Genomic DNA, 136,598 nt, shown 5'->3' with positions numbered 1-136,598 from the left:
GGGTGGCCGGCGGCGGAGGCTCCCCACCCGGGATGGAGGAAGGCGGGCCAGCTTCTCCTCTCCCGTGCATCTCCCTGCAGGTCTCAGCCTGGGGTTTCCCTCGGTTGAGACAGGGGCTCCTGGTTCCTTTTCTTTTGAGGGTGACCGGGGTTCCTGGAATGGGATGGTTTCTAGAGTAGAACCCTGGACCAAGGCCAGCAGGAAGACTGTCCGCATCCCTGCTGCTGCTTCCCCGGATGTCCCTTGCCGGGAGGGGGAGAGACCTCGGAGCAGCAGCGGTGACCCCGACGCCCTTTCAGCGCAGCCCCACCCACCTGCCTCCTTTGTATGCCTGACAGTCATCCGATGGCACTGAACCCCCGGCCCCGACTCCAGCCCCCAGCACGGAGAGTCAGCCCCCCACGCGGACGTCCCTGCCCACGAGCAGTGGTCTGGATGACCTGGACCTCCTGGGGAAGACGCTCCTGCAACAGTCGCTGCCCCCTGAGTCCCAGCAAGTGCGGTGGTAAGGGCACGCCCTGGCCCAGACCCTGCCCTATGCCCAGCCAGGAGAGGCCCGGTGCCAGTCTGTTCCCACGGGCGGTGCTGCCAGAGCACCACCGTGTGCCAAGCACTGCCCTGGGCTTGAGGGCCACAGCAGAGACTACAGCAGGTGCAAGGCCCGTCCAAGGGGAGCAGGGGGACCTGTGCCCCACTCCTGTGCCCTCCCCTAGGCCTGCTGGCAGCTGAGCAAGACTGAAGGCCCAGGGGCTGCCCCTGAGGGCGCTGAGCCCGGGTGGATGGGGTTGGGGGAAGCAAGAGCTGCCCCTTCCAAGGTGAAGGGACCGAGGCTGGAAGGGTGGGGGTGCAACTGAGCCAGCAGTCAGGGACAGCCAGGAAGCCCTGCCTTGCCTGTACCCCTGATCTCTTGGCCACCGAAGAGTCACCTCTCAATGCACTGCCCCCGATAAGGGAGAAGCAGCAGCCAGCCCCCCGGCTCACGCTCCGGGACTTGCAGAATAAAAGCAGCTGCAGCTCGCTCAGCTCCGGTGCCACCAGCCTTCTCCACACCGTGTCCCCCGAGCCCCCCGGGCCTCCACAACAGCCCACACCGACGGAGCTGTCGCTGGCCAATGTCACTGTGCCTCTGGAGTCCATCAAACCCAGTGAGTAGGGTGGGGGCACAGTGGGTACAGGCTGGGTACACCCGCCTCCACGTCCTGCCAGGAGCTCCATCTGGGGGAGCAGGTGGGAAGGTCACCTGCCCGACTCAGCAGGGCCTGTGGGCAAGACCCTTCCCTTTTCCAGGACTCGGTTTCCTCATCTGTCCCGGAGTGTCACAAAACTGTCCTCAACCCTAGGGTTACCCAGGCAAGAGGGCTTCTTACACGTGGCCCCCAGGAAGGCGGGGCCCGGGCACAGCAGCGTTCGGGAATCTCCCCAGGATCACAAAACCAGACTAGGATACAGAGCCAGGTCCAGGCCTGAGCTGCTCCTGCCCGGAGAAGTAGGGTCCCGGCCAAGGTCATCAGCAGACAGGTGAAGACGGGCGAGTCTTCTTGGCACCGTCTGTCTTGTGGGCTCCCTGTGACCAAGGGTGTCACAGCCTTGGTAAGGTCCCCAGGACCTGAGTGGTGGTGCCACTATCTTAACAGTATGGAGGATTCTAGGCTCCAAGCAGCAGTGTGATTGTACCAGGGTCACACAGTGAGTGTGTGACTGCGGCTCGCACACCACCCTTCACCAGGAAGCCGCCGCACGGCCCTGGGGAAGCCCAGCTGGGACTCAGTTCCCACTGTCACACTAGAAGTTCATCTGCCAGTCTGGGCCTGTCTACACCCCTGACCGCTCTGCCACCCAGGGTCGAGGCAAGAGCCTGGGTCTGGGGACGCTCATTCATTCCCAGCAGAGCAGCGAGTGCCTGGTGTTGGAGGCACCCCCCGCAACGCCCCCTCCCCCTCCCCTCTCCAGGCAGCATCTTGCCAGTGACCGTGTACGACCAGCATGGCTTCCGGGTCCTCTTCCACTTCGCCCGGGACCCGCTGCCCGGGCGCTCCGACGTGCTGGTGGTGGTGGTTTCCATGCTGAGCACCGCCCCCCACCCCATCCGCAACATCGTTTTCCAGTCAGCTGTCCCCAAGGTGACGTGGGCGCACCTCCCTCCTCAGGGCAGGGTGACTTGGGCTGGATGGGAAGCCCGCTCTCCAGGGCTGGGGGTAGGGCCTGTCTCCCTCTCTTCTTGGGGAGTTGGGGTTGAAGGGGACCCAAGGACAGGGTCCCCAGAGGAGGCGCTGGCCAGAGGCTGAGCCTCACTCCCCAGGGACTGGGACGAGAATCCAGGGCTAGCTGCGCCGTGTCCTGTGCTTCTGACCGCAGGTCATGAAAGTGAAGCTGCAGCCGCCCTCGGGCACAGAGCTACCGGCCTTTAACCCCATCGTCCACCCCTCCGCCATCACCCAGGTCCTGCTCCTGGCCAACCCACAGAAGGTGAGGGGCCCCGCTGTGACAGGGCACCCCCGTGGGGTGGGGGCAGCCCCTCTCCCCCTCTGACCCTCTGCCTTCACCATCTCTGCCCCAGGAGAAGGTTCGCCTCCGCTACAAGCTCCTGTTCACCATGGGCGACCAGACCTACAACGAGATGGGGGACGTGGACCAGTTCCCCCCACCAGAGACCTGGGGGAGCCTCTAGAACAGAGAGGGGCTGGGGAGAGGAGGGGCACTGGGACCGGCCACCCTGGAGCCTGGGTGGGAGCCGGCGGTGGCCTAGGACACCCTCGGTTCCCAGGGCCACATACCCCTGGGTCTGGTGCTTCTCTCCTCACCCCTGCGGCCCCCTCGTCTCTTGCCCCCTCCCCTGCTGCGCCAAACCCAGCAGGAGGCTGGGCCTGGGTTTGCACTGGGGACCCGCATCCGGGTGGGCGCCTGGAGTGGGAAGGGGCTGCACGGCCCCACAAGGACTTGGGGTCATGGGGAGAAGCATGGCTGTTGGGCAAGGCCAGGCCCTCAGGCCCAGTGCCACCCTCAGCCTGGGGAGGGGTCGTCCCGCCTGTCTCTTATGCCTTATGGGAAGGCCCAGCCATAACTCGGGGCTATGCTGGCGCCGGGACCAGCTCAGGCCTCCTCTGTAGGAAGCGGGTGACTGTGGGGGTGACACCTGCACCCCCAGCTCTTTGCACTCTCGGTGTGTGGTTTTGACTCTCTTTGCTTTTCTTGCTGGGTGGCCCCGTGGTCACCATCTCAGGGGGCACCGTGGGGAGAGCCCCACTGGTCCCCCACTCCTCCTGGGGATCTCACTCCACTCGCCTGGCCTCTTTGCTGCCAGGCCTCCCCGGGGGACTGTGCTGGCCCACGGGTCATGCCAGAGGTGGGTGCCCCAGCCAGGGACTCCCGGGCTCCTGGTCAGGGGAGGTCCTGCCCTGGAGTTCCCAGCGTGTGTCATTCATTGGTCTCTGTCCGTCCAGCTGTCCATGGGCAGAAGTGGGGTCAGTGTGCGAGTGAGGGCAGGAGTATTTATGGAAATAAAACGTCCTTTTTCCTGGACCAGCTGCTCTCGTGGCCCTTCTGAGGCAGAGGGAGCTGGGCGGGGTCCAGGCGTGGGAGGTCCCCGGGGCTGCCCTGCAGACCTGCCTCTCCCTGGAGATTAGCCCACACGGTTCCTCTCCTCACCGCTCCTGGTCCCTGCACCGGAAGAGGCCCTGCTCAGGGCCTTGTGGCCACTGCTGAGTCACCAGAGAGGACCCAGGCTTATAATGGCCCAGAGCCATCCCAGCTGGAACTGAGTGGCCGCGGGGGCCTGCCAGGAGCCCCAGCTGCTGTAGACGCTGACGGGGAGGCCCCCAGCCACTCGCCACTTCCTCTTGCTACACTCAGCCCTCAAAACACAACTGCAATGCAGCACCACCCCGAGCCCATGCCTCAGCTTCTCCCTTTCTCCAGAGACCAGGAAGCAAGGTGCCAAGGGCAGCTTGTTTCTGGAGAGGCCCAGGGACCCTCCTAGGGGGCCCCTGCCTCTCCAGCTGCAGCATGCCTGTCCCGGGGTTATCGGTGTCTCTCTAACCGGGAGGCTGGGGTCCAGGCCTGGGGAATGGCTTTGAGGCTGGCAGCTGAGGGAGCCACCCAGCGCCGAGCAGAGCCAAGAGTTGGTTAGTCTGGGGGCTCGCCCTGGGATGTGGGGCCGGCTGTCCAGGGCCCCTGCCCTCTACCGGGCAGGGTCCCTGCTCACAGAAGTCTTGGTTGGCCGGTCCTAGGAGATGGTGGAAGTTGTGCATTTAAGAGGCCAGTTTCACTTTGTCTTAACCCAGTGTTTCCCAGTGTGCACTTGGCCGCTGACCCCTTTGTGTAGATGCTGTTGAGGAGGCTGGAGACCAGCCCAGCCCTCCGGGTTTCCCAGAGCCCAACACACCCAACTGCCCGGCCTGTGCGCTCTTGAACATTTACCAAGCGAGTGCCCTGCTCTGTGCCAGGCTGGTGCTGGAAGCTCAGGGTGAGAGCTCCACGAGGGCCGTGCTGCCCAGGGTGCAGGAGAGGGAGCAGGCCTCTGAGCGGCCTTTCCAGCGGGACCCCCCTCAGGTCCCCACGGGGTGACTCCCGTCCCTTATCATGGCCTCCAGATGCTCTGATATCTCAGCCCCCTGGCCTCCTTCCTGCTGCCCCCCCCCCCAAGACTCTGCCTAAACACTTGTGATGTCTTCAAAAGATAATCTCTGGCTGGAAGGGTCTTCCTTTATTTGGGCCACACCCACAGTGTGGGATGGAACCTGTGCCACAGCGGTGACAACGCAAGATCCTTAACCCGCTAAGTCACCAGGGAACTCCAAAGGAAGCTTCTTCCTTTAGTTTTGCTTTTTTTTTTTTTTTTTAACTACTGCACTTGCAGCATATGGAAGTTCCCAAGCTAGGGGTAGAATCGGAGCTACAGCTGCCAGCCTACAGCACAGCCACAGCAACAGCAGATCCGAGCCTCATCTGTGACCTACATCTCAGCTCACAGCAATGCCAGATCATTAACTCACTGAGCAAGGCCAGAGATTGAACCTGCATCCTTGTGGATACTAGTCTGGTTCTTAACCCACTGAGCAAGGCCAGAGATTGAACCTGCATTCTTATGGATACTAGTCTGGTTCTTAACCCACTGAGCCACAACGGGAACTCCAAAGGAAGGTTCTTCGTCTACATGAAACAAAACCCTATTTGCTGTAACATTCCCCTATTTGCTGTAACATTCTCCCTGGGGTCTCAGAAACACCCTCTTGGGCACGCAGTCTACTGGCCGTGGGAGGGCTGGTGTGACTGCCAGCTGGAGCCTGGGCCTCTTCCCGCGGGGTCCCTGGCTGGCTGTGTGACTGAACAAGGTGCTTCCTTTTCTGGCCTTTAGGTTCCTTGTTTGAAAGGGTGTAGGGATACAGCTGTCAGGCCCCTCCGAGGCCTTCTGAAGAGTCCTGGGGCCAAAGGGTCTCCCAGGCTGTCGGCTTGGGGTGACCCAGGATGTCCCAGGGGCAGGGAGATCCCCTCTGTCTTTCAGACCCACCCACTTTCTCTGTTCTCGTCTGTCCATCCTGTAGGCGCCTCTGGAGGAGCTCCCGTGCCAGGCACAGCCCCGTCCTCAGAGCTCCCACCCCAGGAGCGCTGGGACTTCCCAGGCTTGAGGCCACACTTCCACTTCTATTTGTGCGGCTAGAGGCAGCAGCTGCTTTTTTTTTTTTTTTTTTTTAAATAGCAACCGCAGCACACTGCTCATCTGTTCACAGCAGCCAAGAGAAACAGAAGCCACCGCTGGCCTTCCCTGATGTCCCAGCGCCCAGGGATTCTCTGCAGGCCCCCCCTCGCAGGGGCACAGGCCAGCAAGGCAGACGAGAGGGGAGGCAGCCCTAGGCCGGGCACTGTGCTCAGCCAGCAGCGTGCCCTTCTCCCTTCAGCTGCCCCGTGACAGCAGGAACTGGGGCTCAGGGAGCGTACAAAGTGCCTGAGGGTGCACAGTAGGGCTCAAGTCCCATGAGGGGCCCCTCAAACAGCACATTGTCCCCCAGTTCGGAGCCCGCCCTGCCCAGCCCCCATCAGCCGCTGCCCTGTGGGACCCAGGTTAAGGGCACTCTCCAGGGCGGTCAGGGTGCTGGTGGAGTCCTTTGCCTCCACCCCACCCGGGGTTTCCTGGCAAGTCCTTTTGGCTTGAAGAGGAGGCAAGGGAGTTTTCAGAACCCCAGAAATCACACCACAGGCCTAGCTGCTCTGGGCGGAAGCCTCCACGTGTAGGGCAGCACCGGTAATGGCCACAAATGACCTATCAAGTCACTAAAATGGGATGTTCTCGCTAGGTCCTGCGGCCCCACAGCTGACCCCTGCTGCCGCCACCTCAGTGCCGGCCACTGGCCTCCCTGCCCACATCCTGCTGGAGCTCCACCAGCAGACGTTTCCCAGACTGTCACAGGTTTTTGCAATCTACTAAAGCCTCTGGGCCCCAGAAGCAGCCCCGGGGATTAAGGCGGGGCTGGGGGGCAGGGCTGCGCATTTCTGGAGTCTACAGGCAGCGCCATCTGGCCCAGCAGGAGAGCACATGGGGCTTTGGAGCCAGTCAGATCTGCTTTCTAACTGAGCCTCTCGGCGGACCAGGGACCTGCCAGGAGTCTGGATCTGCTCACCTATAAAACCACAGATACCACCTCACTGCAGAATGTGCAAAAGTACGTGATGATAAGTCATTGTCCCCAGGGGGCAGGACACATGTGGGGGGGGGGGCAACTGAGGCAGGAATGAGGCTCTAGGGTTTTCCCATTCCTGACTTTGCAGGCTGGAGGAAGAAAGAAACAGGGCCAGGAACTGATGTAGGCATCTTACATGTTAACCTATTTAACCCTCACGACAACCCATCAGGTAGATGCTATTATTATCCTCAAATTACGGAGGAGGATGCAGGCTCAGAAAGGAACTCCCTCTCCCCAGGTTGCCCCGCTGAGCCCGCAGTTGGCTCCATCCACACCCTTCAGCTCTGTTCTTGCTGTCTCTTGGGCTGGAAATCACTGATGCGACGTCTTCGCTGGCCATTAAGCCACCTGTGTTCACTGAGCTCCTGTGACTACAGCACATTGCTAAGCCCCTGACGTCAGCAAGAGCCAGACAAGACCCAGGCCCTCCTTGGGAGGAGCCCCAGCCAAGTCCTTGGAGAAGGGCTTGGCTGCTGAGCTCTGAGGTCGCTTTCGAGGCACCTGCAGTTCCAAAACTGTGATCTCGACATTCACCAATAAACTTCTGAGTCCAGAAGTCTGATGGCAACATCCTTTGATGAAAGAGCCTATGATCCAAACTTCAGGACTTCCAATCTTCTCGGGAGTCAACATCTGAGTGTGCTCGGGCTTAAATATGCCCTAAAATATGCCCCTCACCCGGCCAAAAGGTAGAGCTGCCCCACCCAGGGTGGACAAGGAGGAGCCAGGTGCCTCTCCTGCAAAGGCTCTTGGGTTGGATGTGAGGGGGGCAGAGATGGGAGACCCAGAGCTCAGGTGGCCTGATTAAGTGGCTCAGTTGATTTTACAGCAGCTGCTGCTACAGCCCACATGGACTGGCCCCTCTGCAGACGAGCTGGGGGCCCAGGCCTGGGCAAGACAAGAGGGACAGAGGTAGAAGCCAGGCCTTGCCTTCAGGGACCTTCAGAACAGCTCGTGACATGGACAGGCGCAGACCGGTGTGGTCTGGGCCAAAGGCAGGGCTGGACCAGCATGGGGGACACCATGAAGGCTGGAGATTTCTCAGATGGCAGGAGAATGGCACCTGCTGCCTTGGGAATCTTCGGTTTCCTAATTCTGCACACAGTAGGTTGTGCCCATATCAGAGGCAGGGTAAACTGAGTCACCATGAAGTTCTGGGATCTGTCCAGTGAGCAAGGTGGATTAGAACCCAGGCATTACAAATCCTGGCCCCATGTGATACCACGTCTACACCGGGCTCCGATGTCTTGCTTCGTGGACACATTTCTCAAGGCCTGCCCCCTTCTAGAATCCTCCCCATGGGCTTTCCAGTTGGGAGAAGGAGGCTGGTGGGAGGGAACCTTGCCTGGGATCCATGCCCTCACCCTGACCTGAGCCTTTGATCCAAGATCTCCCACCTTCCAGACAGGTGCCACACTCCGATGGCTCAAAGAACAGCAGCTGGGAGTTCCCTGTGCAGCCCCTTCCCACCCCACCCTGGCTCCCTCTGAAGACTGGAGGGCCAGCCAGCGTCCAGCGCATGCTCACTGTGTGCCGGGCCCATGCTGGGCACAGTGAGATGCCTGAGGTGGAGGTCCTGCCCTCCAAAGTGCCAGTCTGCCCACCCACACACAGCAGATCCTCAAAGTAATTCTCAGACTGAACTGAAACTCCAAGGCAGAGTGCACAGAGGGTATGCCAGGACTCTCCCCAGGCCCTTCCCTCTCCCCCCAGGGATGCAGGGGTTCAGAGGAAAGAGCGCCTGCTGTTTCCCAAAGGCTCTCGTCTTGTATTAACTAGCAGTTAGAGGAGTTCCCACTGTGGCTTGGAGGGTTACGCACCCACCTAGTATCCATGAGGACGGGTGTTCCGTCCCTGGCCTCGCTCAGTGAGTTAAGGATCGGGGGTCACTGCAAGCTGTGGTGTAGGTCATGGATGCAGCTCAGATCCCTCATTGCTGTGGCCGTGGTGTAGGCCGGCAGCTACAGCTCTGATTCTATTTGACCCCTAGCCTGGGAACTTCCAGATGCCATGGGTGTGGCCCTAAAAAGACAAAAAAAAAAAAAAAAAAAAAAAAACCCAAACAACAACAACAACAACAAAAACCCAAACCAAAAAGACTAGCAGTTATGGAGCCTCTACTGACTGCAGGTCCAACTCGGTTTGGCGTGGAGGCCCAAAGAGATAACGACCATTGACTCAGGTGGGGGTGGGGGGCTGAGCAGCACCCAGCATTGCCTTACAGAAGTTGGGGCAGGGACTGAGGAAGTCTGCCCGAAGGGACTTCACAGATGGCAGGAACTAGCCACTGGGGCTGGGAGAGCGCGGGTGTCTGGGGACTGCTTTGGGAGGGTTTGCTGTGGCGGTGAACGTGCCACGGGAGCAGAAGCATGGATACTGGAGGAGCAGGCAGGGGTGTCCTGTCCCCTCTTCCAGGTGGGCAAGGTCAGGACAGCCGACCTAGCTGGCCTCTAGAGACCTCGGCCCAGACTTCTAGGGACTGGTCCAAGGGCACGCTGCAGCAAGGTGGCCCCAGGAAGCCAAAGCCTCCAGCCAATCTTCCAGTAGGGGAGCAGGGGTGACCTTTGGCTCAGGATGACCAGGAGGTCCTTTGAGAAGGGAGTCCAGGGGAGCCTCGTGTGGGAGGCCCAGAGGGATCCGTCCTTGGCCTCGGCCTCCTAAGCATGGAGGCCTGTTTCCCCTTCAGGAGGATGCCAGAGTTATTAACCCAGGGCCGGCAGGCCGACGGGTGGGGCAGGAACCCAGGAAGCCGGGCAGGCGCGGCTGGAAGGGAGCTTACCTGCTTCCCGCCACGGGGGCTGGCGGGGCGGCGCGGGGACAGGGGGCGGCGCCCACGACCTGCGGACCGCCGAGCGGCCGGCGGACCCACGCTCGCCCGGATTGGCTGGGGGCCCTTGGGGGGCCCGGAAGACGCGAAAGAGCCAGAAAACAAACTTGGAGAGAGGAGTGACCTGTGGGCCGGGGGCGGAGCCGCCAGCGGGGGAGGAGAGAGCGAGCGGCAGCCCGAGCGCGGCGGGCCCAGGAAGCGCAGAGCGCCGCCCACCCATCCGGGGCGAGAGAGGCGCCGCGGGCAGAGGCAGGCTGGGCCGGGGGGCTGCCGGGCCCTCGACCCCCAGCGTGACCCCGCGGCCCCCAGCCCGCCCGCAAGATGATGAAGAGGCAGCTGCATCGCATGCGGCAGCTGGCCCAGACGGGCAGCTTGGGACGGTGAGTGTCCGCCCCCTGCCTTCCAGCCCCGTCCTCACCCCCCCACCCCGCAGGACCCTAGGGGAGGCGGGTGGGGGGTGAGGATGGGGGGTGAGGGTGGGGGTGAGGTAAGGACAGCTGGACGACCACTTCTGACTGGCCACCTCTCTGAGCCCTCTGGATGTCACCCGCACCTCCCGGCCGGAGCAGGAGGGGCAGGCGCTGGCCTTTGACGGAAGGGCCCCCCCCCCACCCCCTTGGAGGGTGGGGGAGGATAAAGATGCTGGGTCTTCTCTGTCTCCCTGAAAGCCTGAGTGGAGGGACCCCCTGGCCTCACTTGTCCCCTCTGTACAATGGGGACTGCTAACCGTCTCTGGTGGTCTGGGGAGAGGGGTGATCAGGGCCCCAGACCCCCGGGGGGGAGGGGGGGAGCAGCGGAAGAGACAGGGTCCTGGCAACGGTGGGAGGAGGGGCCTGCCCCCGTCCTGCCCCGGGCCTCTTCCCGCCTCCCCCTCACCCAGAGGCCTCCGGCTTGGGTCTTGCTTCTGCTTTTCCCAGCATCAGGTGGAAACGTCCCAAGTCCCTCTGTTCCCACCACAGCCCCTGGTGGCATGGGGGGGCCGGAAATTTGGGGAGCCCCCGGAGCCTCCTCTTCCCCCTGTGCTGGGAGTTTCTCATTTTCTGGGCCCAGGGGAGGGGTCTGGTGTCCACAGACCTACTCTGGTCTCGTGCTGACACAGACACCTGTGTGAGCCTGGGCAGTGAGGCCACCTTGCGCAGAGCCTCAGTGTCCCCACAGTGTCCTCACAGTGTCCCCACATGTCCCCGGGCAGGGGGCCCAGGGCCTGCCCACCCCTGCAGTACAGGGTCCTGGGTGACAGCCCAGGAGCCTGAGCTCACACACTTCCCGTTCTTGGGGCCAGCCCAGGCCACCCCTCCCCTCCCCGGGTCAGCAGACGAGAGAGGCTCCCCGAGAGTCCCCACTTGGGTTTCATCCTCCCCCTCGCTCAGGGCACAGCCCTGGGTGGAGGAGGAAAAAGCCCAGCATCCTCTCCCGCCCCCATGGAATGTGTTCCGACCGGGATGAGGCAGGCGGGCCACCCAGGGCCGCCTGACCAGGAGGGGCACTGGAAGCACCTGGGGTTCGGTTGCCCTGTTTGGGGGGGCAGGAGGAGGCAGGGGGTTCCTAACCTGGGCCAGCTCAGCAGAAGCTCTCTTCCCCCTGCAGCACCCCGGAGACAGCCGAGTTCCTGGGTGAGGACCTGCAGCAGGTACGTGCCCGGGCCGGCAGGCAGCAGGGGGCAGGCAGGCCTGCACAGGATTGTCAGCGGAGGGCGGGGCATGGAGGCCAGTTGGGGGCCCGAGTTGAGTCATTCCCACGCTGCAGGCCATGGGGTCCCCAGGAAGAGAGGAGAGAAATGTAGTTCCTGCCCTGGGGCAGAACGGGGCCGACAACCTCTCAGGATCCATAACCCCAGGACTCCCTCCCAGGTGGAGCAGCGGCTGGAACCGGCCAAGCGAGCAGCCCACAATGTCCACAAACGGCTGCAAGCCTGTCTGCAGGGCCAGAGCGGGGCGGACATGGACAAGCGGGTGGTGAGTGGGGGTCCCGGGGAGGAGGGGCCCGGGCAGGGGGGCAGCAAGCCCAGAGCTGGCGTCTCCCCACCAGTCTGAGTCTCTGGCACCAAGGAATGGAGACTGATCTGTCTCAAGCCCCTTAGGCAGCCCACTCAGGAGGTCCTATCTCTTCCCTGGCTCCTTCTTGGCCCCGCCTCCTCTGAGCCAAAGCCACGCCTCTGACAGCACCTGAAATTCTCCATCCAATCAGTACCCAGAGCAGCCCATGAGGGCTTCCTGAAGGAAGCGTCACTTGAGCTGGATTTGGGGTGTTACTCATGGTATCAATCAGCCGCCAGTATTTACGGACTTAAGGGTTGCTAAGATACGCTGATGCGTTGCCTTACCTAATGCTGAAAACAACCCTAGAAGGAGGCTGCTTTTATTACCACTGCGTTCAGAGACGGAAATGGAGACAGAGAGGTTGAGTGACTCAGTCAAGGTAACACAGCTAGTAAGTGGCAAGGCTGAGATCTGAACTCTGGTCTCTCTGACCAACGCAGGTGCTTTGCATGATGTAGGGGCCATGTTTTGTAATCAAGCAACAATTCAGTGTGGCCAGAGCAGTAGGGAGCCAAGGAGGCTTTTGAGCTCCCCAAGAGAAAGAGCCCCCTCTGAGGTTGTGTTCCTGGCTCCTCCCCTCTCCCTCTAACTGTGTGACTTTGGACAAGCCCCATGCCCTCTGTTTTTAGTTTTCCATTCAGTGATGGGACTTGATCATTCCTTCCTACCCGATCCAGTGGCTTCTGGAAGGCGGAAAGGGGACCCCAGACGGGCGGGGGCTCTGTGCACGGTCACAGGGAGATGTCACCTCCACCAGGCCTGGTCATCATCCAGCTTCCACTCTCACCTGTGACTGTGGCCCTCCTGGGTTCCCGCCTCCACTGTCCACGCCCAGGGCCTTGGCTGGGTTCTGCCCCCAAGGGACCTGCCGTGTGCCCCGGCCGGGTGGAGGGCGAGGACACACACTCATGCTCACAGCTGACCCTGCCCTTTCCTGCAGAAAAAGCTTCCCCTCATGGCTCTGTCCACCACGATGGCTGAAAGCTTCAAGGAGCTGGACCCCGATTCCAGCATGGGGTGAGCACGGATAGGGGCCTTGGCCCTCACCTGGAGGTGCCAAGGAGGGGTCTGGGCCAGGAGAGGGTGCAGGTCAGGGCGGGCGGGCAGGCCTGGGAGGGCACTGGGCTCAGTGAAGAGAGAGAGAGAAGGGACAGAAGGTGGCATTCCCGTTGTGGCTCGGTGGTAACGAACCCCGTTAGCATCCATGAGGAGGTGTGTTTGATCCCTGACCTCGCTCAGTGGGTTCAGGATCCAGTGTTGCCATGAGCTGTGGTGTAGGTCACAGATGAGGCTCGGATCCAGCATTGCTGTGGCTGTGGTGCAGGCTGGCAGCTGCAGCTCTGATTCGACCCCTGGCCTCGGAACCTCCATATGCCACAGGTGCAGCCCTAAAAAAACAACAACAAAACAAGAAGGGACAGAAGGTGACTGGGAGGGAGACAGCCGCCAGGCTCTCCAGATGGGGGTGAGGGGCGGTGGGAGCCCGGGCCCACGGGGTACTCTGTCCACAGGAAGGCCTTGGAGATGAGCTGTGCCATCCAGAACCAGCTGGCCCGCATCCTGGCCGAGTTCGAGATGACCCTGGAGAAGGATGTCCTGCAGCCGCTCAGCAGGCTGAGTGAGGTGACCTTGCCCCTGCCCCCAGGTCCCTCAGCCTCTAGCTCCCACCTCCACCGCCTGCTGAACCCTCCCTCTGCCCGCCCCCAGGAGGAGCTGCCAGCCATCCTCAAGCACAAGAAAAGCCTTCAGAAGCTGGTGTCTGACTGGAACACACTCAAGAGCAGGTGGGAGCCACAGCCTCCAAGTGGGCTTCATGCCGAGGTCAGCCCCCGGATGTGGCTACAGAGCTTCAAGGCCCTTCCCCCACCCGGAGGACCCCGCAGGGCCCCCTGAGTACAGTGTGTGTCCTTGAGCACGCGCCTGCTCCTTGGGAGCACTTATGGTGACAGCGTATGTGAGGGGGCCCCTGTGCATGTGTGGACAGGAGTGTGTGCCAACTCGGGGTAACCCCAAAGCCTAGAATAGCCTTGAACAATGTCCAAGGTCCCTGGAGGGCAGAGGGGGCCCCCACCCTCCCCCCCAGAGGTGCATGGCCGTGGTCATCAAGCCTGCCACCAAGGGGGGCCCCAGAGACCCTGGGCCCGCTCTGGGATTTGCACCTGTAGATCTCAGATCCTACCTGGTAAGGTCTACCGAGGGGCCCTTGGCTCTGGACATGCAATGGGGACAGTGACCCCCCCGACCTTGGGATCGTCCCCAGGCTCAGTCAGGCAGCTAAGAGCTCAGGCAGCGGTCAGACCCTGGGCGGCGGCCCCGGCAGTTACACCACCACAGCCAACAAGGTGGAGAGCCTGAAGGAGGAGGAGGAGGAGCTGAAGAGGAAGGTGGAGCAGTGCAAGGTGAGAGCTGGGCTTCCTGCGGGGGGGTGGCGGGGGCGGGTGCTGTCCCCATTCCCCAGATGAGGAAACTGAAGCTCAGAGAGGCGACGTGCCTGGCCCCGGGCCACATAGCTAGGAAGCAGCAGAGTTAAGATTTGAATCCAGGCAGTCAGGCTCCAAAGTCTGTGTACTCAGCCATTACCTTGTAGCCTCTTCTGTCTATACCACATGCAAACACCTGGGAGGGAGAGACGGTCTGTTCGCCAGAATCTCGGTGTGTTTGCTGAGTGAGCGAAGGAATGAATGAAGCTGTAAAAAGCCCTCAAGAGGTCAAAGGGGGGAGTTCCCGCTGTGGTGCAACGAGATTCCAGTGGCCTCTCTGCAGCGCCAGGGTGCAGATCAGTCCCCCACCCAGCACAGTGGGTTTAAAGGATCCAGTGTTGCTGCAATTGTGGTGTAATCGCAACTGTGGCTCAGATCTGATCCCTGGCGAGGGAACTCCATAAGCCTCAGGGCGGCCAAAAAGGGGAAAAGAGAGTTCGAAGGGGCTCCTGTGAGCTGGCCAATCTTAGCAGAGAGGGGAGAGCTGGCTGCGACCTCCGCCTTACAACTTGGGAAAGTCACTACCCCCTCCAAGCTTCCCTACTGGGCCCCAGCCTTGTGGGTATAAGTCCACCCCTCTCTGTCCCCAAGGATGAATACTTGGCAGACCTGTACCATTTTGCCACCAAGGAGGACACATACGCCAACTACTTCATCCACGTGAGTCCAGGCCTGGGCTCCAGCCACCCAGAACTCAGGGGCCTCTGAAACCCCCTGCAGGATGGTGGGAGGGAGGGGTCCGCATTTGCGGCCCCTGGGGGAGGCTCCGCTTCCCTCGCTTCCCGCCCATGGTGCCCCCTTGTCTCCACAGCTCATGGAGATTCAGGCTGATTACCATCGCAAGTCTCTGAGCTCACTGGACACGGCCCTGGCTGAGCTGAAGGAGAATCACAGTCAAGCAGGTGGGGACGTAGGGGGACCCTCACTCCCGCCCTTGATCCCCCTCTGCCTGGGGCATGTTAAGAAACTTGCACTCCGGAGTTCCCTGGTGGCTCAGTGGGTTAAGGATCCAGTGTTGTCACTGCCGTGGCTCTGGTCGTTGCTATGGCCTGGAAACTTCTGCATGCCACAGGCACATCCAGGAGGAAAAAAAAAAAAAGCTTGCCCTGCATCCTGAAAAGGCAATAGGGAGCCATGGATGAGTTCTGAGCAGGGGAGGGATTGCTCTGGCTGCCGCACAGAGGATGGAATGAAGGGGCGGGACTGAAGACCTGTTAGGCGGCAGGAGGGAGGGGTGGGTGGCCTGGACTGGGGTGGGGACCGTGCAGGTGGGTGGATTCTAGACCTGTGCTGGGGGATTTCAGAGTGGGTGACACCCATGGATGGTCAGGAGGGAGGTGGTAGCCCCTCGGGAACATGTGGGGGTGCCCCCATCTGCCCTGACCTGGCTGCTCCGGGGTGGGAGGACCCCGGGCCTCTGATCTGTCTCGTCCCTGCAGACCCCTCCCCCTCGATGACGGCCGCCCCCTTCTCCAGGGTGTATGGGGTGTCTCTGGGCACCCACCTGCAAGAGCTGGGCCGGGACATCGCCCTGCCCATCGAGGCCTGCGTCATGATGCTGCTTTCTGAGGGCATGAAGGAAGAGGTGGGGCTCGCTGGGGTGGGCGGGGAGGGAGCACCAGGGCCCTCGCTGGGTCCCACACCCACCCTTGGCACCCAGCGGCCAGGAGGCGTGGCCTCCTGCTGCTGAATGGACACGCCCCCCCTTCGCGATGCTCATGTGGGCGGGGCACTGTGCGGTCCGCCCTTTGTATTCTTTGCTCCACTGGGTCACCCTGGTGACCCCCGGAGGGAGCCCTCACCGGCTCCAGGGTGCAAAGGGGAGACAGTGGCTAACGGGGAGATGTGCCCAGCGGGTGAGAAGGTGGCAGTGAAGCCAGGGACTCCCTCGTGTGTCACAGCCACCCGCTGCCCTCATCCATCCTTTGCACCACAGTTGTGCTAGTTTTTCGGCTCCTTTCCTGAGTCAGACCTGTGGAAGGTGGATCACATTCAAAGACAGACCTAGGCGGCTGGGCCTCCTGCCTCTTCTGCTCTGTCCTGTCTCCCCACGACTTCCCGGCTCCTCCAGCCCTCTCACTTGGTCAGAATCCTAGACCCCGAGAGTGGAGAGGAAGCGCAGACCCAGTCATGTTCGTTCTGCCCACCAGACAGACCAGTGGGGCCCCCTCCGGGCCCACTCCAGGCCGTGAGCGGGCCAGGGCCTCCCAGCCAGGGTGTCCTGCCCCGCCCACCCATCTGTGACCCCCCTGCCCGTCCCTTCTCGCTCCTCAGGGCCTCTTCCGTCTGGCCGCTGGGGCCTCGGTGCTGAAGCGCCTCAAACAGACGATGGCCTCGGACCCCCGCAGCCTGCAGGAGTTCTGCTCCGACCCGCACGCCGTGGCAGGTACCAGCTCAGAGAGGCCCTGCGTGAGGGCCTGCCCCCCGCATCCCTTCCCCGAAGCCGTCTGAAATGATGCCTGGACAGTTTGGCTTAAGGCCTGAGAATCTGCTGCGAGGACATCTGAGGAGACCTCGGGGTCCTTAGCATGGGGTCCGCGATGAGCCCCTGAAGCGCGTGTACCTTTTTTTAGCAGACAGGATCACTCGGCTTCATCATTTTCTCAAATGAGCCTGTGGCCCAAAGAAACGATCAGACCTAGACACGTTAGTGCGAATGAGGGCTAGAGGTTCTCAGGGTGAAGAGACATGGCTCCTGGGGGTAGTAGAAGGGGAGGCTCGGGGGCGCGGGGGGCACGTCTGAGCCCCACCATCACTCCAGGTGCCCTCAAGTCCTACCTGCGGGAGCTGCCGGAGCCCCTGATGACCTTTGACCTCTATGACGATTGGATGAAGGCAGCCAGGTGAGGATGGGGGCGGGTGCTGGGGAGGACGAGGCTGCAGAGGGCTACCCAGGGCAGGCTCACCAGTCTCTCCCCCTCCGCAGCCTGAAGGAGCCTGGAGCCCGGCTGGAGGCCCTCCAGGAGGTGTGCAGCCGCCTGCCCCACGAGAACCTCAGCAACCTCAGGTGAGCCCCCAGCCCACCCACCACCACCCAGGGCCTCCCTGAACCCAAGGGCTGGCTAGCACTGAAGGGTCCTGGGCTTGAGCCCTGCCCCCTTGTCCTAAGGCATATTTCTGAAAATACCCCTTGGACGTATTAATTGTACTTGTTTTTGTTTTTTGTTTTTTGGGGTTTTTTTTTTGTCTTTTTTTGTCTTTTTAAGGCCGCACCTGCAGCATATGGAAGTTCCCAGGCTAGGGGTTGAATTGGAGCTGTAGCTGCCAGCCTACACCACAGACACAACAACACAGGATCCGAGCCATGTCTGCGACCTACACCACAGCTCACAGCAAGGCCAGATCCTTAACCCACTGAGCGAGGCCTGGGATCAAACCTGCATCATGGATACTAGTCGGGTTTGTGACCACTGAGCCACGATGGGAACGCCGGTTGTACTTTTTAATACCAGACATTGAATTGAATACATACTTTGAACCCTGAAGCCATGCCACCTGGCTTGGAATCCCACCTCTGCCCCCCTGTGGTCCTGGCCCAGCAATTTAACGTCTCCGTGCCTCAGCGCCCTCTTGTGGACAGTGTGGAGCATCACAGTCCCTGCTGGGCAGGCTGGTGGAGAGGTTCCCAGCTTGGTGCCTGACAGGGAGACGGTGCTCAGTAGGTCAGCTGATGTAACCAGTAAAATTTTGTTAAATGTCCTTTGTGGTGTCTTTGCCACTCTTTGGACACTTAGACTGGAGAAGTCTTGGGTCTTGGGGGGCAGCCCTAGGTGCTCCCAGCCCCCAGATGCCACTAGCCCAAGCCCCCTTCCCACCCCCCAGGTACCTGATGAAGTTCCTGGCACGGCTGGCCGAGGAGCAGGAGGTGAACAAGATGACACCCAGCAACATCGCCATTGTCCTGGGGCCCAACCTGCTGTGGTCTCCAGAGAAAGAAGGGTGAGGGGCCTTGGGTGGGGGGAAGGCGGCGCCCCCCCGACACCCACCTTCTGCTTGTTTTCCCCTGGGCCTCAGTTGCTCCATCCCTGGAGTCGGTTGAGCAGCTCCTAGAGTCAAGGCTTCTGTGAGGAGCAGCCCGAAGGGCTCGTGGGCCCCACAGGGCTCTGGAGATGGGCATTCTGGGTCATGGCAGTAATGGGGTGCTTGGCGGCCTGTTGCAGGGGGGCTGGATCCCAGAGATGCGGTTCTAGCCCCACCCCACCTCCCAGAGACGGGCCTTAGAAAGTCACTCTGGACCTTCGTTTCTGCAACTATAAATTGCAAAGAAATGAGATAAACATGGAGGATTTTTGCTTTGGAAACGAGATAAATGGAGAAATGTGCGGTAAACTGTAAAGTGACCTGATCGAGGAGGGGTTCGTAGTCACTTGGCCACGGATGGCCAAGACGATTTCATTCATTTGCTGAGCACAGTGAGTTGGTGAGGCTGCCTAGATCCATGATCCGTGGGGGAAAGGGTGCCACGACTGACTAGTGACGTCTGTCGTGGGTGAAGGAAGGGGAAATTTGGGGGGTGGGAGTGGCACATATGCCATACACTGGTGGTTTGTAAGTTTTTGGTTTTGTTTTTGGCCACGCCCACGGCACTCAGAAGTGCGCAGGCCAGGGATTGAATCCTCGCCCCAACAGTGACTTGAGCCACAGCAGTGACAAAATGCCTTATCCTTAACCCACCGAGCCACCAGGGAACTCCTGTGAGCTTTTTGAGACTAGGGACTCAATGTCATTGATTCTTGTGTCCCCAATGCCCAGCACAGGGCCCGAGAGTTGGGGGTCACTAGACTTTTTTTTTTTCTTTTTTCCTTTTTTTTTTTTTTTTTGGCCACACCCATTATATGTGGAAGTTCCCAGGCCAGGGATCAAACCCCTGCTGCAGTTGCAGCCTGTGCCACAGCTGTGGCAACGCCGGATCCTTCACCCACTGCACCGCACAGGAGCTTCCTAGGTGTATCTAAATGATGACTCACTTTCACTTTTTGTCCCAGGGACCTGGCCCAGCTGGATGCAGCCTCTGTGTGGTCCATCCAGGTGGTGGGTGTGGTCGAGGCTCTGATACAGAACGCGGACACCCTCTTCCCTGGAGGTAAAGCTCCTGCCTGGGAACACGTCCCTGTGTGTCCTCTTCTGCCCACCTCGGTGCCCTCCAGACTCAGCTTCGGTCCCTGACAGCCCCCCAAACTCACCACGAGGCCTGGAAGGAGTGGCTTCTCCACGCCGAGGCTCAGTTGCTCATCTGTAAAGTGGGGGTGGTCGTGCCTGCTTTGTGGGATGGTTGTGAGGCCCGCGTGGGAGTGGAGAGATGAAATGCCGTCCAGAGACCCCTGGGGATCAGGAGACTGGTCCTGACACCGGCCGAGGCGGAGAGGCTGGCGGGAGCGCGGGATGTTCAGACCTGCTCCCTTCTGTCTGCAGAGATCAACTTTAGCGTGTCAGGCCTGTTCTCAGCGCCTGCCCCCCAGGACAAGGTCAGCGACAGGCCGGCTGCTTCTGAGGAGCTTCCAACAATGGCCACGCCCGCCCCGGCCACTGTCCCCGCTCCAGCCCCTGGCCCGGCTTCAGCGGCTACCAAGGAAAGGTAACGACTGAATGGTGTGAGCGGCCCCAGCCTGGCTCCCAGATGCCCACCCTGAGGCACCATCTCTCAGGGCAACTGACAGCGTTGATGGAGAAAGAATTGGGAGTTCCCTTCGTGGCTCAGCAGTTAACAAACCCGACTAGGATCCATAAGGATACAGGTTCGATCCCTGGCCTCGCTCCGTGGGTTAAGGATCCGGCTGTGGCTGTGGTGTAGGCCAGCAGCTGTAGCTATGATTCGACCCCTAGCCTGGAAGCCTCCATATGCCACGAGTGAGGCCCTAAAAACCAAAAAAAAAAAAGGAAAAAGAATTATTCTATTTTTATTCCAAATGCCAGATTTCCCAGTTTGGAGTGGGTGGGGGGAAGACTCAGGCGCACATTCTTCACAGCCTCTGATGTGCTCCCTGCTCTGTTATGTGGCTCTTTACTGAGTACCTACTATGTGCTGGGCACTGTCTCAGGCCCCGGAGATTTAGGGAACTAGGGAGCTGATCATTTTGGAATTTGTAAATACTGTGCCTTCCAACTTTTTGTTTTTTGCGGGTTTTTTTTTTTATTCTTTTTAGGGCTGCACCTGCAGCATTTGGAAGTTCCCAGGCTAGGGGTCCAATCAGAGCTGTAGCCACCTGCCTACACCACAGCCACAGCAACAGCAGATCCAAACTGAGTTTGCGACCTACATCTCAGCTCACGGCACCTCCAGATCCTTAACCCACTGAGTGAGGCTACGGATCAAACCGGCATCCTCATGGAGCCTCTGTTGGGTTCTTAACCCGCTGAGCCACCATGGGAACTCCAGTCTTCTCCTGATCCTTTAACTCAGAAGGGGGCGTTCCATCGTGGCTCAGCGATTAATGAACCCAACTAGGATTCATGAGGATGTGGGTTGGATCCCTGGCCTCACTCAGGGGGTTAAGGATCCAGCGTTGTTGTGAGCTGTGGTCTAGGTCGCAGATGTGGCTCATATCTGGCGTTGCTGTGGCTGTGGTGTAGGCCAGCAGCTGTAGCTCCGATTTGACCCCTGGCCTGGGAACCTCCATATGCAGCAGGTGCAGCCCTAAAAAGCAAAACAAAACAAAACAAAAAAACCCAAAAGGGCTGTGTGGTGCTGTGTTTCCTCCATAGCAAGTGAGTTTTGTTCAGTTGTCACAGACCTTGGGAGCCCAGTGACTTTCCTCAGATGAGCAAGACAGACAAGTGCTGCCCTTTGAACTTGCATTCCAGGGGACAGGGAGAGACAGTCAGCCGGTTCCCTGATAAAGCTACAATATATTGTCAGGTGGTGCCGCTTTGGGGAGGCGGGGGCAGGGTTGGGTGATGGAGTCGGGAACTGCTCTAGCCAAGGGGTCAGGAAAGGCCTCCCCAAAGGGCAGCCAGCTGAGCAGAGCCAGGAATGAGCCGTGGCCTCCTCCTCTGCCTCTCGTCCGCTCTCTGGCTTCTAGTGGCCGGAACATCCTCTAAAGATCGCAGGAGGCTGAGGCAGAGGGGAGGCCCAGCTTTCTGCCCATCCCCATCCTGGCCACGTCGGGGACCACGGACACTGTCACGGTGCCACACAGCAGCCAGGGCTCCATGGATGCAAACTCTGGCCAATGCCAGAAGCATCTTCTCAGAGGAAGAGATTCCAGACCTGGCCACAAGGTGGTGAGGACAAGTCCCAGGAGGACCCAAACTCAGCCTGTTGGCTGGGAGTCTCCTCAGGATTCCCGGAGACCTCTGGGCGATGGCCAAGGCTGACGCTGACTCTCCTTCCCTTACAGGACGGAATCGGAGGCGCCCCCCAGACCAACCTCCCCCAAGGTAAATAAGAACCCCCCGGAGGCAGCCGCCCCAGCAGAAGACACAGCTCGGAGGAGTGAGTTGGCGGTGGGAAGAGAAGGGGGGCCGAGGGTGGGCAATCCCAGGCTGTCCCCTGTTTTCAGACAGGCGAGGCCAGAAAGCCAGGTGGCTGAGAGCCCAGGTTGTCTGCCTGACGCTCTGGGTTCAGGTTCCAGCTCTGTGACCTTGGGCAGGTGACTCTACCCGTCTGTGCCTCAGCTTCCTCCTCTGTGTTGTGGGACAGTAGCTGCACCCACCTTGCGGGGCTGTTTGGAGAATTAAATGGTGCTGCCCAGCCCATACCCAGCACACAGTAAATGCTAGATAAAGCTCAGCCATTGTGGAGCTCCCGCTGTGGCACCATGGGATCAGCAGCATCTTGGAAGCACTGGGTTGCAGGTTTGATCCCCAGCCCGGCATGGTGGGTTAAGGACCCCAGTGTTGCCGCGGCCAGAGCTTAGGTCACAACTGTAGCTCGGATCTGATCCCTGGCCCCAGGAACTCCATGTGCCACAGGGCAGCCAAAAGAGAAAAAAAAAAAAAAATCAGCGATTGTGATGTGCCCAAGTCCCCCAGCGGGTGGAGGCAGAGCTGCAGCATCCAGACATCCTGGCCCCTCCCAGCCCCTCGGCTGCCTCCCTCGGTTGGACTGTGCATCCTTGCGGGGTAGTGGAGCCCAAAGATCACAGAGCAAAGAGGGAGGAGGGCGTTTTCTAAAGACAATGAGGAGTGGGGAGTTCCCGTCGTGGCTCAGTGGTTAACGAATCCGACTAGGACCCATGAGGTTGCAGGTTCGATCCCTGCCCTTGCTCAGTGGGTTAAGGATCCGGTGTTGCCGTGAGCTGTGGTGTAGGTTGCAGGCGCGGCTTGGATCCTGAGTTGCTGTGGCTCTGGTAGACCAGCAGCTACAGCTCTGATTGGACCCCTAGCCTGGGAACCTCCATATGCCGTGGGAGGGGCCCAAGAAATGGCAAAAAGACAAAAAAAAAAAAAAATGAAGACAATGAGGGGTGGCAGTGGCAGTGGCAGTGGTCATGTGGCCTCCTTCTGAGCCCCTTAATTACCAGTAGCATGGCAATTCCTCCTTTCTTGTCCTCCAAGGAAAAGAATTCAGTCAAGAGACATAGAGCAGGAGTTCCCCTTGTGACTCAGCAGTAACGAACCTGACTAGTATCCATGAGGACTTGGGTTCGATCCCTGGCCTCACTCAGTGAGTTAAGGATCAGCATTGCTGTGGTGTAGGTCACAGCCGTGGCTTGGATCTGGCGTGGCTGGGGCTGTGGTGTAGGCTGGCAGCTACAGCTCCAATTCGACCCCTAGCCTGGGTACGTCCATATGCCTCGCATGCGGCCCTAAAAAGAAAAACGAGTGACATAGAGCAGTTTCAAGCAGCAGAAGTTTTACTAAGCAAAAGAAAAGTATGCTTCCAAAGAGACTGGAAACCAGAAGCCCCTCGGTGAGGGTGGGGTGGGATTTTCCAGATTTTGATTGACAAGGCGATTGACAGCTTTAGGTTATGTAACTTTTCCTCTTGTGCCCAGGCACTTACCCATAAGCACCCAAAGGAAACCCACGGAAAAGGGCAAAAACCACAATGCTCATTTGTTACAAATATGGCATAACGAACCTCGCGTTGTTCTGAGTCACCCCTTAGGTCTTGGTGCACCTGTACCAACCAGTGTTGGCACTTTGAAAGCCCAGCGGTTTTTGATCTTCTGCTTGGCCTAGACAAGGCTGGGAACTTAGTGGCCCTTAACTACAAAAGGGAGGCTCTCTTGGGAGTTCCCCGTTGTGGCGCAGTGGTTAATGAATCCGACTAGGAACCATGAGGTTGCAGGTTCGATCCCTGGCCTTGCTCAGTGGGTTAAGGATCCGACATTGCCGCGAGCTGTGGTGTAGGTCGCAGACGCGGCTCGGATCCCGTGTTGCTATGGCCGTGGCTGGTGGCTACAGCTCTGATTAGACCTCTAGCCTGGGAACCTCCATATGCTGGGGGAAGCGGCCCTAGAAAAGGCAAAAAGACAAAAAAAAAAAAAGGGAGGCTCTCCGGGCATGTTCTTCTTAGTGTCAGGTAGGGGAGGGAAAGGTGTTTCTGTCCAGGGCAGGGCGGGCCCCACTCATGTCCGCTTAGTGCACGCACCTGCTGAGGTGGCCTAAAGCCAGGCAGGTGAGCAGGCAAGGGTAGAGACAAAGAGTCTGTTAGGGTGACTAGGACAATTGGGACACCCCACCCAGCCCAGGAGGCTCTAGACTTTTCCACTTGGTGTACAGCGTAGAGCTGGGAGCAGATGGAGCAGTGGACAGAGCGTCTGGAACTGGCAGGCCGCATGGGGGCCTTCCTACAGGAGGGGGCCTCTAGCCACGTTTCCTGGGTGGGAGGCAAGTGGGATGTTTGCTCATCAGAACACAAGGGCTGTCACAGCATCACCTGCATTGGTCCTCATGTCAGCCCTGGGAGGGCAAGGCTGTCATCCCGCCTCACTGACGAGGAAACGGAGGCTCCCGGGGGGGAGGTGACCTGCCCAAGGCCCCCAGCAGGTGGAGGCAGAGCTACAGCCTCCGGACGTCCTGGCCCCTCAGCTGCCTCCCGAGGTTGGACTGTGCAGCGGGGGATCTGAGCGCCCGGGTGGGGGGCAGTCCTGCGGGCCCCTGAGAGGAGGTGAGCAGGACCCCAGTGTCAGGGGGGACAGGCAGCATTTCTTTATTCAACAAATACGTGCTGAACGCTGACTCTGTTCTGGCCACGTTCGGTGCTGGCCAGCTGGACCTGAGATGGCCTCTCTTAGTTTACATTCCAGTCAGGGAGGCAAAGCAATAATCAAGCCACATTAAAACCGACGAGATGATTTCAGAGGGCCAGAAGTCCCACGGAGAAAACAGGGCCGGAAGATATGACAGTGACTGGGGCCCGGTGGGGGAGGGGTCCCCTAGCTGGGGGGGTGGAGGGACTCGGACAGAGGCCTGAACAGTGAGGAGCCAGCGTGGAAACTGTTCCCGGCAGAGGCAGCGGCAGCTACAAAGATCCTCAGGTGCCACTGAGCTTGGGGATTTGCTGCAGGCGGTGTAGACACCTAACCTCCCCTTTCCTTCCTCCACAGCCAAGCGCCCAGCCCCGGCCCGGCCCACCATGCCGCCCCCCCAGGTCTCCAGCACCCGCAGCTCCCCTCCAGCGCCCCCTCCACCCCCTGGCTCTGGCAGTCCAGTGACCCCCCGGGCTCTGCCCCGCCGCCTGGTTGGCAGCGGCCTCCGGGCCCCCACGGTGCCACCCCCCTTACCCCCCACTGCTCCCCAGCCTGCCCGGCGCCAGAGCCGACCCTCACCAGCCTCCCCAAGCCCAGCCTCCCCAGGTCCAGCCTCCCCCAGCCCAGTCTCTCTGAGCATGCCTGCAGACGCGGACCTGGGGACAGCCCCAGAGGAGGGAGAGGCCCCCGAAGCTGCAGGCAGGGCCCCCACTTCCCCAGTTATCCCGCCTCAGCCCCGGCCCAGGAGCCTTGCCTCAGAGACCGACTGAGCCGGCAGCTCCCCCCCCAACCTACCGTCCTCAGCATCTCCTGCCTCCCACCTCGGGACACAGCGCACCCCTTCCTCCCAAGGGGGTGGGGCCTCCAGCCTTCGCCTCCAAGTGCCCGGGTGTCCGCTGGGTCGGCCCCCACGGCAAGGAGGACTCAGGACAGCCCTCCATGTCCAGACTTTTCCTTCTTGGATCCACCCTGGGTTTGGGGAACCCCTCGGCCCGCTCCCCACTCTCTGGCAGGGTCCCAGGGATGCTGCCAGAAGGAAAGAGAGGCTTGTCTGCTCCTCCAGGGCTTCCGTTTTTCTCTTGCCAATGTATTTTCTGTGAGGCTGGCAAATAAATTATTTTGGACAAAACTGGAGCAGCTGCCCAAATGATAGTTTTATTTTCTATTCTTGAAATAAAGTCATTTTCATAAAGGAGAAAAAATTACTTCTTTTCTTGCCTCCTATCTTTTTTCCTGTCTGAAATCGTAACAGTCAGCATTTTTAGTGCTTACTCTGCTACGCACTGGGCTTTTCTATGTATGATTTCCATTTACTCCTCTTCCAGGAAAGTAAATCCCATTATCTTACAGGTGAGAAGACTGAGGCTCAGAAAGGGACCTGCCTGAGTTCCTGTCATGGCTCAGTGGTTAACAAATCCAACTAGGAACCGTGAGGTTGTGGGTTCGATCCCTGGCCTTGCTCAGTGGGTTAAGGATCCGGCATTGCCATGAGCTGTGGTGTAGGTCGCAGACACGGCTCAGATCGCACATTGCTGTGGCTGTGGCCGCCAGCCACAGCTCCGATTAGACCCCTAGCCTGGGAACCTCCATATGCCGCAGGAAGCTACCCTAGAAAAGGCAAAAAGACAAAAAAAAAAAAAAAAAAAAGGACCTGCCAAGATCACATTGCAAGTGAGGCAGGACTTGGCCCAGGTTTGCCGGATTCCGGAGCCTGGACCTGTCCCTCACACCCTGAGCAATTTATTTAATTTCTTTTCCACGTCTGTGAAACTGTTGGGGTTTTTGGTCTATTTGGGGGTTTTTTGTTTTAGTTTGGTTTGGTTTGAGGTGTTTGTTTTTTTGTTTTGTTTGTTTGGCCCATGCCTTCGGCATGCAGAAGGGATGGAACCCCAATAAGAAGGCCAGGGATTGAACCCCAATAAGAATGCCAAATCCTTAACGGCTAGGCCACCAGGGAACTCCTGTGAAACTGTTTAACAGCTTCCACCATGGAAGTGGTGTTCTCCCATCCAAGTACTAACCAGGCCTGACCCTACTTAGCTTCTGAGATCAGAGGAGATCCTGTGCGTTCAGGGTGGTATGGCCGTAGTGGAAGTGCTGTTTTGAGGATTAAATGAGACACTCTTGCAGAGACCAAAGCACGGCCCTTACACACGGAAGTGCCCTCTAAGTGACAGCTTCTGCTGATGGTCTTTACCCCAACCTGAGGGGTTCCCTGTTCCCAGAGAAGGCAAGGAAAGCTCTCGGTGGATCAGGGATGGATCTGTCCTCAAACATTCCCTAAAGCTGCTCTGTGCTCCACTCTGAATTAGGTCCCAGCTCAGCCCTACATGCTGCGAACTTCTGGAAATGCACGGGAGAACTAACAATATAATTAGAGTCAAGGGTTGTGGCACTGGGAGCCCATGTTAGCCCACTTAGGGGCAAGCCATTTAACCCAGACTGGCATGGGTTAAATGGTATGTATGTATATGCAAGTGTGTGTGTGTGTGTGTGTGTGTGTGTGTGTGTAAGGTGGATGTCAAGAAGGCTTCCTGGGAGTTCCCACTGTGGTGCAATAGGATAAAGGCGTCTTGGGAGCAATAGGACACAGGTTCAATCCCTGGGCCGGCACTGCGGGTTAAGGATCTGGCATTGCTGCAGTGGTGGCTTAAGTTGCAACTATGGCTCAAATCTGATCCCCGGGCCCAGGAATTCCATATGCCACCAGGTAGCCAAAAACGGGGGGGAAAGAAAAAGGAAAAAAGAGGGCTTCCAGGAGAAGGTGATATTGAGGGGGGGGAGTCTTTCAGGAGCTGGCCAGGTAAAAAAAGAAAAGAAGGAAGAATATTCTGAGCTGAGGAGACCAGCTATGCAAAGGCCAGGAGCAAAAGTCCAGGGCGCTGGGGAGCAAGAACTGTCAGCCTCAGAGCCTGAGTGACAGGATGTGGCTTTTCCCAGGTCTTTGAAGCTTCATTTGCTCCTGAGGGTCAGACAGGTCTTCAGAGCCCTCTCAGAGGTTGGCAGACAATCTCAGAATTGTGTGACACATCCCTCCCCTAGTAAGGACCTAGGCAGCCAGGTCCTATCTCCGCCCTGGGCAACTGGCCACTGCTGCTCTGTCTCCCCTCTCCAGGGTCCACCGGTGACCGGCTGCCTCTAGCCCAGTGCCTCTCTGGCCTCACGACAGAATCCCTGAGTAATTTTTTCGTTAATTTTTTTTTTTTTAAAGCTGGGCCTCATCCAAAGCAATTAAGCTAACAATTCTGAGGTCCTGCCACACATTGGTATTTTTTAAAACGTTTGTCAAAAGTCATCGAACTGCACAGTTAAGACCTACGCATCTTGCTGGGCGGAAATTATATCTCAAAAAAAAAAAAAAAAATTCCATTCTCCAGGGGACTCTTCGGCCAGGGTGGAAAGCCACTGGTCTAGGCCAAGGGCTCCAGCGTCCGAGAGGACACCATGTGCCACTCTCCCCAGCACACCTACCCGCTTCTCAGGACTTCGCTCGGAACTAGAGCGTCCACGGGTCAGAGGGCAATGAGATTTGACCCAAAGATAACATCTTTAGCATCTATTTTCCTCCTAGCAACCAGCTGTCTTAAGCTTCTGATTGGCTGGGCAAACGCGGCGGGCTAGTTTCTAGTCCTAACTTCTTATTGGGCAAAAGGAGTGTCAGTCTCTGAGCTTCCCACCCTCCTGTTGGGCAGAAGCTCCACGGCTGCTCGCCCAACGGAGCAAGGGGAGGGACGAAAGAGCAGGCTAGGCCTTTATTAGTCCTCTTGCCTCGGTGGCGGCCGTAATTCCGCTCTTTTCTTCGGCTGGGTTAGCTCGCAGTCCCTCTGCTCCCGAGACTCGCCCTCGGTGACCCCGCCCCCTGGCTCTTCCAGCGCGCCGATTGGCAGGTGGCGGGGACTGGTTGGCTGCGAGGCGAGCGCGCCGTGCCCGTGGAAAGAGAGCGGCGCGGCGCGGGCGTGCGGGCAGCCACCCGGCTGCATGGCGCGCTGCGAGCGGCTTCGCGGCGCGGCCCTGCGCGACGTGCTGGGCCGGGCGCAGGGGGTCCTGTTCGACTGCGACGGGGTGCTGTGGAACGGCGAGCGCGCTGTGCCGGGCGCCCCGGAGCTGCTGGAGCGCCTGGCGCGGGCTGGCAAGGAGGCGTTCTTCGTGAGCAATAACAGCCGGCGCGCGCGGCCCGAGCTGGCCCTCCGCTTCGCGCGCCTCGGCTTCAGGGGGCTGCGCGCCGAGCAGCTCTTCAGCTCCGCACTGTGCGCCGCGCGCTTGCTGCGCCAGCGCCTGCTCGGGCCTCCGGACACGCAGGGCGCGGTATTCGTGCTGGGCGGCGAGGGGCTGCGGGCCGAGCTGCGCGCCGCGGGGCTGCGCCTGGCGGGGGACCCCGGCGAGGACCCGGGCGCGGCCCCGCGCGTGCGCGCCGTGCTGGTGGGCTACGACGAGCACTTCTCCTTCGCCAAGCTGAGCGAGGCCTGCGCGCACCTGCGCGACCCCGACTGCCTGCTGGTGGCCACCGACCGCGACCCGTGGCACCCGCTCAGCGATGGCAGCCGGACCCCAGGTGAGCGCGGGTCTGGCAGGGAAACTGAGCTGGGGCGCGGCCTGCGGTTTCACCTCTAGGCCTAGGGGTGAGCGGAGGGGAAGGGCGGCCCCAGGTGACAGGTGGCGAGCGGGAGGGATGTGAGGATGTCCCCCAGGATGCTTTCATGTCCACATCTGGTGATTCTTGCAGCCTGTGAAGGGCAGCCCTGGGGTCTCCCTTTGACAAATGAGGAAACCGAGGCCCACTGTGGATCAGGGAGCTGCAGACAGAATCCAGGGCTCCGACTCCCTGGATTAGGAACCCAAGCCTTCTTGAACCATCTTCAGGGGCTCATTTTGCCCCACTCGTCGTCGGGGTGAGGTCGGAGAGTTGGGGATAAGGTGTGGAAGAACTGGACTGTTGGAACACGTTTCCAGGGGCAGGTTGAAGGCAGGTGGGTGGGGAGCCCGAGGTGGATGGAGTTTGACCTGAGTTCCACTTCCAGCTCCAAGGCTCTGTAATCTTTTTGAGTTATGTAACCTTGGAGCATCTCTACACTGGGTGTAAAGTGGGAATACTAAACATGGCAGTTTCATGGAGAGAGTGATCAGGGGAATGTCTGTTACATAGTAGGTGCTCAGATGATGCCAATTTTATCAGGAGCCTTCTCATGTTACAGAGTTGTGTGAAGCGCCTTGGTATCTGTTATTTAGTTTCAAAATTACTCTGGAGATGGAAGTTATTGTCCCATTTTTTAGTTAAACAAACTGAGGCTAAGAGGAGGGAAGTGAGCTGCCCAAGAGCAAGAGGACCTGAACTTGGCTCTTGAGACCACCTTACCCGAACCCCGAAATCCCACCCCCTCCATCCAAGGCTGTCATCTGGGAATTCAGAACTGCAGAGGAGGCAGGAACAGTCGAGACTCCTACATCTTGGAGCGTTCAAGTTAGACAAGAGCAGATGGTAAGAAGAGGCTAAGTGACAATAGTGAGTGTGCAGGCGGTAGGCTGAGGGTGGAGATGGCTCTCCATCACACCCTCCCTGCTGGCCACTGACTCAATTGATATCCGATCCTGGGAGGGCAGAGTGGAATTGACGGAGGAATAGATGCAGTATTATGATGCGAAGGCAGGGAGAGTCTAGAGCCGAGGAGATCTGGGAGGGCTTCCTGGAGGAGGCATCTTGCGGGACAGGACACTAGGGGATAGAGCAGGGTTTGGACCATGGCAGAACCAGTTCCAGGCTGGGAATCTTATCATCCTAGGCCTGTCTTAGCTTTGCTGCAGACCTCGTAGCTGCATGACCACTTCTGTCTCCGTTTCCCGATAAATCCCAGGTGAGGGCACTGGTCAGGGCTCCCAGCTGCAGCAGCTCCTGCCTGCCCTAGGCCATGCCATGAAAAGTGGGTTTCTCCAGAGGCCTCAAAGCTCAGGTTAAGGCTCTGGGTTAAGACGCTCCCCCAGGGGCTCCGGAAGGATGGTGTGGGGGAGCTGGGGAGAGACCAGGCCCCGCCCACATGTGCCCCTTGGGTCTCAACACCCACTTGGCTCTGCCTGCCGGCTCTGCTGGTCATCCCCACAGCCAAGAGGGGGAGGCAGAGCTTAACAAACACAGTGCCGCTGTCCTGTGTGTGCACAACAGAATCATGCAGCTTTGAGAGTGGAGTAAAAATCTTATTAAATATCCCAAATATGGATAAAATCTGAAATGCAGATCTCGCACCCCTCTTCCCTCTCCTCCATCCTTATGGGTCTCCTAAATTGTGTGTTTTACCTTACTACCACCTGGCAGCCACTTGAGCTGGCAGATAGAAATGCCTGCTGTCTTAGGCATACGTCACCAGCAAAACATATGCCAGCCTTGGATGACAGGATGTGGAGAAGAGTAGGCTGTGGTGGCCTGGGACAGAGTTAAGTTCTTAGACTCCCCTGCTCGGATGCTCGCTCCACTAGGGTACGGAGCATCCACTGCCCTATCCCCGGTGCCTAGGCGGCGTCTCAGTGACAGTGGCTGAGTGAGGGAGGTGGGACATGGGGGCCAAGGGTGGTCGATCGGCTGTGACCTGGTGGGAAAAGAAGTTGCTGAAAGAGTTACCATCCTTTTTTTTTTTTTTTTTTTTTTTCTTTTTTAGGGCAGCACCTGCAGCATATGAAGTTCCCAGGCTAGGGGTCGAATCAGAGCTGCAGCCACTGGCCTGATTGCCATAGCCATGCCCAGTCTGAGCTGCGTCTGCGACCTCCTCCGCAGCTTGTGGCAACACCAGATCCTTAACCCACTGAGCAAGGCCAGGGAACGAGCCTGCAGCCTCATGGATACTAGTTGGATTCTAAACCCCCTGAGCCACGACAGGACCTCCAAGAGCTCCCATCCTTGAGCTGAGAAAGTCACTCTGGGGTGACTCGGTTGAGCCCTTGCCCTCCTGGAAGGGATTTCTAACCAACAGAGCAAATGACTTTTCTTCCCTACTCGGGAAAACAAGCGGGCAGGTCCTCGGTCAGAGGTCGGGGAGGTCTTCCCAATGGGGTTGCTCTGGGTCGGCTCTGCCTTGATGCTGCGGAAGTTTCTCTTTCTCATCTGGGGACCGCAGGGCAGAGGAATCTAGCCGTTTGTGCACCTTCTGTGCCTTTGGCTTAATCAAGTTCAGTGTCATCCGCTGTGAGGAGGGAGACACGAAGCCCAGAGCATTTGGGGTCAGACCCAGTGGAGTACTGATAAATAAATGTTTAGTAACTGGAAGAGCCTTGGTTTATACCATTCCCCATTTCTGTGGTGTAAATTACTGCCCCTGCCCATGGCCATTTTCAGGCTACCGACATTAAGTCCCTTCCCAATGTGGGCTTGGGAAGATATGGACACACCGTTGTGTAGTATTTCCATCATTACGGCGCTAAATAACCTCAAGAGCATAGATAATGGTAAAATAATTACGAAGTGATGAGTTCTGAGAATTTATTACCTTTGTTTTAATATTTCGTTTGGGAGTTCCCGTCGTGGCGCAGTGGTTAACGAATCTGACTAGGAACCATGAGGTTGCGGGTTCGATCCCTGCCCTAGCTCAGTGGGTTAAGGATCCGGCGTTGGCGTGAGCTGTGGTGTAGGTTGCAGACGCGGCTCGGATCCCGCGTTGCTGTGGCTCTGGCGTAGGCCGGTGGCTACAGCTCTGATTCGACCCCTAGCCTGGGAACCTCCATATGCCGCGGGAGCGGCCCAAGAAATAGCAACAACAACAACAAAAAGACAAAAGACAAAAAAAATATTTCATTTGATTGTCAGTTCATATATGTTGACTTTTTTTTTTTCTTTTTTTGGCAGTACCTGTGGCATGCAGAAGCTCCCAGGCCAGGGGTCAATCACGCACTATAGCAGTAACCAGAGTCACAGCAATGATAAAGCCAGATCCTTAACCCACTGAGAAACCAAGGGAACTCCTAAGCTGACTTTTAATAGTGGCTTTGGGAGTTCCCTGTTGGCCTAGTGGTTAAGGATCTAGTGTTGTCACTGCTGTGGTTCCGGTCACTGCTGTGGCGCAGGTTCCATCCCTGGCCCGAGAACTTCTGCAGGCCATGGCCGTGGCCCCCCAATTAGTGGCTGTGTTTAACCACCAGCTCATAGAATTCCTGAAAATGAAGCATTCAGCATTTCCAAGCCAGTACAAGCTGGCCCCGCACCTGTCAGGGTCAGACCCACCTGAAGGCATATCTTTTATCCATCACTTGGGAAGCTGTACGCCCCGGACATGTAATTAACAATGCCGAACATCAGCTTTCTCATCTGTGAAATGGGCTTTCCTGGGCACCCGCACAGCCCGTGGCACCTTAGAGTGTGCCCAGTACATTGTGATTATTATCATCATTTGCTCGGGGACACTAGTATGAAGGTAGAACCTTCTGGAACAAAGATGTGCCTCTGGGACGGGCACAGTAGACTCATTGTGTGGGGCGGGATGGTACTGAGCTGGGACTCAGAACTGTCCTTTGCTAAACAGTCGTCCTATTGTTAACCGCTTGGGTGCGTTCCACGATTTTCCTTATTAGAGTTGCTGCGGCCACGGACATCTTCAAGCCTGCAGCTTTTTGTCTCCAGTTTGAATTCTCGCCTTGTGATCGCTTTCCCGGCGGAGGCTCACTGGGTCAGAGGGGCACACGTGTCAGCGCCAGGCTGTGTTCCACAAGGGCTGTGCCAGTTCCCAAGGCCAGGGTCGCACATTCTTGGAGCAATAACCACAACTGCTGTTTCTTACGTGCTTTCCCATTTCCAAAGCCCTTGCCCCTGTGGTGCCCACAGCATCCCTTTGAAAGCAGGCTTTGCTTGGATCACCCTTTCCAGCTAGTCCAGGGCAACTCAGAGGTTGGCTTGCTCGAAGGTGGGCGGCTGCCGGGGTGAAATAGGGACCCTCGGGCAGGGCTGACTGAGCCAGGCCTGGTTACCTGCCATGCTTCATCCAGGCCTTACAATACCCACATGAGAAAGTACCACTGATACCCCCATGTTAGAGAAGGGATACCTGAGGCACAGCGGAGTTAAATAGCTTGCCCAAGGGAGTTCCCGCTATGGCGCAACGGGATTGGTGGCATCTCGGTTAGGCCAGGATGTAGGTTCGATCCCCAGCTCAGCACAGTGGGTTAAAGGATCTGGCATTGCTACAGCTGTGGCATAGGTTGCAACTGTTCCTCGGATCTGATCCCTGGGCTGGGAACTCCATATGCTGGAGGACAGCCAAAAAAAGGAAAAAAAAAAACAAAACATCTAAATAGCCTGCCCAAGAAAGGCGGAGATGGGGTGTGAATGCAGGCAAGCTGGTTGCAGAGTCTGTGCTCTTAATCTGTATGCTGGAGTTCCCGTTGTGGCTTAGTGGGTTAAGAACTTGACTAGTATCCAAGAGGATGCAGGTTCGATCCCTGGCCCTGCTTAGTGGGTTAGGGATCTGGTGTTGCCGTGAGCTGCAGCATAGATTGCAGATGTGGCTTGGATCTGGCGTGGCTATGGCTATGGTGTAGGTCAGCAGCTGCAGCGCCAGTTCAGCTCCTACCTAGGAATCCCTATGCAATGGGTGCAGCCCTAAAAAGACAAAAAAAAAAAAAAAAAAAAAAAAATTCCCTGTGCTAAGCCTTGGAAACAGGTAGGCTTTTGACTCATTTCGGTGACTAATCTGACCGCCGCCGAGCCAGGCTGCCTCTGGGAGAGTTCCAGTTTGAGGGCCTGGCTGCCACCCGCAATGACTGAGTCTCCGTGTCCCCCCCCCCCCAGGCACCGGGAGCCTCACTGCCGCCGTGGAGACGGCCTCAGGACGCCAGGCCCTGGTGGTGGGCAAGCCCAGCCCCTACATGTTCGAGTGCATCACCGAGGCCTTCAGCGTGGAGCCCGGCCGCACGCTGATGGTGGGCGACCGCCTGGAGACCGACATTCTCTTCGGCCACCGCTGTGGCCTGACCACCGTGCTCACGCTCACGGGCGTCTCCCGCCTGGAGGAGGCCCAGGCCTACCTGGCGGCCGGCCAGCACGACCTCGTGCCCCATTACTACGTGGAGAGCATCGCGGACTTGATGGAGGGCTTGGAGGACTGAGCCCACCTGACCTGCCAGCGCGGCCGCAACCCTCCCTCTCCCTGATCCCATAGATGGAGGTGAGGGGCCAAGAGCTGCATTAAGGGCTAAGCTCCCTGGCTCCAGTGTCTACCCCGATGGGGCTGGGACCCAGGGAAGGTGTCCGGGCCCTCAGACCCTGTCCCATCAGGGACTGGAAGCCCTCTGCTGTCCCAGAAGCTGCTCCCTCTGCCCCACCCGTTTGCCCTGGCCTGACCCAGCCAGGTGGCCTTATTTCTTGCCCTGTGCCCTCCCCTTGTTGAAATCTGGGCCCTGCTGCCCGCTGAAGGTGTCCCCCAACCCTGAGCACTGAATCCCCCACCTCCTCCCTGGGGCCTCTAGAGTTTGACCTGCTCCTGGGTCCTGGCCTTGGGTTCCAGTGGACCAACCAGAGGCCTGGGTGACCACGAATCATTATTGTCCTGAGCCCTGAATGGACCAATCAGAAGGCTAAGTGATGCTGACGCATTGATGGCGGGTCCTGAGTGGACCCGATGGGAGCCTGAGTCATGAGGACCATCTCATGTCCTAGGTCCTGGGTCGACCAATCAGGGAGCCCTGGTATTAATGACCCATTGGTCTCTTGGATCCTGAATAGAACAATCCAGAAGTCTGAGAGACAGTGGCCTCTTAACAATCTGGGTCTGACTGGACCAGCCAGGGATCCAGACTTCTGTTTATAAATAAGGGTCCAAATGCTGAAGACACCTCTTCTCTCCAAAGAAGGGGGCCACTTGGAGGCTCTGGGGGCTTCCGTAGCTGAGAGCCCCACCCCTCCCTAATCATGGTACCAGACCAGTGTTGACAGTGTCCACAGCTTGGGAACGGGGCTTTAGTGCCCTCCTGTGCTGTCAGTGTTTGCTGTGCCACCTCCCCCCTGTGCCCACCCCCCAGTTATTTATTTATTATCCTGTGCCGGTGGGGGTGGGGGCTGGGCCTTCCCCGCCGCCCCCTCCCCTCTTGTAACTAGTCCTCCCGGACATAATAAAGTGCAAGTGGGAGTGTCTGCGTGGGTTCAAGTCTTCGGCCAGGGTGGGGTGGGAGGAGGAGCCCCTGCCTGAGCCTGCTGTCCCGGCTACTGGCCCATCCCCTTCATGAAATGATCCCCCCCCAGTTCCAGAGTGTTCTCTGTGTGCCGCGGTACCTTCCCCAGTAGCACTTTATGCCTCACTGAGTACTTATGTACCGACTTGCTCCAGGCCTTCAGGAAATCCAGCCAGCTTGTATTACTCATCCCGCTTTACTCCTCGGGGAACGAGGATCAGAAAAGCGAAGCTGGGAGTTCCCATTTTGGCGCCATGGAAAAGGAATCCCACTAGGGACCATGAGGTTTTGGGTTCAATCCCTGGCCTCCCTCAGTGGATTAAGGATCCGGCGTTGCCATGAGCTATGGTGTAGGTTGCAGACTCGGCTCGGATCTGGCATTGCTGTGACTCTGGTGTAGGCTAGCAGCTGCAGCTCTGCTTGGACCCCTAGCCTGGGAACCTCCATATGCCGTGGGTACAGCCCTAAAAAGGCAAAAAAAAAAAAAAAAAAAAAAAAAAAAAAAAAAAGGAAGACAGGAAGGAAGAAAGAAAGAGAAGGAAAGAAAGAAAGAAAGAAAAGAAAAGTTAACTCACATAAGGGAACACACCTAGAAAGTGTGATCACCGAGGCAGGATCTGAACTTGACTCTGGAGGCTGCAGCCCCTCTCTGTAGAGGCTGAGGGGGGACAGGTCCTTGCTCTCCAGGAGCTCAGGTGAGCTGCCTCGCCCCCTCCCCCCATTTCAGGCATCCTTCACACCTAGGCTGCTGCTGTGACTCAGCAGCCCCAGTGCCTCCCATAGAGCAGGTGCCCAGCTGGCCGAGGGACAGCCCGGAAAGGCCTACAGAAGCTGGGTGGGGAGATGCCATGAGTGTTCCAGATCTGACTGTCACCGATTCACTTGAGCTTGCACAAGCCCCTTCCTGCTCAGTTTTGTTTCCTTATTTGTAGAGTGAAGGGTGGCATTTCGAGGTCTGGGGAATTCTCTCCAGCGTGACTCTTCTCGGGAAGAGGGAGGGCTTCACTGAGCCTGGCTGCATCAGGCACTGGGACCAAGTGTGTCCTCGTGGAGGTTTCTGGTTGTGACAGACTGGGCTCAACCTGGCTAAGGCATAAGGGAGTTTCTTGGATGCCCCCAGGAGGTGGTCCAACAGCCAACAGGTGTCTCCCTCTCAGCCCTTCTTCTGGGCTCTGGGTGTGGAAGTGGTTGCAGCCATGCTGTGATCACGAAGCATGGCCCGCTGTATTTTATTTCTCTGCTTTGTGACTCCGCTTCAGAAAGATGGTTTCCCCCCCCAGCTTAGAAAAGTTTCAAACCAACGGAAAAAGGGTAAGAACAGCACAGCACATATCATGGCTCAGCAGATTAAGGATCTGGCATTGTCACTGCTGCGGTTACAGCTGTGGTGCAGGTTCACTCCCTGGCCCAGGAACGCCTACATGCCATAGGTGCAGCGGGAAAAAAAAAAAAAAAAAAAGACAGCACGTGGCGTTCCCACCATAGTGCAGTGAGTTAAGGACCTGGCATTGCTACAGCTGTGGTATAGGTCACGACTGTGGTTCAGATTCACTTCCTGGCCTGGGAACTTCCATATGCCACGTGTGCAGCCAGGAGGAAAAGAAAAGGCACAATGACTACCATATGGCCTTCACGTAGATTCCTAGCTGATGATACCAATCCACACAATGAAACAACTCCACATTTTACGCCCTGGTTTCAATAGTTTCCCAGTTTTTGCGCCCCCCCACCCCACCCCTGCATGTTGACTGCTTTCTAGTGACCAAAGGCCTCAGAGGTACTTTCTTTTTTTTTTTCTTTTTTCTTCTTTTTTTGTCTTTTTGCCTTTTCTAGGGCCGCTCCCACGGCATATGGAGGTTCCCAGGCTAGGGGTCGAATCGGAGCTGTAGCCGCCGGCCTACACCCCAGCTACAGCAACGCGGGATCCGAGCCACCTCTGTGACCTACACCACAGGTCACGGCAACACCGGATCCTTAACCCGCTGAGCTAGGCCAGGGATTGAACCTGCAACCTCATGGTTCCTAGTCAGATGCGTTAACCACTGCGCCACAACAGGAACTCCCCACCCAGCACTCTTGATTTCATTTTAGCCATTAGAGATAACCAGAACGAAGGGGCTGTACATCTGACTTTTTTTGCAATTCCTTGTGCATCCGGTAAGCCAGCTCCCCTGGAGCTGGAGCTGTCTCCAAATTCCGCTGGTAATGTTTACCTTTAGTAATAGTGCAGCACAGCTGCTGCTCGGCCCCATGACCATGTGACCACCTAGGACTCAAAGGTTCCTCACCCGCCTCCCTCTCTCCCTTGCACACTGTCCCTTCCCAAATCACATGTTTCCACGAGCTGGGGCCTCTGCAGCAAATCCCACTTCTCTAAAATCAGTTGAAAGGGAAAACGGTGTCCACTATCCAGGGACTACAGTACCGCTGTCACCACATGTGAGATTTCCACAGCAAGCAATTCTCCACTTTTCTGCAGACACCAACGGGGTGTCCTACGATTGAATTCAATTCCAAAACTAAGTGGAATTAGCGCAGACCCCACAGGTTAAGGGTCAGTCCCCCAAGCCTTTCCCCCACTTCAGATGGCAGTCATAAGTGCCAGGGCGTCACTTGTATGTACTTCTGACCAGCTGGCTATAGATGGGAGCTTCCCATAACACCCCCCCCTCAGGTTTGATCATTTGTTACAACCGCTCACAACACTCGGAGGACCACTAGGCTTACTGGTTTACTATATAATAAAGGGCACGATAAAGCACACAGATGAACAGCTATATGGAGACATACATGGGGCATACATACATACATACATGCATACCTAGGGCGAGGTCCTGCAGGGTTCCACATGCAGGAGCTTCTGTCCCCATGGAGTTGCCACCCTCCCCGCATGTGGATGTGTTCACCAACCCCAGAAGCTCTCCAAACTGTGTAATTTGGGGATTCTTTTTTTTTTTCCCCTTTATTTGGACCCCCTGATGGTTTATGGAGTTCCCAGGGCAGGCATCAGATTCAAGCTGCAGTTGCAACCTACACCACGGCTGTGGCTATGCTGGATCCTTTAACGCACTGTACCAGGCGGGGTTGGGGATCGAGCCTGTGTCCTCGTGCTGCAGAGACCCCACTGATCCTGTTGCACTACGGCGGGAGCTCCAGTTTACAGATTCTTATGGAGGGGATTCATCGCATAGGCATCCCATGGGGCTGAAATTCAGTTTGAAGCTTCTCATCACACTTTGTCTTTTGGGTGAGCAGCGTCCGTCCTGAAGCCATCCAGGAGCCCGCCAAGAGTCACCTCGCTAGAGCAAAAGAGGCTCCTGTCACCCAGGAAACTCCGAGGGACTTAGGAACTGGGCTCGGAGACCAAATGTACATTTCTTATTACGTCACACACCCCACATGTTAATTTAGAAAAGTTTCAAATCAAAACAAAAGGTACAAGAACAACGCAACGAACACTCATGCACCCTTCACCTAGATTCCCAGTTGTTCATATTTGTCTCGTTTGCTTAAATGCTCTTTGTACATATTGACTCCCCCCGCCTTTTTTTTTTTTTTTTTAATGCTTTTTAGGGCTGCATCCACAGCATATGGAAGTTCCCAGGCTAGGGGTCGAATTGGAGCTGCAGCTGCCAGCCTACACCATAGCTACAGTCACATGGGATCCGAGCTGTGTCTGCGACCTACACCGTAACACCAGATCCTTAACCCACTGAGCGAGGCCAGGGATGGAACCCCCATCCTCATGGATACTAGTCAAATTTGTTTACGCTGAACCGCAATGGGAAACTCCTTTTTTCCCTGTTTGACTGCAGCATGCAGCAGCTTAATGTGGGATCTCAGCCCACAGACCAGGAATTGAACCCGGGCACTGAGTTCTAACCACTAGACCACCTGGGAACTCCCTATATTGACATTTTAAAAAATTGTTTATTATAGTCGATTTACAATGTTGTACCAATTGCTGCTGTACAGCAGAGTCACCCAATCATATATACGCATACATTCTTGTTTTTATGATTTTTATTTTTTCCATCATAGCTGGTTTACAGTGTTCTGTCAATTTTCTCCTGTACAGCAAGGTGGCCCAGTCACACATACGTGTATACATTCTTTTTTCTCACATTATCATGCTCCATCATCAGTGACTAGACACAGTTCCCAGTGCTACACAGCAGGATCCCATTGCTTATCCATTCCAAAGGCAATAGTTTGCATCTATTAACCCCAGATTCCCAGTGCATCCCACTCCCTCCCCTTCCCCCTTGGCAACCACAAGTCTGTTTTCCAAGTCCATGATTTTCTTTTCTGGGGAAAGTTTCACTTGTGCCATATATTAGATTCCAGATATAAGTGATAGCATATGGTATGTGTCTTTCTCTTTCTGACTTACTTCACTTAGTAATATACATACATTCTCTTTCTTACATATTATCTTCCATCGTGTTCTATCCCAAGAGACTGGACGTAGTTCCCTGTGCTGTACAGCAGAACCTTAATTGCTTATCCATTCTAAATGGAATAGTTTGCATCTACTAACCCCAAACTCCCAGGCCACCCCACTCCCTCCCCTCTCCTTGGTCTTTTTAGGGCCACGCCCACGGCATATGGGAGTTCCCAGGCTAGGGGTCTAATCAGAGCTGTTGCTGCTGGCCCATGCCAGAGCCACAGCAACGCCAGAACTGAGTCGCATCTTTGACCTGTACCACGCTGATGGCAATGCCGGATCCTTAACCCACTGAGCGAGGCCAGAATTGAACCTGGGTCCTCATGGATGCTAGTCAGATTGGTTTCTGCCGAGCCACGATGGGAACTCCAGCAACCGTAAGTCTGCTCTCTATGTCTGTGAGTCTGTTTCTATTTTGTACATAGGTTCATTTGTGCCATATTTTAGATTCCACATTCAAGTGATATGTATTTTGACAGTTTTAAACTGATTCACTCAAGAGTATGCTGAAGATGTGAAGACAGTTCATTCCAAAGCCTTTAGCGTGTCTGTCCTCAGAGCAAGGATGAATTGTGGACCGTGGTTGTGCAGAAGAGCAAGGACTGTCTACCCGGCCAGGGTCCACCGTCAGGGACTCGGATCCTTGATGATTTCATTGAGCCACTGAATTAACCTGTCATGGAAACCTCCTGGCTCCAGTGGGCTTCTTATATGAATTTTCCTTAATTTCCAAGCAGTTTCAGTTGAATTTCCTGTTATTTGCAGCCCCAAACTCTCCTGATACAAGGGTCCCAAGCACATCATAGAAAACATTACAATGTGCCCACAGCCCATGTTAAATCTATTTATGGGGGAGTTCCCGTCGTGGCGCAGTGGTTAACGAATCCGACTAGGAACCACGAGGTTGCGGGTTCGGTCCCTGCGCTTGCTCAGTGGGTTAACGATCCGGCGTTGCCGTGAGCTGTGGTGTAGGTTGCAGACGTGGCTCGGATCCCGCGTTGCTGTGGCTCTGGCGTAGGCCGGTGGCTACAGCTCCGATTGGACCCCTAGCCTGGGAACCTCCATATGCCGAGGGAGCGGCCCAAGAAATAGCAACAACAACAACAAAAGACAAAAAAAAAAAAAAAAAAAAAAAAAGTACTTTAAATCTATTTATGGAAGGCCTGCTATATGCTTTCCCAGATGCTTTTATACCTTGGTTGGGGGGGGCGTGTTCATGGCATGTAGAAGTTCCTGGACCAGGGATCGAACCCACACCATAGCAGCGACCCAAGCCACTTCAGCAACAACACCAGATCCTTAACCTGCCACGAGGCAACGCCTATCCTTTTGTTCTAGATGCTGATTGGCTATGGGGATCTAGCAACCAACCTCTAGGAAGACTTGGGCATACTTTTTGAAGAATATTCAACCCACAAAATCGTTTTCAAAGGTTATACTTTTTTTATGACCACCGAGTTTCAGGTTTGCGTGTAGCAAACATCTTATGAATCCCAGCTCTGCAGTCTTAGTATTTTGGGGCCAACACGTTTTCTTTTCAAGTCTCAAATATTTTCAAAGCTCTAAGCTTCCTGTGAATCTATAATTAAGTATGTCATCCAAAAAGAACAATTAAAAAATTAAAAAAGACTCATGCTTGGGAGTTCCAGTTGCCGCTCTTCAGTAATGAACCTGACTAGAATCCATGAGGACGCAGGTTGGATTCCTGGTCCCGCTCTGTGGGTTAAGGATCTGGAGTTGCTGTGAGCTGGGGTGTAGCTCCCAGATGTGGCTCGGATGGCTGTGCTGTGGCTGTGGCTGTGACTGCAGCTCTGTTTCGACCCCTAGCCTGGGAACTTCCATACGCTATGGGTGGGGCCTTAAAAAAAAAAACCAGGCTTGCTCCTCGGAGGGCTGATAAATGACAGGGTTTGGACCCCACCCAGCCAGACCTCACGTGAGAGGAAGGACGGTTCTCCCAAGGTGACCCAGAACCTGTGTCCAGAGGGGGACAAACACCAGGTAGGAATGCAAAAGTGAGTCCTCTGTGTTTGGGGAGGTGGCTGTCTGGACAGGTGGACTGGCACACGCAAAGGCAGGAGGGTGGGAATGGATGAGCAGGTGAGTGGGGTGGGCTCCAGCACAAACTGGCTGGAAAAGCACCTGAAGTTGGAGGGACCCCCACCCCCACCCCCCGACTAGTCCTTCCTACCCTTCAGGAGCAGCAGGAAAAGATCTTTTTTCCAGGTCCAGGTTTCCCAGGACCACAGTGTCTTTCCTGGGCTCAGCAGATGAAAGGGCTGCAGCCCTAGCTCCCTGTGTGACCTTGGCCAAGCAGCCACTCTCTCTGGGTGGTCTCTGCATCATTAAATGGAGAGGCTCCAGGGCTGGCTCTGACTACCCGCACCTCGCCCAGCTGTGCCAGCCAGGTTGCCTGGGGATGTGGGATGCGGATGAGGTCTCTAAGGGCCTGGCTGCCCTCCCCGCCACCGCCAGCTGGAGGAGGCGCAGTCTTGGTGGGGGCAGGGCGGGAGCCAGCAGGCTGGGAAGAAGGGCTGTGCTGGCTTGGATCCCCTGTCTGGACAAGCTGAGCTCATTTCTCACAGCAGCAGCCAAGGTCCAGCCCATAGGACCAGCCCGTAGGACGGAGGAATTCCAGAAGGCTCGCTGTCTCTGCGGCAGGCTGGTGAGGAGGAGGAGCGTTGCTGGGGGTGGGGACCTTGGCATTGGCGGGTGCAGGAGACAGAGCTGACCTTGAGGCCCTCCCCCGTCCCTCCTGTCATCCTCCCACAGCTGGAAGATGGGTAACATTCCCACTTTCCAGGCCTGGATACAGGTTTGGGGAGCACAAGGACCTTGGCTGGAGTCACAGTCCGGCAGCCCCCAAGTCAGAACTTGCCCTGATGGACCCGATTCTAACGACAACTTCATGTCAAGGCCCCAGAACAGCCTCTCCGCTCAGAAGTTCGACCCAGTTGGCCTGATTCAGGAGGGAGGTGAAGATGAAATGACATAATGTGTGAAAGCGAGGTGCTGGGCACAGGGCCTGGCAGATAAGTGGGCACCACCGCTAAGAGACACCGAGACTGGGAGGGGACACATGAAGCACCTTGCACCTCCCTTTGTCCCAGGAGAACCACAGTCCCTGTTATAGGGGACACTGAGCTCTGGAGAGACTCCCCACCCCAGCCTAAGCAGGAGGGGACTGTTGGGGATGAGGTGGGGGTGAGAGGGAGGCCTTCCAGAGGTGTGGACGCAGGAAGGTAAACTCAGCCGGGGGGAAGAGACGAGAAGAAGGCTAGAACTTTCTGAGACTCCATGAAAAAAAAAAATCATCTATGACATAGAATGGGAGGAGTTCCCCTTCCCATCACAGCACAGCAGAAACAAATCCGACTAGTATCCATGAAGACGCAGGTTCTGTCCCTGGCCTCGCTCAGTGGGTTAAGGGTCCGGCTGTGAGCTGTGGTGTAGGTCGCAGATGCGGCCCAGATCTGGCATTACTATGGCTGTGGTGCAGGTCGGCAGCTACAGTACAATTCGACCCCTAGCCTGGGAACCTCCATCTGCCATAGGTGTGGTCCTAAAAAGACAAAAAGGCAAAAAAAAGAATAGACCTGAACTCCACCTTGTACTAACCTTGTGCAGGAGAGCAGGGCTGCACATCCCCAATTCACAGATGGGGAGACTGAGGCAAGCAGGGAGAAGCAATTTGCCAGGATGCCCTGGGGACAGTGTGGCAGGGCTAGAACCAGAACCTGAGGCTCCAGACTCCCGGAGGGGCTTTTCTAGGGGTGGACAGACCATGGCACCATGCCTCTCCATCTCTCTGACAGCCCCTGGCAGGCCAGATGCCAGAGGAGAGAAAAGCAGCCCCCTGTCCACCTGCAACCATTTCTGGTGCTGGCCCATCTTCTGGTTGCGGGGGGGGGGGGGGGGGAAGGAATGGAGGAGCAGCCGCTGAGGCCTGAGAGCCCAACTACTGGGTCGGAACAGCCGGCCAGGCCCCCCGATGGCCGTCTGGCCAAGACTATGCCTGAGGCAGCTCTGGCCTTGGTCCAGGACTCCTCCTGAAATGCCTCCACTCCTTGGTCAGGCAGAGGGGGTGTTTGTGGGGCTGGGAAGGGAGGCACAGGAGAGGCAATGGAGCGGGGCCTCACCCACCCCTCCCCAAGCCGAGTTGTTCAGGAGGCTCTGCAGGAACTCGTGAAGTGCTGGGGTTGGATTCTGAGGCAGCTGGCTTGGTCTAGGAGGAGGGATGAGGAGCTCACGAGGGCGGGGGGGGGGGGGTGAGAGCCCCCGCCTCCCTGGGCCTGCCTCTCCGCCCACGCACCCCCTTCTCCTCCTGTGCCAGCGAGGGCTTCGGCCACCTGGAGGAAGATGAGGGAGACAAGGCCGGGCTGTGGAGGCGCGCGGGGCAGGGTGGATTTGCTGGCCTGCCCTCCAGATGTGAGTCATTTCTGGTCTGCATCTTCCTCCTTGTTCAGTGCTGGCAATTTCGGAAGGGGGATGGTGATATGCAGAAGGAGGCCCCACGGGTAACTCCTTTAGCAAGCCCCCACCTTGCCCAGGGCTCCCCATGCCCCTCTCTCTACCTGCTTTCTGAGGATGAGGTGAGTCCCTCTCCGATCCACCCTCACCTCTGGTGCTATGGCGATTTTCCTGCAGCCTAAATCTGGCCTCAGTATTCACCCTCTCTATAACCTTCTGTGGCTCCCTAGTGCCTTGGGACAAAACAATGCCCCAGTCCTTCAGTGAGGCCCTTCATGATCCAGTTGGCCTCCCAGCCTCGTGCCCCATCTTCCCCAGCACACCCTAGACTCCAGCCATGCCCACATGCTCACTGTTCCCCAGATGTGTGCTTTGTCATTTCTGAGCTTTGGCCCATGCTGCAATGCCAGTCCCTGCTCCATTGTCCATCCTTCGAGACCCACCTTCTTCCTGTTCTGGAGCATCTCACCACTTTGCTCAGAACCAGCGTCATGCTACTTCTCAGGTTCATGGTGAGATTCTGCCCCAACGGTGGGCCACTGAGAGCAAGGACCGAGGAGCAGTAGGGATCAGTAAAGCATCTGCTGACTGGATGGAGAAAGGAAAGGCTGTGCCTGGTGTCAGAGGGAGAGATGTGAGGAGAGCGGACGGGGGTGCACAGCCCAGGGACCCCAACCCCTCATGGCCTGGCTCACCCTGGGCCCTCCCAGGGCTTATCCTCTTAGAGGCCAGAAGCTGTCAGGCGGAGGCCCCTGGAGGATCCCCTGCAGGCCCCTCGGGAGGCTCCAAGCCTGAGGTCTGAGCCCTGAGCCTGGGCGGCAGCCTCAGCCCTGGCACCAGCCCAGTCTTTCTTTAGCCCTTGTGAGGAGCACGAGCAGCAGCAGTAATCCCTGCTTCCGGGGGAGGCCCGGGCGGGGCCGGGGCTCTGTGGTTAATGGTTCTGGGCCCTCCGCAGAGATTGCCCCCCCCAACAGCCGGCCACGCCCTGGCTCCTTCCAGGGAGCAGCCTTGCAAACCCCAGAACTAATTCTTTGAAGGACCCTGCACCCCCTCGGCCACCTTCTCTTAGTACCCCCTGAACTCAGGCAGCTGCCCCTGGCTCTCTTCCCACCAACGCTTGGGTCTAGCTCATCCTCAAACTATTTTCCACTGGTTTCCCCCAATCCCTGCCACAGCACAATTTGGCGGGGGTGCGGGTAGGGAAGGATGAAGCAAAATGGGAGGTGGAGTCTTGATCCTGGGGGAGTGGCTGGGAAGGAATTGGGGGGGGGTCTCCACTCTGATTGGTCACCTCTGCTCCAGAACAGGCTTCAAAATTCCATTGACTCCACCTCCCCGTGGCCCCCATCCCTGTCCTGACTTACAATTGGCTGAGCCCCCAGGGGGCGGGACTCACCGGGGTCTGGTCCAGTTAAAAGGGTGGGAGAGGCCGGCGGCCCTTCTCTCCGGTAGAGTCTTCGGACAGCTGGTGCTGCAGTTGTAGGAACATCCTTGTCTCCTCAGTCATGGCTTGTGTGAGTATGGGGACCCCACCCCAAGGCCCAGGGATGGCGTGGGGCAGACAGCCGGGGCAGAGTGAAGGCAGATCAGGATCTGGGTTCTAGTTCCTAGGGCGTGGCCTTGAACAAAGTGTCTTCTCTTTTCTGGGCCTCAGTGGCCGCGTCTGTGAAATGGGGGTGGGCGCTATGGTCTCCCGAAGTCTTCTCTGGCTTAAGAATTTTCTGGATTCCTCCAGGGTCTGACAGCACAGTATTTCTGCCCATTTCTGACATCCCGCAGTAATCTGAGAAGTGGGAGTGGGAAGGGTGTGGCCGGCTGGAGATGGGGGCTGGTGTATTTTGATGGCGCCCAGGCCACTGTCCCTTCCCCCTCTTACACCCCAGAGAGCCTCCTGTCCCCTCCCCCCTGCAGCTGTCCCCAGCCACTGGGCCAGGGCAGAGTCACCCTCTGCTCCAGAGAGCTCTGAAAAGTCGCCAGGACCTGAGCCAGGCTGCCCAGAGGGAGCTTGCCTGGGTTAGCCGGGGGAGGGTGGGTCTGTCCCCGCAGGTCAGGTGGGGGCTGGGGGAATTCCCCACCACCCATTTCCCCCAAGCTAGGAGGTGGGTGTGTGTGATAAAAGAGTGGGAAGGAAGCAAGAATGTTCTCCAGGCCCCCCCGGGGGGGGAGGGGTTACGTTTCTGGCTGAAGGAACCACTCACACCAGTTAAGTTGTAGGCTTGATCTCGTTAACCCTGAGCCAGCCAGGCTTCAGACTCCAGCCCTAGGCTACTCTCCCTTCTTAGAGGGGCCTGGCTGTGCTCCTTAGGGGAGTCGCCTCTCCAGCCTTTGCGCCTCTCTGCACAGAGGCGCCCGAAGGGCGTGGTGGGGGACGAAGGGCGTGGTGGGGGGCGGCCCAGGTCTCCTCCTCTCCAGAAGAGGGGCAGACTCACCTTCTTGGTCCCCAACTCGCAATGTGACCCATTCGGCGCCTGGCTCTCTCCATCTATTCAATGGGGTGATGGCGCATAGCACCCCACCTCCCAGGCCACTCTGCATCTAAAATCCCAGGCTGAGCCGCAGAAACTTCTAGATCCTGTCTTCTGAAACCTCAGTCATGTTACACAGAAAAAACTTAATGGTTGAGAGTGGGGAGTTGCCAGGACCACACGGAGAAGGAGAATCTCGAACTTGCAGCCAGGGTCCCCAGGCTTCAGGTCGACCTGGTCAGAGCATCCAGAGTGGGGACGACCCCACCCCACCCACGCCCTTTCTCCCCACTGCGTCCTCTAACCCCGAGGGTGGGGTTTTGTCTGCGCAGGGTCTGGTCGCCAGCAACCTGAATCTCAAACCGGGAGAGTGCCTCAAAGTGCGGGGTGAGGTGGCTCCGGACGCCAAGAGGTGAGGGGGCGACGCGAGGGCTGCGGGCGGTAGGGGCGGGGGCTCCAGCGCCAGGGTCCCGCCCGGCGCTGGCAGGGGGCGTGGCCGGCCTGGCTCCTCCCCCCAGCGGGGCGGGGTTAGTGTCTGCAGCCGCTGAGGCTGCGTCTTCTGGGTGAGTCACTTCTCCCGCGGGGTCTGGACGCCCCTACCACGGTCGCCCCTCTCAAACTAAACCAGCTGCGGCTTCGTCATTGCCTCGGCCGGCCTTCCCCTCCTCCCTGCTGTGGGCGGGGAGAGGGACTGAAAAGGTGTCACCGCCGCTGCCTTCGCTCGGCGGTCTTTTCTGCGCTCTTCGCTCTGCGCCTCGCACTCCTTGGCTCCTTAACTCATCGCTCGGTCGGCCAGCGGGCCTACTTCTCCGCAGCCTCGGACCAGTCCACCAACCGCCCTGAGCCTCGTGTACTAATCAGCTAATGGAGGCGGGAGGTGTTTCAGTGGAGGTGAGATGCTGGATCCTCAGTGAAGATGAGGACCAGCAGACGGTAGAAAGAGCCGCGCACTTCATACGCTCCGGGCATTTCATTCCTTACCAAACCCTCAGAGGTAGGCGTTGCCTTACCTCCGCTCAGCAAATGTATTATCATTATTCCATCCTTCGCCCTACAGTTGTTTTCTGTTTGTTTTACGGGGGCCCATTAAGACAAAGTTCCTGGGCTAGGGGTTGAATCAGCTGCAGCCGCAGATCCGAGCCGCGTCTGTGACCTATGCCACAGCTTGCGGCAACACGGGATCCTTAACCCACGTAGTGAGGCCAGGGATTGAACCCAAATACCCAACTCCTCACAGACACTATGTCGGGTTCTTTTTTTTTTTTTTTTTTTTTTTTGCTTTTTAGGGCCTCACCACGGCATGTGGAAGTTCTGAGGCTAGGGGTCGCATCGGAGCTACAGCTACTGAGCTACAACGGGAACTCCCAACGCACTGTTACTGAGCACCCACCGTGTGTCACACATCATGCTGAGCTCCAGGATTACAGAGACAGATGAGACAGGCAGGACATTCGCCCTTCCAGAGGTCACCATTGCAGGGAGTCTCTGACCTTGACCACAGGGACTGGGACACAAACCTGTCTGCAAGACTCCACTGTGCAGATGAGAAAACTGAGAGCCAGACAGGGGCAGAGACTTGCTGCAGGTCACAAGGCAAGGAGGTGGCAGGGCCACGGCTGGAATCCAGGTTTCCCGCCTCTCGGCTCAACAGTGCCCCCGGGGAGGTGCACTACCAGTGGACTGACGGGCACGGACTGGTCAGTCTGGGGACTGCAGCCGGTGGAGGGGACCTCAAGCCCACCTGTCACCCCCTAGCTTCGTGCTGAACCTGGGCAAAGACAGCAACAACCTGTGCCTGCACTTCAACCCTCGCTTCGACATGCACGGAGACATTAACACCATCGTGTGCAACAGCAAGGACGGCGGGGCCTGGGGGGCCGAGCAGCGGGAGTCGGCCTTCCCCTTCCAGCCTGGAAGTGTCGTGGAGGTGGGCTGGGGCCTGGGGGTGGGGCGGCGTGCTGGGCAGGCTGGGGCCGAGCTGGGTTTAGTGGCTAGAGACCTGGGTTCCACCCTGCCCCCCCTCCCCTCCCTCCCCTCTCCTGTATCCCCAGCAAGCGTCACCCCCCCTCTCCCAACCTCAGGGCCTCACCCATGAAGCAGGGCTGTAGTCTGGACCAAGTGAGGAAGGGGCTCTGGGAGGGCCTAGGACCCGCAGGCCGTGGCTGTGGCTGCAGAGCTGAGGCTCCTGCTTTGGGGTCCACTGGCTCACTGCGCTTCTCCACCCCCAGGTGTGCATCTCCTTTGGCCAGACAGACCTCACCATCAAGCTGCCAGATGGGTACGAATTCAGTTTCCCCAACCGCCTCAACCTGGAGGCCATCGAGTACCTGGCGGCCGATGGCGACTTCAAGATCAAGTGTGTGGCCTTTGAGTGAAGCCAGCTGGCCCATGGCCCCCAATAAAGGCATTGCCTTTGCTGCCCCTGAACCAGCCTCCTGCCTCGTGTGTGTGTGTGTGTGTGTGTGTGTGTGTGTGTAAGAGGAGAGTTCCGCCAACTCCCCCAGGCTCTGCTCCTTCTTCCATGCACACCTCTTGATATTTTTGGCCATACCCGAGCATGCAGAAGTTCACAGGCCAGGGAATGAACCCGAGCCATAGCAGTGTCAATGCCAGGTCCTTAACCCATTGAGCCACCAGGGAACTCTCTTTTTTCATGCACACTTAAGTGCCAGTGACATCTTCTTACCCTGAGCTTCTTGAACAGAGCTCAGAACACAATAAGGGGCTGAGTGAGTGCTAAATAAGACCCAGTCACTGCCCTCACATGGCTCCAACTCAGTGAACCCCAGTGGCCAGTGGATGTTGAATAAATGAACGCCGGGGGAAAGAGGCAAAGACAGACTGATTCATGCCCTGGTACGTGGGGCGGCACGGAGGGAGGGGGAGGGAAGAACACCTGGGGCCCCTCTCATGTGGTTGCACGAGCTAGAAAGAGATCAGTGTGCGGAAACCAGCTGTGTGCCCTTGTGGGCCTTAGCTGACCTCTCTGAGCCTCATCTAGCTGAGGAGGAGGACAGCAGATAACTTGAGGGTTTGTCGTGAGGATGAAAGGAGGCGTGTGAAGGAGGACGGGGTGGTGTCTGGCCCGCTGTGAGCACTCGGTGGATAGCGGTTTCTTGTCCCCGCTACACTACCTCTTTTTTTTTTCGTTTTTTTTTTTACCTTTTCTAGGGCTGCACCTGCATCATATGGAGGTTCCCAGGTTAGGGGTCTAATCGGAGCTGTAGCTGCCGACCTACACCCCAGCTCACGGCAACGCCGGATCCTTAACCCACTGAGCAAGGCCAGGGATTGAACCCGCAACCTCATGGTTCCTAGTTGGATTTGTTAACCACTGCGCCACGACAAGAACTCCTACGCTACCTCTTAAGGTGGTATTAGCCGAATCTGAAGGAGAGGAAACACTCTGAGTGATGACTGCCCAGTTGAGCCTTATGGGGCTCACCAGGCAGCCCAGCTTTGTGGCACCAGGCCACACACCTCAATGCTTGAGCATAAGGGCAGCTAGGGTGCCAGTCTGGAAACTCTGGTTCTCTGGGCCAACTTGGGACCCTCAACCCAACACTGGGAAGATGGGCCTTGGCACCAATTGCTGGCCTGTTTCTATATAGGAGGGACCGGGGTGGAGGGCACTATGCCAGCCCCTGCAGAGAACCTAGAAATAGAGGCACGTGGGTCAACTTGAAGCCCTGCCTTCCAGCTCCCAGAAGCCTCCTGCCACGCACAGCCCCTTCCCAGCAGAGCAGTGGAGGGCAGGAGGCTCACTCCAGGAGCCTCTCCCGATCTCCAGAGGATGTTTTCCAAGATCAGCCTGGCTCTGTTACCCTGGAGAGCAATGCTTAACCCAGCCCCAAATGATGGGATGTGAGCTGATAGCCGGGTAACCCAACCATTCCCCTGCTCCTCTTCTTTTTAGGGCCGCACCCTCGGCATATGGAAGTTCTCCGGCTAGGAGTCGAATCAGAGCTGCAGCTGCCAGCCTACAGCACAGCCACAGCAATGCAGGATCTGAGCCACGTCTACAACCTACAGCATAGCTCATGGCAATGCCAGATCCTTAATCCACTGAGTGAGGCCAGGGATCAAACCTGCGTCCTCGTGGAGGGCAGTCTCCTGAGGTGTGTTGGGGGTTGGAGCTTGGCAAATCTCACTCTCCAGGACAGCCAGCACCAGCTGTGAAACCCTGGGAAGGTCTCTGTCACCCCCCCAGCCTTAGTTTCCTCATCTATAAAATGGGCGTCATTATTTGCACGGGGGCCCTTTTGGGTGGATGATTCGCATCTTATTGGGTCCACTTCCGGGAGGGAGGCACCTCTCTATAAGGGGGCCAAGGAGGATGGAACACATATGGGGGAGCCGCCCATTAGCCACACCCAATCTCCAGGCTCTCCTGGGGCACCCACGTGGCCACCCAGAAACAGCTTTGGAAATCTGGCTATGCACGGACGCCCTCTGCTGGACATTGGAGAAAGTGTCTCCTAACTACCTTTTCTGGTCCCACCTATTCTCCCTATGCTGGCTGAACGCTGGCAATACACCAGGACTGGGACACCAGGTGGAGGAAAGTCCTGGGGCGGATAAGGAGAAGACCACTAGCTGGGGAGGAAAGAAACTGGGTTCTGAGTCAGACCTGTGTTCAAACTCCAGCTCCATCACCGTGCATCCTAGGGTCACTTACTCAACCTCTCTGAAACCTGTTTCCTCATCTATCAGATTGCATTAATACTAGTATCTATCCTGTGGGGTTGTTGCAAGGATTAACTGAGATAACGTGGAGAACTTCACAGTGCCTGGCTCTGTAAATCTTGGTTCCCTTCTCCTCTTTTAAGACTTGGTGGGGGAGTTCCCATCGTGGCGCAGTGGTTAACGAATCCGACTAGGAACCATAAGGTTGCGGGTTCAGTCCCTGCCCTTGCTCAGTGGGTTAACGATCCGGCGTTGCCGAGAGCTGTGGTGTAGGTTGCAGACGTGGCTCGGATCCCACGTTGCTATGGCTCTGGCGTAGGCTGGTGGCTGCAGCTCTGATTCAACCCCTAGCCTGGGAACCTCCATATGCTGCAGGTGTGGCCCTAAAAAAGACAAAAAAAAAAAAAAAAAAAAAAAAAGACTTGGTATGTCCCAAGAGCCTATGAATCTAGGTCCAGAGATACTAAGTAAAGCCCTGTCCTTAAACCACTCGGGCTTCACCTTCAGCACTTGCTCTTCTCATCTGTGTGACCTCAGGTAAGTGACTGCACCTCTCTGAGCCTCGTTTCATACCTCAAAGTGAAACAGCTTCTTTTGCCCCTTTCCCGTTGTTGCCTTCTAACCTTAAAAGAACCTAATTATAGGTATGAGATCGCCAAGCAACTGAAACTAACTCCTGATTTATGCTCTCCTGAAGGCACACCATGCCTTGTCTACACTGTCAATTCTTTTCCTAAATAAAAAGAAGAATGAAGAATTGAGCAGTTGAAAAAAATGACTCGCTCTCTATCCCCAACAGCCCCCCTAAGCCATACTGCAGGTAGATCACTCAGGCAAGATAAATCCAAAGAGTCAGCCATCTGCACGCAATGAAGACTGATGCGGAACCCAACCTCCTGCCTTGATAATTCCCTGAGATTCTTCCCTCCCATTTTTCCCTTTAAAAACTGTTACGGCAGAGTTCCCATTGTGGCGCAGAAGAAGTGAATCCGACTAGGATCCATGGGGATGAGGGTTCCATTTCTGGCTTCGCTCAGTGGGTTGGGGATCCGGTGTTGCCGTGAGCTGTGGTGTAGGTCGCAGACGTGGCTCGGATCCTGCGTGACTGTGGCTGTGGCTGTGGCCGGCAGGTGTAGCTCCAATTCAACCCCTAGTCTGGAAACTTCCATATGCCGTGGGTGCGGCCCTAAAAAGAAAAAAAAAAAAAAAAAGAACTGTCACAGCTGAGCAGAATCTTTGGAGCTGGTCACTGGACACAAGTCCACCATCTCCCCAGACTGCCAGCTTTCTGATTTGCCTTTCTACTGACATTTGCCTCTCAAATTATTGGCTTATGAGCAGCGAGCAGCCAAACCTGTGTTCTGTAACAAAAAGAGATAATCGGAGTTCCCGTTGTGGCTCAGAGAGTTAAGAACCCGACATGGTGTCCATGAGGATGTAGACTCAACCCCTGGCCTCACTCAGTGGGTTAAGGATCTGGCATTGCTGCAGGCTTCGGTGTAAGTCGCAGATGAGGCGCAGATCTGGTGTTGTGGCTGTGGTGTAGGCCGGCAGCTCCAATTAGACCCCTTGCCTGGGAATTTCTATATGCCACAGGTGTGGTCATAAAAACAAAAACAAGCCAAAACCCAAAAAGAGACATTCCTGTCGGGGGCATCACTGCAGCCAGGACAATGCTCTGCCTAGGGGGAGGGTGCCAAGGAGGGCATGGGGCATGGCCACTAGGGGGCAGCAGAGGGTCAGTTAATCACCCTGTAGCCCCATCATTCAGGCAGCCTCCTGCTGTGCCCTTGATTTGAAGAAAACTCTCAGCGCCCACAAAAGAATCTGCCAGGTAGTGGACCCTTGTGAAATGGATTCAACATTCATGGAGAGCTGCACCGACAGTGTGCCTATGGCTCCTTTCAAAATTTATCATAGGGCAATGGGGTGTGCTGGCTACTGGGAGAGTGATTCCTCAGGCTAGCGGTCCAGGATGCTGGGCCATGAGGCCAGTGACCCAGGTCAAGTCTCGCTTTACCACAGAACAGCAGTGTAACTCTAGACAAGTCACGTCCCCTCTCTGAGATAACAGTTGCCTTCTTTGTATACCTGGCATACAGTAGGCACTTAATATATGTGTGCTTACCTTCTCTCTGGGCTCCAGTCACTTGTCCAAGAAGAGCAATGGGTCCTAAGAGTGGGTTATCCCCACTCTCGAACTGTTCTGGGGTCACTTCCTCTGGGAATCCCTCCACTGGAGGAGCCACCCCTGAGCTCCTCCAACCTCTGGTGCTTCCCACGTTGTCACTGCAGCGGCTCAGGTCGCTACTTTGGCAAGGAAGGGTTCGATCCCTGGCCCGGGAATTTTCACATGCTAGAGTGCGACCAGGAAAAAAAAAAATCAGCAATCTTTGGCCATTCGCCAATAACTCTGTATTGAACACTCTGAGAGACACAGTGCTAGGCGCTGGGACTTTAGGGCCTCGCTCTCACCGCTGCTAGTCTAAGAGTAGGATGAGTGCTGTAGCAGCCGAGGGGGTAAGGATTTTTGCCTCTAATGCGCGGAAGGGAGGTGCGGGGGAGACAGGCTGGGCGGCCCCTTTAAAAGGCGGGGTCTGGTGAGCGGGGCGGAACTACTGAGCGCGGCTGTGGGGCAAGTCCGGGACGCCGGAAGTGCTACACCCGGAAGTGTCTCAGGTGAGCGGGAGCCGCGCCGCCGAGGCCTTACCGCTATGGGCCGAAACAAGAAGAAGAAGCGAGATGGCGATAGCCGGCGGCCGCGGCTCATTCTGAGCTTCGACGAGGAGAAGCGACGGTGAGTGCTAAGGCTCGACTAGAGCCCGTTGGGGCCGCCGGCCAAGGCCAGGGCCGCCGGCCCACGCTCCCGCGGAGGGCCCTTCCGGTCCCGCCCTCTCTTCAAGGTGTGGAACTCCCTCGCGGAAGGAAGCGGTTGCCCTGGGCCCCCATCCCTGAGGAATGGAATCGCCCGCCCCGCCTCGCCCTCGCTTCTTTTCTCAGCTTCTCTACCAGCCAGCGCTGCCATTTGCGCGGCCGGAGAGCGGGGAGCTGGGTTCTTGGAGCGACAGCTTTGATCTTCCCCACCCAGGCCGGCGGCCCCGCACGCAGTAGACTCAGCTATTTATGAATGATGAGTGAATGAAATGAGTGGCTTACATTCATTTATTTACCAGGCGATTACTAAACTCTTTTGGATTGTGCGCGTCAGGTCTTGGGACCCCTGAGTTGGACCCCTAAGCGTCAGCGTCCAGACTATCAGCGTCCCCACTCAGAGTGCTACATGGGCTTATGGTGGTGGGTCAGCGAAAAACCTAGGGCAGTCAGCTCTAGAGAAATGAGAAGGGGCTGCGATCAGATAGGGGGAGAGAGGGAAATCCTGGGGCATCATCTGGAAACTCAGGATGGCATCAACACGACCTATAGTTGTGCCCAGGAGGAGGGCCCTGGGGAAGTGGGGTCTTGGTCCAATGGAGATTTTATAGAGGTTTGGTTGCGGGTGGCCTTGAAAGCCCTCAAGGGCTTAAGAGGTGGCTTAATTCACTGGGTAGTGGAGTTTACCAGCAAAGAAGGGACCCTTACCTGTTCCAGAGGCCCACACCCTGTACCCACTACCTGGCCCTGTTGCTGGCAGCTGAGAGCTCTGGAGAGGAGAGAGGAGAGAGGCAGCATCTCCCTCTCTTTGCCTAAGCTTACATTCTCTGTGCCTCTGTGTCTCCCATCTGTAAAATGGGATACCTACTACTACACAGGTTGCTGTGAGGATTGGACAAGTTAACACCTGTACATTTTTGGAATGATGCCAGGCACCTAGTGAGTGCGGTATGGGCTCCTCCCCATCCCCCATTCCTGGAGCAAGACTTTCTTTTCTTGTATCCTGACTTGCTTGTGATTTTTCTTTTTTTAAAATGATTTTTATTTTATCCATTAGAGTCGGTTTTCAGTGTTCTGTCTGTTTTCTACTGTATAGCAAAGTGACAGAAAACTGTATATATATACACATTCTTTTTCTCACATTAGCCTCCACCATGCTCCATCACAAGTGACTAGATATAGTTCCTGGTGCTATACAGCAGGATTTCATTGCTTATCCATTCCAAAAGCAATAGTTTGCATCTATTAACCCCAGATTCCTAGTGCATCCCACTCCCTCCCCCTTGGCAACCACAAGGCTGTTCTCCAAGTCCATGAGTTTCTTTTCTGGGGAAAGGTTCATTTGTGCCGTATATTAGATTCCAGATATAAGTGATATCATATGGTATTTGTCTTTCTTTTTCTGACTTACTTCACTTAGTATGAGAGTCTCTGGTTCCATCTATGTTGCTGCAAATGGCATTGTTTTGTTCTTTTTTATGGCTGAGTAGTATTCCGTTGTGCACATATACCACATCTTAATTCATTCATCTGTCGATGGACGTTTAGGTTGTTTCCATGTCTTGGTTATTGTGAGCAGGGCTGCAATGAACATACAGGTGCATGTGTCTTTTTTAAGGAAAGTTTTATCCAGACATTTGTCCAAGAGTAGGATTGCTGGGTCATATGGTAGTTCTAGATTTAATTTTCTGAGTTACCTCCACACTGTTTTCCATAGTGGTTGTACCAGTTTACATTCTCACAAGCAGTGCAGGAGGGTTCCCTTTTCTCCACACCCTCTCCAGCCTTTGTTATTTGTGGACTTATTAATGATGGCCATTCTGACAGGTGTGAGGTGGTACCTCAGAGTAGTTTTGATTTGCATTTTTCTAATAATCAGTGATGCTGAGCATTTTTTCATGTGCTTGTTGGCCACCTGTATATGTGATTTTTCTCTCTTGCCTCTTTCCTGTAGGGAGTATCTGACAGGCTTCCATAAGCGGAAGGTGGAGCGGAAGAAAGCGGCCATTGAGGAGATCAAGCAGCGGCTTAAGGAGGAGCAGAAGAAGCTCCGGGAGGAGGTACAGAGGAGGGCGGGTGGGAGAGTGTCTGACTTCCGGGGCACTTGCAGCCTCCATGGGCAGATGAGGGGCGGCGTGGGCAGGCCCGGGGAGCAGTTTGTGTGGATAGAGTCGCTGTGGGCCCAGCTCTGGGGAAGGTTTCCTGGTCTCTCACATCCAGCCATGGTCTCACTCATCCTGGAGGTGAGCAGTGCCTCTGCCTGAGGCTGGACTGAGAGGCCACACTCCCACTGTTCCCTTCCCTTTGGTTTCAGCGCCACCAGGAATACTTGAAGATGCTGGCAGAGAGAGAGGAAGCTCTGGGTAAGCCCCCCTTGGCCTTACCTGGAGGACACCCAACAGGCTGGGTCTCCTTATCCCTTGGTGGGTGGGAGGGGGTGTGAGGGCTGCACAAAATGTGACGTGCAGGGGTCTTGGTGGTGACTTGGGGGCCAGGGGTGGTCCTCAGATCACCCTAAATGTCAGTGGATCCGAGACCAGGGGCAGACCCATACCTCTTGGTAAACTGATCCTGCACAGAAAGCCCAGTTTCTGAGGTCCAGAGAGACTAGGGGTGGTAGCATCTCCTGGTGTCACACCAGGTTTGTCCTAAGTAGGGACCAGGTGGTCTGAGGTCTCCCTGGAGCATGGAGGGAAGAGTTGGGTCATTTATAGCCATCATCTGCAGGCCGGGCTCTGGAGCTGTTGACTTCCTGGATGCCCTCCTATAGAGTAGAGGAGGGCTGGGGCTGGGGCCGGGGTGTCGGGCTGGGCTGCTTTCTTGTGCCCTGGGACTGAGGCCTGGTCCTGTACCCACCCTGCACAGAGGAGGCAGACGAACTGGACCGGCTAGTGACAGCAAAGACAGAGTCGGTGCAGTATGACCACCCCAACCACACTGTCACCGTGACCACCATCAGCGACCTGGACCTCTCGGGGGCCCGGCTGCTGGGACTAACTCCGCCTGAGGTGGGTCTCCCTTCCAGCCCAGGAAAGAAGGGACGCAGGGGCAGGGTGGCTTGTTGGGGGGGTGTGTGGGTGTCGCTCAGCGCTGGTCCACGTCACAGGGATTCCAGAGCCCTGGGGCTCAGAGGTCACCTCTCCCACTGAGCGGCTGTGAGCTTTTGCCTTGCCCGTGTCCTTTCACCACTAAATCGGGGGTCCCTGATATAGCAGCTGCCTGTGGGATTGCTGTGAGCATGAAGGCGGGCAGTCCACCTGACGCGCCCGAGAGCGGTTGCCTGTGGTCACTCCTGTTGCACAGCACATCTCTGCCCTGAGCTGTGGGTGTGAGTCATTAGCAAGTCCCAACCAGCCTTTCAGAAAAAAGGGAGCAGAATATCATTGAAAATGTCAGTAAGCTGAGTTCACATCGTGGCTCATTGGAAGCAAATCTAACCATGAGGATGCAGGTTCAATCCCTGGCCTCACTCAGTGGGTTAAGAATCCTGCGTGGCTATGGCTGTGGTGTAGGTCGGCAGCTGCAGCTCCAAATGGACCCCTAGCCTGGGAACCTGCATATGCTGTGGGTGTGGCCCTAAAAAGACAAAAAACAAAAAAAGAAAAGAAAAGAAAGAGAATCTCAGAAAGCATCACAGTGAGTGTCGTCTTAGGACACGTTCCTTTCAGTTAAACTCGTGTCTGGGTCACATAGGGCTTCACGCAGGTGTATGTGTACCTGAGCAGGTAAGCTGTATCTGTCCTGGGTTAGTGTCCTTAATTCCTAGGCCACTGCTTTGTCATATCCTTTCTGAGCTCACACTCGCTTTGAATTTGGTGCTTGTTCTTCTGTAAGGTCTGATGCAAAGACCAGTCCTGTCCCCATTTAGGAGTTCTTTCATCCGTGAGTGTCTGAGTGGCCACTGTAAGCCGTGTTGGTGGAGGACCTGGGAACCCAGCTCTCCCGTGTAATCACACGTGGCCTCGCCGCCCACAGCCCCGACTGAGGGTGGGAGTCAGCAAGCAGGTCATACCCCCACTCAGCAGAGCAGGGACTACTCAGGGGGCCCAGGCCTCTGGAGTCACCGCTTCCTGTGACGGTACTTATCCTGGGCTTCTTTAGCAAGGGGCCGGGCATGGGCCCGAGGAGGAGACATCGTCTGTGGAGAAGCCAAGCAGAGCCTTGCCCAGGAAGTCCAGAGACCCCCTGCTGTCCCAGCGGTGAGCCCCGGCGTGTCCTTCCCTGTGCACCTGCTCCTTGTGGTTGGTGTTGTGACGTGGCCTATGGAGTCACCTCCTGCTGGCCCGTGGTGGGCGACAGGGCACGTGTGAGGCCCTGAGCAGCCCCCTGCTCTGCTCGTCAGGTGGTCCTCAGTCCCCCTCACTGCCTCCCACCTCCACCCCCAAGAATGTCGGGCCCTGGGGACCCTTAGCGCCCATGAGCTGAGGAGCTGGCAGGCCCTCTGGGGACAGAGCAGGCTGCCCTGGGAATGGATCCGGTACCCCCAGCATTCGGGGCCTATCCTAACTTCCCCTCCATGAGCCAGGCCCTGACCCAGCCTTCCACCCACACACCCTGTTCCCCGGGCAAACTGAGGCCCTGGCCTCACCAGCCTTCTGCCCGCCCACAGGATCTCATCTCTCACAGCCTCGCTGCATGCACATAGTCGCAAAAAGGTCAAGAGGAAACACCCCCGCCGGGCCCAGGAGTCCACCAAGAAGCCCCCGAGCGCCACTCGTACCAGCAAGACCCAGCGTCGCCGGCTGACAGGCAAAGCCCGGCACAGTGGGGAGTGAGACCGGCCAGCAGGCCATGCCCGCCTGGGCTGCACAGACCAGCATCTCAGCTTGGCTGTCCTCTAACCCAGCTTGCGCCCAGGCGATGGCTCCACTGCCCAGGCTTAGGAGGCCAGCACCTCTCTGGCCTGGGGCTTGGGCTCCAGAAGGCGCAGGCAGCTGAGAGCTGGCCTCCCCCGCCAGGAGCCTCCAGGGCCATTTGGGACGTCTTCCCAGGTGTACACCCCATGGTCCCTTCAACAGACTCGTGAAGCTAAGCACACTGTGGTTGGTTGGTCCCTGGCCCTGGTGCCACACACCAAGGGCAGGCGTTGGGGGTAGTGGAACCCACTGGGGGCGTGGGTCATGCTCACTCTGCGGCAGCTTCCCCTGGGGCTGCGGGAAGGCGCTGCCGGGGCCAGGCGCCTGACCAGGGCAGAAGGCCAGCACCACCCCCGGTAGTGGAATCCAGAGTCCACCCTCTGCTCTGGAACATGGGCTGGTGGGTGAGCAGCCGGCCTCAGGCTTCGCCTGGCCGAGACTCTGGGCCTGTCCTTTCTTGGCCTTGTTGGTCTCAGCTGATCTGAAGGGGCGGAGGTAAGCGAGTCCTGGGTGTTCCTCACCCCAGGCTTCCAGCAGCTCCCAGGCAGAGCCCAGCCAAGAAGGAACCATTAGTCCTTTGTCGAGAAAATATACCTCAACTCGCCAGGAAGCTTGGCCCTCTTGGAGCAGGCCCCCCGGGAGGCCACCGGTGTCCTGTGAGGGCTCCCGATTCTTCACGCTTCTCCCACATGGACCTTCAGGTGCGGCTTCAGAGCCGATGAAAACCAGCCTTGCTCCTTCCACGTCCCGCGTGCGGGTGACCACCTCGCTCACACGCCCCGCTGTTCTCCCGAGCAAGCAGGGCTGGTGGCGGAGTCCAGGCCCACCTGAGGCGGGTGGATGCGGTGCGGTGTGGACGGCCAGCACACCTGTTCTGGAGATGGTCAGACCCCACTTGTGCTGACTGGTTCCTGTGACCGGACCAGAGCACAGGGAGCTGCGGTTGGGCCCCGACGCTGGGACTGCAGAGGGGAGAGATGAGCTCTCAGCCCAGGCGAAGCTCATGGGCCAGTGAGTGTACTGGTGTGAGGGGAGTGCCTGGAGGAAGGGCAGCAGGGGACTGGGGCCTGCAGGGCAGGCCTTCCCCTCCACTCACGCCGTGGAGGGCCCCCCACAGGCAGGCGCTCTCCGACCCCATAGCCCACGGTCTGGTGCTGTCTGCTGGCTGATGCGGGTCTGAAGGCCACGCCTGGCTCCTCGGCTCCTTCCGCCGCTCACCCTGCTGTTTCCTCTTGTCCTTCCTGTGCTTGGGGTGGGGTGATTCACCCCATTTGGCTGCCAGGACGGAGGGTGGGGCCTGGTTCTGGGCTGTCTGGGTGGTTCTGGTATTCGGGCCAGGGCCATAGGTGAGTCTCGTCCTCACAGGCCCCGTGAGCGGGAGCAGATGGGCCCGGGCTGCGCTTTGACTCCTGGCTCTGCCGCCAGCCCGCTGTATGGGCTCCTCACTGCTGACCTCCCGGGGACCATCCCCCCACCCCCACCCCCTGAGATGACCTGACACCTGCCTCTCAGGCCTGCCCTGAGGCTGATGTGAGACCTTGTGCATGAACCACCTCCCACGGCTCCAGGGGTTCCTGGGTGTGGCTTCCATGTGTGCCGGCTGCTGCAGAGACACCTGACCCGGCTCTTCTCCATCCCCGGTGATGTGGGGTCTTTTACAGCTGACACCTACATATATAGTGTTGACTAGTATTAAATTCTCACCCACTCTCCCGAGTGTGCCCTCAGTTCTTCCGGGTGACCAAGGTAATTGCATCAGGATGATTTTCGCCAGTCCTAGGATGGGGAGCAGTGCCCTTAGAACCCTCTGGAGAGCTTGTCTTTCTCACCATGTTCCACCTGGCTGCTTGTCACTGCACATCCTGCAGGCGCTGTCAATTGGGGCAGCTAGGAGCTTAATCAGGAAAGATTAGATTTAGCTACATATAAAGCAAGATTTTAAAATAACTGGCTTGTATGAGAGGGTTCTCAGGTTAACAAAAATGGAAGCTGGAGTTGAGATGGCACACTTTCAGCTTTTTGTTTTGTGTCATTTTCGGTACATGGGTTCCACTTCATGGTCCAAGCTGCCTGAGCTTCATCAGCCCAAGGAACTGGGAGGTGGAGAGCCAGGATCTTACCTCCAGGGGGCGCCACCCACATAGTTGGCAACGTGAAAGATAAAGATAAACCCCCAGTGAGAGTCTTGCACAGGATCCCAGCAGTGAGCCCTCACTTAAGGCTAGGGAAGCCAGAGACAACTTCCTGGAGGGGGTGGCATTTAAGCCATCACTAATAGAATGAAAATCTATCTCTGATTTACCATTTCAGAGACACTGCTTGGAAGAGAAGGCCTGAAGGTTAGTTTGGTTTGACTCACACAGTGTTTAAAAACAATTTGACTTAGCTGTATTTAAAAACTTTGAGGTTTCTATAGAAATTCAGATTTCCACCTTCTCAGTAAAAACAAGCCTGGCTGCTTTGACCACTTCACTGGGTAGCTATGGGCTGGAGGCAGCCCTAAAGACCCCTCAGAGACTCCTGCCTTCCTGCCCCTGCCCCATTGGGGCGTATACCTCGTACATTTCTATCTTGCCTTCCCAGACGGTGTGGTTCTCCAACAGGCCTGTGAGCTGGGAGGGAATGAGCCCGGGGATAGAGTGGGATTAGAACTGTCACTTTAGGAGTTCCTGTTGTGATTCAGTGGTGAAGAAGCCCACGGTATCCACGAGGACGCGGGTTCAATCCCTGGCCTCGGTGGGTTAAGGATCCAGTGTTGTTATGAGCTGTGGTGTAGGTTGCAGATGCAGCTCAGATCTGGTGTGGCTGTGGTGTAGGCTGGCAGGAGCAGCCCTGATTCAACACCTAGCCTGGGAAATTCCATATGCTGTGGGTACAGCCTTAAAAAGACAAAAAACAAACAACATCAAAGAGACTGTCCCTTTTAGTTCTACTTCCCCAGATCTCCGAAGAGGCGTGTCTGGGCCAAGGGAAGGGCATAAGGCAAGGGGTGGAGGGAGCAGGCAGAATCTTCAGGGAGCAGAGAGGGGAATGGGAGGCTGGGGCTAAATGTTGAAAGTTGGCGATGCCTTCCTGGCTGTTACCATTGTGCCCTGAACCCTGAGCCAACCCACAGAGCTCAGAGTGTATTTTATTTTTATTTATTTATTTCCCACACCTGCAGGATGTGGAAATTCCTGAGCCAGGGATCAAACCGGGTAGCTATGGGCTGGGGATCATACCCTAGCCAGAGCCAGGGATCAAACCCTCGCCACAGCCATGACAATACCAGATCCTTAACCTGCTGTAGCACACGGGAACTCCCAGAGTATGTTTTTAGACTAGGCACTGTCATTGATGAACTGAGTGGCTTTGGGCAACTTGCTTGAGCCTTGAGTTTCCTGTCTATATAATGGGGTTGTAGCTGCCCTTCCCATCACAGGGACGGTGTCAGGAGAAACCCGCTAATGTGTGTCTGAGGAGGGCCGCTTTGCCCTCTGGTGAAAACGAGGGCCTGTTATCCCTAGATTTCTGAGGGCCCCTCTTCTGGCCTCAACCGCTATCACCACTTCCCCTCCCCAGGGGCTCCCTGGGCCCCTCCTCCGTGTCTCCTTCCAACCAGGCCGGCCTCAGGACCCTGGCTGCTGCCCAGCCCCCACCAACCCTTTCCCTGCCCTGGAGGCGCTAGAGAGAACGCAGCACAGCCCACTGACTCTCCCCCTCCCCGCCTCATTCTTTCCACTGCAGCCTCGCTGCTGCTGTCCCCCTCAGCCTGAAATGCTCTTCCCCAGGACTCGCAGACTCACTGCCTCATCTTCCCCAGGTCTTTGCTCAAAGGTCACCATCTCCATGAGGCCTTCCCTGACCACCTTATTTAAGAAATAATGACGGAGTTCCCGTCGTGGCTCAGCAATAACGAACCCAACCAGTATCCATGAGGATGTGGGGTCAATCCCTGGCCTCACTCAGTGGGTTAAGGATCCAGTGTTGCCCTGAGCTGTGGTATAGGTCACAGACACGGCTCGGATCCTGTGTTGCTGTGGCTGTGGTTTAGGCCGGCAGCTGCAGCTCTCATTCGACCCCCAAGCCTGGGAATTCCCTTGTGCCCCAACTGCAGCCCTAAAAAGCAAAAGCAAAAAAAAAAAAAGAAGTAATGTTTTCCCCACACCAGCCACTTCCGGGCCCTCCTGCCTCATTTTTCTCCTTAGCACCTATTCCCAGGCGACATACTCTATTGCTTGTTTATTTTGTTTGGGATCTGTTTGTCTCCACTAGAATGTAAAAGCACCCTGAAAAAAGGAGGTTTACTCTTTTGTTTGCTGTTGTGTCCTCAGCACCCACAACTGACAATTCATTAAATATTAGATTTTGAGGAGGCTCCAGATTTTGCTGACTTGGAGGAGGCTGGCTAGTAGGCTGTGGCCATCTCCTGAGCTTCAAATTCAAACCAAGTACCGTGGCTCAGAGAGGGCAGGTAACTCTCAAGATCACACAGCCAGGAAGTACTAGAGACTCGCTACTCTCTGTTTTGTTTACAGTAATTGCGACTGAGCAGAAAGATTATTATCCTTGTTATGAAGGTGTGCTTTCACCTGTTCCATCCTGGGCCAGGATGACCTGTTCAGGGGTCCATCTCTCCCACTGGTCAGTAGGCTTCTCTTTCACAAGGAGCCATATTTCATTCATATTGCCATTTCCCTGGTGCCCAGCACAGGCCTGGTATGTACCAGGCACCTATGAATGTCTGAGCGAATTAGTGAACAAAGAGGCTCTGTAGTGGCAGGTAGAGTCCAGACCCACCAGGATTTTAGTCTTGACTTTGCCACTTACTAGCTGTGTGGCGTAGGCGAGTTAGTTAATTTCCCTGATCCTAGTTGCTATGAGATGAGGATGCTGGTACTTAATCCTTCAGATTACTATGCAACCTGTAACCTGTAAATATAAAGATTTGAAATAGGACCTGGCACATAGTGCAGAGTGCTAGCTTTAAAAAAGGCAGATTTTAAATTTATTTTTATTTACTATTACTTTTTCTTTTTATGGCTGCAGGGTGGGCCACATGGAAGTTTCCAGGCCAGGGGTTGAATTAGAGCTCCATCTGCACCCTATGTCACAGCCATGGCGACACCTGATCCTTAACCCACTGGTCAAGGCCAGGGATCAAACCTGCATCCTCACAAAGATGTCAGGTCCTTAACCTGCTGAGCCACAGCAAAAACTGCTATGTTTTATTTTGTTGGCCATGCCCACAGCAAATGGAAGTTGCCCAGCCAGGGATCGAACATGCACCACAGTGGCAACCTGAGCCACAGCAGTGACAACTCTGGGTCCTTAACCTAGTGAGCCACCAGGGAACTCTAAAAGCAGATTGTTTTTTTTTTTTTCAAGGAAAGAGCTGTGCATTTCGTGACTGAGTTCCGCTTCAGTGGAAGTGTGCGAATGGATGCGCAAATGGTCAAAAATCCTAGGCATTTCATTTCATCCTCACAAGTACCATTAGAAGCCCCATTTTACAGATAAGAAAACTGAGGCCCAGGGAGGTTAAGTCTCTAGCCTAAGGTCTGCGCTAAAGCCAGCCTAGGGGACTGTAGCGGGACTGAACGGAAGGGAAAGAGATTAGAAGAGGCCAGACCCGCCAGTACCAGGCCTCTCAAGAGCCCCTTGGGAACCCAGACACTGCTGCTCAGGCTAAACGTGCGGCGGGTCCCGCACTCTGAGGCATCTGGGCGCCGCCCGCCTCCGCCCCTCCCCTTGTCCTCGGGTTGTCCAATCCTACACTCTTCATGTAAATGAAGCACCTAGATCGAGCCTATGCGAGAGCGGAGGGGGCGTGGTCTTCATCCCCCTCCCGGGCAACGTTCTGATTCATTGTTAAAATAGAGAGGCTATGACCCCTGGCACCCCACCCCCGCACCCCCCTGTGTGTGGAAACCCGAGCCGAGGTCAGCGCCACGAGCCGAGAGGTTGGAAGAGAGTGGAGGCAAGTGGGGAAAGGTAGAGGGGGTGAGGGACTCTGGGAGGGACTGGCTGAATGGCTGGATGGAGAGGTCCAGGGGTCCATTCTCCGGGTGGGGCATGTGTGTCCACCGAAGGTTTTTCATTGTTATATCCACACCCAAAGTGCATTTTAGAGAAGAATTCTGCCGGTTGGCTGGGAGTGGGGAGGAGGAAGCGGGAGCGGTGAGGGGCACAAGTAGTGGAGCCCCCCACACTTGCCCCTAGGGAAATAAACGGCCGTTCTCCGTCTGAAGCGATGCTTCTTTATGTGGCGCGACTGGGAATGAACCGCCCAGGCTGGGCCGGACCGACGCGCTCCCCCCACCCCGCCCCCTCCACCACTAGGAGCGGGGAGACGACGCGTCGACGGAGACCTCGGGGAGGGGGGGGCGCCGAAGGGCCAGTGAGAGCCCCCCAACCCCCACCGTGCCTTGCCACCTCCCCAGGTCTGATGGTGAAGGAGCCAGGAATCTTCTCCCTGGTGGCCCCAGGGGAGAACGTGAAATTCCCTCGCTCTCCGCTGAGATTGGCAGCTAAGGCCGGATCCCCTGGGACGCTTTGGAGGAAGCTGCACAGGTATGAGCAAGTGACCTGGGGGCACGGTAAGGTGCGGGCGTGTTTGGGTGTGGATTCCTTTCCCTCCCACCCCCTCCTGGGGCTCTGGGCTGAGGAGGGCATCTTCAAGTCACTCTTCTGACAGGGCTTCCCCTCCTCAAGGCCTGGCCCTGGAGTCCTGAGCTCAAGTCCCATCACCAGGCTCTCTCTTTGGCTAAGCTCTGCCACACTCGCTGTATGACCTTATGTTTTCCCTTTCATCCATGATTTTGTCCTCACCTCCGAAAATACCTCACTGGCCTCTTGCCTCATTCCCAGTGTTTCCCAAGGGTCCTGTGTGAGTTAGCAGTGGGATCCAGTGTCACTCACATCCACCCCTGAGAGGGTGGGGAGACACACAGCCAGGGTTTTAATCTAGTCCAGCCATTGGGGCTTTGAACAAGTTATGGAACCTCTGTGGAACTTAGTTGCTTTATCTGAAATTGGCATTAATTTGATCTACAACGCAGGATAACTGTAAGGCAAGGGCACTCAAACTTTGGGGTTCGTTGGAATCACCTAGGAGACGTGTATAAAACGCATTGTATATATGCCTTGTGTAAGTGCGTCACCTCAGAGATTCTGCTGGGTGGAGCTGGGAGGGAACTGGGAATATGCATTTTATGAGCAGCTCAGCTGAGTCTAATAATGCAGGGTCCTCAAAATACACTTTGAGCAACACTGCAGTCATGACTAGAAATCACATGTCAAATGCTTGGCAGAGTGCCTGGTGCTTAGGAAATGCTTCATGAGTGTTTGTTGAGTGAATAAATGAACAGCTGGAAGAATTGATGGATAACCTCATTTCCTTGGTTCTTGTCTGTCTGGGGCTGGGACTGGAGTCTGGGTGGGCTGCCAGCCAGTCATCTGGCCTTTGCCTTCCCCCCATTCTTCCCAGGCCCCACCATCGGATCCCAGGAGCTGCCCCGGCCGGCCGATATGGAGGGGGTGGCTGGGAATGCCCCCTCTGAACGCTTTGAGGCTAATATGCTTGCCCAGAGCTGCTGTCAAAACTGCTTCCACCCTGAGGAGGCCCACAGAGCAAGACACCAGGTGGGCAGGCTTTCCTGAGTGGTCGGGGGGTGGGGGGGGGTTGTGATGGGGTGGTGGGGGGTGGGGTCTTTGATGGAGAGGGAAGCTGGCTGGGCCACCAACTTGCAGCTGAGCTCAGACATGGACCTTCCTGCTGGGCTGAGCCTCAATTTTCCCATCTGTACAGTGGGTGGTGGGACCATGTTAGTTTCCCAAAGGCTAGTCATTCTCTTCCTTTTATGACTTTTTTTTTTTTGCCAATCCTCCTATAATCTATTACTTACATTATTGTTCTTGAAATCAATACCATTTTTCCCCTTATACTAAAGGAGAACTTCACGTTGCCACCACAAATAGAAAACTAGGATGTCCTTTATATAGAAGGGAAAAAGGAAAGAAAGAAAAAGAAAAACACCCCAGAAATATCATCAAATTCTAAGAATGTGTTGTCAGCTAAAGGCTCTGATCAAATCCTGCTGTCTCTCCGTTAAAATGGGAGACTGATGGGTGTTGGGGATTAAATGTACCCCCCACCCTCTGGAGACTTCCTCCTTGAAGGTATTGAAGAAGGAAGGGGAGGTATTTTCTCACTTTGTGATTGTGTGGTTTTTGGCTAAGCCCTGGGGTAAATGCCAGGCGGGCCAGCGTTCCAGTCCTAGGTTTGCCGTTTACCTGCTGTGTGACCTTGGGTCATTGCCCTCTCTGGTTTCCCTCTCCTAATGGGTAAAGTGGGGCAACAGTGCTTCTCCCTAAAGGCGTCTGGCCCTGCTTAGCCCGAGTCACATGTGGCTAAATCAGGATACATTCGTTTCCTCTCCTGCTTCCCCACCAGAAAAATGAACCTGAAAGACTCTTTTCTACCTGTCTTGATACCTCCAATCACAGCTCCTCTGTCCTCAGTCTCAAGTTCAGGGAACAGAGGCCTGAAAACCCTGTGAGTCCGCCTCCCATGCAAATGACCTTCTCCCAGTGGGTGGAGAGACGGCAAGTGTGGAGCAGGAGGAGAAACTGGGGTTCGGACAGGTCTGAGTTCTGGTTTCAGTCCTACCACTTCCCAGCTGAGACTTTGGGCCAGCTCACATGTTCACATATATTGAAGAGGAGCTTCAAATGTGCCAGGCATCAGGCTGGATGTTGGGGAAACAGGGATAAATAGCACAGACACAGTTCCTGGTTCATGGGGCTTGTCGTCTAGCAAGAGACATGGAGACTCAGAACGTAATGATGCAAATAATTATTTAATCATGGTTGTGATAAATGTTGTAAAGGAACAGCAAGTGGCTTGAGGGTAAATGATAGGGCACTGGAGGATGTTTCTCCACGGAGATGATATTTTAGCTGCTTGATAGAGGCTTTGAGGCCGTGGCCAGTGAAGTTGGGGCAAGAGGAGAGGAAGGGAACGTATGTGCAAAGGCCCTGAGGCAGAAAGGAGGTGGTACAGAACAAGGATGGAGAGTGGAGTGAAGGCTGTGTCTCACCGGCCCTGTGGGACTTATGGATATACTGAGGACTGGGACTTCTGAGAGGCACGGGATGCCACTGAAGATTTAAAACAGGGGAGTGACATGATCGATCAGATTCGCAATTTTTTTTTTAATCTTTTTTTTTGAGTGTTGTGCCTGTGGCATTTGGAAGTTCCCAGGCTAGGGGTCAAATTGGAGCTACAGCTGCCAGCCTACCCCACAGCCACAGCAAGGCCAGATCCGAGCCGCGTCATGCAACCGACAGCACAGCGACACCGGATCCTTAACCCGCTGAGCGAGGCCAGGGATCAAGCCTGCCTCCTCATGGATACTAGTCGGGTTCGTTTCCACGTTGCCAAAGCGGGAACTCCCAGATTTGCAATTTCCAAGAGAATGAGACAGCAGCGAGTGAGAGTGAACCAGGTGGCCAGTGAGGAAAAAGTGCAGTTACTCGTATCAGAGACGACGGAGACTTTGAGATGGAGACAGAGGGACACAGTTCAGAACTAACTGAATAGAAGGATCTGAAGGTTGTGGTAGCCGAGAAACGTGGAGAGGGTAGGACATGGCTGACTGCGGAGTCAGGTTCCTGGGATAGGAGGTCTGTTGGGAGTGTCTGGGGTGGTGAGTGAGAGGTGCCTGGGGAATACACTGGAGATGAGGGGCGTTTACTTAGTATAAGGCGCTCAGGAGCCAGAGCTCCGTGGGAGATAGAGGCTTTCAAGTCATCCGCATCTGACGCTGACCAAGGTCTTGCTCATGGATGAGCAGTTTCAAACATGTGGAGTCACAAAGTCTGTGTGTTAAAAAAGCATCTCCTGGGGAGTTCCCGTTGTGGCTCAAAGGAAACATATCTAAGTATCCATGAAGATGCAGGTTCGATCCCTGGCCTCGCTCAGTGGGTAAAGGATCTGGTGTGGCAGTGAGCTGTGGTGGAGGTCACAGACGTGGCTCAGATCCTGTGTTGCTGGCTGTGGTGTAGACTCAGATCCTGTGTTGCTGGCTGTGGTGTAGGCTCAGATCCTGTGTTGCTGGCTGTGGTGTAGGCTGGCAGCTGCAGCTCCCATTTGCCCCTTGCCTGGGAACCTCCATATGCTGAGGGTTCAGGCCCCCCCCAAAAAAAAGCCATCTCCCACGGTTCCTTTATGGCTTAGAAGGTGAATGATCCCGGATTGTCACTGCAGCAGCTAGGCTTGCTGCTCTGGCACAGGTTTGATCCCTGGCCGGGGAACTTCCTCATACCTCGGGCGCAACCAAAAAAAACAACCCAACCCCCCCCCACCCCATCCCCCAGCCTGGATGGAGCAGCTCATTCCCCAGCTAGATCCCTGAGGGGATGCAAATGTATCACCAGGGTATCACCTACATTAGAATATGCAGAAATTGGAGTTCCCATTGTGGCGCAGCAGAAACAAATCCAACTAGGAACCATGAGGTTGCGGGTTTGATCCTTGACCTCTCTCAGTGGGTTAAGGATCTGGTGTTGCTATGAGCTGTGGTGTAGGTTGCGGACGTGGCTCGGATCCTGAGTTACTGTGACTGTGGTGTAGGCGGGTGGCTGCAGTTCTGATTCCACCCCTAGCCTGGGAACCTCCACATGCTGTGGATACAGCCCTAAAATGCAAAAAGAGAAAGAAAAAGAATATGCAGAAATGGCCCCAGATCCCAGAGCGACGCTCTCCCAGGGAAAGCTCGCTCCAGCTCCCCTAGGATCCTGGGCTCCCCAATGCATCTCTGCTCAGCTCTCAGCCGAATCTCCCAGCCTGGGAGGTGGGGGGAGGGCTTATCTCTGGACATCACACAGCCTAGACCAGGCCGTGCCAGGTTCTGGAGGGAGGGGGGAGGGGCTAGGTGGGAGGGTCTTGCTGTGCGCCAGGCCCCTCGCATTCCTTTCAATCTATCTAGTCAAGTGTATTTAAGTCTATTGATTTAACACTAATAAACATCTATCAGATGTTCTTACATTATTTACTATATTTAGAATGTATAGACCAGGCACTGTTCTAAGCCCATTACAAATATTAACTCATTTATTTCTCATAACACCCCCTAGGAAGTGGGTCCATTAATCATTCGCCTTTGTGGATGAGAAAACCAGGCTCAGAGAGAAAAGCCACCAGGCTGAGGTCACCCAGCTGGGAAGTGGAGGCGCCAGGATTGGCCCTGAGGTCTGTCTGGGGCCAGAGCCTGTGCTGACCCGCCAGACAGGAAATCAGAGCTGGGCCTACTCCTGCGGGTAGTGGGTAGTGATGGGGGCTGGAAGTGACAGCAGGACAAAGGTGCCGTGACAGGCTGGGGGTCCTGCTGGGCCCAGCTGGGAGGGGACCCCCTGAGGATGCCCAGTGCCCAGGGAGCTCGTGCCTCCTTATTCACCTGGTGAGGTCCCCAGGGCAGCCAAGGCGCCAGGCCGGGCTGCAGATCTGACACCTCCCAATACCCTGTGCTGATCAGAATCTGGCTCCAGGGCAGGGGGCGAAACTGAACCCAGACAGGCCTTCTTTGGCTTGGGTGGCACGGCAGATACCCCAGACCCACTCCTTGGCACTGCCCAGATCCCATAGTGGCGATCTGCTCAGAACCCTGGGACTCTGTGCCCACCCTGGGGCTGTGGCCAGGCTGTGGCCTCCGCCCTGGTTCTGGGCTCCAGGGTCCCTGGGGAGCTCACGCCCAGGGCCCCGCCTGGCCCGCTCTCAGGTGAGCCTGGAGGATCAGGTTCCTGCGGTTTCATGTCCTGCATTGTTCTTGGCTGGGCCCCGGCTTATGAAACAGTAATGAGGGGCCCCTGCTCCCGCAGCCGGCCCCTCTAAAGTTTCTGCTGCCTCGGCCGCCGCCGCCACGGCCCAGAGTCAGGGCCTGGGAGGGCGGCAGCGTGGGGGCCTGAGCCGGAGCCCCCCGGGGACGAGGGTGCTGACAGACGCCAGCCGCCGCCACGGCCGGAGCCCGCCGCCCAGGTAACCCGAGAGGAGGCAGGATGCAGGGTGCTGTGGCCGTTGTCCCCCACCCCTAGGTGTGGGGGGGGACCTGCCACCCCAGGAGGTGGGGAGGGATTGGGGGGGCCCTCCTGGAGGTGAGCAGCCGTTCCCCCCGGGTGAGCCCAGCACCAGCCTTTGCAGGAGTGGCCCTGCTCAGGGCAGGAAGGAGAGCGCAGCCGGCAGGTGGCTCAGGGCCCCCGCCCCCACCCCTGGGGCCTTGACCTTCTAGCCCTGGAGCCCCCGGCCCTCCTTTGGGAAGGCAAATCTCCGGTCCTTCAAGGCTGCTTTCCCTTCTCCCTCCTCCTCTCAGACTGCTTCTTCCTCCTCCAGCCTTTCCTTCATTCTCCGGGTGGCTTCTGCGTCCCCCTCCCCCTCCCTCCCTGTCCTTGCGTCCTGGTGACAGATGACCGTTTTGGGGTCTGTTTGTGCACCTCCTGTCCTCTAGCAGCATTCACATATACGTGGCAACATACACGTGTACACACGTCGAGTGGGTGCACTGATGGTGTGTTTAGAAACATGTATACATAAACATACATGCACTTATGCAAACAGACGCATCAGTGTATCCTTGGGACATGCGCACACGCGTGCACATGGGCACACTTGCACACACGCAAGCCTTTCAACGCACGCATACCTGTACACGTGTGCGCTTGCACATACCTGTACCCTGGCCAGCCCCCAGCTTGGGTTCCCAGGGGCACTTCCAGTCTGATGGACAGCTCTGGCTGAGAAGTGGAGATCCCAGCACGAGCTGCCTGGAGACTTCCACGGCGCCTGTGGGGGAGGGGTTGCGCAGGGGGAGGGGAGCCCCCACGTGGGCGATGAGCTGCCTCCTCTCAACTCTGTCTCAGGAACCTGGGAGCCCTCCAAGCACTGAGGCGCCCTACTGCGACCTGCCCCGCTGCCACCTGCCTGCCCCTGAGGATCCACTCCGTGCCTCAACCCACGGCTGCCTGTCCGAGAGGTGGGTAGAACCCTGGGGTCTTTGGAGGGGCTCCGGGGGGGGGGGTAGGAAGCCCTCAGCCATCCCACCCCATGCCCCTTCCTGATGGCAGCTTCCGTCTGATGGCTGCTGGCGTGTGTGGGTCACATGGTCAGTCTACTCAGCCTGGGCACAGGCAGCAGGGGGCATGTTCCTTGGGCCTCGGCTCAGGGGACAGAGCAACCGTGCACCCACCCTGCGGTGGGCATGGCCCACAGCCTGCTCACATTTCCTGGTTCCCTTTGCACAACTTTAAAAGATTGAACAGGTTCGGCACCCGGGGCACTTGTGTTGAGTCACACGAATCCTGACCCCGGGCACTTTTTATCGCCCACCTGCCTGACCATGCCCTGATCCAGGCTCTGGGGTTACCTGTACCCTGGGGCCTGAGTTGCACTGAAGTTGGCACGGCATGGCTGAGGGTCTCGAAACCTGGGTTGCAGCTTCAGCTCCCTTCTTGATGGGCTGTGGGACCTTGGGCAAGTAATTCCCTCTTTTTTTCTATCTCAGTTTCCCTGTTTAAAAACGAAGAGGGAGGAGTTCCCATTGTGGTTCAGTGGTTAATGAACCCAGCTAGCATCCACGAGGACGCGGATTCGATCTCTGGCCTCGCTTAGTGGGTTAAGGATAAGGTATTGCCGTGAGCTTGTGGTGTAGGTGGCAGGTGCACCTCACAGATGTTGCTGTGGCTGTGGTGTAGGCTGTTGGCTACAGCTGTGATGAGACCCCTAGCCTGGGAACCTCCATGTGCCGCAGTGCAGCCCTAAAAAGACAAACAAAAATGAAGAGGGATTGAATCAAATCAGCATTGCTTTGGGAACATGTGTTTCTTATAGGTAGGAATTACTTTAAAAAAACAAAACAAAACAAAACCAGCTCTACCGTCAAATATGTTTCAGAAAGTCTGAGATAAACGAGTTTGAATATCTTTTCCTGCAGGACTTGTCAGAGGCTTTAGTTTGCTAGTATGCATTGTGCTTCGGGGCAAGGGAGCTAGGAGAAGTATGTAATATGTCTTAGACTTATTTGGCCACAGACCTCTTTAAAGGTCATCACCCATTTCTATCTTGCAGCCAGTCTGTGGGTCAGTCTTTGAGGATGCCGGCAACTGTAATTAACTGGCTTTTTTTGTTTTTGTTTTTGTCTTTTTGCCTTTCCTAGGGCGGTTCCCGTGGCATATGGAGGTTCCCAGTCTAGGGGTCCAATCAGAGCTGTAGCCACCGGCCTATGCCAGAGCCACAGCAACGTGGGATCCGAGCCGCGTCTGCGACCTACACCAACGCCAGATCCTTAACCCACTGAGCAAGGCCAGGGATTGAACCCCAACCTCATGGTTCCTAGTTGGATTTGTTGACCACTGCGCCATGACAGGAACTCAAGTGGCTTTTTTAAAGCAGGGCTTTCACTACAACCCCCTCCCTTGGCATCCAGACGGGTGGTCCTGTCACTGCCCCTGGAGCCCTGCTACCTCTCAAGGTCCCCCATTAGTCCAGCATGATTCTGTCTTCTTTTTTTTTTTTTTTTTTTTGTCTTTTTGCTATTTCTTTGGGCCGCTCCCGCGGCATATGGAGGTTCCCAGGCCAGGGGTCCAATCGGGGCTGTAGCCACCGGCCTACACCAGAGCCACAGCAACGCGGGATCCGAGCCGCGTCTGCAACCCACACCACAGCTCGCGGCAACGCCGGATCGTTAACCCACTGAGCAAGCGCAGGGATCGAACCCGCAACCTCATGGTTCCTAGTCGGATTCGTTAACCACTGCGCCACGACGGGAACTCCGATTCTGTCTTCTTAGTCTTACTCAGCTTGGGGTCTTCTCTCCCGCTCCAGTGACCTGGTCGGGGCTGGGGCTATAGCCCTGGTTCCCAATCTATGCATCTCTGCCTTTTCCTAGCTCTGTGACTTTGGCCAGTCCTTTAACCTCTCTGAGCCTCAGTTTCTCCATCTATAAAATGGGAATCATGACACTCACATCCAAGGGAGTCCGTTGGAGTTAAACAAGGCAGCCCATGTAAAGAGCCCAACCCCACGGAGAGCCCTTGGTGTGGGCTCCCTCCCCCAGGCTAACGTTAAGGGTGTGTGTGTGTTTGTGTGTGTGTGTGTGTGTGTGTACCTGGGTGGTGGTGGTGTGTTATTCCTCAATTCCCATTACTCAGAGGGGAAAAAGTCATGGGTCTGTCTCCTCTCCCAGGGGCCCATCAGCAGGGCTCCCTGCTGAGGGCCTCACAGCTGCCCCCAGGAGCCGGGAACCCGAGGCAGTACCCTACCTGGAGGGCCTGGCCGCCTCCCCGTGTAGCAGCTTCAACGAGAACCTTGACTCTGGTGCCAGCTCCAGCCCTGACGGTGACGCCCCTGATGATACCAGCAACTCGTCCTCCGTGGTGAGATGGGCACGGGAGGCCACGGAAAGAGTAGGTCTCTGCCCCAGGCCAGCCCTGGGGTCCCACCCAAACATCCAGACATGGCTGAGCAGAGGTCTCCTGGAGACCAAGCCAGCCCCTCAGGCTGCCCCAGGCCACACACCTGGGAGGGGCAGGGGCCTCTGCAGGGGCTGGCCCAGGGGGCTGAGTGTCTGGCTATGAAAAGAGGGAAGAAGGCTTTTCAGTTGACAGGGAGCTCCTGGCGATTAACCAGTGGGCTCGGGCTGCCGGAAACTCTCCATTCACAGAGGGTGTGGTATCCGGAGCAAGAAGGGACTGTCCCTAGGCCTGGTCACACATCACCGAATGCCATGACCAGCCCTGGCATACATCTCCAAGAGACAGAGCAGGCCAGGGAGCCTGGCAAGGGCTTGGCCATTTAGCCAGAAGAAGACCCTTGGGAACTTCCAGGGCCATTCACCCCTCAAAGGTCTGACCCAGGACAGAAGAGGCAGGCCATCCGAGAGACCCTAAGGGGGAGTGGTAAGACTCAGAATAAAACAATCCAGCCCTCGAGTTCCCATTGCGGCACAGCAGTAATGAACCCTACTAGTGTCCATGAGGACGTGGGTTTGATCCCTGGGTTAAAGGACCCGGCATTGCCGTGAGCTGTAGTGTAGGTCGCAGATGTGGCTTGGATCCTGTGTTGCTATGGCTGTGGTGTAGGCTGAAAACTGCAGCTCCGATTCGACCCCTGGCCTGGGAACTTCCATATGCTGCAGGTTCAGCCCTAAAAATAAAAAATAAAATAAAATAAAAACCCAGCCCTGCAGGCATTGTCCCCAGAAGGCTCACCACCCCACTCTGAGGTAGAGACTTTTATGGCCCCATCTTGGGACAAGAAATCTGAGACTCAGAGAAGGGAAGTGGCTTTCTTGAGCCCACACATTTGGGAAGTGATGGGGCTGGACTCTGACTCCACCTACCTCTCTTCGGACCTTGGGGGTGTCTCTGGGGTGGGATGGGGGACATTATGCCAAGGCCCTCCTACCACATGGAGTCCGACTGCTCTGGGCTCAGGTCCCCTCCCGAATAAACCATTTCCCAGCTGTGACTTCGGGCAAGTTCTTAGCTCCAATGGATGTGCCTCCCTCACAGGGCTGACTGATGATTCGCTGAGTTAACACCTGCAAAGAGCGCAGCACAGGAGTTCCCGCTGTGGTGCAGTAAGATTGACGGTGTTTCTGTAGTGGAAGGGAGGCGGGTTTGATACCCGGCCTGGTGATTAAGGATCTGGCGTTGCTGAAGCTGTGGTGTAGGTCACAACAACGGCTCAGATTCAAATCCCTGGCCTGGGGACTCCATATGCCTCAAGGAGGCCGAAAAAAAAAAAAAAAAAAAAAGCCCAGCACAGCCCTAGGTATACACAGGTCTGGGTATACAGTAGGTGCTCTTTCAATGACAGTTCCTTTCCCTTCCTCCTGCACATCTCTTGCTGGGGGTGCAGGCCCCGTGCTCTCTCTCCTTCCTCTCTGAACACGCTTTCTCCTCCCTTCCCCTGGCAGGACTGGGACACTGTTGAGAGGCAGGAGGAGGCCCCCAGTGGGGACAAGTTCGCTGTGATGATCCCACGGAAGCCCCAGGAGGGGCCAAGAGCAGATGGTGCTCGAAGGGCTCCTCCTCTCGTCACCCGGTCCCCTGTGGGAGGAGACACTGCAGGCCAGAGAAAGGAGGGTGAGTACCTTTTGCCAGGCCAGGTTGGTCCCTGTGACCACGGGTGTGGTGATGGCCGGGAGTCTGGAAACCAGAGAGCCATTTCTCTGGCCACATGGGCTAGAGAAAGCTACTTCGGTGGCTTGAGTCTTAATAACAGTAACGGTTCCCATATAATTATGGAACAGTCTGCTCTAAATGCATCATCTCGCAGCTGGTGGGTTAGGATCTTTAGGTTGCAAGTGACAGAAACTGGCTGAGTAATAGTCTAAGAGAATGACTTCAGGCATGGCTGTATCCAGGTGTTCAGATGGCCTCAGTAATCAGGTCTTCACTCTGCTTTCTTCTTTGTTGGCTTCTTTCTCAACCAGATCTTCCCCTGAGAGTGGCAGGATGGGCAGCAGCAGTGCCAGGCTATAGCCTACTAAATTTTCAACTCCCATAGTAAGAGGGCACAGTCTTTCCTGCAGATGTCGCTGATGTCGTGGGAAGGGTTCTCCAACCTAGTGATCAGGGGGATAAGATCAGCCCCTTGTACAAACCTCATGGTCTGAGAGTCAGGGGGAGAAGAGATGGCTCAAGGCAAATCAGGGAGATGTTTCCCAGAAAAGGAAAAGGCTTCCGGTCAGGCCAAGGCCATAGATGCCCCTGACACTGGTCAGCATCTCGCTGGTATGTGAACCCAAGAGGCTGGGTCCCCAAATTTGGGTCCCCCATCCCTACTGCCCTGTGTTGCCTCCTGGTCTGTCTTTCCCATCATCAAGATTTGGTGGTGTGGAGCCAGGGCATCCGTGTCCGAATCCCAGGGGGCTTCCCACGGCTCCTGTAGCATTCACTCAACAAACACACGAGCACTAACCCGTGTAAGACCTGATGCTAGACACACTAGGTGTTCAGGACGAGTCAGACATGGTCCCTGCCCCGGAAAACTCATCATCTAGTAAAGCAAACAGACAGGAGCTGACGATCAGCAGCTCCAAACAGAGGAAACGCAGAAACAACTGTCCTGTCGGGGCTTCGAGAAGGGCTGGGGGTGGGGGCAGAGGAGAAAGAGCTTCGCTGCAGCTGGGGGAGGACTCACAGGGAAACAGCTTCTGGAAGTGGCACTGTAGCTGAGGAAACAGCTGGGGAAAGTCTTGGAGGTGTGAAAAGGGAGCATTCTGCTTCAGACACTGCAGCAGAGATGGGGCTGTACAGTTAGGGCTGACCATTTGGGGCCTCAAGAGTCTAGCCAAGGAGTTTGGACCTTCTTCTGTAAGTAGTAGGGAGCCATGGAATATTTTGGAGAAGAGGAGTGATGTAATTGGTCCTGTGTCTTAAGAGTGTCACTAGGGGGAGTTCCCGTTGTGGCTCAGTGGGTTAAGAACCGGACTCATCTCCATAGGGATGCGGGTTTGATCCCTGGCCTTGCCCAGTGTGTGAAGGGTCTGGCATGACCACAAGCTGCATTGCGGGTTGCAGAAGCGGCTCCGATCTGGTGTGGCTGTGGCCGTGGCATAGGCTGGCAGCTGCAGCTCCAATTCAGTCCCTGGCCTAGGAACTTCCATATGCCGCAGGTGTGGCCCTAAAAAGAAGAAAAAAAAAAAAAGATTTTCACTAGGGCAAGGGTGTGAAGGATGAATTAAAGCAGGGTGAGGCTGAGGGGTGAGAAACCACTTCAAGGGATTACTGCAGCCACTCTAGTGATGACTGGTTCAGGCACGAATCACCAGCTGATGCTAAATTCCTGAGTGAAAATTGTCAGGGAACAGGATAGTCACACGGTCTCCAAGTATCACCCCTCGGATTACACGTCGATTACAGAGGGAAAAGGCAGCCTCGGGATGGGACGATCTGGCAGACGCCACCTTAATCAAGTGGCCGCTCAGCATCCCAGCCTGGGGCAGACTGGCCAGGTGCCTCCATGTCATGCTCCGGGGAGGACACAGCCTCCTTTCCGGGTCTTGCTGCTAAAAATCCATTGCCTGCATCTAATCCCAATGGAACATCAGACAAACCCAAACCGGGGGACATGCTGCAAAATAACTGACAGGACTCTTCACAAAAGACCAAAAAAGGGCTGGGGAGCTGTTTTTTGAATAAAAGAGGCCACAGAGACAGGGACCAGGCTTGGATCCAGGCTAAGAAAAGGCATAGCTGTGAATGACAATATTGAGACACTGGGGGACATTTGAATACGGATTGTGCACAGATAACAGTCTTGTATCCGTGCCCTATTTTCTGCGTGCGATAATGGAAGGAGACTGTCTTGGCTCTTAGGAGATACGTAGGGAGGTGTTAGCAGTGAAGTGTCAGGATGTGTTTCTTCAACAAGGTAGATGGAGGCGGAGATAGACAGATGGTAGGTAGGTAGGTAGACAAAGCAAATGAGGCATGGAGTTCCCGTCGTGGCTCAGCGGTAGCGAATCTGACTAGGAACCATGAGGACCTGGGTTCGATCCCTGGCCTCACTCAGTGGGATAAGGATCCGGCGCTGCCGCGAGCTGTAGTGTAGGTCGCAGACGCGGCTCAGATCTGGCATTGCTGTGGCTGTGGTGGCATCTGCAGATCCGATTCGACCCCTAGCCTGGGAAATTCCATGTGCCACTGGAGCAGCCCTAAAAAGGCAAAAAAAAAAAGGGGGGGGGGAATGAGCCAAAAGGTTAACAGCTGGGGACCCTGGGCGAAGGATGGCTGCACAGGTGACCCAGGCGCAGTTCCTGCTCTCCTTCTGTAGCCGGTTGCAGTCGTCCAGGTGAGAGATGGAGAGGCCTGAATGAGGACTGTGGTTGTGGGACGAGGTAGGCAGAGGAATGGAGAGATTTGGGAGGCGGACCTGATGGGACTAGGGGCAGCGGAGGGGATCATGTAGTGCTGGCCTCGCTGGATCTGAGAGGCCCCGGAAGGCGCTGAGGCTGCAGGCGCTCAGCCGAGGGTCAGCACCTTCCTCACTGGCTGCTCCTCACTCTCCTTTGCGGTGTCTCCTCCTCCACCAACCTTCCAATGCCAGACACCCCAGGGCCCCTCTGTTCTCCCCCTGCGCTCTCAGCCACCTTGGCTTTCAAGACTGGAAAAAAATCGCTCTCTCCTGAGTCTTCCGTCCCTGGACTTAATTTCTCCCCTGAACTTTAGTTCAACTGTACCACACTCTCTCCACGGGGTGGAGCACCCCAAACTCAACACAGCATTCTGTTTTTTTAAGGGCTGCATCCTCGGCATATCAAGGTTCCCAGGCTAGGGGTCCAATCCAAGCCACAGCCATGGCAAACCAGATCCGAGCCGCATGTGTGACCTACACCACAGCTCATGGCAATGCTGGATCCTTAACCCACTGAGCAAGGCCAGGGATCGAACCTGCAACCTCAGGATTCCTAGTCGGATTCGTTTCTGCTGTGCCACAATGGGAACTCCCAACATAGCAATCTTTATTTGACTCATTCATTAAGTACGTATTTATTTTTATAGAAGTATGGTTGGTTTGCTGTCTTAGATCCGCTTCAGGTATACGATATAGTGAAGCCCATTCTCCCCCAGCAGCTAAGCCATCTTTTTTTTTTTTCTGGCCGTGCCTGGGGCCTGTGTAAGTTCCCGGTCCAGGGATCAAACCCACATCACAGCAGCCACTCGGGCCACTGGAGTGACAGTGCTGGATCCATAACCCCCTGTGCCACAAAGGGACTCCAAGCCATCTTTTTTTTGGCAGTATATGGAAGTTCCCAGGCCAGGGATCCAATCCGAGCTGCCGCTGCAACCTACACCACAGGGGCGGCAATACCAGATTCTTAACCGGGTGCACCACAGTGGGAACTCCAAAACCAGCATTAAATACCTTAATCAGGGGTCTCTGCTCTGGCGTAATGGAATCAGGGTTTCTGTAGCTCCAGGACGCAGGTTTGATCCCTGGCCTGGCACAGTGGGTTAAAGGTTCTGGTGTTGGCACAGCTGCAGTATAGGTCATACGTGCAGGTCGAATCTGATCCCTGGCCTGGGAACTCCATATGCTTCGGGTGGGGGGGGGCAAAATTTGATCTTGTCAGTATCCCACCCCCACTGCCGTGTCCTGTCAGCATCTGGAGAGAGGGTGTGTGGGAAGAAGTGACAACATAAGGAGACCAAATGCCTCCCCAGTGTAAATGGCCCAAGAGGTGGTGGGATTTTATACTAAATACCTGCCACCTGCTTTCTTGTTCTTAAACACGGGCAGTGGGGTGGGGGACCCTCACTAAGTGACCTGCTGGATCAAAGGCAGTCACCACTGTCTACCTGGTGGCAGGTTCCCAAATTGCAGCAGGGGGCCGAGGACTGGGGGGGATTAGCCAAGTCCAAGATGCTGGAAATTCCTTGCATCCCTCTCGGGGTACCTGCCAGTTTGCAAAGCTCTCTCCATGGGGCAGAGCCCAGCTGGCTGAGGGACAAACGCAGATGCCCTGGCACGTCTGCAGAGCCTGCTTCATGGGCGCAGTCAGGGGGCCGCAGGAGTGAAGTCAGATCCTGGTGGGTCAGGTTCAAAGGGATGCTTGTGACGGGTGGAAAGGGTAGAAACGGGTTTGGGGCTGCTGACCCAGCTGGGAGGCACTGGGCCTGGCAGCAAAGGCCTTCTCGTCCAGCAGCCGTGCTCAAAGGGCGGGAAGACTCCAGGATGAGGCAGAACTCAGAGCTGGAAGGTGGTGGCACCATATTTTTGAACACTTATGGTGTGCTAGGCAATTTTCTAAGCCCAGTCGACACAGTGGAAAACAAGATGGTGAGGCCTCTACGCACAGGGAGCCGGGTGGCCTGGCAGAGCCTTGCTAACCATGGGAAATGCCTGGATTTTATTCCAAGTGCAGTTGGGAGTCTCAGAAGTAGTTTTTTGTTTTTGAGTGTGTTTTTGTTTTTGTTGGTTTCTTTTTACAGCCAAAACTGTGGCACATGATAGTTCCTAGGTGAGGGGTCGAATCAGAGCTGTAGCGCCAGCCTACACCGCAGCCACAGCAACGCCAGGTCCAAGCTGAGTCTGCGACCTACATCACCGCTCACTGGCAAAGCCAGATCCTTAACCCACTGAGCGAGGTCCGGGATTGAACCTGAATCCGCATGGGTACTAGTCGGGTTCATTACCACTGAGCCACGACAGGAACTGCTAGAGACTTTATCTGGATTCACTGTTTTTCCACAAGTATCCCTTTCCTGTTTCAGGATCCAATTCAGGACTTATCAGTGCATTTAGTCACCAGTCTATTCGGTTTTCTCCCAACTGGGTGGCTAGGTCTCCGTCTCTCCTTGTCAGCAGGGGTGGTCTAGCCAGGTTTACTTTTGGAAAGGCTCTCCCTGGCTAGGACGATGACCTTGGGCCCCGAGTGCACAATTTGGGGTGACCACAAGCGTCCAGGTGAGAAAGGAGGGTAGCTGAGGCGGGGGAAGGGAGGAGGCGGATGAGAAGCAGGCAGAGCATCGTGGGACGTCAGTCCCTCAGGCAACAAAAATGCCACTCTGAAGTGCGGCTTGGTGTGTGGTTCCAGCTCCTCGCTGGATGCTGGGAGCTCAAGACTCCAGGGACCCCCGCTCAGAGAGTTTAGAGGAGGCAGAGGTGTCGCAGTGCGAGAAGAGGGAATCTTAAGCATGGCCTTTATTTTATTTTATTTTATTTTATTTTTGCGGCCACACCCACAGCATGGGGAGTTTCCCAGCAAGGGAATGACCTAAGCCACAGCAGTGACAACACCGGATCCTTACCCGCTAGGCCACCAGGGAACTTCGAGCACAGTTTTTAATGAAGGCAGTTGTGGCTCCTTCAAGATGAGGCCACAATACCCTTTACCTCCTTCCTAAAGCACAAGCCCAGGGACATGCAAACAAGCTGGTGGCCACCACAAGCTTGGTGACCAAGGGACAGAGGCAGGTGGAAGGTGACACCAAGATCATGGAGGCCCCTTCCTGGGGATGGGAGTTGTGAGGGGGTCACTCTTTAGGGGGTTACATCAATCCTTGGATCAGGGCTTCTTTTTTTTTTTTTTTTTGTCTTTTTTGTTGTTGTTGTTGTTGTTGTTGCTATTTCTTTGGGCCACTCCCACGGCATATGGAGGTTCCCAGGCTAGGGGTTGAATCGGAGCTGTAGCCACCGGCCTACGCCAAAGCCACAGCAACACGGGATCCAAGCCGCGTCTGCAACCTACACCACAGCTCACGGCAACGCCAGATTGTTAACCCACTGAGCAAGGGCAGGGACCGAACCCGAAACCTCATGGTTCCTAGTCGGATTCGTTAACCACTGCGCCACGACGGGAACTCCGGATCAGGGCTTCTTAAACTTTTACAGGCATGCAGATCACCTCGGAATCTTATTAAAATGTGGATTCTGATGCGGTGCATCCGTAGTGGAATCTGAGATTCCGTATTTCTTTTTCTTTTCTTTCTTCTTCTTTTGTTTTGTTTTGTTTTGTTTTTTAGGGCCGTACCCGCAGCACATGGAATTTCCCAGGCTAGGGGTTGAATCGGAGCTACTGCCGGCCTACCCCACAGCCATCCGAGTCTCATCTACAACCTACACCACAGCTCACGGCAATGCCAGATTCTTAACCCACTGAGGGAAGCCAGGGATCGAACCCCCATCCTCATGGATCCCAGTCAGGATTGTTAACCACTGAGCCATGAAGGGAACCCCCTGAGATTCTGTATCTCTAACAAAACCCCAGATGAGGCTGATGCTGCTGGTTCACAAAAAGAACTTGTTAGAGCTGTCACACCGGAAAGTCTCAATAGAGGAAATGGGGGATTTTCCGAGTCCAATCTCAGGAAGCAGAACAGAAATGGAAGAGTTCCCACTGTGGCTCACTGGGTTAAGAACTCGATGTAGTGTCTTCGAGGATGCAGGTTAGATCTTTGATTAAGAATCTATCATTACCATGTCACAGATGCAGCTCGGATCCCATGTGGTGGTGGATGTGGCTGTGGCATAGGCTTCGTTGCAGCTGCCATTTGATCCCTAGTCCGGGAGCTTCCATATGCCTTAAAAAGAAAAAAGAGGGGAGTTCCCGTCATGGTGCAGCGGAAATGAATCAGACTAGGAACCATGAGGTTGCGGGTTCCATCCCTGGCCTTGCTCAGTGGGTTAAGGATCTGGCATTGCCATGCGCTGTGGTGTAGGTCACAGATGTGGCTCAGATCCCGCATTGCCGTGGCTGTGGTGTAGGCCGGCGGCTACAGCTCCGATTCGACCCCTAGCCTGAGAACCTCCATTTGCCTTAGGTTCGGCCCTAAAAAGACAAAAAGACAAAAAGAAAAGAAAAAACAAACAAAACAAAACGAACAGAACAGAAATGTCAATTGTTAGATAGCTGCTGTTAGAGCCACCTCTCCTGTTCTGGGGTCACACAGGCTATTGTCAAGCTGCTCTCCAGGAGTTTGTTCTTTTCTGACTTGTTCGTGGACCCCCAGGCTATGTGACCCTTGGCTCTGGAGCCCAAGCTCATTTACTGAGTCAGCTTGGGCTTCGATTTCAAATTCCTGACCTTAGCTTCAGAGTGGCATCTAAGCTCCCTGCAGTCTGCTTGGCTCAGAGGGCTGGAGCTGTGTGGTAAGGGCAGCAGGTCCTCTAGGAAGACAGTGTGGACTCTGCCCCACTCATCTGCCCCAGGGGACCCAGAAGGTAGGATGTGGGAGCTGCCTGGACCTCTGCCCTTGAACCTGCCTCTTCTCTCTCTAGGCACCGGCGGTGGCGGGGGCCGAAGCGCTGGCCAGCACTGGGCGAAGCTCCGGGGAGAGAGTGGGTACTTCTCCTTGGAGCGGCACCGGCCACCGGGGACCCAGGCCTCTCCCTCAGCACAGAGCGGACCTCGAAGTGCCACTCCCCAGGCTTCCCCTCTCCATCACTCTGCCCAAAGGAATGTGGCCCAGACCGCTTCCACACAGCTCCATATCCCCCGAGCCTCCTCGCCCCCGGGAATCGCCCCACGGGATAACCTCAGAGCCTCGTCCACACAGCAGGACACCCCCAGAGCGTCCTCTCCCTCGAGAATCACCCCAAGGGATGCCCCCAGGACCTCGTCCACCCCACAGGACACCCCCAGGACCTCATCCACGCAGCGGAACACCCCCAGAGCGTCCTCTCCCTCGAGAATCACCCCAAGGGACAGCTCCAGGACCTCGTCCACCCCGCAGGACACCCCGAGAGCATCCTCTCCCTCAAGAATCGCCCCAAGGGAGGCCCCCAGGACCTCATCCACCCAACAGGACACCCCCAGGACCTCACCCGCGCTGCGAAACACCCCCAGAGTGTCCTCTCCCTCAAGAGTCGCCCAAAGGGACACCCCCAGGACCTCGTCCACGCAGCAGATCACCCCCAGATCATCCTCTCCTTCAAGAGTCACCCAAAGGGACACCGCCAGGACCTCATCGACCCCACAGGACACCCCCAGATCATCCTCCCCCTCAAGAATCACCCAACGGGACACCTCCAGGACCACGTCCACCTCGCAACGAAATCATCCTCAAGTTTCTTCTCCCCCCAGAGCCACCCAACACGACAATTCCAGAACCTCCTCTACCCCCCAGGACAACCCTCGAACCCCTCTTCCTACATGTGCTCCCCAGCGGGCCCGCCCCAGAACTTCTTGCATTCAGCAGGACACCCTCAGAACCTCTTGTACCCAACGGGACAACCCCAAATCCTCTTCCTCGCGGCGGGAAAATCCTGGAAGCTCCTCCTCTCAGGGCTGCACCCAACAGGACCACCCCGGGCCCTCCTCTCCCCATCGCTCTGCTCAGCGGAACAATCCCAGGAGCTCCTCTCCTCATCGAACCAACAAAGACATTCCCTGGGCCTCTTTTCGCCTCCGGCCAACCCAGAGTGATGGCCCCCGAACCTCGTCGCCATCCCGCTCCAAGCAAAGCGAGGTTCCCTGGGCATCCATTGCCCTCCGGCCAACCCAAGGTGACAGATCTCAGACCTCGTCTCCCATCAGACCAGCTCAGCGAGACCCGCCCCAGCCCTCCTCCAGCCCTACCCGGGCCAGTTCCTGCTCCCCAAACCCAGGCCACCACAGTGCCTCCTGGACCTCCTCGCCTCTGCACCCTGCCCCCCGTGCTGCGCCCTCTTCTGAGCCCTCCCAGCCACCATGTGCTGTGTGCATCGGGCACCGCGATGCCCCTCGAGCCTCCTCGCCACCTCGTTATTTGCAGCATGACCCCTTTCCCTTCTTCCCGGAACCCCATGCCTCTGAGACTGAATTGCCCCATCATGATCCGCCCTATATGCCCCCAGCCGTGTGCATTGGACACCGAGACGCCCCCCGGGCCTCCTCCCCGCCTCGCCACACCCAGTTTGACCCCTTCCCCTTCCTCCCAGGCACATCAGAGGCTGAGAACCAGTCCCCCCAGCATGACCCTCCTCAGTTCCCCCCACCTGTGTGTATCGGGTACCGCGATGCACCCCGGGCCTCCTCCCCACCGCGCCAAACCCCGGAGCCCTCCCTTTTGTTCCAGGATCTCCCCAGGGCCAGCACCGAGAGCCTCATCCCCTCCACAGACTCTCTGCACGAGCCCCCCCACATCCCGCCCCCTGTGTGCATCGGGCACCGCGATGCGCCCTCCTTCTCGTCTCCCCCGCGCCAGGCCCCCGAGCCCTCCCTCTTCTTCCAGGATCCCCCTGGGGCCAGTATGGAGAGCCTGGCCCCCTCCACCGACTCTCTGCATGGCTCCCCGGTGCTGCCCCCTCAGGTGTGCATCGGCCACCGGGATGCCCCTCGAGCCTCTTCCCCACCCCGCCACCCACCCAGTGACCTAAGGCTCCTGGCGCCCTCCCCTCCGCCAGGCAGCTCGGGGGGCTCCCGGGGCTCAGCACCCCCGGGAGAGACCAGGCACAACCTGGAGAGGGAGGAGTACACCGTGCTGGCCGACCTGCCCCCGCCCAGGAGGCTGGTGCAGAGGGAGCCAGGGCCCCAGGGCAGCAACGGGGGCCGCACCCGCAGCCCTGGCCGCGCAGAGGTGGACCGCCTCTTCGGGCAAGAGCGCAGGTGAGCCCAGGGTGGGGTCAGCCAGGTGGGCTGGGGAGGAGGCTCAGCAGCAGGACAGGTAGAAGGTTCAGAGGCTTAGGTTCCAGGCCAGGAAAGGGTTTACCCACTTACTGGCTGTGTGACCTTGGGCAAGTCACTTTACCTCTCTGCTTCCACGTGGGAGGAGTTGTTTCGGACAATTAAGTGATATTGTCCCTAACTTCGTGATTAAGAGCAAGTGTCAGGCTGGCTGGGTTAATCCTGTGTCAAAGCCGTTCCCCAACCTATTCGACCTGGTAAAGTGATTTAACCTCTCTGAGCCTCAGTTTCCTCATCAGTAAAATTAGAACGTTAGCACATTCATTTAAACGATGCTAAACTCTCAAAACCTTTGTTTGATGGAGAATCCCAAGTTTGTTTTTCCCACCTTCTGTGGGGGAGAAGAGAGTGTCCATGATTTTTTTCTGCCTTAACAGAGAAAACTCACTTGCCTCACATATTTCAGAAAACAGAAGTGTTGATTTAAAACATATGGCCCTGGGAGTTCCCGTCGTGGCTCAGTGGTTAACGAATCCGACTAGGAACCATGAGGTTGTGGGTTCGGTCCCTGCCCTTGCTCAGTGGGTTAACGGTCCGGCGTTGCCGTGAGCTGTGGTGTAGGTTGCAGACGCGGCTCGGATCCCACGTTGCTGTGGCTCTGGCGTAGGCCGGTGGCTACAGCTCTGATTGGACCCCTAGCCTGGTGAACCTCCATATGCCGCGGGAGCGGCCCAAGAAATAGCAACAATAACAACAACAACAAAAAAGACAAAAAAAAAAAAAAAAAAGAAAAAGAAAATGTAGATCCGAAAGTCTCAAAACTTTCAGCGTAGAATTCAATAAATTATAGTATATTTACTGAGACCAAGTTGTACAACCATGTCCACAACCTGTTTTTTTTCCGCTTTTTTTTTTTTTTTTTTTTTTTTTTTTTTTGGCTGACCCTGCGGCACGTGGAACTCCTGGGGCAGGGATCAGACCCAGGTTGCAGCTGAGACTTATACTACAGTGCGGCAAGGCCAGATCCTTGACCCACTGTGCCATTCCCGTTGTGCCAATCCCGTTGTGCCACAGCACAACTCCTCCCCAGCCTACTTTTAGAACATTTCCATCACCTTAAAGGGGGGTAATATTTTGCACCCACGATTCCTCTTTTTATTGTCGCTGAGGCAACATTTTCTCTTCAGTTTGAATCTGCATAAGAAATCTTATCCCTTATTCTTCACATTTCCTTTTCCAGGAAGTTTGATCCCTTTACTACCCAGGTGACAACCTTTGGGGGCTCCAGCATTAGCGTAATTCTTTCTTTGGGCTCTTAAAAAAAAAAAAGCCAGGAACAGTTTAGCTTTTTTTTTTGGTCTTTTTGCCTCTTTTAGGGCCGCATCCGTGGCATATGGAAGTTCGCAGGCTAGGGGTTGAATTGGAGCTACAGTCGCTGGCCTACACCACAGCCACAGCCACAGCCACGCAGGATCCAAGCCGTGTCTGCAACCTACACCACAGCTCATGGCAACGCCGGATCCTTAACCCACTGAGCAAGGCCAGGGATCGAACCTGCAACCTCATGGTTCCTAGTCGGATTTGTGAACCATTGAGCCACAAGGGGAACTCCCAGTTTAGCTTTTTAGAGGAGTTTTAGGTTCACAACAAAATTGGGTGGAAAGTACAAAATTTCCTATTTGCTCTATACACCGTTTCCTACCCAGGCGCAGCTACTCCCGCTATCATCTGCCACCAAAGTGATACACTTCTTACAATCCATAAACATACACTGATGCATCATCATCAGCTGAAGTCCAGCGTTGACGTTAGGCTTCATCCTTGGCGGTGCATGTAGTAGGACGTGTATCTACCTTCAGTGTCTCACACGGAGTAGTCTCCTTGCCCTAAACACCCCCTTTGTCTTCGGCTCTTTGTCTTTGGTACTATTTTCGGTCTGAGGTCAATTTGCATACTTTTGACTTTATCCGATAACTTAGCAGGGTCTTTCAACCAAAATGAAATTTTCTTTCTTGGTCTTTTTCTTACCGTGATAACTTTTAGAGAGATAAAGGGTTTATAACAGACGTCTGGCAAATGTTTATACTTTTATTAATCATGTATTTTTACACAGATACATCCATTTATTTTGCTCTCTTCCAAGTGGATAATTTACCCTTTTGAAAGAGCTTTCTTGAAGTAGAAGTGATAGATAACAACTGCCTAGTTAACGTGTATTTTGGCGAAGTAGATTATTTACCTAACGGCCAAGGTTTTTTATAACTCTACTGAATAATTAAAATTTTCCCTAATGTACAGCACTTTTTCCAAGTAGAAAACCATTCCTCCTCTGAAGAGGAAATTTTAAAACCTGTTTAAGAAGCTCCTGTTGTGGCTCAGCAGTAACAAACCTGAACGAGTAACCATGAGGATGCAGGTTTGATCCCTGGCCCCACTCAGTGGATCAAGGATCTGGTGTGGTCATGAGCTGTGGTATAGGTCACAGATGCAGCTCAGATCCTGTGTTGCTGTGGCTGTGGCATAGGCTGCTGGCTGCAGCTCCAACTTGACTCCTAGCCTGGGAAATTCCATATGCCCTTAAAAAAATAAACAAATAAACCTATTTAACTATCTGTAAAGGACAAACTGAAATTTATGAGTGGGGGGCTATAGAGCTGTACTTTTGTTGGCTTCCATTTATCGATTCAACGTATATTTATTGAGCATCTACTCTGTCCAAGCATCTTTCTAATGGAGCCTGGGAGCTTTTTTCTTAAAGGGCTGTCACATTAAAGCTAGCTTGATATCGTCATTCTTCCCACCCCCACCCCCATATATATATATAATTCTCTCTAATCTGAGAATCGTATAAGCGTTTTCTAGTCTCTTGAACTCAAAACAGAACCTTCATGGAATTTGCTAGACTTGACAGCTGTTGTCCATTCTCTGGAGGTGGAAGAACCCATCTAAGCTTTCAAAGGACTCCTTTGTCACCCTGGGTGCAGCCACACCGGCTCTCAGACACAGGTGGCCCCGGGAGACACTGTTGCTTCTGCCTCAGAAAGGCTGGGTCTGTCTGAGCCTCAGAATCTTCTTGAATTTCTCCCACATGGGGGGAAAGTCTCAGAAGGAATGCTCCCTTAACAAGCTGGAGTTTTTATGGGAAATGCATTCACTTACCACCCCGTATGGATGTTTTCTGTGTTTTCTGCCGTCACCCTCCCCAGCTCGTCATTTTTGTTGTTGCTTCCCAGGGGCTCCTGCACCCCCGTTCTGAGGGAAAATCACTCTAATGCGAGAGACCTCACAGAGAAAGGGACCTCTCTCACTTCAAACTGGATTAAAAACTGAACCTGATCAGGCAGCCCTCAAACTTAGACACACTCCAAAGTAGGGAACTTTGGTTCCCTGTGAGCCAAAGGCTAAGAAGTGCTAAAAAAAAAAAAAAAAAAAATCAAATTAGTTGATGGAACTAATTTTTTTTTAAAGTCTTTTTAGGGCCACATCTGTGGCACACGGAAGTTCCCAGGCTAGGGGTTGAGGAGGAGCTATAGCCACGTCCTACGCCACAGCCACAGCAGCATGCAGGATACAAGCTGTGTCTTCGACCTACACCGCAGCTTGTGGCAACGCTGCATCCTTAACCCACTGAGCGAGGCCAGGGATCGAACCTGCGTCCTCATGGATACTAGTTGGGTTCCTAACCACTGAGTCATGACAGGAACTCCAATGGATCTAATGACACTGGCAAAAGCCATAAAACAAGAACAAAGTTCTCTTGTGGCACAGCGGGTAAGGATCCAGTGCTGTCACTGCAGCAGCTCGAGGTGCTGCTGTGGTGCGGGTTCAGTCCCTGGCCTTGGAAATTCCCCATGCCTCGGGCACGGCCAAAAAAAAAAAAAGAGAGAGAGAGAGAGGGAGAGACGGAGTTCCTGTTGTGGCGCAGCAGAAATGAATCCGACTAGGAACGATGAGGCTGGGTGTTGGATCCCTGGCCTCGATCAGTGGATTAAGGATCTGGCGTTGCTGTGAGCTGTGGTGTAGGTCACAGATGTGGCTCAGATCCCACAACGCACTGCTGTGGTGTAAGCTGGCAGCTGTAGCTCCAATTCGATCCCTAGCCGTAGCCTTGGAACGTCCATATGCCATAAGTGCAGCCCTGAAAAGCAAAAAAAGGAGAGAGAGAGCAAACCTCCAGCCGGTAGTTGTTTTACTCTCCAAAGCCTCTGTAGAGTTTCAACCTGGTCCCCAAGCGGGAGGCCGACTGCAGAGCGTGGTTCCGCTCAGACCTGGATAGAAGTTCCCTTCCCATTTTATTTTTATTTATTTTTCTGGCCATGCCCACAGCACGCGAACATGCGTTGGCCTGAAGCCCAGGTGTCTTATAAATGACATTTGCGTGGACAGTTTTATGAGGGCCTTTCTGGAGTTGTGGGGGAAGAGAGGGCGTTTCTTCTTTCTGATCTTGCTGAGAGCTCTTTCGCCAACAGCTAAGAGGGCGGCCATCCTGTTAGCGCTGAGGGCAGGCCCGGGAAGTCCAGAACTTACCATAGGGACAGGAAGAGGGCAGAGAATGGAATACGGAGACATCCTGCGTCTCCTGTCCACCCCTCGTGGGTTGCAGGAGATGAAATGAGATAGTACAAGTGCCTGGGACACAGCAGATGCTCAATAAATCTTAATTCCTACAAGGACCAGTCTAGCCTTTGTCTGGGGGTGAGCTGTGGGCTGCTGGTGGGGTGGCAGTCAGAAAGGAAGAGCTGATTGAGACTGGAGGCAGTCAGGGCCAAGGCTGGGCCACCCACCTTTGCTCAGCCCTTTTCTTTCTCTCTCTCTCTCTCTCTTTGGTCTTTTTAGGCTGAACTCGTGGCATATGGAAGTTCCCTGGGCTAGGAGTCTAATCGGAGCTACAGCTGCTGGCTTACCCCACAGCCACAGCTGCGTCTGCAACCTACATCACAGCTCACAGCAACCCTGGATCCTTAACCCACTGAGCAAGGCCAGGGATGGAACCCATGTCCTCGTGGAAACTAGTTGGGTTCTTAACCCATTGAGCCACAACGGGAATTCCACTCATCCTTTTTCTCATTCCACCTTCACAGCAGCCCTGGGAAGCAGGCAGACTAGGGCAGGGTTGACTGTCCCATTTTACAGAAGGGGAAACTGAGGCCCTGAAAACATCCTCTCTCATTTAGGGCCCTTTGGTGAGCTTTCGGTGGGTCCCTGCATCTGCTACATCTCCTCCATTGGGGGTGGGACTAGAGGGCCTGGGGTGCTGGGAGTGGGACAGTCCCAAGGGCCCTTTGCTCATAGGAGGTCCGAGGCACCAGGGGCCTTCCAGGCCCGGGACGAGGGGCGGTCGCAGCGGCCCAGCCAAGATCAGAGCCAACTTCTCCGAAGACAATCCAGCCCTGCCCTCAGCAGGGAGGTGAGCGCTGCCAGCCAGTCTGGGGCCCCTGCACCCCCATGGCTTCTCCCCTACCCCAGGTGCCGGGCAGGGCCTGGGAAGGAAAGTTCCCTATTCAGAGTCGCCATCACGGGGGTCCAGCTCCTTCCTCTCCCAAAGAGCCAGCAGCTCCTGGAAAAACTGAGATGGACCCGAATCCGTCTGTCTTGAAGATGGCCAGTCCATGCTGCCCCCTTCCCTCATGAGCTGTCTGTCATCTTGGGAAGTTTGCATGGAAAACCCCCCATGCACCAGTCCAGCCTCTTGGGGCGGGGGAGGGGGGGATTTGTATTTTTAAAGAAACTCTTAGAAGGCCCGACCCTGTGGAGGGTGGTGGAAATTTCGGCACCTGATAGCCCGGGTTGGAATCAATATCTTGGGGGGAGGGGGAAGCCGGAAAATGAGCAGCTCTCTGCAGCTCTTTCTGGAACTGAGGAAGGCAGGTGAGAGGGAGGGGCTGACACCCCCTGGGAGGGAATCCAGAGACTTTAAGTACGTGACTTTTGATCTGGCCTGCTGTGAGGACACAGCTCGCCTCTCCCGAAGGCCTGGCTAAGGCTGCAGTTTCCTGTCCTCCTGGCCAGACACTAGCCAGTCAAGGTCCTGGAGGCTAACCTCCCCCCATCCTCAGGTAATCAAGCCCCTGGCGCAGCAGGCAGAACCGGCCCGCCGGAGCCGAGCAGAGGCCCCCCGTCCCAGGAGCCCCGAGAGGCGGCCGGAGGGGGACCGGCAGCTCCGGGGATCCTCGCCGCCCCCAAGGACGTCAGCCAGGACCCCTGAGAGGGAGCAGCGGACAGAGAGACATCTGCAGAGCAGCCGGGCAGCCCCAAGACAGCCTCCCGGAGGGTGCCAGAGTCAGGAGGCACCACCAGGACCCTGGGGCCTGCACCGACACCTGGAGGAGGGCCTGGGCCCGGGGCGCTGGCTAGGATTTGGGGTGCCCAGCCGGGGGGCTGCCGGAGCCCCAGAGGGAGCATGGCAGGGCCCTCCCAGGGAGTCTGAGGAGAGCTGGAGGCTGCTGGGCAGCCCCGCCTTTCACTGGGGGCGGTCAGAGGCCTGGGAGGAGCCCCCCAGTAATGGGCTACAGGAGCCCCCTGACAGGCCGGCTCAGAGGGGCTGGGGCAGCCTGCAGGAGCTGTCCGGTCCTCAGCAACCTGTGAGCTCCCCGGAGAACTCCGGGACAGGGGTGGCAGAATTCGCAAAATCCCAGAGGTCTGAGACACCCCCTGCTGCCAGCTGGGGGGTGGAGGGAACCTGCCCACACCTGCATGGCCCCGAGCAGCCGCCCGAGCTTGACTGGAGGGACCTGGTGAGTCTTCTCGGGGCACCCAGAGAGAGGGCCTGGACCCACTTGGAGGAGCCAGCGCTCCCCTGCCATCTTCCCAGGCTGGACTGGGAGGGCCTCCTGGAGCTCCTGCGGGCCCAGCTGCCCCACAAGGACTCGCCTGGACCCTGGGCTGGCCCAGGCACCACTTCTCCAGGCACGAAGATTACCCTGGAGCTGGAGCCAGAGCCACACCGCCAGCCTGAAGGAGAGGCAGGGGCTACCCTCATCAATGGATACAGCCCCGGGCAGTGGGCCCAGGGCTCCAGCCAGGCACCCGGCCTCCCCAGCACCTCCACCCAGTGGCCAAAGACCAAAGTGACAAGCGGACCAGAGACCTCACCGACGGCTGGTCTGGAGGAGAGGGACCAGCTGGGGAGCAGGAGCCCGGCAGAGGGCCCCAGCCCACCCCAGTGGGAGGTAAGTCAGCCTCACTTCCCAGGGTGGCGGGGGGTGTTTGGAAGTCAGCGTCACCCCAGGCGAGTGTCCAGGAAAAGGCTCCCCCCATGGACTCCTCCTCCCTCCCGAACAAAATCTTTCCCTATCGCCAAGCTGGACAGTGATAATAACCAACGCTTTTTTATTTTATTTTATTTTATTTTTGTCTTTTTGCTATTTCTTTGGGCCGCTCCCGCGGCATATGGAGGTTCCCAGGCTAGGGGTCCAATTGGAGCCATAGCTGCCGGCCTACGCCGGAGCCACAGCAACGCGGGATCGGAGCCGCGTCTGCAACCTACACCACAGCTCACGGCAACGCTGGATCGTTACCCCACTGAGCGAGGGCAGGGACCGAACCCGCAACCTCATGGTTCCTAGTCGGATTCATCAACCACTGCGCCACGATGGGAACTCCAACCAGCGCTTTTTTGAGCATTTACTCTGTGCTAAGCCTTGGTCTGAAAGTTTTCTGGTGTTTTCCTCATTTAATCTCCTTGGCCATCTGATGAGAAAGGCACAATCCATTTACAGATAAGGAAACTGAAGCCCAGAGAGGTTAAGCCACTCACCCAAAGTCACACAGCCAGTAAGGGCTGGGGGGAGGGGTGGACCCCAGGTCTGGCTCTGTGTAGATCCCCTGAGGCCTCAAGCAAGATGCTGTGGCCAGGGTCTTCTCCCTTCCCTCCCGGGTGCCCCTACAGCACCCGGTTTGTGTTGCCTCTGGTGGTTTCTGCCTGGCCCTGTCTGGGACTCTAGCCCATGGAGTCCCCTCCTGCTTGCTGTCTTTCAAGTTTCTCAAAGGTCAGGACAGCTTCGCTTATCCCCTGCGGCCCCTCTGTCTCCTCTCAGGCAAAAGGAAGTGGTTGCACAAATGCTCACAGAGCTGGGCTGCCTGCCGAGAGAGCTGCTTAAGTGAGGGCCTATGCACCAAGCAGCTCCAATGCTTGGCACATAGGAGGTGCTCGCCGAGTACCTACCCTGTCTCTTTGGCCCAAGAGCAGAATCACAGAGTCAGCATTTATCTGAAGATGGTGAGCGGGAAGGGTCCTGGAGGCAGAGGCTGCAGGCTGCCTTCAGCTCACAGCATGTGGGTTTGGACACAGCTTCTCTTGGTCCTGGTCTTCCCTGTAAAGTGGGACCAACTGCTCCCCTGACAGGCGCCAGTGGGACGATATGGAGGCTCCTGCGCCTTCAGCTAAACCCTCCTCTCTACGATGTGCACGCCCTGTCACCCACAGGGGAGAGTTTACAGGGTGCCAGGGGCTCCTGGGCTGGTGCTTTACATGCACAGCTGGATACAAGGCTCAGACTCATTAAGCATTTGCCAGGCACACATATGTCAAGAGAAGTGAGATCAAAGTATCGGTTCCAGTGCCTGAGCTTTTAAAAATTCATTCATTCATTAAATTTTGGCTATGCCTCCAACATGCAGAAGTTCCCAGGCCAGGGATTGAAACTGCACCACAGCAGCAAGCCCAGCCACAGCAGTGACAATGCTGGATACTTAACCACTAGGCCACCAGGGAACTCCAGCAAAGCCTGAGCTTTTAACCACTCTGTTGGGGAGCCCCTGAGCCCATGGCAGGACTAGGGAGCCTCCGTGTCTGTTCTTCCCTGAGGCTGCTATGATTTGTCCTCTGATCAACTTAATGCACTGACACCAGTGATGCAGGGATGAGCCAGCTTGGTCTTGCCCTTGGAACCAAAAGGAGATTTGGGGATTTGGGGCACCACATGAGAGGTGGCTGTCAGGCTGGTGGGAGAGGCAGGTGGACCACAGGCAGCTCAGGGCGGAGAAGATGCTGCATCCCAGTGGATGCAGGGGTGCTGCAGGCTGGCCTGCTTAAATGGGAAGGGGTGGGGGCAGAGAGATTCCAGCTAGAGTTACTCTATGGTGAAGCTCGGAGGCCCCTGGGCGGTTAGAAGATGGTGACTGGGGAGGGGTGGGAGCACTAGGTGCCTAAGGGTGTTTCAAAGATGACACAGGAGAAGCATTCACCAGGGCCTGCGGGGGCTCCAGCGGGTCACCTCTAGGAGATCCTTGGCATGGCATCCCTCCTGGCCTTCTACCCCGGATTTGCCCTTCGTTGTGCTGTGCCCTGTTCTGAGATGCCTTCCTTGAATACTCACCCCACCCCTGGGTTGGTGATTTTTCCCTTCTGGGCTTGGTGGTTCTGCTACTCTTCATCTGATCATGCTTAATTGTCCTTCCCCTTAAGAAACATGAGCTCCTTGCAAGCAAGAACTGCACCAACACTATCTCTGTACCTCTGGCTCCTGGTCCAGGGTCTGACACAAAGGAGGAACTCCTTGGCTGGTTGACCAGTAAATACATGGATGCTTGAGGGTTTGGAAGAAATAGATGGAGGGTGGGTCGGTCAGTGGGCAGATGATGGATGAACGATGGATGACAGACATGTGAACTGGTGATAGACAGATGATATATGTTGGACAAGTGAGAAATAGATACTGAATGGGTGACAGATGGGTGGATGGATGGGTGGATGGGTGATGAATGGAACAGAGGATGGGTATTGGCTAGACAGACGATGCTCAGATGATGGATGGCGTGATTAACGGATGGATGAATGTTGGGGAGAACACGGGCAGATGGGTGTTGCAGGGATGGGTAAATCTGGAAGGTGGATGATGGATGGTGAATGGATGTTGCGGAGATGGGTAGATGGATGATGGACAAATGGATGTTGGATGGATTCAGGAAGGATACATGGATATAGGATGGATGGAGAGATGGTGCATACATTGGAGATGGATGTATTGGGATAATGGATGTTAGATAGAAAATGGGTGGATGACACAGGCTGGATTTTGAATGGTTGGGTGGATATACATGGATCTATTGATGACGGATTCTAGGTGGATGTTAGATGGATGGATGATGAATGAATGGATAAGAGGCTGGGTACATGGGAGTTCCTGTCGTGGCTCAGTGGTTAACAAACGCGACTATCCATGAGGACGCAGGATCCCTGACCTTGCTCAGTGGGTTAAGGATCCAGGGTTGCCGTCAGCTGTGGTGTAAACTGCAGACACAGCGCGGATCTGGCATTGCTACAGCTCCGATTCGACCCCTAGCCTAGGAACCTCCATATGCTGCAAGTGCAGCCCTAAAAAGACCAAAAAAAAAAAAAAAAAGGTAGGATAGATGGTTGGAACCTGGGAACAACCTGACCTAAGCTGTATTCTTTCTTATCTCCAGTTCCAATCAAAGGCGCCTGAGGAGTCAGAACGAAGCAGAAGCCAAGACTCCCCGACTGACCAGAAGCAGGCAGACTCGGTAGTTGGATCATGGGTGTGGGCACACAGGGAGGGGACATCAGGTTGGAGGTGGGCCGAGGTCCTCAGATGAGCTCCAGCATCATCCAGACCAAGGTTGGCTCTGCCTTGGGGTCCTTCAGAAGAAGGATTCCAGAAGAGCTGGGCAGCAAGGGCCACTTTTTGGCCCGGGAACCTGGGTGGGTGGATAATCCTGGGGTCAGAAGTCCAGGGCTCTGCTTTCAACTTGCTAGGATGCCCTGAAAAGGTCACTGCCCTTCCCTGGGCCAGTGGCAGTTTGGCCCTGATGTTCTCCGAAGGCAAGGTCCTTCTGGTTCTGGAGGGCTGGCCAGGCTGGGAGAAAGGGTAGGGTTTCCAGGAGCCGGAGCCAGAGGAACACCAAGGGGGTACGGAAGTCAGCTGGGCCTGGAGGCTCTCCAGGGTCCCGGGGCGGGGCGGGAGAGCAAGGGTGGGACCCGCCGAGGCTGCCCTGAGGCCTGGCTGCAGCTGGAGCAGCTGCTCCGCCCCGCCCCTGCCCATGACCTGCCAAACAGACTGTTCTCATCACCCGCAGCCTCCAGAGAGGTGAGGTCAGAGCCGAGGGCCTGGGGCAGCGGGAGGCGGGGAGGAGACAGGGCTGTTTGAGGCTGAGCTCTCCTAATCCTGCTGTCCTGCTGTTCCCTCGAAGCCGGGTGTGATGGGGGGCGTCTGTCTGGCAGCCCAGAGCCCCAAAATCTGGCCCTGCTGCTAGTCAGAGCTGGGGGGATAAAGAGCAGATGGGGAAACAAGGGGCAGGACAGTTGTCCTAGATCACATAGCTGGTTGGTGGCGGTGGCTGGGCTCCAATTAGGACCCAGGGCTCAGGACTCCCAGCAACGCCGCTTCCCGGCTCTGCCCTGATTGCCAGTGTGGCCTCCCGCCATAGAAGCAGCAACCTAAACTGCTTGGTGGGCCAGGTTTGCCATCTGTGAAATGGGAGAGGACAGGGGACTGGTCACTAAGCACCCTGCCCGCTCTCACAGGGACTCTGGCACCGTTGCGCTTCCTCTTTCTGGATTATTTCCTCATACTTCCTGGGGTGTGTGAACAAAGAGGAAATAGCAATGCAGGGGTCCCCCTCCAGTCATCATGAAATAGGCCGGCCCCAGCAACATAGAAAACCTCTCACTCCACCTCCGGGAAGCCTGGGTTGGACAGAATTGATAACTGCCTCCTTCATGCAGCATGCATGCAGGCAGGCAGGCACTCACAAACCCTCAGAGAGCACTTGTGCCTGGGTGTGGGCCAGAGGTGAACTGGAGCCCGGGCACAGAGCCCACGGTCTAGTGTCAGGGCTGTGATGGGGATGTGGTGACAGAGTGGGGACCCTCCTCCCCCCAAAACCCCCTGGACCTGTGTTTTGATGCTTCATGTCCCATGTCCAGAGACTCTGGACTCTGGAGAGTTGGGACAGCTGAGCTCTGTCCTGCCTCTGCCAGTCACCTGCTATGTGATGTTGGGCAAATGCCTCTGCCATACTGGGGTCTCAGTTTCCCCAACAAGGACAACTCCAAAGGGGGTGCGCCTGGGGGCTCTGCTGGGTGTGGCTGTAGACGCCTGTGACTCCTTCACAAAGGTGAGGAGAGAGGCGGATGGGGGGCCCCGGGGTTAGGAGGCCCATGGGTGAGCCCTTGGCTCCCATGGTTGTTGGGAGAAGAAAGAGGGGCCCAGAGTTTCTCCATCTTTAGACATTTCAAGAGCAGCTGGAAGTATGTAGTTATAGACTAAACCTCTTGATTATTTAATACTGGAACGTGATGCAAATAATCTGAAAACCCCATGCGGGCTGAACACACATCTGTGGTCCCCAAGCCCCTCCTGCTCATCCCCAGGGGTGCCGAGCCCCGGGAGAGCTGTCGGCCGACACCACGCGGTGTGGACAAGAAAGATGGGGACCCAGGGCCTTTGAGGTGGGCATGGCAGCACGGGCAGGGGAGGCTGTCGTCAGAGACTCCCCCATCCCATCAAAGGGACTTGGGGACCAACACTGGACCCTGTTTGACAGGCAGACAAGAGGCCAGCAGAGGGCAAGGCCGGGAGCCCGCTCAAGGGCCGACTGGTGACCTCATGGCGGATGCCCGGGGACCGTCCCACGCTGTTCAATCCGTTCCTGCTGTCTCTGGGGGTCCTCAGGTGGCAAAGGGTAGGCTGGCTCCAGTGGGGCGGGAGGGGTGAGGGTGGGGAGAGGGGGGAGGGGAGGGAAGAGGCTGGTGTTAGTCAAAGAAGAGTGAGGCGGGGCCGAGAGAGCGCGATTTGAGGCCCCCATGGTCTCTGAAGTGAGTGGGGTGTCTCACCTGCAGGACCAGGCTGGGGCCCTTTTCAGCTTTCAGGGTAAGGGTGATGGAATAATCCACGCAGCCGAAAGCTCCCAATCAGCAAACAGGCCGAGGGGAGCCAGACTGGGGGAAGGGGGAGAGGGAAGGGGGCCGGTGAGGGGCTCCGGATTGCAGAGCGTGTCTCAGACCTGGGCCCAGGCCAGTTGCACAAACATCTGGCATTACGTAACCCATCGCCTGCCCAGAGAGGGCTGTAAACACTCAGGCCTCTGGTTCAGGGTTTCCTCCAGGGCAGAGAGGGGAGGCAGCTGTGACCTGCTCTCTCCTGCCCCCTCCACAATGGGAGGGAAGAGGCCCAGCCACCTCCAGGGGCCACAGGCAGGCTTGTGGGGTCTCTTGTCTCAGTGACAGGCTGACCGTCGTACTCTCATTGGCTTGGGGGCTGGTGCTTGGCGGGCAGGTGAAAGTATACCCATTCTACAGATGAAGGACTGAGACCCAGGGAGGTGAGGCTGACATGCCCAGGGTTGCCCAGCTAGGGTTTAGAGGAGCCAGCCTCTTGCTGATTTTCCTTATGCCTGGATAGAATGGCTGCAGCCAGATGCACCAAGCCGCAGCAGCCACATCTGCCTAATGGGGAAAAAAATCTATGGAGCCGATCAGATCAGGGTGGCAGGAAGGGCTCAGAGAAATCAGGATGCACAGAGGCGTGATGGGGGGAGAGGTGGTGTCCAAACACTAACTTTTCCATCCATTTCTTTCTTTCTTTTTTTTTGTCTTTTTAGGGTCACACTCACGGCATATGGAGGTTCCCAGGCTAGGGGTCGAATCGGAGCTACAGTTGCTGGCCTACACCACAGCCACAGCAACGCGGGATCCTTAACCTTCTGAGCGAGGCTGGGGATCGAACCTGAATCCTCATGGATACCAGTCGGATTCATTAACCACTGAGTCACGACGGGAACTCCCATCCACTCCATTTCTATATACTAATAATGAAAGCGCAGCAAGATAAATCAGAGCAACCATCCCCTTCATAATTTCCTCTCTGCTGCTCTTTGGGGGTTAAGGCACAAGGATAACCAGGCAAACGTGTGGTTTTTCTGGGCAGGAGGGTGGTATCTTGAAGCCATGGGCGGGAATTACCTTATCAGCCTAACTAAAGGTCACTGCAACACAGTCGTTCCAGCGGGAGGGGGCAGCTAAGTTCCTGGTTTGGGGGGGGGGGAGAAATGGGGAAATGGGCTCTGGGATGATATTGATGGTGATGATAGTCAGCATTTATTGTGCACCTACTATGTGCCCAGTTCTGTGTCCAGCACATGGCATCCCTGGCTGCATGGATTCCTCACCATTCAGTTCGTATTGTCCACTTATAGATGAAGAAAGGCAACTCCCTTGTTCTGGGTCACACAAAAGGGAGAGCTAGGATTTGAACCCTGCTCTGGCTGACTTCACCACCCCCTCCACCTCTGTGCATCCTGATCTCCCTCAATCCTTCTTGCAGCCCCGAGAGTTCTGGTAGGTTTTCCCCATTAGACAGATGTGGCAACTGAGGCTCAATGAGTTTGTAGCTGTTCTCTTATCAGGGAAAGAGGCAAATCAGGAGCTGAGAGATGGAACTACTGGTGGAGCCTCCCAGACAGTTGCTTAGAGCAGCTTCAAACATTTTTTGGGCTAGAGAGTGAAATTAGTCCCAGGTCAAGAGCCAGGAAGCCTGGACTAGAGTTCTGTCCCTGCCCCTAACTTGTGTGACTTTGGGCCATTATCTCCCTTCTTTGAGCCTCATATCATTATCCTCAGTGGAGAAACAGTTTGAGAATGGATAATCCCAGCGTTTGGTGGCTCTGTTTGATAAGTCACTTCTGGGTCCCCGAGGCTGTGTCATCCCTGTCCTACCAGGACAAGCTGCGGTAGAGAAGCTTTTGTGCATTTGTTCACTTGACCAGTGTTTACTAAGGACCTGGTGTGGGCTGAGGCCCAGGGCTGGCCTACAAGATAGAACAAAACCCACTCTGCGCCCGCCCACAAGGAACTCACAGTTTGTGCGGACACTGACATAGAACTGGTGAGAACACAGTGTGGCCATGGCTTGGGCTGGGGAGTGTCCAGAGGCCAGGAGCTCTGGGCAGGGAGCTTCTAAGTCTGTGCTGGGGGGCACTCTGGCTTCCTTTGGACTGCGATTTGAAGGGTGAGGAGGAATTTTCCAGGCAAACAAACATCTGGAGGGAAGGGAGGCAGAGGGTAAGTGTATGTGTGTGTGTGTACGCGCGTGTTGGGACATAAGAGGACAGGAAGGGAAGTATTCCAGACACAGCACAGAACACCTGGTGCAGTTAGGGAGGGACAGGGGACCTGGCTTATGCTGGGAACTCCCAGTGGTCCCCTGCTGTATATCCCATGTGTGTGGAGCATGCGTGTCTAATGATGGAGGCGAGCAGGTGGGGCCAGATGATAATGGACACTGACTGCCTGGCATAAGAATGGACCTATCAGCTTTGCAGAAGTGAAGAACTTGGAGCAGGGCAGTGGTCTGAGCACCATGTTGCGGGTACTACCCGGGGAGTCTCAGTGGCCAAGAAACCAGCAAGGAGGCTGGTGTGGTCAAAGAGCCCACACCACTGTGCCTAGGGCATTGGTGGTAGCTGAGGCCTTCTGTTTTGTTTTGTTTTCATTTTCTTTCTTTTGAGGGCCACACCTATGGCCTGTGGGAGTTCCTGGGCTCGGGGTCCAATTGTAGCTACAGCTGCTAGCCTATGCCACAGCCACAGCAATGCCGGATCCTTTAACCCTCTATGTGAGGCCAGGGATCACACACACCCATATCCTCTTGCATACTAGTTGGGGTCTTAACCTGCTGGGCCACGACAGGAACTGCTGAGGTCCTCTGTTTACTCTCCCAAGGACCAAATGCCTGAGGGACATGCAGGGGTTAGGTGGGAACACAGCACAGGGATGCCAGCAGGTCAGTGCCTTAGAGGATGGATTTACCTTTGGCCTCGTTCCTCAGGGTGGAGGAGAGAATTCCAGGAGGAAATCTGGGAAAACTTAAGCTCCTTGAGCCTCTGAGGCCCTTGAATCTGTGACATGGGGATAGTAATTACAATCATGGGAGCAATTGTTCTTGAACCCCAAACTGAGATGGCAGAATCATTGAAATGGTAGTTATTCCAAGCTCCCCACCTCCCTAACTAAGGATCACTAACTAGGGATCGAGGTGTTGTAGGTGCGTGACTGAAATTAACACTTAATCCTTACAGCAGCCATGTGAGATAATAGCATTATCCCATTTTACAGAGGGCAGAGTTGGGGCACAGAGAAGTTAAGTACCTTGCTTAATGCAACACAGGGCTTGAATCACAATGCCTCATAAACCACCCCATGCATTTAGCAACTTACTCCACCACAGTCCCTCCTCGGCCGCAGGCTTAGATCAGCTGCGGGCAAAAGGCTTCCTACAAACCACAAAGTGCACTGGGAAAGTGAGAAAAGGGTGTAGTTCACACTCGAGAACCCCAAGTGAGGTTCTTTTTTTTTGGGGGGGGCTTTTTAAGGCCACACCCGGGGCCTATGGAAGTTCTCAGGCTAGGGATCAAATCGGCATTGCCGCTTCTGGCCTAGGCCTGGGCCACAGCCAGGGCAAGGCCAAATTCAAGCCGAATCTGCAACTTGGGCAACTCGGATACTTAACCCGCTGAGCAAGGGCAGGGATCAAACTCACATCCTCATGGATACTAGTCGGGTTCCTTACCGCTGAGCCACAACAGGAACTCCCCAAGTAAGGTTCTTAAACCCAGAAAGACCCCCGTGAGGAGGAGTTATTTAGGGAAAGAATCACAATCACAGAACTCACTTGTGCTAGGAATTACATCTCTTCTTACTGTGCGACTTTGGGCAAGGGGGCTTACCTCTCTGAGCCTCCGTTTTCTCATTAGTAAAATGGGGACAGGGATATCCCTCTGTCAGGTCTGCGGTAAGGACAAAAGTCGATGACATATGTAACGAGTGGGGCTCTCGAGTGGGACCCGCTAAGTTGGTAGCACTGAGGCTTTCCCCATGTTGCCATCAAACGGAGGCGCCGAGCCCCAATGGACCCCTAACTCCTTCCGGCGGCTGGGGCCCGGGCGGGCAGCCATGGCTGGGCGAGGAGATGCCACACCCGGCTGCCCCCACCCCGCACTCCTGCGCCGTGACCCGACGGAGTCACCTGCACACTGGGCCCTTCCTTCCTCCCAGCGCGCCCGCGGCCAGAGCCGGGCTCGCCCTCCCTTCCCTCCGCCCCCATCCGCCTACGGGGACCGCCCCCGCTCCCCCCTGTCCCGTCGGGGAAGACCCCGCCCCCTGGCCCATTCTGCGCTCCCATTGGCCGGCCCACGGACCCCGCCGCTGTTTGTCCCGGCTTCCCCGCCGCCCATTGGCCCGCCCGGGTCCTCCCAGGAAGTTTGAAAAAAAAAAAAAGTTTTATGGGCGGATGGAAGGGGCCGGGGCAACGCCGGGGAAGGGAAGGGCCGGAGGAGCGGCGGCGGGCAGCCGAGAGGGGCGGCGGCGGAGGCGGCGGCGGGATTCCCGCGCCGCTGAGCCCGGCCCGAGAGCCCTTTCCACCTTCCTGCCTCCTGCTCCCGCCGCCCCGGGGTGCCGCCATGACGGTGAGTGCCCCCTCCCCAGGGGCAGCCCCTCTGTGCCCCAGGCCGGGTGGAGAGTGACGGCCCGAGCCAGAGCCGAGCCGCTCCCCTCCTGGGCAGCCCCCTCCTCACTTCCCTGAGGCGAGAGGAGGTCTCGGCCGGAAGACAGGGCCACCCCAGCGGCACCGGCCGGCCGTCCTGCCTCACCTTCCCCCGGCCTCCTCACTTTTCCCGGCCAACAGCCCAGGCGGGCGACCCCGGTGGAAATGGGAACTCTCGGTCCCAGGCACCACCCCCTCACTTTTGCGGGACCAATCACGGGCAGATTCGGGGTGGCCCTTTCCCATCTCCCCTCCAACCCCCCTGAGTGAAAACCTGATCTGATTCTTCCAAATCGCCAGATCTGTAGGGTTCCAGGGCTCTGGAGGAGCAGAGATGGGCCTGGCCTGGGTCTGGGTCTCGCCGGGGGCTCCTGGTTCGGATGGGTCGCGCCGATCCGGGCTGGGAAGACTGTCCGCCCGTGTGGGCGCTGGCCGGAGGAGCTGGGTGGGTGAGAAGGGGCTACCCCGCCCCACCCTGTCCCAGCCCATTCAGGGATTTCTGAAGCAGCGGGATACCATGTTCTCCCGGGCTTGCCACTTCGTAGTGGCGCTGGAACCTTGGGTGGGGCAAATCCCCGATTGGGGGTGGGGAACATGATGGCCGGGATTTGTCTTTCTTTGGGGGATGAGCCATGCCCAAGCTCTTGCTATACTTGTGCCCTAACTAGCATATTGGGCCTCCCAGCTGAGTTCACTCTTATCCCCATTTCACAGCAGGATAAACTGAGGCTGGGGGGACAGGCATTGGTGAGTTGCCAGAGGTTACCCTAAGGGTGAGGGAAGGAGTAGCCCTTTTCCAGGTCAGTCTGGCCTCTTGGCTGGGAAGTTCTGGAAGGGAGGGGCAGGACTGTTTCTGGCAAGTGCCTTCGGGAGGCTCTGACAGCCTGGTGAGGAGGGTAGGGGGAGTTGAGCAGGGGGTGTGTGTGTGCTGACACGAGTCTCTTTTCTCCCACCGAGTGGAGACCCTGAGGAGGAATGGGCTGGGCCGATGGGGTGTGTGGTTCTGGAAGGGCCCCTGGCCCCGTGAGTGTGATGACCTGGTCACTGCCTGGACTTCCTCAGCCTCTGCACATCCTGCCACCTCTCTGCTGGCCCTTCCTGTCGTCAGCAGCCTCCCCTTCCCAGTCAGGGAGTAGAGAGGGATATGGGGGGGAGGAGCTGAGTCAGTGTCCTGCCCCCACCCCCCACTCTGCCCCCCCAGGCCAGTGGGAGGTGGCTGCATTACCAACTGGGTGCCTGCCAGGCTCTGAACTGGGTGCTTTCACGTCACCAGATTAGATCCTTGAAGGTTGCTGGTAAGTCCCCATCTAACAGACGAGGACACTGAGGTGTAGAGAGGTGAAGTAACACGCTCCAGGTGACAAAGCTGGGCTGTGGCTGGGCCAGAATTTGTCACCAGCTCTGTCCCAGTTCTCTCTCAGGATGAGATAGGATGTGCACACAGTTGCCTTTCCTGGGGAGCACATGCCGAACAAGATGAGGCTGCTCCGAGTGTGCTACAAGCATGTCCCTGCTGGTAGGAGGGGACTTCCAGAGGGACGTGTCCTCCCCGGACCGTAAGACTGGGTCAGGTAGAGGTGGACCATGCTGGGGGCCAGTGTGGACAAAGGCTGGTGGCCGTGTTTGGGAAATTGAATGGTGAAAACAGCAAAGGGGCCTGGGGAGGAGGGTCTCCAAGGCCAGGAGGAGTTCCTGTTGTGGCTCAGCTGGTGAAGAACCCGACTAGCATCTGTGAGGACGCGGGTTCAATCCCTGGTCTTGCTCAGCAGGTTCAGGATCTGTCATTGCCATGAGCTGCAGCTCTAATGAGACCCCCTAGCCTGGGAACTTCCCTATACTGCAGGTGTGGCCCTAAAAAGAAAAAAAAAAAAAATCGAAAGCCAGGAAAAGCAGCTTGGGCTTTGGTTAGGAGCACTGGGGAGCCATGAAAGGTTTTGGAGCAGAGAGGAGGTGCCCAATCATCTCCGACAGTATTTGGCAGGTTCATCCTGGCCCTTTCTAGACCTGAGCCTGCTCTAGGCTAGCCTCCTTCCTTCTTCTTCTCCACATGTTTTCCCCTTCCCTGGCCCCATCTCCCCAACCTCAGGAATCTGTACGAGCAAGTGGCAAAGGTGCTGCAAAGAGTAAATGCTTGGAGGCTTCAGGAAGCCGGGCCTGGAGTCAGGATCTGCCCCACCTCCTTTTGCCTTAGCCGGCTGCAGCCTTGCCCCTGGAGCTTCATTCCCCAGCCGCTGCCTGGCATCAAATTATATACCTGCTCACTTGTTTATTGTCTGTCTCTGTCCTGAGTTCCACCAGGGCAGGAACCACCTCTCTTGCTCACGGCTGATTTCTTGGTGTAGGACAGTGCCTATTTCCAAAAAAAGAGAAAGAAAAAGAAAAAGAAAAAAAATCCCCAAAAATGAAGGAAAGAAAGAAAGGAGAAGGGAGTTCCTGTTGTGGCTCAGTGGTTATGAACCTGACTAGTATCTGTGAGGTTGCAGGTTTGACCCCTGGCCCTGCTCAGTGGGTTAAGGATCCAGGGCTGCCGTGAGCTGTGGTGTAAGTCACAGATGAGGCTTGGATCTGGTGTGGCTGTGGCTGTGGCCAGCAACAGCAGCTCCAATTCCACCCCTAGCCTGGAAACCTCCAGAGGCCACTGGAAAGAAAAGAGAGAGGGAGGGAGGAAGGAAGAGAAAGCAAGAGAAAAAGAAAATTTTTACAGATGCTCCTCCTGAGTCCTGGGGAGTGGATCCTGGGGGGTGGACAGCTCATGTCCCCCACGGAGTTACTTCTAGTGTAGCCTATGAGGGTAAGACATGGCTTCAGGATGGTCACTGATGCAGCAGAGGTCATGGGAGGTTGTTTGGGGTGGTGTGTGCTGTGTACTGGGAAGGGAGCCTCAGAGGTGGCAGTGAAGCTGGGTCTTTTTTTTTTTTTTTTTTTTTTTGCTTTTTAGGGCCGCACCCACGGCATATGGAGGTTCCCAGGCTAGGGGTCAAGTTGGAGCTACAGCTGCCGGCCTACACCACAGCCACAGCAGCACAGGATCTGAGCCACATCTGTGACCTACACCACAGGTCACAGCAACGCCAGATCCCTAATGCACTGAGCGAGGCCAGGGATAGAACCCACAACCTCATGGTTCCTAGTCAGGTTCTTTTCCACTGTGCCACGATGGGAACTCCGAAGCTGGGTCTTCAGGCATGAGAAGGGGTTTGCCTGTGTTCACCTGGTCAGAGGAGAAGGAGGAGGCCTAGTGTTTCAAGCAGAGGACACTGGCATGCGTGGAGGGCCCCGGGTCCTGATGTGTTAGGAATCAGTGAGGGTATGTGGTGACATAAACACGAGCCTCTAAGCTGCCAGGCTGAGGCTTTTGTGCCACATCCTAAGGCGGCTGGACCTTGTTCTGGAGCCTTCCCTGGAGATCTGAAGCAGGCTTGTGACACTAGGCCTTTTTGAGTGGGTCCCCCCACCAGAGTGGGCTCACCAGGAGGCTGTGTCGATGGTCCAGTCGGGTGGGAGGCGGTGCTGACCTGTGGCCAAAGGGCAGAGGGCCCGCTGTGAGTCCTCGGTCCTCCAGAAGGGAACAAAGAAAGGGAGCTTCACGCAGGTGGAAGCAAGGTGCCCGGGCCGGAGGAGCCACCTGTGAAGGTGCAGCGAGCGGGAGAGACTTATTTTATCAGAACTCTGTCCCGCAGGACCCCCTCCCCCCCAACAGCACGTTTAAAAACTCACATTGGGAATTCCTGTTGTGGCTCAGCGGGATTAAGAACCCAAATAGTGTCCATGAGGATGTGGGTTCGCTCCCTGGCCTTGCTCAGTGGGTTAAGGATCCAGTGTTGCCCTGAGCCATGGTGTAGGTTGCAGGTGTGGCTTGGATCCTGTGTTGCTGTGGCTGTGGTGTAGGCCGGCATCTGTAGCTCCAACTCGACCCCTAGTCTGGGAACTTCCATATGCCTTTAGGTGTGGCCCTAAAAAGAAAAAAGAAAACAAACAAACAAAGAAAAAACAACCTCACATTGGCAGCCTCCTGTCCCCAAGGTCAGGGTGCCATCTCATGCCTGACATAGCGTGCGGGGTGTGTGTGTGTGTGTGTGTGTGTGTGTGTGTGTGTGTACCGCCATCTGCGTGGGCAGCCCATTCAGTTCTCTCACAGAACTTGGGGGAGGGCAGGACCCCTCCCCCATCGTTTGCCGCATCAGGCAGCCTGGCTCAGGAAGGGGATGTGACTTAGGAAGGTCACCACGACCCCACTTCCCAGGCAGCCTTTGGGGTCCCAGCCTGTCATTCCCACTGAGAAGCCCCTCCTCAGCCTCCGGAAGCCTGCGGCTGATCTAGCCCGGGCTCAGCTCGGTCCGATGGGCGGGTCATCTGCTCGTCCTTGCCGGGGGGCTCTCCCCACGTCCTCTCCCCAGATCTGCACGGTGATGCCAGCTCCACGGTCCATCCCAGAAACCCTGGCTCCTCAGCGCCAGGAAGTGGGAGTGGGGATGCCCCCAAACCACAGGAATTTAGATCAGGGAGCTGGAGGAGGTAGATATTTATTCCTGCTGCCAGGCACTGGGGTCACAGGTGGTCCCCGTGTGCAGTGGACCCCGGTGACTTGGTGGCCCTGAGTGTGGCTACCGGTCTTCAGTCTTAGCTTTGGAGCTGCCCTGAGTAGCTTGTGGCAGATGTGGGCAAGGGGGCGGTGAAGAGCAGAGAGCAGACAGGGCGAACACAGCCCAGGCTTTCCCAGGTCTGAGCAGAGCCCATGTCCCTTCTCTCAGGTCTGCAGGGAGGGGCTACGGTGCAGGAGTAGGGTGGCCATCCAGCTGAGATCCAGGGGCCCTGGCCCCAAGGCCGTGGCTGGGGATGGCTGGGGATGCCCAGGCTGCTGGCGCTAGCCCCTCTCAGGACTCTTCCTCCACCTGCAGAAGTGGAAAATGGGGCTCCCTGGGTGGAAGGCAGATCGGGGGAGGTGGCCAGGTCAGGTGGCTCCGGTTTCCAGGTTTCCAGCTGCACCTTGTCATCACCACTGCCACTGCCACCACCACCGCCCACCCCACTGAGCCAGGCTACCCACTCCCTCCACGCAACCAGACACCTTGGCCTGGTGAGGCTGTGATGCAGGCGCTGATAGGTGGGCTCAGAGCCATGGCAACAGGTGGCTGCCTCCTCCCTGCCCGCCAGCCTGGTCCGCCCTGCTCTCCCCGCCAGTGGGCAGGAGCTGAGACTCTGCAGGGGGACCGGGACGTAGACAAGAGAGAGGTCTCCCCAGCAGGCCGGGAGGGTCTGTGACTGGTGCCCACCAGATAGGCCTGGCCAGAGAGGATGCCCAGATGAGCCACTTTGTCATCTAGGGCTAGGTGGCGGGGCCTAGCTCACGGGCCCCCGTGGAACATGCTCCAGCTGGGAACCCCCAGACCCCGGAGCCGTGCCCCCCTGGGCAGCCCCCGCCAGGTAGGGCTTTGCCAGGACCGAGGTGCCATCTCCCTGGCCCTTCCAGAGATCTGGGGGAGACCAAAGGGTCTCTGACAGCAGCCTGGGCCTGGCTCCATCTCTCAGGGTCTCCAGGAGACCAGAGGAGGGCAGGGCTGGTTGGACCATGGGAGGTTCATGGGTTGGGGGTAGGTAGGAGCATTAAGGCATTTTCCCAGTGGGCCGCCGGGACCTCATCCATGAAAGGACCTGGACAGTTGGCTCAGCCCTGCTGGTCTGGCCTGTTCTTGGAGCTACCCAAGGGTCCCTTTTTACAGGCAGGGGTCTCCGGGCCCCTCCGCCCCCCTTAGGTGGGGAAGCAGGCCGGTGGGAGGGGGGCTTGGAGGTGGGCCAGTCACCCAGCCTACCTCTGAGACATTGCCAGGTGTTTGGGAAGGGGCCAGGGCGACCTCAGTGGCTCGGGCGGATCTGAGGGGCTCCCTGGGCCCTCAGCCCTCTCTCCTGGCTTCGCAGGACCTCAGTCTTAGAGGACTCGGGGGGCGGGAGGGGCAGCCCCCCTCCCGCCCCAGGCTCCCTTGGTTCGCACCAGCCTGACTCATCTGCCCCTTCTCCCCATAGCCCGATCTGCTCAACTTCAAGAAGGGATGGATGTCGATCTTGGACGAGCCTGGAGAGGTAGGAGGGCTGAGGCGGGGCGGGGGGAGTGGGGCTCGCTGCAGGGTCCCGGGGGCGGCCCCGTGGCTGAGTTTGGCTTCCCGGGCCTGTCCAGCCTTCTGGGAAGCCTGGCTTCTGAGTGGAGGGGGATCCAAGGTGGGGGCGAGAAGGGGAACCCCGGGGGCAGGATGTTCCTTGTCCAGTTGGAAAGCAGGCCTTGGGCTGTGAGGGTGGGAGGGCAGGGCAGTCGTCTCCGCCTCTTGGAGACGTCTGCGGGATGTGAAGGTCACCAGGGTTGGTGGCCTCCTGCACCCCACCCCCTCCTCTCACCAAGAGCCCCTTGGCCCTCCCACCTCTTGACGACCCTGGCTGGGTATCCAAGGGTCTGGGCTGGAAGGGTTTCCAGAGAGTCGCTGGCCTGAGGGCCCAGCCATGTAGCAACATCTTTAACCCTGCGGGTGGGGCTCAGGGTCCCTTTTTTGAGGTCGCACCAACCTGTGGCCCCGTGGGTCGAGTCACAGCTTCCTCTGGCCTCAGTGGCCTCATCTGTGAAATGGGCATGCTGGATGGTGATAGCTCTTTCCAGGGCGGATGCCAGGGTCACAGAGATCAAGCATGGAAAGGATCCCCGACAGCCCCCAGTGTGCGCTTGGGCCTCGGCTAATAACCCCTCCCTTTCTGTAACGTGTGCATCTTTAGACCCAGGAGGGACAGTCACCTTTCACCGGCTGTACCCTTCTGGCTGCCAGGCTGGAGCTGGAGCTGGCATCCTGCCCACCCAGCCTGGGAGGGGACGTCTCCCCACCCGGGTCCTGCATGCGCCCGCGGCTTGGGTCTGCGTGCAGCCCGCATGCCGGGGACGGACTGGAGCCAAAGGGAATCTCATTGTGTTTCCTACTCACATGCCTGGTTCCGTACCCGCTGCCTGCTCGCCCGTCCTCTGGTGGCTGGGCTCCAGGCTCACACAAGGCCGGGCACTCTGCCAGTGACCCTTCCCAGCCTCCCCACCCGGGGTCTCTGGAGGGCAGAGATTATGGGCTCCACCCAGAACTGGCCGTTACTCATTCTCTTTCACAGAGTTTTGGAATGTTCCAGCTGGAAGGGCCCTGGGAGTTCAGCCAGCCCAACCCCTTGGTGCACAGACAGGAGACAGCCCCGCAAGGGCTTTGATCTCCTCCAAGCCCAGCAGCACCTTGGGCCAACCCAGGCCTGGACCTCGGGGCACCCGAGGCCCACGGAGTTCCATCCAGCTGCCGACTTGGGCAGTCAAACTCTGCCTGGAAGGGCATACTTGGCACAGAGCCCCTGCCCTACTTTACAGAGGGCCAGTTGTCCTGAGCAGAACTCGGCCTACTCAGGAAGGGCAGGGAGGGTCTAAGAGGACCGCCCTCTTAGAAAGATCCCCACCAACCCAGCGCCCAACCTCATGCCAAGAGCCGTGAGAGACATGCCCGGGAGAGGGGGGGGGCGGTTAGGAACTTCTGACCTCACCACAAGGCTTAGGAACTTCTTATTGGCCCTCCTCTACAAGTCAGAAATCGGAAGCTCAGAGAGGGCAAGACACTTGACTAAAGACCCACAGCTTGAGGGAGTTCCTGTTGTGGCTCAGCAGGTTATGAACCCAACCGGTATCCATGAGGATGCGAGTTCCATCCCTGGTCTTGCTCAGGGGGTTAAGGACCTGGCATTGCCATGAGCTGTGGTATAGGTCGCGGAGGCGGCTCAGATCTAATGTTGCTGTGGCTGTGGTGTAGACCAGCAACTGTAGCTCCAATCTGACCCCTAGGTTAGGAACTTTCTTATGCCTCCGGTGTGGCCCTAAAAAGCAAAAAAAAAAAAAAAAAAAATTCACACAGCTCACAAGAGAGGCAGAAAAGCATCACCCTGGCACATCCTTGCAAATTACCATCTTCCAGGGGAAAGAAATCTAAGTACTTGAAATGGCCAACAGTAGGGATAGGGCTTGGTGATGTGGGGGGAGCTCCAGGAAGACCAGGGACTGGGTGATAGGCACTGACCCAGCCAGTGGGTGGATCTCGACTGGCATTCGGGTGAATGGCCAGAAGCCCAGAGGTGGGCTGAGCTTGGCACTTTAACATCAGGCTGATCTGATGCCCCCATTTCTCTCCTCTGTGTCCTGCACCCTAACCCAGGCAGGAGCAGAGAGAGGCACTGCGGAAAGGTGCCTGCATCATAAGTGTGCAGACAGCGTGTTCCCACGGCTGAACACGCATGTAACCAGCCAGCGCCCAGATGGGGGAGTAGAACGCGACCGGCTTCTCTAGGCCTCCTTCTCTGGGAGACTTGTCCTTGGCCGCGGAGGTGGCTGACCCAGGGGAGGTGCATGGAAAGACTTTTAGCAGTTCTGGTCCCTGACTTGCTGGGCGAATGACCTTACGCAGGTCACAACCCCTTCCTGGACTCCACGGGGCGGGATTTGCTCTCCGGACCCTTGGTGGTGATCTTGGCAGAAAGGACCAGGAAGCCTGTGGAGGTGTCAACAAGTCAGAGACGGGCTTCTGGAAAGAAAGGGAGGGTGTGGTTACCGAGAAGCCGACCCATTTCGCAGATGCTGCCCCCGAGGCTCAGAGAGGAAATGGAGGAGCGAACCTCAAATGTGGATTTTGTGACTCTGCCCTGTCCCCTGCCCCTTAGCAGGGCAGGTGAGGGTGCCAGGCCCCTGCTGTGAGTAGAAGGGTTGACCTGGCAGTACCTAGGACACCCATGGACAGTGCACCCACATGGTCTCATTCCACCCCCCCAATTCGCCACCATCTCCTTCACAGTGGAAGAAGCACTGGTTTGTGCTGACTGATTCAAGCCTCAAGTACTACAGGGATTCCACTGCTGAGGAGGTGAGACAATGGGGTGGCTGGGGGATCCCCAGAAGGGGTTTGGGGGTCTGGGGGGGGGGTCACTGGAGTCCGTGGACCATTGTGAGCCTTCCTGCTGCAGGCGGATGAGCTGGATGGCGAGATCGACCTGCGCTCTTGCACCGATGTCACTGAGTTCGCCGTGCAGCGCAACTATGGCTTCCAGATCCACGTGAGGCTGCGGGCCGCTGGGGGGCGGCATGCCCGGAGGGCCCCCTGGAGGAGGTGTTGGTGTGGGGCATGGCTCACCACACCAGCTCCTGTCACTCACTTACCCAGAGAGCCAGTCGGAAGCTCTGCGGCCAACACTTAGCATACCCAGGGCGATCCCAGATATGGTTGGCAGGGCGGTTTGAATGTCGGAGGGATCTTGGGGGCGATGGGGCTCTTGCAAGGCTGCTGGAGGGGAGGTTTGGCATCCCCCGCTTGCCTCCAGGCTCAAGGCCTTAGATAGCCGTCTCCCCGGGGTCCATAGTGGGAAGGGAGCAGTGGGGCTGGCCAGGTGGCAACCTACCTGTGGGCTGGACTTGCAGACCAAAGACGCTGTCTATACCCTGTCGGCCATGACCTCGGGCATCCGGAGGAACTGGATCGAGGCTCTGAGGAAGACTGTGCGTCCAACCTCAGCCCCAGATGTCACCAAGTATGTGCGGGCTGGACTGGGGCCTCGGGGGGGGCGCTTACCCCTGCGTCCCTGCGTGGGTTTCTGGCCCTGAGCTGAGGGCCTGGTGGCTGTACTTTCTGGGTCTCAGTTTTGCCACCAACAAACTCGGGAGAGGGAAGGGCAGTGAGTACGCTTAAAACTCACCCACAAGGACATTGAGGATTTGGGGTTAATGTGTCCCCATATCGCAAAAGCGTCGGGAGAGGGCTCGACTCTGGAAAAGATGCCAGCCAGTCAAAGGTCCCCGTGTGATGGCTGATCATCTGTGCCTCAGGGGCTGTGTCTGGGCCTGTGTTAGGTGGAGGGATGGCCGTGTAGTCTGGGTGGGGAGCCCCCCCCCCCGAGGTTGCTGTGGGTAAAGGGGCCAGAGGACTGGATGACCAGGTGGTAGAGTCCCCACAGAGCTTGAACCCCAGATGCCCCCAGGCTGCTGGGTAGCAGGAACAGAAACCCGGTCGCTATCAGGGGGTGCTAAGTGCCAGCCCCCCTGGCTGGTCACCCTTAGGCCAGTTGCTGTCCTGTCTGAGTTTCAGGTTCCTCATCTGTCACTCCAGGTGTCATGTGTGGATGGGCCTGGAGGCCCTGTGTAAACTCAGCTGCTGTGCAGCTGAACTGTGATTTAGTTTGTAGGCTCTGCTGCCGTAACAGAGAAATCCTAAACACAGGCTTAAACAAGAGGCAGGTTGATTTCTGGCTCCAAAACAGTCCAGTGTACAGCCCAGACCCTTAGGCCACAGCCTTGACCCTGGCGCAGAGCACTGCTCACATTCTCGTGGGGTCCTGGCCAGGAGCCAGGCTGGAGCATGCCGGGTCCTTTAAAGGGTATTACCTCTCACACGCGCTGGGCAGAGTGCAGTCACGTGGCCACGCATGGCTCCAAGGGATGCTTTCGTTTGGGGCTAGGTGGCCACATACCCGGTATTGCTATGGAAGAAGAGGGGCACTGCCACAGTTGTTAAAAGTCTCCATGGCGCCCAGGGGCCGCCCTTCACCTCACCAGCAGTGACCCTGGGCATCTCCCATGTTCCATTGTGAGCCTCTCAAACCTGGGGCCTTGTCTCACACTTTTTTTTTTTTAGGGCCACACCTGCGGCGTATGGAGGTTCCCAGGCTAGGGGTCAGACTGGTGCTACAGCTACCGGCCTATACCACAGCCACAGCAATGCCAGATCTGAGCCACGTCTGCGACCTACACCACAGCTCACAGCAACACCAGACCCTTAAGCCACAGAGCGAGGCCAGGGATCGAACCTGCATCCTCATGGATACTAGTTGGGTTTGTACCCCGCTGAGCCACAACGGGAACTCCTCACACCTCCCTCTTAGCACTAATGCTTCAGTCCCCATTTGCAAAGGGCTTGCGGGTTGCTTTGCACATGTTCATTTGCTCCCCAAGTCCTCACATTCATCCCGCGAGCGGCATTGTTGTGCCAGATGACAATTGAGGTGACTGAGGCGCAAAGAGGGAGGCCTGGTACCCTTGTCCCTCTGCTGGGACGTGGCGGAGCTCCGATGGTTCCCAGGGTCCGTTAATGATGAAGCTCCAGCTCTAACCTGCTTTCTCCCTGGGGTCTGCCCCCCGGCCCCGGAGCACAGGTGGCACCCCGCAAGTGCTTGTTCACGGACCGAGCGGGCAAGGTCCCACCTGACATGGCTCTGCTGGCCCCCTAGGCTCTCGGACTGCAATAAGGAGAACACGCTGCAAGGCCACGGCACCCTGAAGGGCTCCCTGAAGGCGGGGGAGCAGCGGGTGGGCTCCGAGGTCATTGGCCGGGGCGGCCCCCGGAAGGCGGATGGGCAGCGGCAGTCGCTGGACTACGTGGAGCTCTCCCCGCTGACTCAGGGCTCCCCGCAGCGGGCCCGCACCCCGGCCCGCGCTCTCGACCGCCCGGCCAAGCAGGAGGAGCTGGAGCGGGACCTGGCCCAGCGCTCCGAGGAGCGACGCAAGTGGTTCGAGGCCACGGATGGCAGGGCCACAGAGACACCGGCCGGCGAGGGTCCACGCCGGGGCCTGGGCGCCCCCCTGACTGAGGACCAGCAGAACCGGCTGAGTGAGGAGATCGAGAAGAAGTGGCAGGAGCTGGAGAAACTGCCCCTGCGGGAGAATAAGCGGGTGCCTCTCACTGCCCTGCTCAACCAAGGCCGTGGGGAGCGCCGAGGGCCCCCCAGCGACAGCCACGAGGCACTGGAGAAGGAGGTAGGTGGCCAGCTGGTTTCTAGGAGCCTCCTCACTCCGCCAAGGCCTGTCCTAGCCCTACAGTCACGCTATGGCATTTGTCTTGCATACCTGCAGTGATGGGGAGCTCACCCCGATCCACCAACACCTCAGACTCCTCTGAACTGGAATCTTTCCTGGGCCTGGGGATTTTTTGTTCCATTTTGTTTTCCATCTTAGTTCTGTCCTCGGCGGCCACAGAGAAGGGAAGATGGAAGCGAAGAGAAGGAGAGAGCCTTTATTGAGCACCTTGTGCATACCAAGCCTGGGCCTTGGCCCTCATTACATTGGCTCATGTTAACCTCATGGTCCCATAGGGTTAGACCTCATCCCTGTTTCACTGGTGGGAAACTGAGGCGCTGAGACGTTTCCCCCCACCTGCATTCATTCAGCAAATACCTGTGACCACGATGCCCTGTCTAGCCTCCTCTGGGCCATAGCTCTCCTGGCTCGCTGACCTGGCCATCCAGGAAGCGGCTAGAACGTCCCCCTTGTCCGCATCCCCACACCAGGACCACTTTCCCGTCTCAAACCCAAAGCCCCTCAAAGCCTCCCACCAGCTCCGTCCGGTTTCCAGGCCCTTGCTAACCTCACCTCCTCCTCCCATAGGTCCAGTCCCTTCGAGCCCAGCTGGAGGCGTGGCGTCTCCAAGGGGAGGCTCCCCAAGGTGCACCCAAGTCCCAGGAGGACGGCCGCGTCCCTCCAGGCTACATCTCACAGGTAAGTCTGAGGAGCGGCTTTAGGGGGGACGGGGGCAGGTTCCTGGTTGCCATGACTTGAGAAAACGGCTCACGTGGGGGGAGCCCTTGCTACGTGCCGGCATCCGTGCAAGGCATTTGACGTGCATCATCTCGTTTCATCTCCCCAGTGGGTGTCTGTGCCCATTTTACAGACAAGGCCACTGAGCTATGAGAGGTTATGTGACTTGCCTGAGGTCAACCAGCCTGCAGATGTCAGAGGCGGGATTCGCTCAGCCCCGGCTGACTGCAGAGCCTGTGTGTGAGCCCCCGTGTGATCTTCTGTTCTCGCAACCCCCTGGGGAAGAGGGGGCCTAGGGGAGAGTGGGATCCCCAGGGGGCAGGCCCCTAGGAGTTGCTCCCTAAACACAGGGAAATCCTGCCCATGCCTGCCAGCCCCAGGCTCTGTGCAAGGCGGTCCCTGGGTCCTGGGAGCCTCCAGTGGCCCTCGGGGGACACACGGTCTGCTTAGGACAGTGGTCCTCAACCAGGGCTGATTTTGCTCCCCTGGGGACATCTGACGGGTTCCAGAGACACTTTCGCTGTCACAACCGGGACGACTAGCTCTCCAGAAGAAATACATGTGTGTACATTCACACACTTACACGTTAATTGTTAATTTTACTCATATTAAAGAATGCTTAGTGTGCAACTTACAAATGAAAAATACGTAATGCTTTTTATTGTGAATTCCATATAGCAAACTGATTTTTCTCAGAATGCTTTGATGGATTTTTCCGAAGGCTCGGGACCACAGCCCACCCACAAACAAAGCGTTGTTCTATCGTGAATGTTGGTTGGCATTTTGATTTGCGTGAACGCGTACGATGACAAGGCAGAAGTTGAAACTTTACTTGTTCGAGGTTATGAGCAAGTTCTTTGCTGAATGGGAGGAGTGTGTTCTGTTGAGACTGTTCCTTTAAGAATCCTTCTCAGGTTCTTGTTCTGTGTATACCGTGGCGATCATAGCTTGGGCTCGCCTTGAAGTTTGATCTGTGCTGTGAGCGTCATTAGCTTTTACTCATCGCTTGGTTACATCTGGACAATCAACAAAACAATAAAACCGTTTTGTCCGTTTGCCAATTGCCACGGTGTAAATGCTCCTGCGATGGCCGATGTCCTTGAACCTGGCGTTAGGAAGCTCTGTATTTGCCGTCATGTAGCGTTTCCTCCCCACAGATACAGAAGATGTATAACCTCGAAGCATAGCTGATAATAAAACGCAGTAATGTAATTAGGACGTGATGAATTTTGAGTATGAGCTTTTTGTTTGTTTGTTGGATTGGTTGGGTTTTCTGCTTTTTTAGGACCATACCTGAGGCACGTGGAAGTTCCCAGGCTCGGGGTCGAATTGGAGCTACAGTTGCTGGCCTACACCAAGCCACAGCAACTCGGGATCCAAGCTGTGTCTGCAGCCTACACCACGGCTCACGGCAGTGCCGGGTTCTTAACCCACTGAGCAAGGCCAGGGATCGAACCTGCATCCTCATGGATGCTAGTCAGGTTCATTTCTGCCGCACCTCAGCTTTGTTTTTAATGTAACCATTATGTTTATATAATTTCTAATAATGGCTGTGCTTAAAAACTGCCACAAAATTACGAAAAACTTGAGGAGTTCCCATTGCAGCTCAGTGGGTTAAGAACCTGACATAGCATCTGTGAGCATGTAGGTTCGATCCCTAGCCTCGCTCAGTGGGTCAAAGATCCGCTATTGCTGCAAGCTTCAGCATTAAGTCACAGATGCAGCTTAGCTCACTCAGGCCTCAGCTACAGTTCAGATTCGACCCCTAGCCTGGGAACTTCCATGTGCTATGGGTGTGGCCCTAAAAAGACCAAAAAAATTGGAGTTCCTGTCGTGGCACAGTAGTTAACGAATCCGACTAGGAACCATGAGGTTGCAGGTTCAATCCCTGGCCTTGTACAGTGGGTTAAGGATCCAGCGTTGTGCCATGAGCTGTGGTGTAGGTCGCAGATGCAGCTCGGATCCTGCATTGCTGTGGCTCTGGCGTAGGCCGGTGGCTACAGCTCCGATTCGACCCCTAGCCTGGGAACCTCCATATGCCATGGGTGTGGCCCTAGAAAAGGTAAAAAGACAAAAAATTACTAAAAGTTTGAAAACCAACTGCTTCCACCTAGCATGCTCTTGCCTGAAGTAAAAAAGAATGCTAGGATCCCAGGCTCTGCACAAGGGGCCTTCTAGAAATTCCAGGGGCTTCGGGGATCTCAGGAAGCCTTCCTGGGGTGGCACTGAGCCGGGCATGGCCTTGATGGGGCATGGGCTGCTGCAGGAGGCAGAGGGCCAGTGGGTGCTTATTGTGGAGCCCCTGCTGCCACGCCAAGGAGCTGGGCTCGCATTCCGCACACTTGAGGAGGTTTGGGGTCTGACAGCGACCACGGGAAGGTGGGGTTGGAGTGGAGGGGGATCGGGAGGGGGCAGCGCTGGTGCCCGGAGCTAGAACAATGGCTGAAGGAGGGAGGGATGGAGAAGGGCTGGTGGACGGAGGCTGGGTCCCTGCCCCAAGGCAGGCGGAGGGCAGCCGGCCAGGACCTGGGGCTGAGGGATTGATGGAACATTCAGCTGAAGGGACACCAGGGTTGAGGGGTGTTGGGACGTGACGCGGAGGGCCAGCTGGGGGTCACCTGACATGGAAAGGGGGAAAGGCAGGGCCCAGTGTTGTCGCGGGTCCCTCGAGGCCAGAGGAAGGGGAAGCATCTCCAGATGGGGTGGGGCCCAACACCATCACGGAAGCATCTGGGGACCTCAGGGACCCCCACCAGGCTGTGCTCTCTGGAACCCTTGGACGCCCCAGGTGCTGCCTTTCTGGATGAGGCCATTGGCAGCCACCCGTGACCAGAGCCCCTCTGCCTTTGTCCATTTTCCTTTTGGAAGCTGCCTTAGATCCCCTTTGGAAGGTTTCTGTCACTCAGATATGTTTGGAAAGCATCGCTCAGCTTACAGATGGGGAGACTGAGGCCCAGAGAGGAGGCGAGACCTTCCAGCTAAAGCCGGGCCTGTGTCTGCAGTCCAGCCATCCTGGTCCCCAAATCCCCACTGAGCACCCCAAGGCCGTCAGCATTTCATCCTGTTTAGTGGAATGGGGGAATGTGGAAGCAGAGAGCCCAAGATGGGGTCAGGGAGGGCCCCAGAGGAGGCAGCTGGAGAGTCAGTGGACCCTGGAGACTGGGCACCTGGGAGGGATTCTCAGCCTGGCATCTCAACCTGAGGGGGTGCCCATCTTTCAGCTTGTGGAGCTTGCCACCGCGGGACAGCAGCTGGGGGCTGGGACCACAGGCACTTCTTCATCTACTTTGATCAGAGGTGGCAGCCAACACCTTGGGTCCTCGGGAAGGCAGGTCAGAGAGAGCAGCACCTGGCCTTCTAGAAGCCTCTCCTCATGGGCTGGTTCCTACCTCCTGACATCAGCCTCCAGACACCTCATTGGCTGCTTGCCTGCTCTGGCTCTTTAAAAGCATCAGCCCTGAGAGCTCCTGCTGTGGCTCAGCGGGTTAAGAACCTGACTAGTATCCATGAGGATGCATGTTCGGTCCCTGGCCTTGCTCAGTGGGCGTTGCCACAAGTTGTGACATAGGTTGCAGATGTGGCTCAGATCTGGCGTTGCTGCGGTGTTGGCTGTGGTGTAGGCCTGTGGCTGTGGCTCCAATTTGACCCCCAGCCTAGGAACTTCCGTATGCCACAGGTGCAGCCATAAAAAAAGAACAGCAGTCCATTTCCCATCGTGCCCTAGTCTCTGCAGGTGGGTGACCTCTATAGGTGGGTGCTGGCTTCCCTTAGGAACTCTCATGAGTTGGTCTTTTGTTTTTTTCCTCACCCAGGCATGCGGACGTTCCCAACCAGGGGTCAAACCTGTGCCACAGCAGCAACCACTCCAGATCCTGTAACTGCTGGGCCACTAGGGAACTCCCATGAGTTGGTCTTATGGGGCCTGTTTTACAGATGAGATGGAGGCTGAGAGAGAGAAGGGGCTTGTTCAAGTTCACGTGATGGTACAGCCAGGACCCAGTCTGTGGAACTCCAGAGCCATGTGCTATGGCCCTAACTGGGGAGACACACAGAGGTCAGGCACAGAGGTTTAGTGGGACAGATGTCCCCTGCCCACCACTCAGAACACCTGGACCCAGGGGGCCTGGCCCTTGCTCTTCCCGTGAACAGGCCCATGCAGCCCCCAGATGTGACGCTGGGCAGGTAAGGGTCAGTCCCACCAGCCACGAGTGCCCTGGGGCATGGACGGGGAATGCAGCCTCTTATCTGGGCATCTGGGCCTCAGTTTCTTCCCTGACTCTTCCTTGCCCTTTTTAATGATCTTAATTATTTGTTAATTGTGTAAGAAATAGGTTCACATTTTCAAAAATAATTCAAGGAGGAGTTCCCATTGTGGCTTAGCGGAAATGAATCTGACTAGCATCCATGAGGCCACAGGTTCAATCCCTGGCCTGGCTCAGTGGGTTAAGGATCTGGAGTTACTGTGAGCTGTGGTGTAGGTCACAGATGTGGCTTGGATCTGGCATTGCTGTGGCTGTGGCATAGGCTGGCAGCTGCAGCTCCGATTCAACCCCTAGCCTGGGAACTTCCATATGCCGCTAGCACGGCCCTAAAAAGACAAATATGTGAGCTTGCCTCCCCCCCTCTGGCTCCCAAGCCCAGGGGTCACCTTGGTACCCTTTGGAGCACATCCGTATAGTTCCCTGTTGCAGCTGGAACAAATTACAGCAAAATAAGTAATATGAATTCATCATCTCACAGTTTTATAGGGTAGAAGCCTAACATGGGTGTTGCTGGGCTAACATCCAGGCAGCCACAGGACAGAATTCCCTTCCAGGCTCTTGGGAGGCTCCGTTTCCCACCTTTTCAGCCCCTGGCCGCCACCCGCACTCCTTGGCTGGTGGCCCCTTCCTTCATCATCAAAGCCTGTGAAGGAGAGTCAGGTCCTTCTCCCTCCCCGTCACAGTGAGCCCCTTCCACAGGCCCTTCTCCCTCTGCCTCTGCTCTCCTGCCTCCTCTTCCATGGCCAAGGACTCTGCGATTACTTTGGGCCCAGAGGATAATCCAGGATAATCTCGCTCTTTTAAGGTCAGCTGATTAGCAGCCTCTGTTCCCCTCAGCCGTGTATGGTAACAGAGTCGCAGGTTATCCGAGGGGGACATGGACTTTTGGGGCGGGGGGCATGACTCTACCTCCCACAGTGTCCTTCCTCCCCTCCTCCTTTTCTTAAAATTTTATTGGAGGAGTTCCCGCTGTGACACACGGGATCAGCAGCGTCTCTGTAGCACAAGGCCATAGGTTCTATCCCTGGCCTGGCAGTGGGTTAAGGGATCTGGCATTGCTGCAGCTGTGGCATTCATTCCCAACTGTAGCTCAGATCTGTCCTTGGCCCAGGGACTCCATATGCCACAGAACAGGCGTGCAGAAGTTCCCAAGCTAGGGGATGAATCGGAGCTGCAGGTGCCAGGCTACGGCACAGCCGTGGCAACATCAGATCTGTGCCTCGTGGTACGACCTACCCCACAGCTTATGGCCAAACCAGATCCTTAACCCACTGCGTGAAGCCAGGGATCAAACCCGCATCCTCATGGATACTAGTCAAGTTTGTAACCTGCTGAACCACAATGCGAACTGCAAAAAAATTTTTTTTTCTGGAGTATTGTTGACTTACAATGTGGTGTTAGTTTCAGGTGTACCGCAAAGTGATATTTATCCATTATATATTTATAAATATATAAATATCCATAGATATTTATCCATTCCTTTTCAGATTGTTTTCACACATTGGTTATTACAGATATCGTCCATACATTGTCTGTGTTTTTACATACATGTACTCAGACCTATGACTCTGTGTATTTTGTTTTTGTGACCGTGTGTGTTGTCAGAAACCAGTTTCTGGAGTTCCCATCGTGGCTCAGCCGGTTAAGAACCCGACATAGAGTCCCGGAGGGTGCAGGTTTGATCCCTAGTCTTGCTCAGTGGGTTGAGGATCCGGTGTTGTCACAACCTGCAGCGTAAGTCATGGATGCAGCTCAGATCTGGCGTGGCTGTGGCTCAGGCAGAGGTTGGCAGCTGCAGCTCCAGTTTGACCCCTGGACCGGGAGCTTCCGTATGCTGCAGGTGTGGCCATAAAAAGAAAAACAAAACAGTTTCATCACCTTTCCATAGTCCACGAGGGCAGCTCTGTCTTTAACAGCTGCCTGGGTCCTCCGGAAAGCTCGATCCCATCATTTATTTAAGGGCTTCGCTGTTTGGTATTTAGATTTGTCTCCGGTTTTTGTCTGTTACCAACCTTGTCACAGGGAACACCCTTGTCCAAGAGCCTTTGTATATGTGTGACTTTCTCTGGGGTCATTGCTTGGAGTGGACCTGCCAGGGTAAGGGGTCATTTGAAATTTGATGATGCCGCCGAACTGCCCTCCACGCACCGGGTCACCGCTGACTCTCCCAGAAGTGGGTATTATCAGTTGTTTAAAAACTGGCCAGTCTTGTCTACACAGCCCCATTTTGTGAGAAGTCATCAATTTCAGCTTACTTACTCAGCACCTGCCACAAGTCAGGCCCTGGCACAGACCCCAGGGAGTCCAAGCTGGATCAGATCTTCCTAGTTTGGGGGGAATTTAGGGTTTGGGAGAAGCAGAGCCTTGGGAGGCAGGGGGAGAGGTGGCCCAGAGCCAGAGCTAGGGGGATATTGAAGCAGGGCTGCAGGCCAAGTGAATTGCCCAGGAAGGAAAAATGGTAAAAGAACTTTGCAGGCAGTGGGAATAACACGAGGTGTGAATGTGCCGTGAACTGTTGTGTGTGTGTGTGTTTAATAACCTGGGGGTTTCTTGGTGGGGGAGGGCCAGAGGTGAGTGAGACCACCAGGGTGAGACACTGGAGTGGGTTCTTGGCTGTATGGGATGGGGAGGCTAGAAGGGCTTGACACGAGAATGCCAGGGTGAGGTTTGTGGGTGGGGGGAGCAGGGCCAGGTACAGGCTGCTGATGCCAAGATCTCCCTGAACCACCCTGGAGGTCTCCCTGGAGGTGGTGAAACCTGGACCAGGTCAGGACTGCCCTTGAGAATTCTTGCTTCAGTCTGGGGCGATAGGGCAGCCCTGTGACCTCCCGGCCTTCCCGCAGGAGGCGTGCGAGCGCAGCCTGGCCGAGATGGAGTCCTCGCACCAGCAGGTGATGGAGGAGCTGCAGCGGCACCACGAGCGGGAGCTGCAGCGGCTACAGCAGGAGAAGGAGTGGCTCCTGGCCGAGGAGACAGCAGCCACAGCCTCAGGTGAGGACCCTGTGCAGGATCGGCCCAGCGGGGCCCAGCACCCCCCCAAGCCTCCAAGCTGAGACTCCCCTTGACTGGACTGGGGAAGCCTTAAAATAAGAGGTGAGAGTCTGGGTGCCAAATTTGAGAGGAGTCAGGAGTCCCTAGGTCTGGCCTCTAACCCTATTTGCAAAGGGGAAACAGGCAATTAAAAACTCCCATTCACGGGAGTTCCCATTGTAGCTCAGTGGGTTACAAACCTGACTAGTATCCATGAGGACGCAGGTTTGATCCCTGGCCTCTCTCAGTGAGTTAAGGATCCAGTGTTGCCGTGAGCTGTGGTATAGGTCACAGATGTGGCTCAGATCTGGCGTGTCTGTGGCTGTGGTGTAGGCTGGCAGCTACAGCTCCCATTCAGCCCCTAGCCTGAAACTTCCATATGCTGCAGGTGCGGCTCTTAAAAAAAAAAAAAGAAAAAAATACTACCACCAATGAAAAAACTCTCATTCACAGACCATGGCATGCGACCCCCCTCCCTCAGGGGCCTGCGGCAAATGGAAGGCCACCCCAAGCCACACACACTGGACTCCAGCTCCACGCCCAGGCCCGTGCTGTGTGCTGGGGAGAGACCTCTCTGCCACAGACCCTGCTCTCTTAGGAGTGCCACCTCCCTGGGCATCTGGTGTGGGCCAGACCCTGGGGAGAGCAGCGAAGGGTGTCAGCCTTTCCCGAGCTCATTATCAGCATGGACGCCCTGAGTCCTTAAAGTGCCCGAGGGAATGACCCCATTTCACAGATGCGGAAACCAGGGCTTAGAGGGGTCGGCGGCTCGTCCCAGATGACATAGCCCAGAGGTGGCAGAAGCCGGAGCTGGAACTGATGCAAAGCCATGTTCTGAACCCTACCCTCTGCTCTCCCAAGTCAGACCCAGGAACACCCGAGATGCTGGCCCACTCCCTCCCCCTCGCTGTCCCCTGCACACCTGCTGTGTGTCCCTGGCACATCCTAGGCACTTCGAAGGGGTTTGCAGGACAATGGACATGATGAAAGAGGCCATATGATCTGGAACATACCACCTGCCAGTGCTTCAAGCACTTAAGCCCAGGGACCTGCATCCCAAACCTTGGGGTCCGAGTGTTTTGCTTTTTAGGAAAATAAGCCACTGTGTGTGTGTGTACACTAATATATATATATAACTAATATAAATATATAACTAATTACTAGTATAATAGTAATGTATACTAGTATATTACGAATATATATATTTTATTTATATGTTACTATATATGTTACTAATTGCTAATACATTACTAATATATATTTTTTTCAAATTAATTTAATTTAATTTTATTTTATTTTTTGTCTTTTTGCCATTTCTTGGGCTGCTCCTGTGGCATATGGAAGTTCCCAGGCTAGGGGTCGAATTGGAGCTGCAGCCGCCGGCCTATGCCAGAGCCACAGCAACGCAGGATCTGAGCCGTGTCTGCAACCTACCTCACAGCTCACGGCAACACTGGATCCTTAACCCACAGAGCAAGGCCAGGGATCGAACCCGAAACCTCATGGTTCCTAGTTGGATTCGTTAACCACTGAGCCACGACGGGAACTCCATATATATATTTTAGATATCCTCCCCCAGCAGGGTCTGGGCTTCAGCCTGAAATCTAGCACGAAGGTTTTGGCAGTGCAATGTCTCTGAGTCACACTGCAGTGGGATAATCACGACCACAGATAGCCTCGGGTCCATTCAGGTTGGGGAAAGCCTCCCCAAAGAGTTAGGAAGCACTCCATGTTCCGAGCTCTTGGATTTGGGAATTAAGGACAAGACTGCGAATGAAGGCTTGTTTAATCCTCACAACAACCTCGTGTGAGGGTGGAAAGAGGCTCAGTCCGTGGGGCTCAGAGCCTGAAAATGAACCAACGGGGCCAGTGTCTCTGCGTCCTAACTCACTCTGTGCCATGCGCTGTGGTACGTGCTCCGCACACACCTCCCAATAACCCAGGAGAGAAGGGGCGTCATCACCCCTGTTTCTCAGATGAGGAATCCAAGGCACAGAGGGGTTAAGTCCCCTGCACAGAGTCGCATAGATGTGTCCTGGCCTGCGTTCTTGGTCACTAGCAGGGCCAGGCGGATGGGCCTTGGGAAAGGACCCCCCCCCGGCTTTGCGGGGAGGACTGTGTGGGGTCTTTTCCCAGAAATCACTAACAACAAGAGCCACCAGCAGGGTTCCCGCAGTGAGGCCACGAGATCAGAGGCGTCTCAGGAGCGCTGGGACGTGGGTTCGATCCCTGGCCCGGCACAGTGGGTTAAGGATCCGGCATTGCCACAGCTGCAGCACGGGTTACCACTGTGCTCAGATCTGATCCCTGGCCCAGGAATTCCATGTGCCTGGGGCAGCCAGAAAAAGAGGTACCAACAGTCAGACACTGCAGTCAGGTGTCTCTCCAGCAGGGTCCCTCAGACGGGGACAGTCATCCTCCCTTGATAGACGGGCTCAGAGGGGTTGGGTGGCTTACCCAAAGCCACTCAGTCCATGACAGCCCAGCCCAGTGCTCTCTGCGTGCTCTCCCTGCTCCTGCCTCCGTGTGGCCTCCCGGAGGAGGCAGAGCTTGTGGCTGCTGACCCCTCCCCAACCTCCTTTCCACCTGTCCGCCCTGCTTCCAGCCATCGAAGCCATGAAGAAGGCCTACCAGGAGGAGCTGAGCCGGGAGCTGAGCAAGACTCGGAGTCTCCAGCTGGGCCCAGACGGCCTCCGGAAGCAGCACCAGTAAGATGGCACCTGGGCCCTGTGGTCTGAGCCGGGGGTGGCTGTCCACCCTGCTGGTTGTGAGTGGGAGGACCTGTGCTGAGACCCCTGGCAGAGGGCGTGTCCACTTGCTCCCAGCTGAGACTCCTCCAGTCGCGTGGCTCAGGGAACAGAAGCAGCGAGGGCTCAGCCAGACCCTGACGCCCGTGCACATGACAGTTCTCAGGCCCAGTCTCTGCCTCCACCCCACCTCCCGCTCTTTATAGTGTCCCCTAGAGCTGGGCTGCCAGGAGATGTCCCTCCCTGCCACAGAGCACTGTTCTGGAATGTTGAGGCTGTGGAGCCTTTAGAGATGGGCTCCTCCAACCCACCCCCTCCTAGAGGAGGCGCCTGCAGCCCAGAGAGGCCATGACGGGTTCACAGCCCCACAGCACTGAAGCCAAAACTAGGGCGGGAACCAGGAGTCCTGAGCTGCTTGAAATCTGCGTGACCTGTCCCGGCTTAGCAGAGGGCACGAGAGCCCGGGCCATCCCTCCCTTCCTCCACCCCGGGCAGGTCGGACGTGGAGGCGCTGAAGCGGGAGCTGCAGGTGCTCTCAGAGCAGTACTCGCAGAAGTGCCTGGAGATCGGGGCCCTAACGCGGCAGGCGGAGGAGCGCGAGCACACGCTGCGGCGCTGCCAGCAGGAGGGCCAGGAGCTGCTGCGCCACAACCAGGTGGGCCTGGTCCCCTCGGGGGTGGGGGCAGGGTGGGGCGCCCCAGCACCCCTATACTGACCACCGCCCCCCTCCCAGGAGCTGCACACCCGCCTGTCCGAGGAGATTGACCGGCTGCGCGGCTTCATCGCCTCACAGGGCCCGGGCAGCGGCTGCGGGCGCGGCAGCGAGCGGAGCTCCTGTGAGCTGGAGGTGCGCCCGCCCCCTCATGCCAGGCTGCCCAGCTGGTTCTCAGGGCCGGGGAGGGTACCCTGACAGGCTGGGTCTGCCCTGCAGTGGGGAGAGGCCAGGCAGCGAGGAAGGACGCCTCTGTAGCCAGCACTGCTGGCCAGCTGGGCAAAAGCCCTCCATCCGAATCCTGCCACCCACCTCACCTTTCTAAGCCCCAGTGGCTCATCTGTAAACTGGAGCTAGCCCCTGCCATACTGGGAGAAACTGGAGTGAGAAAGTGTGTGTGGGCCCAGGATCACCCTGTATATAAATCAAAATTTTATATACAGCTTTGCTCTGTGCTAGGCTTCTTTCCTTTCCTCTTATTTTTTTTTGGGGGGGGGGGTATCTTTTGAGGGCTGCGTCTGCGGCATATGGATGTTCCCAGGGGTCACATTGGGGGTGAAATGCCAGATCTGAGCCACATCTGTGACCTACACCACAGCTTGCAGCAACCTCAGAGCCTTAAGCCATGGAGCGAAGCCAGGGGGATTGAACTTGCATCCTCACAGATGCTAGCTGGGTTCCTAACCCGCCGAGCCACGACGGGAACGCCCGTGTCTGGCAATTCTGTAAGCCCTTGTATGTACCTCACTGAAGCTTCGCTAACAGTCCTATGAGAAAAATGCTATTACTGTTCCCATTTTACAGGTGAGGAAACTGAGGCACAGGGAAGTCAAGTTCCTTGCCCAAGGTCACAGAGCTAGTTAGTTGGGATTTGAACCAGGCAGTCTGACCCCAGCATCTAAGCTTTTAAGCCTCCCTTGTCCTGGTTGAACCTGTCTCCTCCTTGGTCAGGTCATGGTAGCAGTTCCCACCCGTCGGGGTTTGGGGAGGGGCTGATGAGGAAGCCCTGTGGGTTCACAGTGGGGCCACACCTTGGCCTCTTTTCATGCTCTTTGCCCTCAAGTTGGGGCCACAGTAGAGGGGACCATAAGACACCCATTCATGTGGTATGGATGGGGTGAGAAAGAAAGGAGAAATCAGAGAGGGCTTCCTGTAGGAGTCTGCCCCTGGGGCAGTGGGTCTTGGTGCAGGGTGGGAGCTGCATTCTAAGGGCCTGAGGCAGAGAGAAACCAGGCTTCGGGTGGTGAGGGGCCAGGGTAGCTCTGGCCTCTGGCCCTGGCTCAGCTTGGCACCTGTGACCCCAGGTTCTGCTGCGAGTGAAGGAGAACGAGCTGCAGTACCTGAAGAAGGAGGTGCAGTGCCTCCGGGATGAGCTCCAGATGATGCAGAAGGTGAGTCCCCGGCGGCCAAGGCAGGGTGTCGGGAGTGGGGGTGGGGATACCCCATCCTGTGAGCACCCGCTCCGTGCTGGCCGCTCCTGGCCTCCGTCAGGCTTTCCCCCCATGTAGGTGCCCCTAGTCCCATTCACAGACAAAGAAACAGGCTGAGGAAGGGTGACTTGCTCAAGGCCACACTTGCTTTTATTTATTTAGAAACTATTTCTTGAGCACCAGCTATGTGCCCAGCAGTGCACTGGGTGCTAGAGTAAGAGCCATGAGTAGAAAGACCAAAACCCCCACCCGTGTGGGGCATCCAGAGCAGGATGAGCCACAAGCTGGGGGAGCAGGGATTCGGGGCCCAGTCTGGCCCACCCTTGGTGCCTCGACCCCGAGTCTGACCAACACACCCACTGTGTGTCAGTGGCTCTGGGAACATATGTGAGCCACACCCACAGAAAGGCCCCAAGCACTGGGCCAGGCTGCCCTGGTTCTCCTCCTGGCTACTCGCTGCTATGTGGTTTCGGACAAAAGCCTCACCTGTCTGAGCCTCTGCTCTCATCTCAAATGGGATGCAGTGATGCTGAAGCCTGGATCCCTGGACAAGGCTGGGGGCCACCTAGAGGGAGGAGGTGCTGACGGGCAGGCAGCGGGCTGGGCGGGGCCAGAGGAGGGCTTGGTGGCCTCACAGCCCCTCCCCGCCAGGACAAGCGCTTCACCTCGGGGAAGTACCAAGACGTGTATGTGGAGCTGAACCACATCAAGACGCGGTCGGAGCGGGAGATCGAGCAGCTGAAGGAGCACCTGCGCCTCGCCATGGCGGCCCTGCAGGAGAAGGAGGCCGTGCGCAACAGCCTGGCCGAGTAGAGGTGGGCGCCTGGGGTGGGCAGGGGTGAGGCCAGGCAGGGCACCAGGCCTGGAGGTGTGAGCTCAAGGCTCATCCTGGGCCAGGGCACTCCCTTCCCCTGGCCTCTGGATCCCGCTCTGTGAACGCAGACAGCGACAGACAGCTGTCAGTGACAGCTGACCCCTCGCGGTTGTCTTGGGGATCCCTCAGACTCAGCCAGAGGCTGCTTTGTACACTTGAGCATGTTTCTGCCGAGTGGGGCCGCAAGTTCAGGATCTCACGATCATCACCCCGTTCCCGACCCGGTGTGACAGCGCGTGCTTCTTAACACAGCCCCAGCCTCGGCCTGAGCCATCCATGCTCTTCCTCAGGGCTGGCAGTGCCCTAACTGATCCGCCTGGGCTTGAGTCCCAACCCAGATGTGCCCACCCCGCCATCAGACCCAGCAGCATGGCACGCGCCACTAACCGCTCTCAGTGTTCCTGTCACCCAGCGTCACCTCTCAGACATCACTGACGGAAGCTGTGCTCCACCCACTTAGTCTCTCAGTCGTCCTCGATTTGACAGGATTTAAAACGTTTTTATGAGGTTCCCGTCATGGCGCAGTGGCAAAGAATCTGACTAGGAACCGTGAGGTTGCAGGTTCGATCCCTGGCCTCACTCAGTGGGTTAGGGATCCGGTGTTGCCGTGAGCTGTGGTGTAGGTCACAGACTCGGCTTGGATCCTGCGTTGCTGTGGCTGTGGTGTAGGCTGGCAGCTGTAGCTCTGATTTGACCCCTAGCCTGGGAAACTTCATATGCCATGGATGTGGCCCTAAAAAGAAAAAAAAACATTTTTTTTTAATTTTATGATGCCTTTCCTAATACCGTATTTACCTGGAGCCTCCTCTTTCTTTGTCCTTTTTTTCTTTTCTTTTTTTTTTTTTTTTTTGCCATTTCTTGGGCCACTCCCGCGGCATATGGAGGTTCCCAGGCTAGGGGTCTAATTGGAGCTGTAGCCACCGGCCTACACCGGAGCCACAGCAACGCGGGATCCAAGCCGCATCTGCAACCTACACCACAGCTCACGGCAACGCCGGATCCTTAACCCACTGAGCAAGGCCAGGGATCAAACCCACAACCTCATGGTTCCCAGTCAGATTCGTTAACCACTGAGCCACGATGGGAACTCCGGAGCCTCCTCTTTCTTATGGATTCCTAAGGCACTCAGGAGAGGCCACCTGCAGGCCAGGCTTGGGCAGATTCCTGGAGCAACAGAGATGGCCCAGCCTTTTGGGCCAAGAGGCATTGAAAGAAACTGCTGGCCACCCTTGCCTGGCCTAAGCAAGGGTGTTTTGTTTTTGTTTTTTTTTAGGGCCACACCTGCAGCATATGGAGGTTCGCAGGCTAGGGGTCAAATCAGAGCTATAGCCGCCAGCCTACACCACAGCCACAGCAACGTCAGATCCAAGCCACATCTGTGACCTACACCACAGCTCACGGCAACGCCAGATACTTAACCCACTGAGCGAGGCCAGGGATCAAACCTGCGTCCTCATGGATTCTAGTCAGATTTGTTTCTGCTGAGCCACGATGGGAAATTCTTGGGTTTTTTTAGTTGATTTACCGTGTTGTGTTCGTTTCTGGTGTACAGCAGAGTGATTCAGTTACACAGACACATTCGTTTTCAGATTCTTTTCCATTATATTTTACCAGAAGATACTGAATCTAGTTCCCTGTGCTCTACAGTAGGACCTTGTTGTTTCTTTTCTTTTTTCTTCTTTTTTCTTTTCTTTTTTTTGTTTTTGTCTTTTTGCGCCTTTTCTAGGGCCGTTCCCGCAGCATGTGGAGGTTCCCAGGCTAGGGGTCCAATTGGAGCTGTAGCCACTGGCCTACACCCCAGCCATAGCAACGACGGCTCCAAGCCGCATCTGCAACCTACACCACAGCAACGCCGGATCCTTAACCCACTGAGCAAGGCCAGGGATCGAACCCGCAACCTCATGGTTCCTAGTTGGATTCGTTAACCACTGCGCCACGACGGGAACGCCCATCTATTTTCTATGTAGAAGTTTGTACCTGCTCATCCCAAACTCCTAGTTTGTCCCACCCCTTTGGCAATTGTACGTTCTTTTGTTATATCTGGGGATCTGTTTCTGGCTTGTAAATACGTTCATTTGTATCTTGTTTTAAAAAAAATTCCATATTTAAGCGATATCGTGTCTTTGGCGACACGTAGCGTGATCATCTCTAGGTTCATCCACGTTGCCGCAAATGGCAGCACTTCGGAGTTCCTGCGGTGGCGCGGCGGAAACAAACCTGACTTTTGAGGATGCCAGTCCGCTCCCTCGCCTCCCTCACCCCGTGGGTCGGGGTCCAGCATTGCCGTGAACTGTGGTGCGGGTGGGAGACGTGACTTGGAGCCCGCGTGGCTGTGGCTGTGGCGTAGGCCAGTGACTACAGCTCCAGTTCGACCCCTAGCCTGCGAACTTCCGTAGGCCACAAATGTGGCCCCAAAAAGCCAAAAAAAAAAAAGAGGCATTATTTCATTCTTTTTATGGCTGAGTAGTATTCCCCTGGGTATATATGTACCACATCTCTGTCCACTCATCTGTCAGTGGACGTCGAGGTGGCTCTATGTCTTGACTGTAGTGAATAGTGCTGCTGTGAACACTGGGGCGCCTGTGTCCTTCCTAATTAGCAGTCACCCGCCCCGCCTTGTCTTCCAGGTCCTCACGGTCCAGCCCTGCTGCAGACCCCCAGCCCAAGGGGACCAGTTACCCTCCTTCCCTGCTGGATGGACGTCGGAAGCCAAGCTTTCTCCCCACCCCCTGTGGGCTGCACGTGCACTCACACACCTACCACACACACACACACACACACACACACACACATGCACACACACACACACACACACACACTCCCTCTGCGTATCTGAGCGCGCCCCTAGCACTGGGTCTTACCTTGCACCTTCTTCAGGATTTTATATGTGAAGAGATTTTTATATAGATTTTTTTCCTTCCCTTCCCCCCCCCCGAAACACTTTATACTTTTTAAAAAGCAATCCCGGGTGGCTTATGCCTCCAACACTGGCTCCCCCTCTGTCTCCAGCTGCCTGCTTGGGCTTCTGGGCCCATGGCTCCATCCTGGGGTCTGGCAGCCACCATGGCAGGGCGGACTCTGGTGGGAGAGGCAGGGAGCCCACCACCCTCTTCCCACCCTACCTCCCACTAACTACTTCCTGCCCTGGGGGGACCCACTCCCTGGGACTCTGGACCGAGGGACAGATGGGCAGAGGGAGCCAGCAGCTGTCCCCACAGCCCCACCTCCTCTGAGGGGTGCCGGGCACAGATCTGCTGGAGCCGCCCCAAGCAGGCATTTCTCTCCTGCTCCATGAGCCTTCTTAACTTAATAAAATGTTCCAGCAGCCATGGTGTCCTAGATGGCTGGGCGGGGCGGGTGGTGGAGGCTGGGGTTTCTTACAGTGGCTTCACCTTGCCCACCGCCAGCACTCCACCCTTCCTGAGGCGGTGGCCTGTGGGCTTCTGAGGGTGGAGTTGAGAATCGGGTTCCTCCACCAGGCTTTGCAGCTCCACATGGGGTTCGCGGATGAGCAGAAGCAACAATGATGCCAGGGAGCTTGTTCAAAACACCAAGCCCAGGGGAGTTCCCTGGTGGCTCAGCAGATTATGGATCTGGCATTGTCATTGCTATGGCTCCAGTCACTGCTGAGGCATGGGTTTGATCCGGGCCCAGGGAGGGGAACTTCTGCATGCCGTGGCCGTAGCCAAAAAAAATCAAACAGAAAGAGAAAGATAATACAATAACACATTTTTAATTTTTTTTTTTTTTAGGGCTGCACTAGCAGCACATAGAAGTTCTCAGGCTAGGGGTCGAATCCGGGCTGTAGCCACTGGCCTATGCCACAGCCACAGCAACACCAGAGCTGAGCTATGTCTGCAACCTGCACCACAGCTCACAGCAATGCCAGATCCTTAACCCAGTGAGCCAGGCCAGGGATCAAACCCTTATCCTCATGGATACCAGTTGGGTTCATTTCCACTGAGCCGCAATGGGAACTCCCCAAATAAGTTTTTTTAAAAAAGAAAGAAACACTAAATCCAAGGCCTGCCCTGACCTGAGTGAGAACTGCATGTCACAGAGCCCCTAGGGACTCACCTGCGCCTTGGTCTCAGAAGCCCTGGAGTGGGCGCTGTGCTCAGCCTTGGAGGGAGGAGCAGAGCTGAGACTTTCCCCGTGACTGACTTGGGCCAGCCACACCCCTCTGTGAGCCTTAATTTGCTCCTCCATCAAGTGGGTACCTTTCAGCCTCGGTCCTATACTGAGGCTGTGCCCCAAGGTCTTATCCAGCCCTAGCAGGGTTAGGGTGGGGGCCATGGGCGTGGCCACCCCAGGCCCACCAGGCTGGGTGGCCTCAAACTTGGCTGGCTGGCTGTGCAGATCCTGACCCCCTGTGGGGTCGGGACGTGGCCCCACGTCTGAGGAGCTGCTGGCGCAGCCTGGGCTGTCCGATTCGCAGGGCTGAGGCTAAGGTGATGAAGACGAAGGAGCAGCTTGAGCCAGCCTCGCCCCCTACAGCTGTTCCCATCAAGCCTCGGGCACCTCCCCTGGGCTGGGCACTGGGTGTGTAGAGCTGAAGAAGAGCTGGCCCTGCCCCCGACTGACGGAGGCCGCAAAAATAGGTCACATCACATTGGGTCCCAGAAGGCTGCAGGAAGCCAGAGGAGAGCCCCCCACCCCCAATCAGCCTGCAGGTCAAAGAGGGTTTGGGGAGGTGGCTTTGGAATATGACTTTTTCTAGACGGAAAAATCTGGAAGGGAATTCCAGTTCCAGGGGAATAGCAGGAACAAATGTCCTGTGAACCTCTGTGATGTGTTCAGGGAACGACCTATGGCAGAGCCGGCTGTGGGATGTAGGGAACAGTGACCATGACCTTGCCCGTGATGGTTTAGGAATGGCCATGGGATGCAGCTCCCACCGGTGAGATGCCAGGAAGTCTTGGCTGGGAGAGGGGGGGGTTCGAGGGGTCATCAGGAAAGGACCTCCTTGGTTTTTTGTGGTGGTTTTTTTCTATACAGTTTCATTGAACTATGGAGTTCCAGTTGTGGCCCAGCAGGTTAAGAACCTGACATAGCGTCCTTGAGGGTAACAGCCTTGCTCAGTGGGTTAAGGACCTGGCATGGCTGTGGCCGGCAGCTGCAGCTCCAGTTCGACCCCTAGCCTGGGAACCTCCAAATGCTGCGGGTGCAGCCCTAAAAATGAACTGTTTCATTGACAACGTTGTGATCCTGTCTGCTGTGCTACAAAGTGATTCCGTTACCCGTGTGCACACATCCGTTCTCTTTCAGATTCTTTTCCCATGGAGATGATCACAGAATATTGGATAGAGGTCCCCACGGGCCAGTCACTCATAAACCACATCCCTTGCTCTTAAGGGGCACAAAGCCTCCGTCTCCCGGCCTTTGGACCGTGTTGGGTGGAATCCCCATGTTGCCACCATCTCGCCTCATTAATAGGCTAAAAATGGCCAAGCAGAAAGAGAGATGAACCAGGACTCCCGAGCCATCACATCACCCAGGCTTGGTGCTGCCCCACCTCAGGACATCTTGTCTGCTGAGATAAGGAGCATCCTGTGAGCAGCCCCAGCATCCAGGGCCCCGCCCACCCTCACATGCTCTGATGCCTCCCCCCACCCCTCCCGCCCCGGCCCTCCTGAGCATCCCCTGTCCATCCCGTTTCCATGACTCCCTCAGCCCAATCTGGGCTGCCCATGGCAACACCTTACCACTGTAGGCTCCCACCCCACCCTCTCCTTAGGCAGGGCTACCTGGACCAGCTGAAAAATCAGGCCAACTTATGAGCAAGTGCCCCACCTCTGTTTAAAAACAACGAACTATCCGTTCCCACCCCGCCCCACGAAACTAGCTCAAATGAACAGGGCCAGCGATATGAAAAGCTGGAATTTTCACGCACTGCTGGTGAGCGTGTTCTTGGTACCAGCACTATGGGGAGCTGTTGGCGGTTTCTTATAAAGTTAAACACGCACGTGCCCCGTGACCCAGCATTTCCACCCCTACCTGTACACTCAAGAGAAACGAGTGCTCAGGTTTACTAAGCAACTAGGATAATCACATTCATATCAGCCTCACTGTTACCAGCCCAAATCTGAAAATAGTACGTATGCCCATCAACAGTAGGATGGGAGTTCCTATCGTGGCGCAGTGGTTAACGAATCTGACTAGGAACCATGAGGTTGTGGGTTCGATCCCTGCCCTTGCTCAGTGGGTTAACGATCCGGCGTTGCCGTGAGCTGTGGTGTAGGTCGCAGACGTGGCTCGGATCCCGTGTTGCTGTGGCTCTGGCGTAGGCCAGCGGCTACAGCTTCGATTGAACCCCTAGCCTGGGAACTTCCATATGCCATGGGAGTGGCCCAAGAAATGGCAAAAAGACAAAAAAAAAAAAAAGAAAGAAAGAAATGGTGGTGGAGTTCCCATCGTGGCTCAGCAGGTTAAGAACCTGACTAGTATCCATGAGGATGTGGGTTCGAGCCCTGGCCTCCCTCAGTAGATTAAGGATCTGGTGTTGCTGCAAGCTGCAGCAAAGGTCGCAGACGCAGCTCAGATCCCCCTGATTCGACTCCAGCCCAGGAAGTTCCATATGCTGCGGATGTGGTCCTAAAAAGAAAAACAGAAGGAAAAAAAAAGGTGGCACATCATACATTAGTATATTTTGTGGCAATAAAACAAAGAATTACTTCTGCATGCAACAAACCAAGTCTTCCAGACATAACGTTAAGTGAAAGAAACCAGCCGCAAAAAGGCTTAAGCTGTATAATTCCTTTTTTTTTATTTTTAGGGCTGCACCTGCAGCATATGGACATTCCCAGGCTAGAGGTCGAATTGGAGCTGCAGCTGCAGGCCTATGCCACAGCCACAGCAACACCAGATCTGAGCCACGTCTGCAAACTACACCACAGCTCCCAAGAAATGGCAAAAAGACCAAAAACAAAAGTTCCAGATCTTAACCTGGCTGGTAGTCACAGGTAAAAATATACCACACTGTACACTTAATGATGTGTGCATTTGACTGTGTGAATCATGTCTAATTTTTCAAAACACCCAAACATCCAGGGTTCTAGCAGGTGCCCAGGTGAGGCTCGTGGGGAAACCCCAGTAACCTGTTAGACAAGGAACCTGGCCAAAACCACAGGGTTTGGTTGTAAGGTCTGGTCTCCTCAGGCAGCCACGCATGTGTCATAGAAACAGCACAGGTGCCAATTTGTCTGCGTTCAAACCCCAACTGCTGCTCCTTATGAAGTCACTCCCTCCCTGGGCTTTATTTCCCCATCTCTTAAATGGGGATGATAATGTCCACA

General features: G+C 56.3%; 6 protein-coding genes and 1 long non-coding RNA gene across 32 annotated transcripts in view; 6 read left to right on the top strand and 1 right to left on the bottom strand.

Moving 5' to 3' along the window:
* GGA1 (golgi associated, gamma adaptin ear containing, ARF binding protein 1) overlaps window positions 1-3,519 on the top strand; it is a 19,764-nt gene extending 16,245 nt beyond the window's left edge. For all 6 annotated transcript variants that reach the window (XM_021091508.2, XM_021091505.2, XM_021091506.2 and 3 more), the window contains exons 13-17: window positions 339-505; window positions 952-1,145; window positions 1,951-2,120; window positions 2,356-2,466; window positions 2,558-3,519. In XM_021091508.2, coding sequence (XP_020947167.1) covers window positions 339-505; window positions 952-1,145; window positions 1,951-2,120; window positions 2,356-2,466; window positions 2,558-2,668 — 753 coding nt within the window. In that variant the 3' untranslated portion in view covers window positions 2,669-3,519. The remainder of the gene's footprint in view (window positions 1-338; window positions 506-951; window positions 1,146-1,950; window positions 2,121-2,355; window positions 2,467-2,557) is intronic.
* A 6,187-nt stretch (window positions 3,520-9,706) lies between these two features.
* SH3BP1 (SH3 domain binding protein 1) lies at window positions 9,707-25,361 on the top strand. Of its 2 annotated transcripts, none has more exons than XM_084955391.1 (18): window positions 9,707-9,884; window positions 11,092-11,134; window positions 11,355-11,459; window positions 12,484-12,560; window positions 13,055-13,166; window positions 13,251-13,327; window positions 13,804-13,942; window positions 14,615-14,683; window positions 14,835-14,925; window positions 15,500-15,608; window positions 16,298-16,409; window positions 16,785-16,866; window positions 16,950-17,030; window positions 17,846-17,962; window positions 19,009-19,106; window positions 19,436-19,598; window positions 21,361-21,455; window positions 24,517-25,361. In XM_084955391.1, the coding sequence occupies exons 10-18, from the start codon at window positions 15,576-15,578 to the stop codon at window positions 24,927-24,929; spliced, it is 1,194 nt and encodes a 397-aa protein (XP_084811517.1). In that variant the 5' UTR covers window positions 9,707-9,884; window positions 11,092-11,134; window positions 11,355-11,459; window positions 12,484-12,560; window positions 13,055-13,166; window positions 13,251-13,327; window positions 13,804-13,942; window positions 14,615-14,683; window positions 14,835-14,925; window positions 15,500-15,575; the 3' UTR covers window positions 24,930-25,361. The 2 variants fall into 2 exon arrangements, with proteins under 2 accessions (XP_084811517.1, XP_020947163.2); XM_021091504.2 differs by having other exon boundaries at window positions 15,463-15,608.
* A 2,730-nt stretch (window positions 25,362-28,091) lies between these two features.
* PDXP (pyridoxal phosphatase) lies at window positions 28,092-35,260 on the top strand. Its single transcript, XM_021091503.2, has 2 exons — window positions 28,092-28,711; window positions 33,920-35,260. Exons 1-2 carry the CDS (start codon window positions 28,138-28,140, stop codon window positions 34,234-34,236), a joined length of 891 nt encoding a protein of 296 aa, XP_020947162.1. The 5' UTR covers window positions 28,092-28,137; the 3' UTR covers window positions 34,237-35,260.
* A 6,427-nt stretch (window positions 35,261-41,687) lies between these two features.
* Window positions 41,688-47,017, bottom strand: LOC110260647 (uncharacterized). Its single transcript, XR_014803071.1, has 3 exons — window positions 46,645-47,017; window positions 45,612-45,998; window positions 41,688-44,829 (listed from the first exon to the last, which is right to left on the bottom strand). It is a non-coding gene; the product is annotated as an uncharacterized LOC110260647 (long non-coding RNA).
* LGALS1 (galectin 1) lies at window positions 45,658-49,103 on the top strand. Its single transcript, NM_001001867.1, is given in 4 exon segments — window positions 45,658-45,729; window positions 47,013-47,092; window positions 48,436-48,607; window positions 48,909-49,103. Coding segments are annotated over 4 exon segments (408 nt in total). The 5' UTR covers window positions 45,658-45,720; the 3' UTR covers window positions 49,056-49,103.
* A 4,930-nt stretch (window positions 49,104-54,033) lies between these two features.
* Window positions 54,034-60,803, top strand: NOL12 (nucleolar protein 12). Of its 7 annotated transcripts, none has more exons than XM_084955388.1 (7): window positions 54,267-54,660; window positions 55,116-55,185; window positions 56,192-56,297; window positions 56,552-56,600; window positions 57,103-57,245; window positions 58,339-58,436; window positions 58,847-60,803. In XM_084955388.1, the coding sequence occupies exons 4-7, from the start codon at window positions 56,573-56,575 to the stop codon at window positions 59,010-59,012; spliced, it is 435 nt and encodes a 144-aa protein (XP_084811514.1). In that variant the 5' UTR covers window positions 54,267-54,660; window positions 55,116-55,185; window positions 56,192-56,297; window positions 56,552-56,572; the 3' UTR covers window positions 59,013-60,803. The 7 variants fall into 7 exon arrangements, with proteins under 7 accessions (XP_003481600.1, XP_084811516.1, XP_084811514.1 ...); XM_084955389.1 differs by having other exon boundaries at window positions 54,387-54,660; window positions 55,116-55,176; XM_003481552.5 differs by lacking the exons at window positions 54,267-54,660; window positions 55,116-55,185 and adding an exon at window positions 54,034-54,163.
* A 4,142-nt stretch (window positions 60,804-64,945) lies between these two features.
* Window positions 64,946-132,630, top strand: TRIOBP (TRIO and F-actin binding protein). 14 transcript variants are annotated; one of them, XM_021091502.2, is made up of 24 exons: window positions 64,946-65,052; window positions 65,516-65,645; window positions 66,562-66,716; window positions 71,988-72,100; window positions 74,309-74,498; window positions 76,043-76,211; window positions 83,854-86,161; window positions 91,472-91,586; window positions 92,236-93,348; window positions 96,587-96,664; window positions 98,687-98,824; window positions 109,702-109,758; window positions 112,524-112,592; window positions 112,693-112,782; window positions 113,144-113,253; window positions 114,946-115,471; window positions 116,099-116,209; window positions 123,354-123,501; window positions 126,146-126,248; window positions 126,783-126,942; window positions 127,021-127,134; window positions 128,304-128,390; window positions 129,081-129,244; window positions 131,931-132,630. In XM_021091502.2, exons 3-23 carry the CDS (start codon window positions 66,603-66,605, stop codon window positions 129,240-129,242), a joined length of 6,075 nt encoding a protein of 2,024 aa, XP_020947161.2. In that variant the 5' UTR covers window positions 64,946-65,052; window positions 65,516-65,645; window positions 66,562-66,602; the 3' UTR covers window positions 129,243-129,244; window positions 131,931-132,630. The 14 variants fall into 14 exon arrangements, 13 of the variants coding, with proteins under 13 accessions (XP_020947161.2, XP_084811501.1, XP_084811502.1 ...); XM_084955375.1 differs by having other exon boundaries at window positions 64,946-65,066; XM_084955376.1 differs by lacking the exon at window positions 98,687-98,824.
* The last annotated feature ends 3,968 nt before the right edge of the window (window positions 132,631-136,598 follow it).

This window comes from Sus scrofa, chromosome 5 (genome assembly GCF_054392235.1).
Source record: "Sus scrofa isolate SSC_HxYL_T2T_F1_AM1 chromosome 5, Sscrofa_HxYL_maternal_Yorkshire_Landrace_v2.0, whole genome shotgun sequence".
NCBI lineage: Eukaryota > Metazoa > Chordata > Mammalia > Artiodactyla > Suidae > Sus > Sus scrofa.
Note: the sequence above shows the minus strand (reverse complement) of the source record. Positions and strands in the feature narration are given on the sequence as shown.

Excerpts from the sequence above, each read along its gene's own strand:
- TRIOBP (XM_084955373.1), top strand. The coding sequence starts at position 71,676 with ATGCAAACAGACGCATCAGTGTATCCTTGGGACATGCGCACACGCGTG. Across the intron at positions 86,162-91,471 it reads CTCTTCGGGCAAGAGCGCAG|GAGGTCCGAGGCACCAGGGG; the intron begins GTGAGCCCAGGG and ends CTTTGCTCATAG. Across the intron at positions 126,249-126,782 it reads GGCCTCCGGAAGCAGCACCA|GTCGGACGTGGAGGCGCTGA; the intron begins GTAAGATGGCAC and ends CACCCCGGGCAG.
- NOL12 (XM_003481552.5), top strand. The coding sequence starts at position 54,081 with ATGGGCCGAAACAAGAAGAAGAAGCGAGATGGCGATAGCCGGCGGCCG. Across the intron at positions 56,601-57,102 it reads AGAGAGAGAGGAAGCTCTGG|AGGAGGCAGACGAACTGGAC; the intron begins GTAAGCCCCCCT and ends CACCCTGCACAG. Across the intron at positions 58,437-58,846 it reads GACCCCCTGCTGTCCCAGCG|GATCTCATCTCTCACAGCCT; the intron begins GTGAGCCCCGGC and ends GCCCGCCCACAG.
- PDXP (XM_021091503.2), top strand. The coding sequence starts at position 28,138 with ATGGCGCGCTGCGAGCGGCTTCGCGGCGCGGCCCTGCGCGACGTGCTG. Across the intron at positions 28,712-33,919 it reads CGATGGCAGCCGGACCCCAG|GCACCGGGAGCCTCACTGCC; the intron begins GTGAGCGCGGGT and ends CCCCCCCCCCAG.
- SH3BP1 (XM_021091504.2), top strand. The coding sequence starts at position 9,826 with ATGATGAAGAGGCAGCTGCATCGCATGCGGCAGCTGGCCCAGACGGGC. Across the intron at positions 11,460-12,483 it reads CGGACATGGACAAGCGGGTG|AAAAAGCTTCCCCTCATGGC; the intron begins GTGAGTGGGGGT and ends CCTTTCCTGCAG. Across the intron at positions 16,410-16,784 it reads CGACCCGCACGCCGTGGCAG|GTGCCCTCAAGTCCTACCTG; the intron begins GTACCAGCTCAG and ends CCATCACTCCAG.